General features: G+C 43.2%; 4 protein-coding genes across 5 annotated transcripts in view; 1 reads left to right on the top strand and 3 right to left on the bottom strand.

Moving 5' to 3' along the window:
- Positions 1-5,038, top strand: part of PPDPF (pancreatic progenitor cell differentiation and proliferation factor) — a 6,133-nt gene extending 1,095 nt beyond the window's left edge. Inside the window, exons 2-5 of the mRNA XM_075276961.1 lie at positions 2,259-2,349; positions 3,167-3,244; positions 3,595-3,691; positions 4,647-5,038. Of these exons, the coding sequence (XP_075133062.1) occupies positions 2,295-2,349; positions 3,167-3,244; positions 3,595-3,691; positions 4,647-4,752 (336 nt within the window). The 5' untranslated portion in view covers positions 2,259-2,294 and the 3' untranslated portion in view covers positions 4,753-5,038. The remainder of the gene's footprint in view (positions 1-2,258; positions 2,350-3,166; positions 3,245-3,594; positions 3,692-4,646) is intronic.
- A 30,694-nt stretch (positions 5,039-35,732) lies between these two features.
- PTK6 (protein tyrosine kinase 6) lies at positions 35,733-62,500 on the bottom strand. The gene is made up of 8 exons (XM_075278631.1): positions 62,218-62,500; positions 50,517-50,638; positions 45,194-45,357; positions 43,361-43,532; positions 41,857-42,015; positions 40,646-40,827; positions 39,326-39,479; positions 35,733-36,926 (listed from the first exon to the last, which is right to left on the bottom strand). The coding sequence occupies exons 1-8, from the start codon at positions 62,451-62,453 to the stop codon at positions 36,676-36,678; spliced, it is 1,440 nt and encodes a 479-aa protein (XP_075134732.1). The 5' UTR covers positions 62,454-62,500; the 3' UTR covers positions 35,733-36,675.
- Positions 62,501-74,370: 11,870 nt separating this feature from the next.
- SRMS (src-related kinase lacking C-terminal regulatory tyrosine and N-terminal myristylation sites) lies at positions 74,371-91,280 on the bottom strand. The gene is made up of 8 exons (XM_075276975.1): positions 90,750-91,280; positions 86,159-86,280; positions 82,501-82,667; positions 79,361-79,499; positions 79,117-79,275; positions 77,991-78,172; positions 76,755-76,911; positions 74,371-74,747 (listed from the first exon to the last, which is right to left on the bottom strand). The coding sequence occupies exons 1-8, from the start codon at positions 91,163-91,165 to the stop codon at positions 74,569-74,571; spliced, it is 1,521 nt and encodes a 506-aa protein (XP_075133076.1). The 5' UTR covers positions 91,166-91,280; the 3' UTR covers positions 74,371-74,568.
- An 8,868-nt stretch (positions 91,281-100,148) lies between these two features.
- LOC142208451 (peroxidasin homolog) lies at positions 100,149-141,249 on the bottom strand. Of its 2 annotated transcripts, XM_075276963.1 has the most exons (20): positions 141,064-141,249; positions 131,634-131,705; positions 131,484-131,555; positions 128,553-128,624; positions 128,325-128,396; positions 127,108-127,179; positions 126,851-127,020; positions 126,391-126,508; positions 125,851-126,020; positions 125,364-125,636; positions 124,896-125,012; positions 111,735-111,893; positions 111,548-111,650; positions 111,240-111,397; positions 107,798-109,301; positions 106,962-107,096; positions 104,105-104,313; positions 103,812-103,926; positions 103,494-103,575; positions 100,149-100,308 (listed from the first exon to the last, which is right to left on the bottom strand). In XM_075276963.1, exons 1-20 carry the CDS (start codon positions 141,222-141,224, stop codon positions 100,228-100,230), a joined length of 3,915 nt encoding a protein of 1,304 aa, XP_075133064.1. In that variant the 5' UTR covers positions 141,225-141,249; the 3' UTR covers positions 100,149-100,227. The 2 variants fall into 2 exon arrangements, with proteins under 2 accessions (XP_075133064.1, XP_075133065.1); XM_075276964.1 differs by lacking the exon at positions 131,484-131,555.
- Between the last annotated feature and the right edge of the window lie 2,930 nt (positions 141,250-144,179).

Below are 144,179 nucleotides of genomic sequence, written 5' to 3'. Positions count from 1 at the left end.
AAATCTTTGTTGCAGTGATGTAAAATGTATTCCTATAGCAGGGCTGAATGTTCCATTTCAATCTGGAACTTCTTTGTGCCCTGTAGTACAGATAAAACAGTAGGTGAATCTGCAGTCCTATGTAAAACAGTAGCTGGTGGCAGACTCTGCTCTACTACACCTGAAAATTCAGCTCTGCTGCATCAAGTGCCACACAGAGGTTCCTTGGACCCATCAGATAAAATCATTTTTGGGGCCCATCCACTAATATCCCATAGAAAGTCGACAATCGTAATCTTCACATTCAGGTGTCTATTGTTTGTGTTAGTCAGCCAGAAGATCATGTGGCTGTATCTTCCTTTATCATGTCATACAAGCTGTACAGGTAATGTCCAAGCCTGGCTCAGTATAGAAAGTTCTATGTAATCCCCTTATGTATATGATGAGTAGTAAGTGACCTGTTGTGTAACTTGACATTGGGTGACTGTGCATTGTGTGCAGGTATTAGTCAGCCAGGTGACCGCTCATCCTGGTGTCCGGGGGATTAATTATGGTGACCAAGCATAAGATTATTGCAGCCTTCTGAGCCACAAACCTATCAAGTATAAATTAAAGGGAACCTCCTATTTCTAATCTTGTTGTAGGCTGCATTTTCCCTTTAAGGCTAGGGGTTTGACTGCAGGAAAACATCAACAAATAAGACCATGTTGCCATAGAGCTGAAGACTAAGGGGGGTGGGGGGGGTTCTATTATTGCAGGACAAAGACTAGTTGTCAGCTGTGTATGTTAGGCATGCGGACATCATACAATCTCCATGCAGACAGTAAATGGTTAGATGGTTATCTTTAGCCCTGAGAAGCTGCAGGTGATCATATAGCGGTGATTCATGGATCCAAGTGATCTAGACCAGTGGATAACTTTGTAATCCTGTTTTTGTGAGGTCAGTAAAACCGATGTGTAACTAGACCAACTTGGACCTCAATCTGGTACTAAATGACATCACAGCACCATGATGTCATTGTGTATGTTCACTTGACTGACACTGTAGTATACATGTGGTCCTTATTGTGAAAATATTGTAACCAAGCTGTAATAAGCTTCCCATTGGGTACCTGACCGCACTTACTAATGCTAGGCTCATTCTAGCATTGCCTCTTGTCTGGTCTATTGGAGGACCAGAATAATGGGAGAGGCTGCCTGCTAGAATAGCAGTAACACACATCCCATAGACTCCCCCCACTGACTAGAACTGAGACCATCACTTAAACTATTTTATGGTGGAAAGTATAACATGCTTTGCAATGGACTCTGGAGCAGATGTGAACATGGCCGTATCACTGTCAGAAAAATGTGCACCTGGTGGCCCTTTCATGACTGAACCAAGTATAGGCATAATCTTCTGGGTACAATTTGACAGCCAGTTTTTACCTAATGATTTTAGTGGGTGGGAATAATCCAAAATATCTATGGCCACCTTCCTATATACTTTAACACTTTCACTACCAGACAAGTACAATGTCACACCCGTGATGGATCTAGAAGTCCTTGTGAATACCATATCCACAGCACACATACAGCTGTTGCACACAAGTATTCCTGCCATACCTGCAAAGATCTCTTGTTAGGTTCTGCCTTCCTTCACTGTCCTGTAGCAGTCTTTTATTCAAGCATATGCTATGTAATGAGGATACTGTAATCTCTGCAGCTACTTTGCCTTTCCCATCTGCATTACCTCAATTTTTGACTACTTTTACCTTTTTGGGCTACTTTAACCTACTGAGGCTTTTTTTGCAGCACACCAGTGTCGCTTGGCATTAAAGGGTTAACTAGTCTCCAATGTATGTGTTCTCAATAGGCACTGTTGTGCTGAAGGAACAAGAAGCCACTCTTACTTGCAGGAATATTGACAGACTTGCTAAGGCCTCATGACATAAAAATTGAAAAAATGGACATTAAAACGCTGACTTGTATTATGGCCCTCAGGTCATGAAAAGTTCCTAAAATGACTTTTTTTTTTTTTTTTTTTCCCCCACAATCCATTTGATACAAATGGACATGTACATAAGCATAATATAGCATAAACTTAGACAGGCAGTCTGAAAATATACCAGGTTTATCACAGTGGCTGATGCTGGAGAAGTCTGAATCTTTACAATCCCTCTCCCCATCACCACCCACCCCCAAAAATCGTTTAATGGCTGTAGGTGGCTTTTTGATAATTGTCTGTATAAATTGTGTACATATCCCTTAGCTAACTGTCTCTTCTCACTATCTTCCAGGGTTTACATCATCTTAAGTCAAGCAAGGTTTGAAACATGGCATCCATTCCATCAAGTGGTTCACTTGTCGCAACCCATGATTACTATCGCAGTAAGTATCTGTCTTATTTGGGGAAGGTAGACCCTATAACTGGTTGTACATATTGAATGCTTTTGCATCAGATGCACAGGAAAAGTTACCCCTTCTTAATACTCCAGTCACATTCAGAGATAGTAAAACAGCTTGCATCAATGTAATCGCCTACTTATATCATGGAATAGTGTAGATAAACCAATCTGTACTAGAACAATGGACGTAATTTTGAAAACTGCTTTAGATGTGATTGGAGTAAGATATTATATACTGTGACTGATTCCCAAACTTTCTGTTGCTGGGACCCACTTTTTATTATATATATATATATATATATATATATATATATATATATTCTTCTGTAATGTCTTTTTGCTTTTTACCACTGTACTGCCTCTTGTTCTACTGTCATTAGGAATGTGGGCATGCCACCTCAATGTATTTTATAGCTTCCTGTCACCCCATACAGTATATATGTTCTCCAATATAACAGGATAATACCTAGGCCACTTTATTAGAAGATGGCTGAATATTAATGTAAACAAGCAGCCAGACTGAGCAGGAGAATAGCTTAAGTGGCCAAGGAAACAATATCCTTAAGATATATTGCAAAGTTTCTTACATTCAAATGCACTACTCATTATGAAGCTATCTATAACTGGAGGTAACCTTTAAAGTGTATATCTCTTGGACTCCTTCGCTGATGCCGAGTCACTTATTAACTAGTGCTGTGTATTCTGTGAACAGGACCATATGTCACCTTCAGATATGCTCCATGTTTGTAGGTCTTTGGTAAATATTGTCGTGGTTGATTTGTTTTTCTTGTCTTTTGCAGGACGCCTGGGATCCACCTCTAGTAACAGCTCATGTGGGAGTGTGGACTACTCTGGAGAGGTCATTCCTCACCACCCAGGTATGTTACCTTGACCTGCTCCATTGCTTGCTGATTATCTCTGCACATGAGTAGAGGCAAGTCTGCTGAGTGCAGACTGGGATTTATGCATTAGAGGTTTTGTTTTTTTTTTTTTTTCCCTCCTCCCTGCAAGATCTGAACCTTCTTTGAAGGCTGCAAAAAAATTCTATATTCTGACTTGTTGCTATGTATATTTATCACTATGGGACAACTATTTGTCTTATGGGGGAATTCTTAAACTGTAATTTCTTTATAGATCATGTGTTGGGTCATCTGAGGGTCTTGCAGCAAAGTTCTATAAAGTCTTATCTTCATGGTAACCTTCTTAACAAGTACTTCTCTTCCCATAGGTCTTCCAAAGTCAGATCCTGGTCACTGGTGGGCCAGCTTCTTCTTTGGTAAACCATCCCATCCCATTATGACCACTGTTTCGGAATCCCCCGAGAAGTGAGTATCTTGGAATAACTGAAGTGACATGTAAACAGTTAGGTGTTGCATGATGGAGATTACAATACATCTTATTACTTTGGACTTCCTGCTTGACGAGATGTCACATGTTTGTTCACGTTTCCTGTGTTGACTCTTTACAAGATAATTATGTGACAGTGAGTTAATCTTGTATCTCTGTACATACGATTATAAGCAGGTTATGCCAAACAATAGCAGTCATTTATGAACTATCTAAGTGTATCAGCTATAAAACATCAGTATTTGTTAGCCATAACGTGTTAGGAAGGCAGTCTTATACAGATAATGGTCACAGCTGCTGGATCTTCTTAGTTTAGCCTTAGAACCTTAACTGGGGTTTCCCACTAATAACTCTTATCCCCTGTTCTGTGGTTAAGCACCTGATAACCTAGGGGTATGGACACTGGCATATACAGTGATCACAAGACTAGACGACCCAGTGTTCCCTGTGTGAATGGGACATTGACGGGCATGTAAATCCACCACTACATTCACTTCTAAAGGACTGAAAGATGGCAAACAGATCTCACAGTTCCATAGATGTGAAAGGAGCAGTGGCCACACATTCCCACTATCGCTCCATTCATACTTGGAATTTGGGGACTGCTATTCTTTTAGTCTCCAAAGGTCTCAGCAGCAAAACTGAGAAATCGGACACTTATCCTGTATCCTGTGGATAAAGATCAGTGTTAGATGGGGGAGGCTGCTAATAACCCAGTTGGGCTGCTGTGGTTTTGCTAGGTTCAGTTGGTCTATCTTACATTCACCCATCCAAACAAGGGGACAGATCAACAGTAACAGATGGGTGGCGGCCTGACTTGGCATCCTGACCAATCAGTTGCCAGTCTCTTTGAATAATCTTCAATCCTTATTCTTAACTTGCATAATCTTATTCTTGGCCTCTCTAACCCTCTCTTGTTCCTCCACGTTACAGCTCAGGAAGCTTCCGCATGACCAATGGCCTTTTCCCCTGCGGCCTGGCTCAGGAGCCGGTGAGGAAGAACAATGTCAGTGAATCCAAGACTGACTCCAGCACCTAAGCCTGATCCCTCCATGCATTCCCCTCCTCACCGGAAGACGCTGGGTGGCGGAGCCCAATCCCCACCCTCCCTCCCCTTTTCCCCCAGGCTGTCCTTTCCTTAGCTTTAGTCACCTGTCCCATTTTTGTCTTTAAAAAAAGTCAATTTTTTTTGTATAAAAAAAAGCTGTTTTTATTACATCTGTAACACTGAAACATTCTTAATTGTTCCCTGCCTTACCATTTTTAAACTTTTTTTTTTTTTTTTTGTACTTCTGTAATAAAGATGGACAGCCTCTTAAAAGTAAGCCTGGTCTACTCATTTATTCTAATACTAGAAAACAGTGATCTCAAACTATTGCAAAAATACAACTCCACAGTATGGCTTGACAGTCTGTTACAAATTAGAGCTCAGTGGCAAGCAGTATGATGGGTCTAAGGATGGTTCAATGCAGTCAAAATATTAGTTACATGGTCTATATTATAGCTTCAGCACACCCCTTTCCTTCAGACTGTCCAATCAATATCAAGACATCTACATGTTATGCACTTAGCAGCCCCTATAGGCTATCTTGAGATTTGTATTTGACCACCTGAATGGGTGGGTTGTCTGTGGGGAGAAAAAAAATGCAAGAGCAAAAAAAACTTGGGTATATTTAAATATCTTTATTCAATGTGGTCAATACCTAAGATTGTTACTAAAAGCACAAAGATCTTTTGTTGGTTTAATAATCAAAGTGTGTGTGTGTGAGGGGGATTGAGTGGTCAGTTAGATAAATTAACATCACAAATGGCTAATTAGAGATGGGTAAACTGATTCATTATGATCCTGTGTGGACTGAATTCCGAATGCAGACTTATCACAAACTAAAATGGCTGCTGTTACATGTATTGCACAAGAAAAATATAGGAGACTCATTTCTTGTGAGCCAGTGTCACATTCTACCAACCAACAGTCTCTTTCACAATAGACAGCAGGAGGTAGATACCTTACATGCCTTATTCAATAGATAAGGTGCTAAAATCAGTCACAAGGTATTTGTGATGCAAAAACTTACAAATTTGCAAACAATAGAACTAGATAAAGCTGCCCAAATTCAATTATCCCTAATTCAATTGTCTAGCTCTATTGCTTACAAGTTTCCAAGCAATAGAGCTATTTAAACTAGGAATAGTAGAAATCCCAGCAACTATACAGAAACTACAGCATATGCCATGGGATACTTTAATTGTATATCTTACAAGAAACTCTCTTGCTACGAAGGATGGAAAAGGAGGAACAGTTTTCACGTATTATTCAACTTCATCGTCTTGGGCTGATGGAAGAGGATGAGGATCTGGGTCAGGATCATTATGTTGAAGGAAATGGAACTCTCAGACTGGAAGAGGAGGAGGAAGACTCTTCTTTGGACATAGAAGAGGCCCTTGACATGTCACAGGTACAGTTAGTGGAGGCGGCTGACTTTTTTTTTTTTTTCAAGATGATGATGACGGCGGTAGGTCCATATCCACACTGACAAGCATGCAGCTATGTGCTCAACTGCTTACACAGTGACAAATGCATTATCAGCATTAAGCAGAGGAATAAGTATTAGATGACAGTGCTCTTATAACTCTCGCTGTGAAGCCAAAATTGGGGAATTCTTCCCTGCCTTCCAAAGGGAAGTAGATTGTAATATTATCAGGATAGGCTGTGTACTTGCCTATCTTACTGCAGTTCTCAAGGAGACCACTGCAAATGCCAGTCACACGTGTACCCAGGTGGCTTCTGCCCTCTCCAAATCCACCTCACTCATCCAGTGCTCCATCTTCTCTGTCAGTACCACAGCTCCAAGTGTCAGAAGTAAAAGCAGCAGCCATTAAAGTATCTAGAACATGATGAACCAGAAATGTTTCATCTCACAGCACCCACCTCAGCCATAAAAGACAACTGAAAACCACCAGCTGCACAAACAGGTACACTGATACCTAGAGTACACCGATATTCCAGCAGATAACTGTGACCAAATGCAGTTCTGGGCCACTAGGTTAAAGCAGTGGAAGGAGCTGGCCGGCCCAGTTGGCCATGAGAGTTTTATCTTGTCTGGCTTCAAGCATAATAGCAGAGAGAGTGTTAAATGTTGCTGGTGGTATTGTAATATCTACAAGGATGAAAATATCCACTTTCCTAGTGTGGAAAAATTACTCTTGTTAAAATAAATCGGATATGGATCTGAGAAGATTTTCCATGTTCCATTTACTGTACTGCTGTACTTGCCACCAGTCAGCCAGACATATTCTGCAACTTGGTCTAACATATCTTTCTGTGTCGTACTACCACTCATGTTGACACAGTAACCACCGCTGCCACCATTCAGCCATATATGTCCTTTGTCCTGGTCTATCATATCACTCCATGACATACTGCCAATTATGTTGCCACTAGAGATGAGCGAACACTATTTGGTCGAATAGATATTCGATCGAATATCAGGCCGTTCGAGGTATTCAATTCCAATCGAATACCACGAGGCAAACACACTAAAAATTCATATCCCCTCCCACCTTCCCTGGCGCTTTTTTTGCACCAATAGCTGCGCAGGGGAGGTGGGACAGGAACTACGAAAACGGAGGCATCGAAAAAAAATCGGAAAAGTAATTGGCTGCCGAAATCAGGTGACCTCCAATTTATACAAATGGTGAGTTTAACATTCGGTTAATTTGAGACTGTGAACTATGTGACTGTGAGACAGGGATAGATGTACAGGCAGGGTTAGCTAGGGATTACCTTTATTTAGGTGGGAATGTTACTTACCCAGATCTTTGGGGCTCTATCTGGTCGGGATCCCTGTCAGCTTGCAATATGCGCGAGCTGACTTTTTCCCATAGGAATACATTGACCAGCGTTGATTGGCCGAATGCCATACAGAGTACAGCATTCCGTCAATCAATGCTGGTTCTGCCAGAGGCTTGTCTGTGAGGAGGCGGAGTCTAAGATCGGACCAGAATGCAGACTGCTGTGGACCGATCTTAGACTCCGCCTTCTCCGGCAGAACCAGCGTTGGTTGGCTGAATGCTGTACTATGTCCTATGCCGAGATGTAGCAGTGCTGGCCGTGTGCTCAGCTTAGCTACTCCAGAGGTGCAGCCGAACTGAGCGCATGGCCAGCACTGCTACACCGGAGATGAAGCAGTGCTGGCCGTGTGCTCAGCTCGGCTACTCTGGAGATGCAGCCAAGCTGAGCGCACGGCCAGCACTGCTACAACGGAGAACCGCTGAACCCTGTTGCACACTGAACCCTGCTGCACACTCCGCTCTGCTGCATTAGAAATGCACTGAACCCTTCTGCACACTCAGCTTTGCTGCATCATAGAACCCCAGCAGGGTTCAGCGTACACTCAGCTCTGCTGCATCTCTGATGCAGCAGAGCTGAGTGTGCAGCAGGGTTCAGCGGTTCTCTGGTGTAGCAGTGCTGGCCGTGCACTCAGCTTGGCTGCATCTCCGGAGTAGCTGAGCTGAGCGCATGGCCAGCACTGCTACACCACATATCGCAAGCTGACAGGGATCCCAAAGTAATACAGTGACTTGGGCATGTTAGATGCCCCCAGACATGCTTCCCCTGCTGTCCCAGTTGCAATCCAGGGTGTTGGCATCATTTCCTGGGGTGTCATAGTGGACTTGGTGACTCTCCTGAGTTGAAGAGTGGGATCCCCTGAAACGAGCATTTTTTCCCCATACACCATAATGAGGTTCGATATTCGTTCAAATAGTTGAATATTGAGGGGCTATTCAAAACGAATATCAAATATTTTACTGTTCGCTCATCTCTAGTTGCCACGTTTGCCACCATTCAGCCAGAAATGTCCTACAGCCTGGTTCATCACATTCCACTATACCACAATGTTGGTGCCACAGTGTTGGCATAAAAAAACAAAACAAAACCATTTTGATTTTACATTTTCTCCCATCATGGGATCATTTTTGGTGGCTTTTTTTTTTTGCTCACATATGGTCATATGTAACTAGTTATCTGACATGGTATATAGTGCTTTAGCTTCCCATACAAGGTTCTGCAGAGGTTTATAGCTCTTGTTTAGAGTTAACACCCATCCTGGCTGCCAAGGCACTTGGCACTCAAATCCCAGACTTTGTCCTTTGTATGTGCCCAGAACAAAGCATGCCTGCCAAACCCCTAAGTACATAAAATGTATTTTAATCTCTATATGTGCATACACTGCTGTGTTAAAAAAATATTATATTACAGCTGAAGAATCTGGGTGAAAAAAAATAAAAATAAACCTATATAACTTTGGTTGTCACACAGCCTTTCTAGTGTCCTGAATGGAAAATTTGTATAACAGTACATAAGCAGGAACTGCATATCTTGGCAAAGTCATCCTCTTGGATTAAAATGTTACCATACCTCCCAACTTTCAAAGGACAGAAAGAGGGACAAGATATGCGTCACGGCAAATTTAGCTCCACCCACTTCTAGATTGACTCTGCCCATTCCCATCGATTTCTCTGTGTGCTCCCCACACAGTATACTTACCCTGCAGTCACCCTAATATTATATGCCCCCACAATATAATGTTCCCCTCACATTGACCCCACAGTTGCCCCAGTTTAATGCCCCTCACCAGCTGGCCCAGTTTAAACTGGAGGCAACTAGAGGGGTACATTAAAGGGGGGCAGCTGGAGAAAGACATTCAACTGTAGGGTTAGCTAGTGGGGGACATTAAACTGGGGGCATATGAAGGGGACATTTTGCCTACAGTTCATGGAGCGCGCAGTGGTAAGTCAGGAGCTGTCCACTCCTGCTTCACCACTGTATACAACTTATCTGTGTGCTCTCCGGACACAGAAGAGTTGAATCTGGGACATACCTCCCACCAACCGGGACTGTGGGACAAGACCCACAATCTGGGACTGTTCCCAGAATCTGAGACGGTTGGGAGGTATGATGTAACTCAGCAGTTTATTACTTAAATATGTAATAATCATGGAGCGGAACCTGAATAAAAATAAAATTCCATGTGCAATTATATAAAGTAGTTATACAGTCCTATGAAAAAGTTTGGGCACCCCTAATAATCTTAATCATTTTTAGTTCTAAATATTTTGGTATTTGCAACAGCCATTTCAGTTTGATATATCTAATAACTGATGGACACAGTAATATTTCAGGATTGAATTGAGGTTTATTGTACTAACAGAAAATGTGCAATATGCATTAAACCAAAATTTGACTGGTGCAAAAGTATGGGCACCTCAACAGAAAAGTGACATTAATATTTAGTAGATCCTCCTTTTGCAAAGATAACAGCCTCTAGTCACTTCCTGTAGCTTTTAATCAGTTCCTGGATCCTGGATAAAGGTATTTTGGACAAACAATTCAAGTTCAGTTAAGTTAGATGGTCGCCGAGCATGGACAGCCCGCTTCCAATCATCCCACAGATGTTCAATGATATTCAGGTCTGGGGACTGGGATGGCCATTCCAGAACATTGTACTTGTTCCTCTGCATGAATGCCTGAGGATTTGGAGCGGTGTTTTGGATCATTGTCTTGCTGAAATATCTATCCCCGGCGTAACTTCAACTTCGTCACTGATTCTTGAACATTATTCTCAAGAATCTGCTGATACTGAGTGGAATCCATGCGACCCTCAACTTTAACAAGATTCCCGGTGCCGGCATTGGCCACACAGCCCCAAAGCATGATGGAACCTCCACCAAATTTTACAGTGGGTAGCAAGTGTTTTTCTTGGAATGCTGTTTTTTTTTGGACGCCATGCATAACGCCTTTTTTTTATAACCAAACAACTCAATCTTTGTTTCCAAAATGAAGCTGGCTTGTCCAAATGTGCTTTTTCATACCTCAGGCAACTCTATTTGTGGCGTACGTGCAGAAACGGCTTCTTTCTCATCACTCTCCCATACAGCTTCTATTTGTGCAAAGTGTGCTGTATTGTTGACCGATGCACAGTGACACCATCTGCAGCAAGATGATGCTGCAGCTCTTTGGAGGTGGTCTTTGGATTGTCCTTGACTCTTCTCACCATTCTTCTTCTCTGCCTTTCTGATATTTTTCTTGGCCTGCCACTTCTGGGCTTAACAAGAACTGTCCCTGTGGTCTTCCATTTCCTTACTATGTTCCTCACAGTGGAAACTGACAGGTTAAATCTCTGAGACAACGTTTTGTATCCTTCCCCTGAACAACTATGTTGAACAATCTTTGTTTTCAGATCATTTGAGAGCGGACTGTCCATGTTCGGCGACCATCAAACTTAACTGAACTTGAATTGTTTTGTAGAAAGAAATGGTCCAAAATACCTTCATCCAGGATCCAGGAACTGATTAAAAGCTACAGGAAGCGACTAGAGGCTGTTATCTTTGCAAAAGGAGGATGAACTAAATATTAATGTCACTTTTCTGTTGAGGTGCCCATATTTTTGCACCGGTCAAATTTTGGTTTAATGCATATTGCGCATTTTCTGTTTGTACAATAAACCTCATTTCAATCCTGAAATATTACTGTGTCCATCAGTTATTAGATATATCAAACTGAAATGGCTGCTGCAAACACCAAAATATTTAGAACTAAAAATGATTAAGATTAATAGGGGTGCCCAAACTTTTTCATAGGACTGTACTTATTGTACTGTACAGCTAGTCAGTCAGATTTGATCATCACTCGAGGAAACTAGGTGACAATTTGTGGGAAGGTTATAAAAGATGCAATTTTGGTTGTTAACAGATTCCAGAGTAAAAAAACAGACCTAAAAAAACTGATGAATGAAATATGACATAAAAAAAAATTATAAGTGACAAGATAAAACCTAGTTGGGAGCTGTAATATTTCCCAAATTAGTTGTTCACAGCTTTCCCAATGTTCTAGGGGACAAATTCTATTTAAAGGGGTTTCCGGGCAAAAAAGTCATTTTTCAAAAAAGGTCTGTTAGGGAGCGTTCACACTTGCGCCTGCTGTCCGCCTGCTGTGATTCTGCCAAAATTGCCCCAATCTGTTTTTGTGCCATTTCAGCGGAATCACGGCAGGCACAAGTGTGAACACCCCCTTAGATTTCCTAATTGGTTAGTAAGTGCACCCAAATACTATTATTTGTATTTGGGTGCACTTACTAACCAATTTTGAGTGATTTTGAGTGATTTCAGGGTCTCTCTGGGAGCTCCTGGTATCTTTTACATTTGCTTACATGGGTATCTTACAGCAGCTAACCCACTTTGAGTATGCCACGTGTCCCCTGTCTAAGTCTACACGGAATGGAAATACTGTAGTTTATCCATGTGGATTTTTGCTCAGAAATTCTATGGATAATTTTTCAACGTTTAGAAATGAGGATCCTTGCCTAAAAATCCTCTGGTGCATTTCCCCTGATGTTTCCCTACAGGGCCAACGTTAGGAGAGGCAAACTGGGCGAAGGCCAAGGGCCCCGGTCTCCAAAAGGGCCCCAGGATCTGCAGCACCAAATCTGATGACCCAAATCGAGGGGAGCCTCACTTACAAGTGTATTGGCATGCTGTGCACCGATCCTGTGGACATCTATGCTAAAGTAGGGAGATGTAAAGTCCCTGCTCTGACATTTATGAGTGCATAGAAGTCGGGGTGCGATGATGTCACTACATTGCGCAGACCTGATCAATAGCAGGGAAAGACTTCAGCGCAGTGGCATAAATATCGGGGTAGCAGCGGTAGCCTCTGCTACAGGGCCCAGAACATTAGGGGGCCTGGCGAGCCCCTGACTTTTTTTTTTTATAGGTTGTAACCTGCTGGAGTAACCCCAGCAGGTAACAAGTCCTATTTACTTACCAATCCTTGCTCCTGCTTACAGCTGCCTGAGCTTCCCCTTCTGCGGAAACGAAGGGGGAGGATCGGTAAGTGAAGCTGTGGGCCCACGAACCCCAACAAACACTACTATCATTTTACTCTGAGGTCTTTTCAACCTAAAAAACACTGTTACTTACCTCTCCTGTGGTCCAGCAGTCTTCGGGCTTACTTGGTGACGTCCTATACATCACGTGAAATGGAAGACCATTTCAGGTGACTACTATCAAGAGAATGCCAAGACTGTGCAAAGCAGTAATCAAAACAAAAGGTGGCTACATTGAAGAACCTAGAATATAAGACAGATTTTCAGTTGTGTCACACTTTTTGTTAAGTATATAATTCCACATGTGTTAATTCATAGTTTTGATGCCTTCAGTGTGAAGTGTGAAATTTTCTTAGTCATGAAAATACAGAAAACTCTTTGAATGAGAAGGTGTGTCCAAACTTTTGGTCTGTAATATACTGTATATATATATATATATATATATATATATATATATATATATATATGTAAGTTCTATTATTCATAAATCTAGGGGAACTATGATTAATAAGGGGGCTATTTATAAGGGGGATCTATTATTAATAAAGATAGGGGAACCAATGTCCCCTCTTTTATGAATAATATTTCCTCCTTAGAAGTAGCCCTCCCCAGCCTTATTATTAATAGCTACTTCTATATATTGAGGAATTATTATTAATACGCCTAGGGGAACTATTATATTATATTACTAGCTGGTACCCGCGACTTCGTCTGCAGTGATTGTAGAAGTGGGTATATACAGGGGTGGGTAAGGTTTTCGTACTGTGTATAAGGGATGGGATATGAAATGTAACTTTGTATCTTGTTTTTGCTGTAATTCAGAGAATACGTGAGACTTTTGTGTTGAAGTTAATTTGTATTTGAGCTGCTATACGGTGTTGTGAGAAACTTTACATAGTGACTTTGGGACAGAGGTATTTGAAGTTAACCCTTTCCCGTCGATGGCATTTTTTGATTTTGGTTTTTCATTTTTGACTCCCCTCCTTCTAAACCCCATAACTTTTTTATTTCTCCGCTCCCAGAGTCATATGAGGTCTTAATTTTTCTTGGGACAAATTTTTCTTCATGATGCCGCCATTAATTATTCTATATAATGTACTGGGAAGCAGGTAAAAAAAATTCTGAATGGGGTGGATTTGACAAAAAAATGCATTTCTGCGACTTTCTTAGGGGCTTTGGTTTTACGGCGTTCACTGTGCAACCAAAATGACATGTCCCCTGTATTCTGTGTTTCGTTACGATTCCGGGGATACCAAATTTATATGGTTTTATTTACATTTTGACCCCTTAAAAAAATCCAAAACTGTGTTAAAACATTTTTTTTTTTTAAAAGTCGTCATATTCCAACAGCCGTAACTTTTTTATACGTCCGTGTACGGGGATGTATAGGGCGTCTTTTTTTGCGGGGTCGGGTGTACTTTTTAGTTCTACCATTTTCGGGAAATGTTATTGCTTTGATCACTTTTTATTCAAATTTTTATCAGAATCAAAAGAGTGAAAAAACGGCAGTTTGGCACTTTTGACCATTTTTCCCGCTACGGCGTTTACCGAACAGGAAAAATATTTGTATAGCTTTGTAGAGCGGGCGATTTCAGACGCGGGGATACCTAAAATGTATATGTTTCACAGTTTTTAACTACTTTTATATGTGTTCTAGGGAAAGGGAGGTGATTTGAATTTTTAATCCTTTTTATTTGTTTTTATATTTTTTTTAACTTTTTTTTAAACTTTTTTTTTGCATTTATTAGACTTCCTAGGGGTATTGACATGGGTGGGCGGTGTCGCGGATTGTCAGAGCGGTGGGGGTCGGCAAACATGGCTGCTCCGGAGCGTTAAAGAGAGCCTCCTGGAGTATCGTTAAGGGGAGGGGCAAAGTGGTAAAGTATATGTATATGTGATTGTGTGGGGTTAGGGGCGAGGCTGTAGAGGGCAATATGAATTTTGTGGCTTGCTATGGTCCAAAGTGTGTGAGATTGCAGAGATGGTGGTGTGAGTTTGGGTTTTGTGGGGGTCCTGGCACAAACGTATGTGCGCTGTTGTGACGAAAAGTAGCCTATTGCGCAATCAAGTGTAGTGACTATGTTTGTGGAAAATTTCAGCCAAATCGGTCGAGCGTGTTTTGTGTGATTGAGGAACAAACATCCAAACATCCAAACACACAAACCCACAAACATCCAAACTCACAAACTTTCACATTTATAATATTAATAGGATATTATATTATATTATATTATATACATATATGAGGGGGGGAATATATAAGTAGAAACTATTATAAGGGGAAACTATTACTGATAGGTGGGGAAGTATTATTTATAAGAAGGAACTATTATTAGTAAAGGGGATTGATTTATAAGGGGGCAGTATAATAACTCCTAAGGCAATACAAAGGTGCTCATTTATATTGTGTATGGGCAAAAAGGGGTTTGTTATCACTGGGAGCAGAAAAGGGTTTATCAAATCACTATTTTAAAGGAGTTTTCCAGCCACAAACTGATTTTTCATACTGATGACCTGTCCACAGGATATGTGATCTGTCGGGGTCCAACTGTTCAAGAAGCCTCTGGCTGCTGATAGCTGGTAGTGGACAGGATACAGCATTAATGCAATTCAAGTAATAGGAGTGGCACAGCAGCGCCATCCACTGTATAATGGTGGTTCTGAGTAATTGCAGCATTGCTCCTATTACTTGAATAGTAGTGGTGCGTTATCCTGTCCAATCAGCATCCAAAACACAGAAGCTTATCTGTATGGGGGTCAGGTGGGGTTCAGGTGTTGAATCCTGACAGATCACATACTGATATCTTGTCCTGTGGATATGTTATTGGTAAAAAAAAAAATTAATTTGGGGTCAGAGAAGCCATTTAATTAATCTGATGTTTGTTAAAATAGATGTCTGAGTAGTTCACAACTATTGTCTTTGTATCACTATGTAGTGCAGGTCTCAGCAGCCTTTTTATTCTGGGGAGCTGATTTGGGGGAGAAAAAAAATCAAAGATGAAGTACTTAGTGTGCCATGTAGTAACTGTAAGGGTGCATTCACACTGAGTAAACGCTAGCTTATTCTGAACGTAAAACACGTTCAGAATAAGCGGCGTCTAAAGCAGCTCCATTCATTTCTATGGGAGCGGGGATACGAGCGCTCCCCATAGAAATGAATGGGCTGCTTCTTTCACTCCGTGCAGTCCCATTGAAGTGAATGGGGAGTGCCGGCGTATACGGCAAGCTCTGCTCATGCCGGAGCGTACACGCCGGCACTCCCCATTCACTTCAATGGGACTGCACGGAGTGAAAGAAGCAGCCCATTCATTTCTATGGGGAGCGCTCGTATCCCCGCTCCCATAGAAATGAATGGAGCTGCTTTAGACGCCGCTTATTCTGAACGTTTTTTACGTTCAGAATAAGCTAGCGTTTACTCAGTGTGAATGCACCCTAAGAGTGTCAACTTCCTATATTTACAAAAAGAGTTGCCTTGAAAATCTGCCAGGGGGTCTCTCTGGTAGGGAGGATGATCCCATGTCTTCATGCAACATTATCTGTGTCATCAGGATGTTTTTGGTAAAAATTATTTGGTAGGAGTACCTCAACGAATATTTTTACAAGACTGCTCTAAGGGTATGTTCACACAGCGGAATTTGCATTTCGCGTGTGAACACTTTCACGTGGCATTCCTCTCTGAAGGAGGGGCCTAATCGGGAGGGAGCCTCACACCACAGATGCCGCGGCTGTCAGCTGCAAAATAGGACAGCTCCCTTCTTTTTTCCGCTACTAGCTATTGGAAAAAAGAAGCAAGTGGCTCCCATTGAAGTCAATGGGAGCCGTTTTTGTAGACGGATTTTGAGACGGATTCCACCTCAAAATCCACTCCAAAACACTAAGTGTGAACATAGTGGGGTCTATAATGGGGTCCATGTGTTTGCCACCAGATCTCCACAGAGATCATGCGGACAGAAAATTAGTCCACAATCTACTTTCCTGTCTGCATGATTAGTGCGGGCAGCACGCGGCAAGCACAGGGACCCCATCATAGTCTATGGGGTCCGTGTGCTTTTACTGGCACTGGCAACTTGCAGTTGCGTTCGGTATTCCGTTCGGGGGGTCCCCATGCGGACTCCCCGAACGAAATACCGAACGCAGATGTGAACAAAGGGTAAGTCTGAAAAGGTTGGGGAACACTGTCATACATGAAAGTCATGTGATGCAAACCATAACTGCAACAAGTTAGTCGATTGAACTTGTCATTGGCTTTTTTAGCCAAATGACCTGTGTTTGGGCTGAACATGGGGCTAAGAATAGTTTACAGAAAGCCTGCTTTGTGAGGGGCATAAGATGTCCATAATAGAGATGAGCGAACAGTGTTCTATCGAACACATGTTCGATCGGATATCAGGGTGTTCGCCATGTTCGAATCGAATCGAACACCACGTGGTAAAGTGCGCCAAAATTCGATTCCCCTCCCACCTTCCCTGGCGCCTTTTTTGCACCAATAACAGCGCAGGGGAGGTGGGACAGGAACTACGACACTGGGGGCATTGAAAAAAATTGGAAAAAGTCATTGGCTGCCGAAATCAGGTGACCTCCATTTTAGACGAATAGTGGATTTCAAATCCGGGTCATATGAGAATGTGAACTTTGTGACTATGAGACAGGGATAGCTGTACAGGCAGGGATAGCTAGGGATAACCTTTATTTAGGGGGGAATGTTATTAAAAATAACTAGAGATGAGCGAACAGTGTTCTATCGAACACATGTTCGATCGGATATCAGGGTGTTCGCCATGTTCGAATCGAATCGAACACCACGTGGTAAAGTGCGCCAAAATTCGATTCCCCTCCCACCTTCCCTGGCGCCTTTTTTGCACCAATAACAGCGCAGGGGAGGTGGGACAGGAACTACGACACTGGGGGCATTGAAAAAAATTGGAAAAAGTCATTGGCTGCCGAAATCAGGTGACCTCCATTTTAGACGAATAGTGGATTTCAAATCCGGGTCATATGAGAATGTGAACTTTGTGACTATGAGACAGGGATAGCTGTACAGGCAGGGATAGCTAGGGATAACCTTTATTTAGGGGGGAATGTTATTAAAAATAACTTTTTGGGGCTCTATCGGGTGTGTAATTGTGATTTTTGTGAGATAAACTTTTTCCCATAGGGATGCATTGGCCAGCGCTGATTGGCCGAATTCCGTACTCTGGCCAATCAGTGCTGGCCAATGCATTCTATTAGCTTGATGAAGCAGAGTGTGCACAAGGGTTCAAGCGCACCCTCGGCTCTGATGTAGCAGAGCCGAGGCTGCACAAGGGTTCAAGCGCACCCTCGGCTCTGATGTAGGAGAGCCGAGGGTGCACTTGAACCCTTGTGCACCCTCAGCTCTGCTACATCAGAGCCGAGGGTGCGCTTGAACCCTTGTGCACACTCTGCTTCATCAAGCTAATAGAATGCATTGGCCAGCGCTGATTGGCCAATGTATTCTATTAGCCTGATGAAGTAGAGCTGAATGTGTGTGCTAAGCACACACATTCAGCTCTACTTCATCGGGCTAATAGAATGCATTGGCCAGCGCTGATTGGCCAGAGTACGGAACTCGACCAATCAGCGCTGGCTCTGCTGGAGGAGGCGGAGTCTAAGATCGCTCCACACCAGTCTCCATTCAGGTCCGACCTTAGACTCCGCCTCCTCCGGCAGAGCCAGCGCTGATTGGCCGAAGGCTGGCCAATGCATTCCTATGCGAATGCAGAGACTTAGCAGTGCTGAGTCAGTTTTGCTCAACTACACATCTGATGCACACTCGGCACTGCTACATCAGATGTAGCAATCTGATGTAGCAGAGCCGAGGGTGCACTAGAACCCCTGTGCAAACTCAGTTCACGCTAATAGAATGCATTGGCCAGCGCTGATTGGCCAATGCATTCTATTAGCCCGATGAAGTAGAGCTGAATGTGTGTGCTAAGCACACACATTCAGCACTGCTTCATCAAGCCAATACAATGCATTAGCCAGTGCTGATTGGCCAGAGTACGGAATTCGGCCAATCAGCGCTGGCTCTGCTGGAGGAGGCGGAGTCTAAGGTCGCTCCACACCAGTCTCCATTCAGGTCCGACCTTAGACTCCGCCTCCTCCGGCAGAGCCAGCGCTGATTGGCCGAAGGCTGGCCAATGCATTCCTATGCGAATGCATACTTAGCAGTGCTGAGTCAGTTTTGCTCAACTACACATCTGATGCACACTCGGCACTGCTACATCAGATGTAGCAATCTGATGTAGCAGAGCCGAGGGTGCACTAGAACCCCTGTGCAAACTCAGTTCACGCTAATAGAATGCATTGGCCAGCGCTGATTGGCCAATGCATTCTATTAGCCCGATGAAGTAGAGCTGAATGTGTGTGCTTAGCACACACATTCAGCTCTACTTCATCAGGCTAATAGAATACATTGGCCAATCAGCGCTGGCCAATGCATTCTATTAGCTTGATGAAGCAGAGTGTGCACAAGGGTTCAAGCGCACCCTCGGCTCTGATGTAGCAGAGCTGAGGGTGCACAAGGGTTCAAGTGCACCCTCGGCTCTCCTACATCAGAGCCGAGGGTGCGCTTGAACCCTTGTGCACACTCTGCTTCATCAAGCTAATAGAATGCATTGGCCAGCACTGATTGGCCAGAGTACGGAATTCGGCCAATCAGCGCTGGCCAATGCATTCTATTAGCCCGATGAAGTAGAGCTGAATGTGTGTGCTAAGCACACACATTCAGCACTGCTTCATCACGCCAATACAATGCATTAGCCAGTGCTGATTGGCCAGAGTACGGAATTCGGCCAATCAGCGCTGGCTCTGCTGGAGGAGGCGGAGTCTAAGATCGCTCCACACCAGTCTCCATTCAGGTCCGACCTTAGACTCCGCCTCCTCCAGCAGAGCCAGCGCTGATTGGTCGAGTTCCGTACTCTGGCCAATCAGCGCTGGCCAATGCATTCTATTAGCCCGATGAAGTAGAGCTGAATGTGTGTGCTTAGCACACACATTCAGCTCTACTTCATCGGGCTAATAGAATGCATTGGCCAGCGCTGATTGGCCGAATTCCGTACTCTGGCCAATCAGCACTGGCTAATGCATTGTATTGGCTTGATGAAGCAGTGCTGAATGTGTGTGCTTAGCACACACATTCAGCTCTACTTCATCGGGCTAATAGAATGCATTGGCCAATCAGCGCTGGCCAATGCATTCTATTAGCGTGAACTGAGTTTGCACAGGGGTTCTAGTGCACCCTCGGCTCTGCTACATCAGATTGCTACATCTGATGTAGCAGTGCCGAGTGTGCATCAGATGTGTAGTTGAGCAAAACTGACTCAGCACTGCTAAGTCTGCATTCGCATAGGAATGCATTGGCCAGCCTTCGGCCAATCAGCGCTGGCTCTGCCGGAGGAGGCGGAGTCTAAGGTCGGACCTGAATGGAGACTGGTGTGGAGCGACCTTAGACTCCGCCTCCTCCAGCAGAGCCAGCGCTGATTGGCCGAATTCCGTACTCTGGCCAATCAGCACTGGCTAATGCATTGTATTGGCTTGATGAAGCAGTGCTGAATGTGTGTGCTTAGCACACACATTCAGCTCTACTTCATCGGGCTAATAGAATGCATTGGCCAGCGCTGATTGGCCGAATTCCGTACTCTGGCCAATCAGCACTGGCTAATGCATTGTATTGGCTTGATGAAGCAGTGCTGAATGTGTGTGCTTAGCACACACATTCAGCTCTACTTCATCGGGCTAATAGAATGCATTGGCCAATCAGCGCTGGCCAATGCATTCTATTAGCGTGAACTGAGTTTGCACAGGGGTTCTAGTGCACCCTCGGCTCTGCTACATCAGATTGCTACATCTGATGTAGCAGTGCCGAGTGTGCATCAGATGTGTAGTTGAGCAAAACTGACTCAGCACTGCTAAGTCTGCATTCGCATAGGAATGCATTGGCCAGCCTTCGGCCAATCAGCGCTGGCTCTGCCGGAGGAGGCGGAGTCTAAGGTCGGACCTGAATGGAGACTGGTGTGGAGCGACCTTAGACTCCGCCTCCTCCAGCAGAGCCAGCGCTGATTGGCCGAATTCCGTACTCTGGCCAATCAGCACTGGCTAATGCATTGTATTGGCTTGATGAAGCAGTGCTGAATGTGTGTGCTTAGCACACACATTCAGCTCTACTTCATCGGGCTAATAGAATGCATTGGCCAGCGCTGATTGGCCGAATTCCGTACTCTGGCCAATCAGCACTGGCTAATGCATTGTATTGGCTTGATGAAGCAGTGCTGAATGTGTGTGCTTAGCACACACATTCAGCTCTACTTCATCGGGCTAATAGAATGCATTGGCCAATCAGCGCTGGCCAATGCATTCTATTAGCGTGAACTGAGTTTGCACAGGGGTTCTAGTGCACCCTCGGCTCTGCTACATCAGATTGCTACATCTGATGTAGCAGTGCCGAGTGTGCATCAGATGTGTAGTTGAGCAAAACTGACTCAGCACTGCTAAGTCTGCATTCGCATAGGAATGCATTGGCCAGCCTTCGGCCAATCAGCGCTGGCTCTGCCGGAGGAGGCGGAGTCTAAGGTCGGACCTGAATGGAGACTGGTGTGGAGCTATCTTAGACTCCGCCTCCTCCAGCAGAGCCAGCGCTGATTGGTCGAGTTCCGTACTCTGGCCAATCAGCACTGGCCAATGCATTTCTATGGGGAAAAGTTAGCTTGCGAAAATCGCAAACTGACAGGGATTTCCATGAAATAAAGTGACTTTTATGCCCCCAGACATGCTTCCCCTGCTGTCCCAGTGTCATTCCAGGGTGTTGGTATCATTTCCTGGGGTGTCATAGTGGACTTGGTGACCCTCCAGACACGAATTTGGGTTTCCCCCTTAACGAGTTTATGTTCCCCATAGACTATAATGGGGTTCGAAACCCATTCGAACACTCGAACAGTGAGCGGCTGTTCGAATCGAATTTCGAACCTCGAACATTTTAGTGTTCGCTCATCTCTAAAAATAACTTTTTGGGGCTCTATCGGGTGTGTAATTGTGATTTTTGTGAGATAAACTTTTTCCCATAGGGATGCATTGGCCAGCGCTGATTGGCCGAATTCCGTACTCTGGCCAATCAGTGCTGGCCAATGCATTCTATTAGCTTGATGAAGCAGAGTGTGCACAAGGGTTCAAGCGCACCCTCGGCTCTGATGTAGCAGAGCCGAGGCTGCACAAGGGTTCAAGCGCACCCTCGGCTCTGATGTAGGAGAGCCGAGGGTGCACTTGAACCCTTGTGCACCCTCAGCTCTGCTACATCAGAGCCGAGGGTGCGCTTGAACCCTTGTGCACACTCTGCTTCATCAAGCTAATAGAATGCATTGGCCAGCGCTGATTGGCCAATGTATTCTATTAGCCTGATGAAGTAGAGCTGAATGTGTGTGCTAAGCACACACATTCAGCTCTACTTCATCGGGCTAATAGAATGCATTGGCCAGCGCTGATTGGCCAGAGTACGGAACTCGACCAATCAGCGCTGGCTCTGCTGGAGGAGGCGGAGTCTAAGATCGCTCCACACCAGTCTCCATTCAGGTCCGACCTTAGACTCCGCCTCCTCCGGCAGAGCCAGCGCTGATTGGCCGAAGGCTGGCCAATGCATTCCTATGCGAATGCAGAGACTTAGCAGTGCTGAGTCAGTTTTGCTCAACTACACATCTGATGCACACTCGGCACTGCTACATCAGATGTAGCAATCTGATGTAGCAGAGCCGAGGGTGCACTAGAACCCCTGTGCAAACTCAGTTCACGCTAATAGAATGCATTGGCCAGCGCTGATTGGCCAATGCATTCTATTAGCCCGATGAAGTAGAGCTGAATGTGTGTGCTAAGCACACACATTCAGCACTGCTTCATCAAGCCAATACAATGCATTAGCCAGTGCTGATTGGCCAGAGTACGGAATTCGGCCAATCAGCGCTGGCTCTGCTGGAGGAGGCGGAGTCTAAGGTCGCTCCACACCAGTCTCCATTCAGGTCCGACCTTAGACTCCGCCTCCTCCGGCAGAGCCAGCGCTGATTGGCCGAAGGCTGGCCAATGCATTCCTATGCGAATGCATACTTAGCAGTGCTGAGTCAGTTTTGCTCAACTACACATCTGATGCACACTCGGCACTGCTACATCAGATGTAGCAATCTGATGTAGCAGAGCCGAGGGTGCACTAGAACCCCTGTGCAAACTCAGTTCACGCTAATAGAATGCATTGGCCAGCGCTGATTGGCCAATGCATTCTATTAGCCCGATGAAGTAGAGCTGAATGTGTGTGCTTAGCACACACATTCAGCTCTACTTCATCAGGCTAATAGAATACATTGGCCAATCAGCGCTGGCCAATGCATTCTATTAGCTTGATGAAGCAGAGTGTGCACAAGGGTTCAAGCGCACCCTCGGCTCTGATGTAGCAGAGCTGAGGGTGCACAAGGGTTCAAGTGCACCCTCGGCTCTCCTACATCAGAGCCGAGGGTGCGCTTGAACCCTTGTGCACACTCTGCTTCATCAAGCTAATAGAATGCATTGGCCAGCACTGATTGGCCAGAGTACGGAATTCGGCCAATCAGCGCTGGCCAATGCATTCTATTAGCCCGATGAAGTAGAGCTGAATGTGTGTGCTAAGCACACACATTCAGCACTGCTTCATCACGCCAATACAATGCATTAGCCAGTGCTGATTGGCCAGAGTACGGAATTCGGCCAATCAGCGCTGGCTCTGCTGGAGGAGGCGGAGTCTAAGATCGCTCCACACCAGTCTCCATTCAGGTCCGACCTTAGACTCCGCCTCCTCCAGCAGAGCCAGCGCTGATTGGTCGAGTTCCGTACTCTGGCCAATCAGCGCTGGCCAATGCATTCTATTAGCCCGATGAAGTAGAGCTGAATGTGTGTGCTTAGCACACACATTCAGCTCTACTTCATCGGGCTAATAGAATGCATTGGCCAGCGCTGATTGGCCGAATTCCGTACTCTGGCCAATCAGCACTGGCTAATGCATTGTATTGGCTTGATGAAGCAGTGCTGAATGTGTGTGCTTAGCACACACATTCAGCTCTACTTCATCGGGCTAATAGAATGCATTGGCCAATCAGCGCTGGCCAATGCATTCTATTAGCGTGAACTGAGTTTGCACAGGGGTTCTAGTGCACCCTCGGCTCTGCTACATCAGATTGCTACATCTGATGTAGCAGTGCCGAGTGTGCATCAGATGTGTAGTTGAGCAAAACTGACTCAGCACTGCTAAGTCTGCATTCGCATAGGAATGCATTGGCCAGCCTTCGGCCAATCAGCGCTGGCTCTGCCGGAGGAGGCGGAGTCTAAGGTCGGACCTGAATGGAGACTGGTGTGGAGCGACCTTAGACTCCGCCTCCTCCAGCAGAGCCAGCGCTGATTGGCCGAATTCCGTACTCTGGCCAATCAGCACTGGCTAATGCATTGTATTGGCTTGATGAAGCAGTGCTGAATGTGTGTGCTTAGCACACACATTCAGCTCTACTTCATCGGGCTAATAGAATGCATTGGCCAATCAGCGCTGGCCAATGCATTCTATTAGCGTGAACTGAGTTTGCACAGGGGTTCTAGTGCACCCTCGGCTCTGCTACATCAGATTGCTACATCTGATGTAGCAGTGCCGAGTGTGCATCAGATGTGTAGTTGAGCAAAACTGACTCAGCACTGCTAAGTCTGCATTCGCATAGGAATGCATTGGCCAGCCTTCGGCCAATCAGCGCTGGCTCTGCCGGAGGAGGCGGAGTCTAAGGTCGGACCTGAATGGAGACTGGTGTGGAGCTATCTTAGACTCCGCCTCCTCCAGCAGAGCCAGCGCTGATTGGTCGAGTTCCGTACTCTGGCCAATCAGCACTGGCCAATGCATTTCTATGGGGAAAAGTTAGCTTGCGAAAATCGCAAACTGACAGGGATTTCCATGAAATAAAGTGACTTTTATGCCCCCAGACATGCTTCCCCTGCTGTCCCAGTGTCATTCCAGGGTGTTGGTATCATTTCCTGGGGTGTCATAGTGGACTTGGTGACCCTCCAGACACGAATTTGGGTTTCCCCCTTAACGAGTTTATGTTCCCCATAGACTATAATGGGGTTCGAAACCCATTCGAACACTCGAACAGTGAGCGGCTGTTCGAATCGAATTTCGAACCTCGAACATTTTAGTGTTCGCTCATCTCTAGTCCATAACACAGCCCAGTCTTTTTTATGGGAGAAATGCAAGCAAATCTTTCCAGCCTTGAAATTAATGAAGGCGAGCTTACCTGGTATATTATACTTTGCACAGGCAATTGCAGTCCTTTGACTAGGCTACTGTACAACTGGACATTGTGCCTCACATTCTCCCCCACCCCCAGTGCATCCTCCCCTCCAAATGTATTTACATGGTCGCTTAGCCAGAGATTGCCAACTGGAGCACAGCAAAGAGAGTCCTGTGCCAGTTAGATATGCCTTGGGTGCCAACTCTGGCACCAGTGTCAGTGGCTGCTGATCTCTGATGTAATGTAATGGAGGTAGTCACAGTGCGGAGGTGGTGTGCTACCTGGGCCTAGTATAGAGGTATTAGTGGTCTATATATGATGTGTTTTGTTTGGTAATTGTCTGTATAGTATAGCGATACACACATAGTATACTCACAACTATATATACGTTTACCTTTTTTTTTTTTTTTTTTTTTGTTCTCCTGATCTTTTGAGACTATATCAGTGCAGGTGGAAGTGCAGGACTGACTTCTGAAGTGACAGAATATGATGGTGTTGTTGGCAGTGGCGTAACAATTGTCTTGTGGGCCTGGGTGAAAACATTTGTCTGTGCCCCCCATACACTGATACGCACCTTGTCTCACCTTTCCGGCTGTCTGCAACATGTTTGGCCATCTTCTCAAGGTCGCGACGTGCACATGGCACAATGTCCACAGAATTTGTAGTTCACAAAATGGATAGTTTGTGTGAAAGCAGCCCTATTCATATTCCATTAGGCAGTACTGTTATGGGGTCATCAGTGACACAGATTTTGAGGTTTACTCCCAGTAGCGTAACTAGGAATGGCGGGGCACCAAGGCGAACATTTGACATGGGCTCTACAGAGTATAATGATCAGAGACCCAGGGGAGGATACAAACATAAAAAACACTGTTACTTACCTCTCCTGTGCTCCAGCGCACTCCCCGCTGATATCATCCTTCTTTAACTTCTTTGACTGCTGTCCAGAGTTTTCTAAGGGAAGACATAATCTCCCCCATCCTTGGGTTCTTTACTAGGATCAGTTCTCCTTGGCCCCAAAAGAAATATATTTGTGCTAGATAAGCGGCAGCCATCACACCTTTGTATTCAGATTCTAAAAGCCTGAGGAAGGGCTCTCGCAGCCTGAAACGTTGCTCTGGGTTCTCTGTTCTAATATCTACACCCTGTATATGATATATTGGTCTAACATGGAATAAAAAAAAAAAAACAACTAACAAGCAAGCTGAACTACTAGTGTGCTGTCCATCCGTTAAAACAAGCTTCCATTCCCCGCTGATTTTGGCCATCTTCAATGATGAACCAAATGTCACCTAACCCAGGCCAGCATCACAAAACATAATGACGCTGGCCTGGGCCACGTGATGTCTGTGATGTCATCAAACAGGCTTACCAGAGCCCAGGATAGGTAAGTAACAGTGTTTTTTTATGTTTCTCACCTCCCCTGGGCCTTCAATCATTACACTCTGGGGTCTGAAAAGACCCCCGAGTATAATGATAGCAGTATTAGTGGGGATCGTGGGCTCGTGGCCTCACTAACCGATCCCTCTCCTGCTCACAGCCGCTTTCACAGAAGGAGGAGTGCAGGCGTCCGTGAGCAGGAGAGGGATGGGTAATTAAATAGGGGCCTATTAAAAATAAAAAAAATACATCAGGGGCTCGCCAGGCCCCCTAATGTCCCGGGCCCTGTGGCAGTGACTACTGCTGCCACCCCGGTAGTTATACTCCTGTTTACTCCATTGTACACATTGTATCTTTGTGCTTTTAACTGTTTTTATTCCAATTACTTTTTGTTGCTGATGTGGCATATGTACCACAGTGCCTGTGTTTTGACATTAGGCTTGCGTTGTGTTGTGTGAATGGCAAAGTTAGTAGTCTTCAAATTGTGAAGCCTGCCAATCAGTTCCTTAAGTTTATGGTGACATTAGTTGTCACCTAGCTTTCCCATTGTCCTGAATAGCAAATTTGTTGCATAACAGAGGAGTAAGAAATTATCAATGCTTAATTTGTGATTGAGAAGTCTAGTCAAGATGAGTAGAATTTAGAAGTCCTTGACAAGCACTACAATAAATCGTGGAAACCTCAATGTCATCATGTCAATCTCCCTTGCCCGCAGATAAAATGAACTGACCTCTGTGGAACTGATCCTGCAGCTGCTGCTGTTCCCTGCAGATCACCTAGTCAGCTCTTCACTGCCAGCTATAACACGTTTGTCTCTATATATAACTGGTCCATGCGTTGTTCACGCAGCTTGCCATGCCGCGTCCAGTCAGTTATATAATCCAAGACTTTTCAACCTGCCAGCATTCTGGAGGTTGTAGTTTTGTAACAGCTGGAAGCCCACCGGTTTATATAAATGAGCTATTTGCAATAATAGGCACCTGGTGCTTACCGATATCACCTTTATGACTCATCTCTCACCTAAATTGGCTATGTCTTTATATGCTGGCCATGCGGTGGTAGTGGGCCCCACAAACAATTGCACAAAGAAACTGTACACAGTTGTTGTGTCTGTGGCAAGTTCAAGTAAAGCACATCAAAAATAGTCATGGGGAAAATTTATTAGGACAATCCATCTTTGTTGCCCATATTAGCAACCGATCGCAAAAGAGTTCATTTCATTTCATAGTTATGACTGATCTGGTATAATCACTGACTCATGGCTGCCATGTGAAAAACCACCATAACCTGTATTGGCCTTAGGAATAGACCACAAATAGGCAAGTGGAAAGCTGGGCAATTACTCAAGATACCCATTTCCCAACAAGCCCACAAGGAATGAAGTCCAAAAGAGCAACCTAATGGTGGAACAGGTAAATCTGTGCTAACCACCAAGGACCTTCCCTTTATCCCTCTTACACAGTTTTTGTCCTATTGTGGATACTTTTCCTCTATCCACAGGACAGGGGATAAATGTTCAATTGCTGGCGGCCCAATCACTGGGTCTCCTGATGATAAGATGAATGGCGTGCTAGTGCGCTTGCGTAAACAATGCTCTATTCACTTCTATGGAGCTGTAGGTACAGCTGTCTGACTTTTAGTCCCCTATCCTTATGATTACTGTGGGACCCGGCAAAGTGACCCCCAGCGATCAGACACATATCACTTGTCCTATGGATTGGGGCTAAGTGTCTATAACGGGACAACCCCTTTAAGGGGTTATGGATTAGGGCTAAGTGTCTATAACAGGACAACCCCTTTAAGGGGTTATAGTATGCAGGTGGGTAAAATATGGCAATGTCATGTAGGCACTATATGGCAGTATTATAAATCTTGTGCTGTCCATTTCCATGTAAAATTGGTTTGTATATCATTTTATACTACTGTTATGTCATAGTTTCTTCATGCTATTCTGCTCTATAGATCTTTTAGAAGTAGGGGTCTAGTTATTACTGCCACCCCTATACCTATATTACATTTTTGACACCCAAATTGTATTACAGGTATCGAAACTTTTAGTATCCTGAAAATATTTCCAGTAAGTCAGCTTTGTGCATGTTGCCGCTGGGAACAGTGGCGTAACTACCGCCGTAGCAGCAGAGGCAGCTGCCACAGGGCCCGGGACATTAGGGGCCCGGCGACAGCCGCTACCACTGCATTTTTTTTTAATAGGCCATTACCGGCTGGAGTTACTCCAGCCGGTAACGGGCCCTATATACTTACTGATCCTGGCAGGGGCCGGGATTGGTAAGTGACGGTGCGGGCCCCACAAGCACTATTATACTTGGGGGTCTTTTTGGACCCCCGAGTATAACGATCGGAGGTCGGGGAGAGGTAAGATAACATAAAAACTGTGTTACTTACCTCTCCAGGCTCTGGGCAGGCTTCGGCCTACTTGCGTGACGTCATATGACCCGCGACGCAGGGCCCCAGTCATATGACGTCCCGGAAGATGGCCGACAGCGACGGAGAATGGTAACAGTAGTTTGTTGTTTGTATCCCTCTGGGTCTCTGATTATTATACTCTGGGATCTGAAAAGACCCCAGAGTATAACAATTGTTCATGGGTGTCCACAATTGGACATAATACTGTGTACTGGGGCCAGTATGGGGACATAATACTGTGTATTGGGGCCAGTATGAGGACATAATACTGTGTACTGGGGCCAGTATGGGGACATAATACTGTGTACTGGGGCCGCTATGGGGACATAATACTGTGTGCAAGGGCCAATATAGGATATTATAGCGTGCGCAGAAATGCGCGCGGGGGGGGGGGGGGGCGACGTTAGGGGTCAGTTGGTCGAGGTCTTCAGCGTCAGTTGGGGGGACCCCATGTCAAAAGTTCACCACAGGGCCCCGCCATTCCTAGTTACGCCACTGGCTGGGATCATACTGTATCTGTTCTGTTTTGTATTTCATGGAAATGTTTGACAACACAATGTACTATTTCCTCCTAGTCCTCCATGTATGACAACACAATGTATTATTTCCTCCTAGTCCGCCATGTATGACAACACAATGTACTATTTCCTCCTAGTCCTCCATGTATGACAACACAATGTATTATTTCCTCCCAGTCCTCCATGTATGACAACACAATGTATTATTTCCTCCTAGTCCGCCATGTATGACAACACAATGTATTATTTCCTCCTAGTCCTCCATGTATGACAACACAATGTACTATTTCCTCCTAGTCCTCCATGTATGACAACACAATGTATTATTTCCTCCTAGTCCGCCATGTATGACAACACAATGTATTATTTCCTCCTAGTCCGCCATGTATGACAACACAATGTACTATTTCCTCCTAGTCCTCCATGTATGACAACACAATGTATTATTTCCTCCCAGTCCTGCTGGTTGTTAATAAGTGGCTAAACAGACAGGATAAACAATGGAGAGCACCGCTTGGTTAACAAGGCCCTGCATGCAGCCTCTCCCCAGCCGCCTCTCAATGGGTGAACTTTGTCCTAGTTCCTAGCTGAGTCCTCACATACAGGTTAGAACTGGGAGGTGCTGGGAAATTATGACAGGCAGGAGCGAGAGACATTTAGGGATGACAGTGGGTATCTGTGACGCACGACCCCATTAAAAGGACATTAGAAATAAGGGTTATGCATAGCCGCAGAGCCTGGGATACCAGCCAGAGAACTTTCCTATTTTAAACCTTTGGGATCTAATAGCAGGTTTCCATGCTGGGTTGTCCCTGTGCTTTTGCAGGGTTGTTTCTATATTAAAGCAAGCTCAACTATTTTGGTTTCTGAAAAATTTTACTGTCCTTTCCCCCATCTGGATCTTCCCCACCCTTCAAGCTTTCTGCCATTGGTGTAACTAGTAACAATGAGACCCCAAATAACCATGACCACGCTAAGCAGCAAGTTCAGAACATGTAAAAGAATGCAATTACTTTATATGAAGGGATAACGCACGTAGTGATGTCACAGTACAGGGATAATACAAACAGCGATGTCACAATACTGATGTCACAGTACAGGGATAATACAAACTGTGATGTCACTGTACAGGGATAATATACACAGTGATGTCACAGTACAGGGATAATACACACAGTGATGTCACAGTACAGGGATAATACACATAGAAAAGTCACAGTACAGGGATAATACACATAGAAAAGTCAAAGTACTAGTATAATGCATCTAGAGATGTCACAATAAAGGAATAATAAGGACAGCGATGTCTAGTAAACAGGGATTATGCACACAATGATGTCACAATACAAGAATAATACACATGGTGAAGTCAGAGTATCACTATAATGCAAATAAAGATGTCACAGTACAGAAAGTTTAAGTCACACATTGAAGTCACAGAACAAGGATAATGCACATAGTGAAGTCACAGTACTGTTACGCAGTAATATCACAGTACAAGGAAAATGTACATAGCGATATCACAATACAGGTATATTAAACATAGTGATGCCACAGTACAGAGATTATATACAGTGTAATGTATGTAAATTAAATTAATTATAATAATGTGACATACACTTATTATGATGTCACAGTAACAGCAGCACATTCAGTTTTCGAAACCCCATCCATCATCCATATTTGTCACCAGGGGTGAACCTACCATTTTTGCCGCCCGAGCCAGACAGAAAGCCGCCCCCCGACTGGCTTAGGTAAGCAAAAATGCCCCCCCCCCCCCTCCCAGGGCCCTGGCATAGGTCGCCTCATGGGAGGTGCGGTGCTGGTTGTCACTAACTGGACCCTAGAAAAGTGGAAAAGGGCGATTCTAGTTGTTGTGCCCCATAGCACCTGCTGTGTCCGCTACTCCCATACATTCTGCATTATGACAGATTAAACTATTTACCTTTTTCTACTGTGGGTTCTACCGAATTTCATCCTCTAGCTTTTCATCTACTCTTCTATACACTCTGCTCTGTCAGTCCAACCATCCGATGCTGAAATCCTTGTAAATACTGTACAAAATCTTAATAATTTCAATAGTTTTTTATAACCTCAATAGACATTGATACACATTAGTCACATTAGATACACCTGCCCAAGAATAACTTGCAGAACTTTCTACTGTGCGCTACTTCAAACACTCCTTCTCAGAGGCGTAGCTAGGGGTTCAGCTTGGGGGGGAAATATGTCCAAGTGGGCCCCCAACTGAGGTATGCCGACATTATCACTATATGCTGACCATATAATAGTAGATACTGGCTCTACATAGCGCTCTGCAGACCATTAAGGTGAATACAATGCAGGAAACATATAGTTACTTTTAGGAGACTTTATCTCTGATTGTAATTGTTCGCATTTCCCATCTCTACCATTTGGACCACCATGACCACTTCTTCCAGCTGTGATTTCTCTCTGTAAAGTTTACCAGAGAGTCCTCTTTGGCTCCTGACTTTGCCAGGCACCCAACCTACAATTTCCTCGCCTACACAAAGTCCCCACCTTGCTTCTACTCCCAATTCTAAAATATATAATATAAAAATCCCCAGTAAATGAGTAATACCCAGTGGGCCTCGCTAACTTAATAATGTTCATGCATGACCCTTTTAACTAATAGTGCCCCTCCATTGTTAATGTCCCTAAATGAATAATGCCCAAGTGCCAACTAAAGTTAACACTGCCAATTCATATATTACTATGTAATGATGCATGACTTTTCTCTCCGCATTTTTAAAGCAGAGTGCGGTAGAGTGGTAGTGTGTACCTAGCCTTACTGGTGGATACCCTGCACTGGTTATAGAGGATCTGTCACCTAGTACAAAATGTTAAATGCCATATATCATCTGACCAATTTGCTATTCTTCTTTTTGAAATCTGTCTACCTGTTGATAAGATGGTCCCCCCCACCCCGAAGATTATATGTAAACTAAGTATGACCCCAGAGTATAATAACTGTTCATGGGTGTCCACAGTGGGGCATAATAGTGTGTGCAGGGGCCACTATGGGTTATAATACTGTGTGTAGGAGCCACTATGGGGCATAATAGTGTGTACAGGGGCCACTAAGGGGAATAACAGAGAGCGCAGGAATGTGTGTGTGTGTGGGGGGGGGGGGTCGGTCAGGGTCTTCGGTGGGCATTGGTCAGGGGGAGCACATATCAAAAGTTCACCACGGGGGGCCCACCGTTCCTAGTTACGCCACTGGTGTGATGGTAACAGTAGTTTACTCCAGAAGAGGAGGAGTGCTAGAACTGGGGCAGGATGCAGGTTGGAGCACGACAGGAAGGGGTTACCTCCATGGATATGGGAGACCAGCTCCCTGTGTAAGTGGAGTGGGACATTTGTAAGGGGGCATTCACACGGAGTAACGCCGGGCGTGTATCACAGCCGTGGACGCCGGTGTTATGGCAGACTGCCAAACACTTCCCATTCACTTAAATGGGAGCACTCGTAAACGCCGCCGCACCGTTGCCTGTGGGGAGCATAGAATGACTGGGTTTTGCTTCCCAGAACTTCATGTTCTTTGACGTTGCTCTCTTGGGAGAAAAATTTTGTTGAGGTGAGTATGTTGATATATGGTTGCTCCTATCTGTGGACCATGTGACCATAGACAAGGAGTATACCTTTGAAAAGTGTACAGATAAGAAGCCTAAGCTTGTGAAAACATTTGGAAATTGAATCCAGGCTTTCGCAATCATGGCTTATCTGGTTTGCCAGCATTATCTCAAGGAGGGTCCAGAACTATTTGTGTACCTGGACACCATATACAGCTCTGATAAGCTTGGAGATGTTATGATGATGACTCTCTCAATCCATCCGTCGTGGGGCCTCAAAGGCCACAGGCATATGGATACACTTGATTTTATTGCAAAGGCCACAACAGCCCTTTAAGAGCGATGTCATGGGGGCTGATCATCAGTCCAGCACAATTGCTCCTAAATGTACAGGAACCTGCTAGCTATAATAATAATATAATATAATTGAGGGACGGGAGATTAGGTCAGAGATATATGGATGGGACAGTTTGTAGATGGCTTTGTATGTCAGCGTTAGTACTTTGAACTCTGTTAGCAGGGCAAGGAGTAGCCAGTGGAGGGATTGGCAGAGGGGAGCGACCGATGAAGAACGTGAGAAGAAATGTATTAAGAGAGCAGCAAAGTTTAAAGGGGCTCTATCACTAGGAAAAGTCATTTTTAACTAATCACATCTTTGCATGGCCTTTAGAAAGTCTATTCCACACTTACCTTTAGTATGTAGATTGCCTCAGTAGTTTCTGAATAAGTCCGTTTTTATTCATATGCTAATTAGACTGGTGCATGATACATTGTGCACTCCTCTCTTGTTTCCTATGGGAGACTGCTGCTGATGATGACTCAGCTTTCTGTTTGCCTCACACACATAGAAGATAATAGGAGAGAGGAGGCTGCTGGGAACTTCCTGTACTGGCTGGAGGCTCATTAGCATATGAATAAAAAACAGACTTATTCAGAAACCACTGAGGCAATTTACATACTAAAGGTAAGTGTGAAGTAGCATTTCTAAAGCCTATGCAAGCATGTGATTAGTTGAAAATGACTTTTCCCAGTGATAGAGCCCCTTTACGGTGGACTGGAAGGGGATGAGAGTATTTGCTGGGGGACTATGGAGAAGGATGTTATAGTAGTCTCAGTGGAAGATTATGAGGGCATGGACTAGCATCTTTGATGATATACAGAGGTGATTCCTCACCCTTGAAACTACAGAGAAAGCTTCAGGAAAACAATGAATTATTCAAGCTTTTTATGGAATTTGTTAAGTATATATATATAATAAGTATTTGATCCCTTGCTGATTTTGTGAGTTTGCCCACTGAAAAAAAAACATGAACAGTCTATAATTTTAAGGGTAGGTTAATTTTACCAGTGAGAGATAGAATATCAAAAATAAAATCCAGAAAATCACATTGTATACAGTTTATAAATGTATTTGCATTTTGCATTGAGAAATAAGTATTTGATCCCTCTGGTAAACAAGACTTAATACTTGGTGGCAAAGCTCTTGATGGCGCGCACAGCAGTCAGACGTTTTGCGCACATGTCAGGAGGAATTTTGGTCCACTCCTCTTTGCAGATCATCTCTAAATAATTAACCCTTAAGTACCATCATGGTGTCTATCATAATATGTGTATGATAGTGGTGTGTGATAGACACCATGTAAGAGTTAAGATTTTGAGGCTGTCACTTGGCAACTCGGACCTTCAGTTCCCTCCATATGGGATTAAGGGCTGGAGACTCCTTAATGTGCTTCTTTTTGAGGCACTCCTTTTTTTGCCTTGGGTGTATGTTTTGGGTCATTGTCCTGCTGGAAGACCCAGCCATGACCCATTTTTAATGTCCTGGCGGAGGGAAGGCGGTTGTTACTCAGGATTTTATGGTACATGAGTCCTTCCATTGTCCCACTGATGTGGTGAAGTAGTCGTGTGCCCTTAGCAGAGAAATGTCCCCAAAACATAATGTTTCTACCTCCATGCTTGGCAGTGGGGACGGTGTTCTTTGGGTCATAAGCAGCATTTCTCTTCCTCCAAACACGGCAAGGTGAGTTAATGCCAAAAAGCTCATTTTTTTTTCTCATCTGACCACAGTACTTTCTCCATGACACTCTCAGAATCATCCAGGTGTTCATTGGCAAACTTCAGACGGGCCTGCACATGGGCCTTCTTGAGCATTGCGGCATAATGTGTTACCAATGGTTTTCTTGGTGACTGTGGTCTCAGCTGCCTTGAGATCATTAGCAAGTTCTCCGTTATGTAGTTTTAGGCTGATCTCTCACCTTCCTTATGATCAAGGATACCCTTTGATGGCAAAGGGGCATGCATCAAAAATTAGTCACTTTTTTGTCAGAAAACTGATTTTAGTAAATTCCCCCTACTGTGTAAAAAAAATTGACATCTACACCTACAACTAAAGTGTAGCTACAGTATATTACTAAAACAAAACCATCTTAAATCCAATTGTTCCTGAACAAAAGAATTTTATTTACAAATGATAAATACATAAAACATTGTGTAACCACAGATTTAGCTATACAATGGCAAGACAAACAAATAAAGGTAACAGAATCACACAAGGTCATACCCAGTACTGGGCAATAGTAAATACATTTGAAAGGGAACAAGTTCTTTAGCACCTTGTATAGCTAGTAAAAATGAAAAATGGGGGCAGCACTCCAAAAATCTTTTTTTTTTCCCACCATTTTAGCTCAATAAGCTTTTATCAAGCATAGCTAATAGAGATGAGCGAATACTGTTCGGATCAGCCGATCCGAACAGCACGCTTGCATAGAAATGAATGGACGTAGCCGGCACGCGGGGGGTTAAGCGGCCGGCCGCCATCAAAGAGTAAGTACCAGGTGCATCCATTCATTTCTATGGAGCGTGCTGTTCGGATCGGCTGATCCGAACAGTACTCACTCATCTCTAATAGCTAATAATATATATGCATTAATACTGAAAGGGTTTCTGAACCAAAGGGCATATAAATAGGATACAGTGTCCACAGTGGAAATCTATATTGGGACAGGGCTGTTCTTACAAATTGGTGTGTCTAGTGCAAAGATTTCCCCCCCTTGCCACTTAGACATACTTTGCAGCCTTTAGAAGACAGAATGTGGGAGGAGTCTTGCGACATGTGCTGCATGTTACACAACCACCCGATCATGCCCCTTGACTCTACCCATTCCCACATAGTCACTTGGTGTACCCACACAATTATTATACCCTTATTTGTGTAGCATCGTGATGGTTCACCTAAGTGTTCCCCACACAGTAAAATGCCCCTTTAGTATCCCCCCACAGTTTTATTCCCCATTAGGGTCCACCACAATTATAATGCCCCATTAATGGCCCCCAAATAACACAATGCCCCCGTAGTGACCCCCACAATTATAATGCCAACTTAGTGACCCAGTACAATATGATGTCCTATTAATGCCTCCAACATTATAATGCCCTCTCAATGGTCCATACTAAGTATAATCATTCCTAAGTGGCTTGTACACATTATAATGCCCCAAGTGTGCCCAACATAGTATATTGCCCCTTAGTACCCCTGAGTATAATGCCTTCTCAGTGGCCACTACAAAGTATAGTAGTAAAGTGTCCCTAGTGGCCTCAACATAGTATAATGTCCCCTCAGATGAACAGGGTATAATAAAATTCAAAAAATTACTTGCTATACTGTTCCTTTAGCACATGAATACAGCAAAGAATACTAAGAAGGCCTATTAGACCTCAAGATCATGTCAATGTAGATGACCTTTCCTTTTTCAGTGTGCAATTTCTATTTTTGCAATTCAATGACCATTAATAATATAATAATTTATTGCACAATAGCTATACATTACAGTCTCTATACTACAGGCCTTATTCCTGCACCAGGCACACTAGGAAATTGGCTTCTTCAGCTTCTTCAACCATCCTTTTGGCTTAGAAGGAGGTTTGGTGGAATTTTCTGAGGGCTCATAGTTGATTAAATTGTCTATAGAATTTTTCAGGTCATTAAATGTTGGTCTCTTTTGTGGGTTTTCATGCCAACAAGCCAACATAACTTTATAGACTTTATCGGAGCAGTTATCTGGAGCTGACAGGCGGTGGCCTTGTTTGAGGTGTCGAAGCATATCTGAGTTTTCTACACCTTTAAATAAAATTACAAAGTGGTTAGTATTGCTACTATTACAGACCCAATTGATAGAAATATCTAAAGGTAGCTAGTTTATACCAACATGGTACGTATCACTATGTACCATACCAAATATGCCCATTCATATTTATCTACTAGAAGATGTGCATGTTATATCAGCATAGTCTATATCACTAGATAGAAAATAATCTAGAAATTATACTAAGGGGGATTTCACACTGCTGTTGTAAATGTCCGTTGCTGACTTCTATCATAGGATGACAGCAATGGATATTAAACTGTCGTAGAGAGTGGTCACAGACTGATTCTGTGTGTGTTTCCATGTAAACAACATGACAGACGCTAGCTTCCATCATGTCTGTTTATCTTTGTAAATAAAGTCCTGCATAGATAGATAGATAGATAGATAGATAGATAGATAGATAGATAGATAGGAAATAGATAGATAGATAGATAGATAGATAGATAGATAGATAGATAGATAGGAAACAGATAGAGAGAGAGAGAGATAGTGTGTGTAAACATAACACTAAATTTGGACAACACATCTCAGATGCCAGCTGCTTTGGCGGTAATACAAATACAAAAATGACAACATCAGTCTGTAAACAGCACCAAGACCAATATACATAGAGCTGACAATGCAGTACTGCTATTTGTTTTTTACACATATAAACTGACTACTGTTACTTACTATCTATACATAGAAATTTAAGTTCTTTGTATACAAGATTGATCAAGCTTGTAAAATCCCATCTGACACAGAAAGGTGGCTTCATTCAGATAAGACCCTACATTAAAACATTTTTTGTATTGATATATAAATATATACATAATTTACCAGCTCTGCATTCATAATGCTACACAGTGGATGCCCTGGTTATACAAGCATTGTCTATATCACTATATACTAGAATATATGTAACTTATATTAGATGTAGATATCATTTTATAACCGAGGATGCCAAGGTTATATCAATGTAATGTCCCGGTACTGCTAGTCCAATTCCCTCTAGTAGTCCGTGCAGACCGAGATGGTATGGACATTTGCATAAGGTAAAAAGATTCCTCCCCCGTCATCCCTTCTATATTTCGCCAGAGCCAGCACACATAGGGGTCTATATGCACCATCTTGTGGATGTTTTTGTGTACTACTCTGCCTATATTTACCATTGTAATGTAATTTGAGCTGGCACTGTAAAGAGAGTGTCCATTATAATTAGGTGACCTCCAGGACCACTCAAGGGAGCTTGGCTGGCCTGGAGGCGGAGCTGAGTGACCGCCCTCTCTAGGGAGGGGGTTGGGAACTTTTTTGGTCTTTTGTCTTTGGTGTGGAGCTGAACACATGGGAAGCTGTAAAAATGGCAGCTAAGTCTCCGGGAAATTGTAACAGAGACGTCTTTTCCTCTGTACCCAAGATTCTTCTCAGGGAATACTTTCTTCTGAATCTCCAAGCAGAGATGTCTTTTCCTCTGCCTCCAAGATGTTCCTCAGAGAGTGTTTTCCTCTGAAGCTCCACGTCTCTATGAGTAGGCTGTCCTGTTATCCATACATCTGGGAACTCCACACGTATCTCTCTATTCAAGTAAGTCTTTGGGACAAATCTATATTTAAGGAGCCCATAGCTAGTCCGACGGAAATTGAGGGTCCCCCGCCGTCGACAACTTGTATCTCCTCCTCTACATACGTGTACCCAGCTTTGTTGAGGTCTAACCCCCTGGATACAGGCCATACTTACAAGTATATACAAGTTTAACTTCCCAAGCTACTACGAGTTAACCAAGCCCAAGGTATTCTTGCTCAAAGCTCCATCACCTGATTAAGTGGACACTGTCTATAAAGATCGCTGTATTGTATGTGAAGAATCACTCCGTCATCTGTATATTTGTATCAACTCGTCCTGCTAGTAAAAAGAGCAACGATTACCCCCGAAGCCTGGTTGTCTGTTGTCATTTTCAGATATCAGAGTGGGGGCGGGTAGTCGGGGACATCAAAAAGGAAATTTTGTGCACTTTCGGGACCCAGGGACCCCCTGAAAGCTGGCCACATCGGATATATATTACCCGTGATACCAGCCCTGGCCCTCCTGAGTGTTGCATCAATATGATACATGATCTACCCCACTGTGCCAGTCGGTCACTGTTAGTTTTATATCTACCTGTATATTCTGTGTATTGTATGTAACCCCCAAATGTAAAGCACCATGGAACTAATGGTGCTATATGAATAAACAATAATGATAATAGTAATAATAAAAAATAATAATTGCTAAATACAATAAGATGTATAACTTGAACCATAAATATATAGGAGAAGCTGCCCAGGTTCTACCACCATATTAATATTACTGTTTATAAGAAGGTAAAGCATCAGAGACATAATACCAAAAATACCTGGGTAAGGGATCATCCCTCGGGACATTATCTCATATAATAAAACTCCGAAAGACCAAACATCTGACTTGAGAGTGTAGCGACCATAGGCCAATGCCTCCGGCGCTGTCCATTTATAAGGCACTGCCTTGGAGAAGGATACATAGATTTCATCCTGAGAAGAAAAACAGTTAAAGATATATTACTTTATAATGTAAGTGCAGAAAATGAAGCTGTAAATCCCCTGCTTCTTTTTGACAGCACGATAGTTAAACATTCGTGCTGCCTGCAGTGACCACTAGGCGAGCTCAATGCACATGGATTCATACTGTTAACACTGAAATCACTGGGCACTGTATAAATCTGTATGTAGTGAGCTCCCCCTAGTGTCTGCTGCTTGTATACTGTGGTGGAGAAAAACCCTTTCTTTAGTCGTCCTTGTGTGACCCCCTAAGGGCTAGTTCACACGGGGGCAGGTGGGGCGGATTTTGGCATCGGGAGTGACGTGGAGAACCACGTCACTCTCGGGTCAAAACCCGCCTGCCACGACCGTCGCAGTCACAGCTTCCCCCTCCGGAGTCGGCTCAAATGAATGGGCCGAAACCGGAGGTTGCTGCTGCCTGAAGAAAGGGCAGATCGCTTCTTTTTTCCACTATCGGCAACATGCCGATAATGGAAAAAAGAACGCTAGTGGTCTCCATAGACCACCATTGTATAGAGGCGGATTTTGAGGCAAAATCCGCTGTTAAAATCTGCCTCCTTGCCCCCGTGTGAACTAGCCCTAAGAGTTTTCTATGTCCTTTTCTAACATGATGCACAGTATTACTGAGTGGACACTCAGTGCTTTGCCTTTTGAGTACCTTGCCTTGAGAGCTTTGGAAGATGTTTGTTGTATTTTCTTTTCTGTGGTTGTGGGTGGAATAATGGTGGGATTTCTTTCCTTTAGTATAGGAGGCAGAATCATTCTGTATAGGCTGGTTTGCTTGGGACTGATCCCTTGTCAGGCTCAGTCCGGAGATATGCCCCAGTGTAGCTGTGGAGCATCTACCAGGTATATCCTGAATCATTCCTACATTTACCAGCAGGGCCTTTCTGACCACCATGGACTCCTCTCAACTGGAAGCAGCCTGGGGCAACTACCACCACCACATCCACAGGCCACCTCAACCTTGCCCTAACTTAGGAGATGGGCTGGAGAAGTCAGTTGTGTGTCCTTGTCCTACTACACACAACTACAGCTCTCATTCCCAATAACATTTGTGTACCAAAAAACAGCAATTTGGTGATGATCTATGGGTGGTGAAGGACTCTACATTCATTATACTGCTCAGTTTTTCTTACCTTAATAAACCTTGCCAAGCCAAAGTCTGCGATCTTGCAGATGTTGTTCTGTCCAATGAGGACATTTCTGGCAGCTAAGTCACGGTGGACACAGTTCTTTGATTCTAGGTAATGCATTCCATCCACTATCTGCCCGGCTATATCCAGGAGTCCATCCACACCCAGTTGCTCTCCCTCATCACCTGCGGAAAGTTCAAGATGATGGTAAGATGAAAACAGGATAGTCTTAAGATACTAAGATACTGAATTCCCCCTTATAGCGGCAAGATCATTTCATGCATCTTATCACTTTGGTTACAAGAGAGCTACAGTCTCTCGTTCAGAGCCACATAGTACAGCAGTAAAATTTGTCATATCCAGTCATTTGCTTTTTGTCAATTGGCCATCAGCTGCATACAGGTTTATCAAAATCTTCCCTGCTCTCACCTTGTGAGTATTCTAAACTATGTGCTATATGAATATGCAGTACTCCACAATTGAGGTATGAGGCATCCTAGGTCATGAGTCTTCCGGCAGGACAATGACCCCAAAAATACTTTAAAAAGCACCCAGAAATGGCTAGAAACAAAGTGCTGTAGAGTTCTGAAGTGGCTAGCAGAGATCTCAAAATTGCTGCTGGGAGAAGAGAAGACATCCTTCATCTGGAGCAGTTATCAAAAGAAGAGTGGTCCAAAGTTCCAGTTGAGAGGTGTAAGAAGCTTCTTGGTTGTAGGTAGTGATTGATTTCAGTTATTTTTTTCCAAAGAGTATGCAACCAAATATTAAGTTGAGCATGCAAGAAATTTTGCCCTGCCCATTTTTGATGTTTTGCATGAATTTATATAATTTTTTGGCTTTTTTCAGTTTTGTGTTTTTGTGTTGTTCCAATACATACAAAGGAAATAAACATGTATATGACAAAACGTGTAATCGCAATAATTTTCTGGGAGAAATATTTCATTTAATGTTCATACTGTACATTCAAGGAGACTGCAGTGTGATCTCCTCTATTGTAGCGGTGTTACAGGAGCTGGTTTATACCCAGCAGAAGCTACTGATAGCCATATGGGTCCCCTTGTGGACAGTGTTTGTAGGACACTCCCTCCAGTTCAAATTATACATAAAGGTCTGGTGCATGTGATTGTTACCCCTTTGAGAGAACAGAAAGGTTACTTTCACACCAGTGTATTCATGAATAACACACTCTACAATTTCACATTAGTTACACTTACTTCGCAGAAATTTAAGCAGGTCACCCTTGGACAGAAGCTCAGTGATTATATAAAAGGGATTTCCCACTGAAGATACAGCATACAGGGATACCAAGTTACGATGCCGAAGGGTCTTCAGAAATGATATCTCCCTCACAAAGCTTTCCTGAGTAGTTACATCTGAAGAGGGAAGAAGGAGAATGAAAAAAAAAATCACTTGCACTGTGTATAAAAAGCATAAGGTTCTGACAGTGATGAAGAGGGAACTGCAAGTGAGGGCTCAAATCCAAGTGTGTAGTATGGCAGAGGAGAGACATAATGTAGAATGACGCAGAGTGATGCAGTATACTGCAGCTTTATATGCACATCAGTATATCACACGGCCTCGCACGGGGGTTTGAACAGTTTGGGGTACAAAACAATCTCACAGACACAGTTCTTGAAGGAGGACAATTCCCTACCTCTTCCGTCTCCAAATATTTGCATCCTTCAGTCGGCACTGCTCCACTGATTCCAGCAAAGTTGGAACTTTTTTTAAAGCCTCTATTGTTGTTGAGGAATTGATGCTGCTAGTTTCAGCCTCCAATATGCTAATTAGGCTCTTTACAGTCAGGTGGGCAGTCCTAAACTGGAGCATATAGTGTGTCACCACCCACCTGACAATAGAAAGCCTAATTAACATATTGGGTGTTTAATGAAATCATTGCTCAGGAATGGCAGGGCCACCGGCACCAGAATCAGTGGAGCAGTGTCTATAGAAGGATAGGGTTTGGGGACACTCGTCCACATCAGGGAGAGTGTGTGCCTACATAGGCAGTACGGAGACTTACAAGTCATTCCTGCTCCGCTAGGGATTATGGGTAAAAAATATGCAAATCTATTCTCCTGGATGGAATTAGGAGAACAGAGTGCACTCTGTACACCACCCTATAGAGGGCAGCATCCTTCATATCATGAACGACTCAGTTATAAAGTCTTTTAATCATGATATGGATTTAATTGCCAAATCAGTATTTCTGTCCCAAAAGGAACAGATTCCTTTTGGGACAGAAATACTGATTTGGCAATTAAATCCATATCATGATTAAAAGACTTTATAACTGAGTCATTCATGATGTTAAGGATGCTGGCCTCTATAGGGTGGTGTACAGAGTGCACTCTGTTCTCCTAATTCCATCCAGGAGAATAGATTTGCATATTTTTACCTATAAAAGGATAGAAAGAGTTAGTGGAGGTAATGAAAGGTTCTCATTAACTGAGGCAGAAGCCACACATTGAAAAAAAAAGCTGCGTTTTTGTTGCAGAATTTGCAGCAGTTTTTTGAGCCAAAACCAGGAGTGATGGCTTTGACTCAAAAAAGCTCAGCAAAATCTGCAACAAAAAATGCAGCTTTCCCAAAATGTGTGGCCTCAGACTGAAACTGGAAGAATAGTTGTCCCATTACAGACAAGCTAGATTGCCACAAGATATGGGATAAGTGTCAGTATCTTCAGCACTCCCTTGTCACAATAGGATTCTCACTCACCCTGATTAATTGTCTTAATGGCCACTTTAATTTTAACTCTTGCAAGCCAGTACCCTTCATGGACTTGGGAAAAGTATCCTGATCCCAGCTTCTTTGTCAGTTGGAACTCCTCTTTAGGTCTCTCCCATTCATCAATTGGAAGCGGGCTCAGTTCAGTAGCTGTGGGCTCATCCTGCATAAAGGATGTAGAATAAAATTGGGATTTGTGGTTAACTAGTTCTAGTGTTATAATGCCATGCAATGCAGACATAGGAGGAATGTATAAAAACCAGCATTTACTTCACCAGTCCTAATTCATTCCCCCACTTGAGTGAGTTGTGCCTGAATTATTAAGAGGCTCCAAACTCTTAATAATTCTGGTGCATCTTGAAAAGTCCTGTAAAAATTGATATCTATACCCACCAGGGTATAGTTTATCTGGTGTCAGATATAGTAAATCTGTTGGGCGTATATCATGTACTAGTTACGTATGTATGCGTGTGAGCCTGTATTATATTCTAGATCTGCATTCCTGCTTTTGCAAGCTTCACATTTTGAGCATTTCCTGCTTGGTCAGGGTCTGCACATAGTCTGCTTTTGTGTTCTGGTAAACTTTGAGGGTAAGGGTCCATTCGCACGAAGTAAACGCGAGCTCATTTTGGTAAAATACACGTGTAAAGAATACACATGTAAAAATAAGACTCCCATTGACTTCAATTACATATTTTACACATGTAAAAAAACGCATCAAAAAACGTGTCAATTTTTCTGGCGTTTTTTTTTAAATTGAAGTCAATGGGAGTCTTATTTTTACACGTGTATACTTTACACATGTATTGTGCCAAAATAAGCACGTTTTTACTCCGTGTGAATGGACCTTAAGTTCACATGGAGTATTTTGAGGCCATATCTGCTTCAAAATCCTGACCAAAAAGACGGCTCCCATTGAAATCAATGGCAGCTGCTCAGGTCTTTTTTCCGGGAGCTGTTTCTTCCCTGAAGACATTCCCTCCTCCGGACTAGGTCCATTCATTGGGCCTAATCCGGAGCGGAGTGCGTGGCTGGATGCCAGGGAAGTGCACTGGATTTCAGTCGCGGCTACCCAGCTTTTGGTCCGGAACCTGAGGCGGCCTCCACTTCAGGTTCCGGGCCAAAATAACCCCGTCTGAACTTACCCTAAGAGATTATCCAACAACAAGCTTCCTGACTATTCCCAATTTTCATTTTCTGCAGCTGTGAACACTAAAGCTGGGATCAGAGGGGGATGTTTGGACCGTATTTTAAGGCGGAGGCGGCCTCAGAATCCGGTCCAAAAAAATGGCTAGCTGCGACTGGATGCCGGCGCTGGATTCCACCTCAAAATCCGGACCAAAAAACCCCTTGTGAACCCAGCTTAAAAATGGCTACAGAAACAAGTCTCATATGTTCAATCTTTGATGCCAAGAAAATCAAAGGTTTACTACACCAGCCTTGTCAACCAACAGCAACACAATATACCTAATACCTCAAGAATTATTCGTTGCCTACTTGCTTTTCAGCACCCTATTGTGATATTTATGGTCGCACACAGAATTTTATTTACAAAAACTGCCTATCCCCCGGGTCCCTGCGGCAGCATGCTGAAGCAGATCTGGGACTATTCAGCAGGCAGTCTCGAGTCGTAGATTCTGTGGCTGAATCAGCCACGGCATCCACACCAAGACTGAGCAGGACGCTTATATTTTCCATAGCCTGCTGCAAATCAGAATTCGTCTCAAAATCAACGGCTGATTCCACCGTGTGAATGGGCCCTTACAATGAGAGGTAGCAGATACTGACATTTAAAAACAACCATATTTTTCTTCTAGAATTCACCTTAACACAAGCCGATGTCAGCAGCAGGCCCTTTGCGATGGGCTTCATTTTGTAATAATCAATTAGTTTATACAAATCCGCAAAGAAGTTGGAGGAGTTCACATGATATTGTCCTTGCTCATCCTGAAGAATCTTGAAGTGTTTTACAGTGTTCTGAGAGCGGACTGCAATATAAAGTCACATTTGTTGCATAAGTATGTGTGCACACTTTAGTGAATTACTGTGTACATATGTTACATTACTTATCTTGTACAATCTGTATTACTGTATACTCCAGAGCTGCACATACTACGTGTATAACATTACTTATCTTGTACTCGCTCTCTATTCTACTGGTGGAGAGACGGTTCACATACATTTTATTACTAATTTCATACAGATCCTGAGTTACAACCTGTACTACCATATACTCCAGAGCTGCACTCATTATTCTGCTTGTCACAGGGGAAATTATCATGCATTGTATTCTAGAATTATGGTATCATAAATTAGCATAATAATGATTTGCAACTTTTTGAGCTTATTTCAGCAAAAAAAAAAAAATTGTGGCTCTGAATTTTTACATCACTAACAGCGATTCCCTTCCAGATAAAACTCACCCACTGTGTACACGCAGTACATTAACCCTTCGCACTTTGTGCCGTACTATCATTTTGTGCTAAACATATAGTAAACACTCAGTGCCATAATAATACAGCGCTGTAATGCTGCAGGCACAGGAGTTGTGTCTGTTGCAATAGGCTGAGGCCCCAAATTGCGGTAATGCAGCTTTTTTTTTGTTGCAGATTTTGTTGCGTTTTTTTTTTTGCCAAAACCAAGAATGGCTACAAAAAAAAATGGGGTATGTATAGGAAACTCTTATACCTATCCCTTTTGCTCAATCCACTCCTGTTTTTGGCTCAAAAAAATGCAGCAAAATCTGCAGCAAAAAAAAAAGCTGCGTTTCCACAACGTGGGACCTCAGCCTCACTCTCTATACTCGGCTGTATTACACAGCCATCGCCCAAAAGTGGAACAGGTAAAAAGTAAATAAAAAATAAAACACGTAATCAAAACTTTAAAAAAAAACAAACACTAAAAAACCCACATAATATAAACAAAAGAATGAATACACTAAGTATCTCTATGTGCGTATACGTCCCCACTATCCTAAAATAGCATTATTTAGACTGTATGGTGAATGATGTAAAAAAAATAAAACTACCACAATGCTCAAATTAACATGGTTTGTTTACCTCACAGCTCCCAAAAAACAGCAAAAAAAAAGTCATTCATACCAAAAATTAGTAGCAATAAAAACTTCAACTTTCAAATAAAGAGCCCTTACTTATCTCCAAAGATATCATAACATATCTTATGCCAAAAAAAACAGCCAAAATGTTTTTGGTGTCAGAATACGGTGACCCCATGAAAACAGTTTATTTTCAAAACCATATAAATATGGCATCACTATAATTGTAATGACCCACTGGAGAAAGAGATCATGCCAAAAATATGCCCACACATAGCTATCATACCTCACAACCGTCCCGATTTCCGCGGGACACTCACGCTTTCCTGCCCCTGTCCCGCCGTCCTGCACAGCTCCCTACATGTCCCACTATGTCCCTTTAATGATTTACTGATCAATCATTCCTCCGATCACTGTCTGCTCTTATAACAGATAAGAGGCTGCGGTGATCGGAGGAACGCTCGACTATGGCTCAAGGACCTTGTGTGACATCACACGGTCACGTGACTAGGTGGGCGTGTCAGTGTCCCATGCAGTGAAGAGAGCAAGAGATCCATGTAAGGTACTGAGAAGGGAGGGGGAAGGGGGATGTGAAATGCAGGATGGGGAGAGAGTGTGTGTGTGTCTGTCTGTTTGTGTTTGTCATTATACTGGGGACAGAGATGGAGGGGGGACATGAAACTGGGGGAGAAATGGAGGGGGGGTGATGAAATCGAGGGAAGAGATGGAGGAGGGGACATGAAATGGAGCGGATGAAGGGGAGCACTTAAACTGGGGGACATTAAACTGGGGACAACTGGAGGGGATTATTAAACTGCGGGAGTAGCTGGAGTGGGATCTGTCTGCCTCTAGTTGCCCCCAGTTTAATGTCCCCCTCCAGCTACCCCTACAGTTTAATGTCTGCTTCTAGTTGCCCCCCATTTAATGTCCCACTTCATTTGCCATTTATTTATTGCCCCCTCCAACTTCCCCCATTGCTAATGTCCCCCTCCAGCTGCTCCAGTTTCATGTTTAAACTGGGACACCAGGAGAGGGACTTAATACTGTTGGGCAGTTGGAGGGGAACATTACAATGTGGGGGCATATAATGTACAGGTGACTGTAGGAGGATTATACTGTGTCGGAGGACATGAAAAATGAATGAGAATGGATCAACATAAAAGCAGGCGGGGCTAAATTTGCCATTTTGTCCCTCTTTCTGTTGTTCAAAAGTTGGGAGTTATGTAGCAATGCCATCAGACAAATAAAAAAAAGTTATGAATGTTGGAACACAATGATAGAAAATATAATAGAATATAATAAAATTACAGAGCTTTTACGTGCAAACTACTCTGCTTCCTTAAAAGGGTTATCCAGCATAAACTAAAACTTTAACACTAAGCTAAACCTCCTTCCCACGCCTGACTTCTAACTTACTCTCTTTAAAAAATATGCATATTTACCCATGTGCCTGAGACAGTCACGTGACCACCCCAGGCACATTTTCTAAATTTCCTGGTGAAGTTCCATTTCGTAGTTTCCAGAAAAGGGTCACCAATACTCCTCTGAGCGAACTGCAATGTATCATGGTAGTTGTAAGGTAAGACAGCAGGAAGCTACCCATATAAACAAATGCTAGGGGATTTCAAGGGGGCGGTGGCTTTATTCGCCGTCGCTCTCTTTCAGACGCCGGAGGGTGGACATGACGTACACTGTGGGCGGTGCTTAGTACGTCGTCACATGATACGCAATCAGGCTCCCTATTGGCCCAGGTGGTATTTATTATGTGTATTTGTCTCCATCCACACCATCCCCCGGAAGAAGGTGCAAAACGCCGAAACGCGCGTCGGGGACGGGTGTCATCACTACATGGCTGGGGTTCTCCCTCTACTTACTCAATGGGTATGTCATGCTTTCCTGATATGTCTATATAGTTAAGAACTTCAATACTAGGCTCTCTGCTGTCTCTGTAAATACGTTTACATGTATTTCTCTGGCTCATTAGCTATAAGTTATTAGACCCTATACATTTTACTCTATACTATATGGGATATACTATGCCAATTATTTACTATTTGATATACTTGATATGCTAAAAATACATAGAGTGGTCTATCGTAGCCATTATACCTGTACATTTACTTCTATCAGGTTAACCCTTCTTAGCAGCATACAAGTTATCTTCTCTTATACTCTTTTTCTATGATGTCTAGGGCTTATTATACCGTAATATTGCTGCTATATGACGAGCTACTTATGAGGGTCAACTTTAAATGTAGAAATCCTGGATATCTATTACATATTGAACCCGTTTGGGAAACCCTGTTTACATATTTCATTTACCAACTTGTACTTATTCTGCCTGTAGTATCGTTACATCCGTCTGATGGTATTGTCCTTTTTATCACCTTTTAATTGTGTTATTTATCTACGTATTTAATAAATTTGGTATTTATGTATATATTTTGAGCATTGTTAATCCATTCTTTTGTGTATAGCAGAAAAAGGAGCCCATTGAAGTCAATGGGAGGCTTTTTTTCACTGCTGAAATTCCATACCAAATTCCTCACCATTTTCCTTTGCGTGAATGGATCCTTAAAGGGTTAATTATCGTGAACCTATATAGTCAAGAGCTGCATTCACTATTTTGCTCATGGAGTCACTGAATACATATATTTCATTATTTATCTTTTTATTTTTAATTGCATTATTTATCTTGTGTTGATCCTGAGTGAAAGTCTGTACTGTATTGTACTTCAGAGCTGTACTCACTATTCTGCTGGTAGAGTCAACAATGTACATACATTAATTAATTGTGTTGATGTTAAAGGGATTTTCTGGGCAAAAATGTTTTGTTTTTTTTTTAATATCTCTTAGTGCTTTTAATGCGTTAATAAATGCACCATAATATATCTTTAGTCATGTTTTGAGTGATTTCTGGCTGTCTCTGGGAGCTCCTGGTAGTTCCTGCATTTGTTTACTTGGTTCAGCTTCCTGCTATGTAGCTTTCACAGTAGCTCCTTCTCACCTCACTCCCCTCTACCTCACTCTCTCCCATACACCCTCTCTCTGTCTCCCTAGCTATCCTGTCCACTAATAGCCCTTCCCTACCTACTCAACCCCACCCCTGATCCCGTTATATTCTTACCTCTTTTCCTTCCAGGCTTCTTCTTGCAGGATGACCCCTCCTTCTGTGTGCACTCCTCTCCCAAAGCTGTTCTGTGTGATGATCTACCTTTACTGCACATGCGTGGGGGCTGCACTCCTCTTTTGGTGGATTATTGGCAGCAATGCACAGAGCAGCACTTGGAGAACCGGCATTCAGAAAAGAAAGAGGAGCCATCCCACAGGAAGAAGCCTGGGAGGTAAGCATAACGGAGGTGATTTGGCGGGGTTGGGGGGTAGTAGTGACAATCTGTTTCCTGAAAAGGAAATAAGAAATTGTCCCTGGGGATATCGGTAAATACGCATTTTTGATAAATTATGTTATTTAGAAAGTAGGGGGGGTGTTTAGATTAGTGTAGGGATTTATAGTTATCCTGGACAACCCCTTTAAGTTGCAGCCTATTTTATACCCCAGTTCTGTATTCACAGTTAGGCTAGTTGTCAAGCAATTAGATTGTCTTATTACAATCCCCTAACAGTTTATCTGAGCTCGATATATTACAGAAGAGGGTTTTTACTACATTAGAATATTACAGAGTGTTTGGTGTAAAGGTGACACTACTTTACAGAAAGTAAGTTACTAGTGCAAACACTGAACAAGCAGAAAATGCTAGAGGATTTCAGCTCTGAATCTTACAAAATTGTCAATGCAACTCTGGAGTACAATTGTAAGGTGTCAGGCACACGACCATATGTGAGCCTCTGGCCATGACTGAACAGCACGGGTGGTGCACGGATATCACGGGCCCTAGGTCAGGATCAGAACAAGGTTACTATGTAATGCATGCACACAATGACTTGACCAACAAATAGTAACTGAAGCTGAATAAAGGCTGTAACTTAGAACCAATAAGAAATGCAATGTATATTTGAGATCATTGTCATTTAAGATGCTAAGACGTGTGTAATGGAAGAAACCTTTGAAAACTCCAAGCAAGGTTTATTTACCTGATAGAGCATACTGGAAACCCTGCTTTTCACTAACACGAATTAGGAAGGATCCGGTTGTATTTCCTTCTTTTAACAGGAGATTTACAGCCTCTGTCCGTGACATGTCTCTAAAAAACCATCTGTAGGGACCAATAGTAGATTTAGAAGTTAAATCTGAAAGGAGGACCCTGCCCGTAGGCTTACAATCTATATGGACCATATATGCAATATATGATGATGCCACACTACAAAATATCCATAGTTTGTGAGAAAGCACCATCTAATGTATCACTATCAATGAATAACTGTCTCTATCATCTCCACTTTTAGACCAAAGTTATTGTTTGTGGAATGAAAAGTTCTAACATACTTTCTACATATCAATCCTTCATGGTTTTCTAGATCTCTGCTTGCTGTCATGTCTTTGGACATTCATGAGAAAAGGCAACACACTGGAGAAGACATTTAATACACATGGAAACGTAGGGATGTAAAAAAGAAAAAGGAGGAAAGGAAGACTGTCACAAGATGGGTGTTAAGATAAAAAAAACAAGGAAACGTCACCGAAGATCAGCAACAGATTAGACATTCTGCTCAGGGAATTCCAGGACACAGAAGTAACTTCAGCCAATATTAATAACAAAGTTCCTAGTACTTTCCCTGTAATTGACCTGTGGACCAAGATAACGTAGCAAAGTACAAATAAGTATGCTTAGTAAGTGCATAAATAAATCTAAGCCGAAAGGACATCTAGATAATTTTCCTCAAGATACAATGGTGAAAATGTAATATAAATTTTATTTTTTACACATCAGTGTAAATCTGTTGTCGATGTGCTACAATTCTTAAGCAGTGCTGGTCTCTCCATAACTGTGACTCATCTATCCATGTGCCACATTAACTATACACCAGGGCACTGACCCTAACTATACACTGGGGCACTGACCCTAACTATTCACTGGGGCACTGACCCTAACTATACACTGGGGCACTGACCCTAACTATACACTGGGGCACTGACCCTAACTATACACTGGGGCACTGACCCTAACTATACACTGGGGCACTGACCCTAACTATACACCGGGGCACTGACCCTAACTATACACCAGGGCACTGACCCTGACTATACACCAGGGTACTGACCCTCACTATACACCAGGGTACTGACCCTAACTATACACCGGGGCACTGACCCTAACTATACACCGGGGCACTGACCCTAACTATACACCGGGGCACTGACCCTAACTATACACCGGGGCACTGACCCTAACTATACACCGGGGCACTGACCCTAACTATACACCAGGGCACTGACCCTAACTATACACTGGGGCACTGACTCTAACTATTCACTGGGGCACTGACCCTAACTATACACTGGGGCACTGACCCTAACTATACACTGGGGCACTGACCCTAACTATACACTGGGGCACTGACCCTAACTATACACTGGGGCACTGACCCTAACTATACACTGGGGCACTGACCCTAACTATACACCAGGGCACTGACCCTGACTATACACCAGGGTACTGACCCTCACTATACACCAGGGTACTGACCCTAACTATACACCGGGGCACTGACCCTAACTATACACCGGGGCACTGACCCTAACTATACACCGGGGCACTGACCCTAACTATACACCGGGGCACTGACCCTAACTATACACTGGGGCACTGACCCTAACTATACACTGGGGCACTGACCCTAACTATACACTGGGGCACTGACCCTAACTATACACTGGGGCACTGACCCTAACTATACACTGGGGCACTGACCCTAACTATACACTGGGGCACTGACCCTAACTATACACCGGGGCACTGACCCTGACTATACACCAGGGTACTGACCCTCACTATACACCAGGGTACTGACCCTAACTATACACCGGGGCACTGACCCTAACTATACACCGGGGCACTGACCCTAACTATACACTGGGGCACTGACCCTAACTATACACCGGGGCACTGACCCTAACTATACACCAGGGCACTGACCTTAACTATACACCAGGGCACTGACCCTAACTATACACCAGGGTACTGGCCCTAACTATACACCAGGGTACTGACCCTATTCTACCAGCTGCTTTAGAAAGTGCTCTGCGCTGCGTAAAAAGGGGGAGAAGAACTTTAATACATCTCCTTTGAAATGGCTGTTAAATTTACCATTAAAAACAATTCTCAAAAAGACAATTTGTAAAAAAAAAAAAAAATTAAAAAAAAATCCAAATATTACAGTTCTGAGAATGCCAACCCTCTTTATTGTTAGTACAATTTATCACGGACAGCAGAACCTTCCAAGAGAGATGTAGCTCAGTGTACAGTAGTGTGTCTTAAGGAATTTTGCTACATTTCAGTATAGGTTACTTTCCAATGTCTCATTGACTCCCATGAAGCCATAGGCACTGGCTCTCTTTATGTGCTACACAGGACTCTGGAGCGATTGGGTGGGGGTTGGGTCATGTGGGTTCCCAAATCCCACACGTATAAGTTCTGAGTTCCAGAGGTACAGTATGGCTGTCATAGCAGGTGGTATATGGGTCAAATACATAATTTGGTACTGCACAAAAAAGGACCTATCCAACCAACTTCTACAGAAGTATCAAATGGATAAAAGGATCCACGCTTACCAACCGTAGTTCTTGTTGCATTCGTTTATTAAAGCCTCACACACAACGCGTTTTGAAACCAGAAGCTGGTTTCTTCTTCAGGTGTACAAAGGACAGTATTGCAATTCAATACATAATTTGGGAATTCTGAATTAATAGAGGGGAGTTTATCATTGTTATTTGTACCCTCTAATAGTAACTGGAGCAGAGAGGAGATACTAAATGCAATTCTTCAGGAGACCAAGTCTATCCATGCATTACATTGTGACATCATCTTGTTTCTAAGAGTATTTTTCCAACAAAAATCGATTGTGCAGTGTATTACATGTAGATATATTGTGAGGAATACTGTAAATATACAACCTGAAATCACATTTTTCCAGGGAACAGGGCCTCTTTTCTGGAAGATTACTTACTTATAATGTGCGCCATTTTATGATATACTGCAGTAAAATGATTAGCGCTCATTTAGTATCATTTAGTTTCTAAGGTATTTATTGAATGGCAAAAAAAAAACTGACTATGAAAGCAAATATAAAAAGTCATAAGATCAGTTCAAAAAGGCAGAGTAAAGTAAACACAATTCTAGGAAACAATTACAAAGTTATCATGCCTGTAGAATAAAAAAAAAGGGTAAAACGGTAAAAAACCAGTAACAAACATAAGGGGGAAGGAGGGGAGGTGCATAGAGCTATAGTACCTGGATCAGGGGGTAGGATAGGAGGGAGATCCTGCCTAGGAAAAGGGATCTGAACACAGCACTTGATCCTATTACCCAAAAATAGCTGAAGACAGTATGGCAGACCTATTAATCCAGGGCGTCCAAACTCTATCAAAGGGTGGGCAAGTGTCAGAGATGGTGGCATTAATCTATTCATGGAGCATTATAATATCAACTTGCTGAACATCATCATTCAGTAAGAGACATGACCGTTTCCAGCTAAGGGTGATATGGATATGTGCAGTTTAGGATGTACTGGAGTAATTTATATTGGTCATATTTGAGGTTAGCATTTTTAAGGCGTAGAAGAAAAATTGGGGAAGACAATAGGAATGACTGTCCAAAAAGTCATTGTGCCATCCTGTGAATAGCCACCTAAAAGTGGCAGGCTTGAGGATATGCCCACCAAATATGGAGAGGGGCGAGGTCATGGGATAGAAGCTTTGTAGTCTACGGAGGACTAAATAGGTCCTATGAAGGATTTTCAGAGAAGGCTCCATAAGGGTGAGGGTGGGGTCATACCTCCACCTGGTCTCCACTTTGCAGGTTTCCGTTTCCCGCCTGAGTAACTGGACAGGAGACGGAAAATGGCAGGCAGTTTTCAAACCCATTAGTTTGAATGGGTTTGCAAAGTGTCCGCCCATGAGCATTTTATGGTCTCTGTGGCATAACAGTTTTTTTTTAACCGGACACAAAGTCGGACATGCAGGACTTTGTGTCTGGTTAAAAAAAAAAAACAGTTTCACCGCAGAGAGCAGAAGATGCACACGGGCGCTTACTGGCGGACACTGAATGCCGGGTTTCTGTCTTCTGTCGGCAGAAGACGGAAACCCACGAAGTGGAGACTGGGCGCAGATGTGAACCCGCCTTGACCTGCCCACTGCTGATATGTCCAGTATCCCATATATAAAAGGTATAAAAGAGAGAGAGCCTCTATCTGCTGCAATATAGTCTCTCAAAGATGGTGAGGGAAATTTCTGGATTAAATGTAGTACGGTAACAGGGAATGAAAGACCTAGTTAGCAGGTCCTGTGGACTTTTCTCTCCACTTCTGCTAGGCGGAAAATCAGACCCCATTATAGTCTATGGCAGGGGTGGGCAATTAATTTTCCCATGGGGCCACATGAGAAATTGTAACAGTTCTAGAGGTCCATGCACGCTGTGGCAAATTTAGCTCCATCCACTTCTCCACTGACTTCGCCCATTCTCAATCATTTTTCCATGTGCCCCACAAAGTAAAATCCTCCTACAGTCACCCTAACATTATACACCCCCACATTATAACGTTTCCCTCCAAATGTGCCACAATATTAAGTCCCTCTCCTGGTGCCCCAGTATAAACTAGCAGAAACTAGAGGGGACATTATACTGGGGCAGCTGGAGGGTGACATTAAACTGGGGGCAACTAGAGGCAGACATGTACCCCTCCAGCTACCCCCCATGGTTTAATATCCTCCTCCAGCTGCCCCAGTTTAATGTCACCCTCCATCTGCCCCCTAGTTTAATGTCTCCCCTCCATGTGCATTAAGTTTAACTGCCCCCCTACATCTGCCCCTAGTTCCCCCCCTCTTACTCACACATGCTGTCTCTTCTCTCTTTATCATCCAGCAGCCCCCATTGCCGGCAGCTTGCATCATGCACACAGTTCCGTGTGGCTCCGCCCACTAACGAGTCATAACCTATCCTGGTGATAGGCTGTGATGACTTCATCACAGGTCCTTGAACAAACTTCCACTAGCTATGCGGGCTGGACAGAAGCAGTCAGAGGGCCGGATGTGGCCCACGGGTAGTACATTGCCCAGGTCTGGTCTATGGGGTCTGTAGGTAACTGCTTTTTAAGGTGTGAACCTAGAGTAAGGGACAAAAAATCTGATACTGATGTAACTGTTATATGTGAACATACACTTAGGGATAGAAGGATGTTCATCTTCAAGCCTAGTAACTACATGAATAAAAATTGTCTTCTTGAAACTACTTTAAATCTTTTATTATTATTATTATTATTATTTATTTATATAGCACCATTAATTCCATGGTGCCTTACATTTGGGGCATAATGAATGGCTTTACAACCTCTTGGGAATGTTTATGTGATGTTGTATAGGAGTCGGGGAATCAAATGCTAAGCCTGAACTTCAGTTAACTGGTGATGCCTTCAGAAAAGATTTGCATTTGTGAGCAGAATCTATCAGATCTAACACAAGTGTGCCTTGTTGGGCTTTCCCTGCAACCTTGTCATGAGTTGATTGTCTATGACGTGACTCAGAATTGACCACAAAAACAGGGCACAGCTTGTTACCAGGAGAGGGCAAAGTAATCACCAGTTCCATGGGCAGTAATGAGGCTTGTTTGTTGGAAGACTGCGTCTTTTGTCCTCAGTTGTTGGCACCACATCGCTTTACGTAAACAAGAATGTGCTGCCAAAAATTATTAGACTGTATGCACTTGAATAATTGTTTATGCATGTACGTTACCAATGATTGCTCCATGTAAATGATGCTAAATGTCCTTTTGCCTCATCTTCAAGGTGGTAAATTCCCCCAGGTCATGCTTAAAGGGAGTCTGTCATTGGTGTCAGAGGTTTTGAGATAAAGACCTTCCTGAATAGCCTTTAAAAAGGCTATTCTACTACTACTTTCTGTTTTTAGATTCTCCCCGCTGTTCCTTTGTAATCATGGTTAATAACTTTAAGTGAATGAGCCCACGGAGCACCCTGGGTGTTCCCCAGGGCCTCCGAGCACCCCATCCCCCCGTGTCATACCTTTCATTCCGGTCCCCTCCAATGCTTGTGCTCCTCCTGCCCTCCAAAACCACTGACACCAATGAGAGACTCCCTTTAAGGCGTCCATTAATTCCCAAATCAGGAAAAGAGGCTACTAATGCCAAGAGCTATTTCATTTTTAAACTTAGATATAAATCTATTTTCCTCTATCCTTGCCTCCCTTTTAAATGGCTTCCTACCATCCCTTATACAATCTGACCAGGTAAGGTTTATTCCATTTAGATAGGCTTCTGATAATGTTAGGAAACTCTGCAACATTGTTCAATGGGCCAACTGGGTATTGAGAAGATCTTCGATATTCTTTCCTAGACGTATCTTGTTCATATACTGAGGTTTATGGGCATAACCAGTCATTTCCAGACCGCTATATGCGCACTTTATTGTGACCCCATCGCATATTTGAAACTCCCCACAGATTAACCGATTCCTTTCAAAACTTGACGTGGTACCCACCAGGTCTTCCCCTTGTCTCCCGCTTTGTTTGCCCTTTCTATAGAGCCACTGGCCACTGCCATTCGCTTTCACCCTAATATTTAGATGGATCCCAATCGTCATACTCTTACCAACTTCCTCTGTGAATGGTGGGTTTCCACCAAAGAATATTTCATTAACACATATTACCCACCTCCCTTAGAGGGTTTGAGGACTAACCAGGTATCCCCCAACAGAGACCAAGCGCTAGTGTGAATCCATCCTTAGTCATTATAACTGATGCCAAAACTGATGTGAAAATGCATCAGTTGACATCAGACTTTTTTTTTTTTTTTACAAATTTTTACTCCAAAACCATAAGTTGTAATCAGTTTTCATCATCAGTTTTTACCATGATGGTCCATAAGGCATGATGGGCTGCTGAGGCCAATAGAGCAGGGGTACTCAACTACTTTTGGTAAAAGTCTGCTGACTTTGGGTCCACCATCAAGTAAAGGTCTGAGCTGAATATATCCAGTATTTACGTTTTTTTTTTTTTTTTGGGGGGGGGGGGGGTTGACAAAAAGACATGTCTGACTATAAGACGCACCCCAGGTTTAGACAAGAAAAATTAAGATTAGACCGGGGTCAACTAACGGGCACTATATTGTATGTGTGGGGCGACTAACGTGGAATTACAATATGCGGGTAGTGACTAACATGGCATTATACTGTGCAGGGTTAACCAACATTGCATTATACTGTGCAGGGTTGACTAACATGGCATTATACTGTGCAAGGACACTAATGTGGTATTACATTGTGTGGGTAACATGGCATTATACTGTACAGGGGCAACTAATGTGGCATTATACTGTGCAGGGGGAACTAATGTGGCATTACACTGTGTATGTGACTAACGTCATTATACTGTATGGGGGTAATTAACGTGGCATTATACTGTGCAGGGGCACTAACATGGCATTATACTTTGGGTGGGGGTATTAAGGAGCATTATACACAGTAAAATGGCCCATTAGTGTGCTTCCTCAGCAGGGCCGGCGTCAGCGCACGGCATAGTCGGGCAAGTGCCGGGGCCCACAGAGCCTCTGGGGGCCCCCCGGCACTTGCCTGTCAAGATTTCAGCTCATCGGCGTCCGTCCGCCGATGAGCTGGAATACATACGCGATTAAAGCAGGAGCTGTGAGTTCAGCTCCTACTTTAAAGCTCCGGCCCGGCTTGCGTGTGTAGACGCGATGACATCATCACGCATACACACGCAAGCCGGGCCGCAGCTAAGCAGGAGCTGAACTCACAGCTCCTGCATCGCGTATGTGACTGGAGAGAGGAGCGTCGGGGGATCGATGGAAGGTGAGTATAAGTGTTTGTTTTGTATTAAATATAAAGGTGGAACATAATGAAGGGGGCCCATGAAACTGGGGGGCAAATGAAGGGGAGGGGGGGAACGGCATGACACTGGAGAACATGAAGGTGGTGGGGAGAGAACGGCATGAAACTGGGGACAGAGATGGAGGGGGCCCAATGAAACTGGGGGGCAAATGAAGGGGAGGGGGAACAGCATGACACTGGGGCAGATGGGGGGGGTGGAACAGCATGACACTGGGGCAGATGGGGGGGTGGAACAGCATGACACTGGGGCAGATGGGGGGGTGGAACAGCATGACACTGGGGCAGATGGGGGGGTGGAACAGCATGACACTGGGGCAGATGGGGGGGTGGAACAGCATGACACTGGGGCAGAGACGGGGGACATGAAACTGTGGGCAGATGAAGAGGGAGAACGTGATGAAACTGGGGACAGAGATGGAGGGGGGACATGAAACTGGGGGCAAAGGAAGGGTGTATATGAAACTGGGGGAGAGATGGAGGGGGGGCATATAATTTACGGGTGACTGTAGGAGGATTGTACTGTGTGGGAGCACATGATAAATGAATGAGAATGGGTGGAATCAACAAAAGTGGGTGGAGCCAAATTTGCCGCATGACGTCACATGCTTCATCTGCGACGCACAGTGTCTCGACTCCCCCGCCTCCTTTACAAGGGGGCCCATTGAGGCTCTGTTGCCCAAGGGCCCATAAAAACCTGGAGCCGGCCCTGTTCCTCAGTATGCTACTTAGTATCCCCCCAAAAACAGTATTATTCCCCATTAGTGCCCCTCATACATAATTTACATTAACAGTGGCCAGGAGGAACATTCACCTCCCACCCAATGTCACCAAGTCCTCCTCCCTTACGACAGGAATGATTAACAATTTCTGCTGATGCTAGTGCAGGGGATCGGGGCTTAGAGAGGGCCAGGGAAGGTTTCTCCTGCCTGCTGTCATAATGAATGTGCCGGGAGGCAGGGTCCGAACAGCAAGAGGCCCTCTGCTCCGGTACAGTAGTGAAGCTGGTGATTGATGGCTTCACTATTGCACATAGACTGTGCAGAACGCCCATTGCTGCTGCATCCATCTTCAGACATCCAGCGTGCATCTGGCGCTGCAGAAATTTTAAGGGAGCTGCATGGAAGAGCATTGCAGGTATATGGCGCTGATGCCTCTTGTGCCAGAACCGATCCCATATAAAACTATTGGATCCATTCTGGCATTACTTTCTCTCTGGAGCGTGTGCACTACATCAGAGGGAAACTGATAGCTGCACCGTACATATGTGAACACACGCAAACACTTCCAATAAGTGGCAAGAGAAGCAAAAATTTCCCTTTTGCATCACAGAAAACTTATTTGCATATTCTTCCCCAAAGTTCATCCGATGACCATTTACCCATGTAAAATGTGGTCATTCTGTGCTTTGAGTAGACTAGTCTATCTTTGAATCCTCCACTCATTTCAGTTCAAAGTTCAGAAGATGACCTTTAACACAACCCAATCAAACCTTCAACGGTCAAGCTATTACATTTTCTTCAATGACCAAAATGAACATTCTGAGGTATATATGAAGGATGCCTCACCACAGGATGGAATATCTTCTTGTGTAATATTATACTATGTGGTCATCTTAGCAGGCATTTATGAGTACATATGTATGGTCAAAGCACACGCTTGTATGTAGCAGGACTAAATGGCATTTACAGTGTTGGCCAAAAGTATTGGCACCCCTGCAATTCTGTCAGATAATACTCGTGTTCTTCCAGAAAATGATTGCAAGCACAAACTCTTTGGTATTAATATCTTCATTTATTTTGCTTGCAATGAAAATACACAGAAGAGAATGAAAAAAAATCATTGATCATTCTACACAAAACTCCAAAAATGGGCCGGACAAAAGTATTGGCACCATCAGCCTAATACTTGGTAGCACAACCTTTAGACAAAATAACTGCGAACAACCGCTTCCGGTAACCATCAATGAGTTTCTTACAATGCTCTGCTGGAATTTTAGACCATTCTTCTTTGGCAAACTGCTCCAGGTCCCTGAGATTTGAAGGGTGCCTTCTCCAAACTGCCATTTTGAGATCTCTCCACAGGTGTTCTATGGGATTCAGGTCTGGACTCATTGCTGGCCACTTTAGAAGTCTCCAGTGCTTTCTCTCAAACCATTTTCTAGTGCTTTGTGAAGTGTGTTTTGGGTCATTGTCCTGCTGGAAGACCCATGACCTCTGAGGGAGACCCAGCTTTCTCACACTCAGCCCTACATTATGCTGCAAAATTTGTTGGTAGTCTTCAGACTTTATAATGCCATGCACACGGTCAAGCAGTCCAGTGCCAGAGGCAGCAAAGCAACCCCAAAACATCAGGGAACCTCTGCCATGTTTGACTGTAGGGACCGTGTTCTTTTCTTTGAAGGCCTCTTTTTTTTCCTGTAAACTCTATGTTGATGCCTTTTCCCAAAAAGCTCTACTTTTGTCTCATCTGACCAGAAAACATTCTTCCAAAACGTTTTTGGCTTTCTCAGGTAGGTTTTGGCAAACTCCAGCCTGGCTTTTTTATGTCTCTGGGTAAGAAGTGGGGTCATCCTGGGTATCCTACCATACAGTCCCTTTTCATTCAGACGCCGACGGATAGTACGGGTTGACACTGTTGTACCCTCGCACTGCAGGGCAGTTTGAACTTGTTTTGATGTTAGTCAAGGTTCTTTATCCACCATCCGCACAATCTTGCGTTGAAATCTCTCCTCAATTTTTCTTTTCCGTCCACATCTAGGGAGGTTAGCCACAGTGCCATGGGCTTTAAACTTCTTGATGACACTGCGCACGGGAACATTCAGGTCTTTGGAGATGGACTTGTAGCCTTGAGATTGCTCATGCTTCCTCACAATTTTGCTTCTCAAGTCCTCAGACAGTTCTTTGGTCTTCTTTCTTTTCTCCATGCTCAATGTGGTACACACAAGGACACAGGACAGAGGTTGAGTCAACTTTAATCCATTTCAACTGGCTGCAAGTGTGGTTTAGTTATTGCCACCACCTGTTAGGTGCTTCAGGTAAGTAACAGGTGCTGTTAATTACACAAATTAGAGAAGCCTCACATGATTTTTCAAACAGCGCCAATACTTTTGTCCACTCCCTTCTTATGTTTGCTGTGGAATTATATCCAATTTGGTTTTTTGGCAATTCTTTTTGTGGTTTTCCATTGAAGACAAATTAAATGAAGATAATAATACCAAAGAATTTGTGATTGCAATCATTTTCTGGAAGAAAATGAGTATTATCTGACAGAATTGCAGGGGTGCCAATACTTTTGGCCATCACTGTATATACCAGGGCTCCAACACATTCTACACTTGACAAGCACAGTTATACTAACTATGCTGCCTAAAATATGCGCTCAACATCTCGACAACGAAGAAAGAAATGTGCTACAAGTAAGCAGGTGTCTGAAGAAAGGTTTAGCTTTCATTGCTTCCACCAGGGTTGCTTGTAAGTCTCATTGAGAAAGAATTACACTATTATAACCTAATATGATAGAACTGATCATATATGACAAAACAGGATTGGAGTTTTCAATAATATACATTGAAGTACAGACAGTCCTAGTTTATGCAGAGATTTGTATGTATTGCCTCAAAATGATTAATCCTATGATATCACAGCAGAATTTAGGCTCTCCGCTTACCCTGGAGTATACTAGCACATTGTGCCAAATTAATTCCATGTATAATTTTTTCATTTAATTCATTAGTTTATATATTAAGTATTAGTTTACTTACGACTGTTCTTCCACCGTTCCTTCTTCTGCTACGTAGTTATAGGGAACAAATCCCTTCTCGCCAGTCTTGCTGCCATCTGCTCTCAGCCTTTCTACCAGCCACCAGTCCCCACTTCTGTCCAGAGCTATGAAGTGTTCCCCAGCTTTGAAACTTAACTCTTGAGGAGCCGTACCTATAAAGTCCCATTGACTTACACACCTATAAGGTGCCTGATTCATTTCTACATAGTCAACCATGGTGTATGGTAAACAAAAACTCACATATACTCTGCTTAAGTCAGTCTGAAAGAGAAGAGATACTTTCAATAGCCTGGAGTTTCCGGTCCAGGAATCATTACAAGATGGGTGTGGAAATAGAAGATTCTAAGAATAAGACAGAAGGTCAGGAGAAATATGTAAATGTCCCAGGTCACACTGTGCAGTAATTGCTGTGCCCTGGCATTAGAAAGATTAGTTTCCACTTCCTCATTGCTCTCACTATGAGCAATAATACACCTCGCTCACAACCCAAGGGTGGAGACTGCTGAAAGAAACTCACCTGTTTTATGAAGACACAGGGAAAGCACCATGAACCAGCATTTATGAAACCTTCACTTAAAATGCAGGGCATGGTAGATTTTAGCTGTAAATTTATTGTTCAGGACTAATAAAGGGATTGTACAGGATTACATAGGATTAAAAAGTTTATTTTCCTTGTTTGGTGTATATGCATAATGTGTATAGAGTGTAGTTTTCCCCTTAAAGAGAACCTGTCAGATCGATTTGGAACATTAAACCAACCACAGATCTTTATAGTCTGGGGAAAGGAAGGGAAGGGAGTTAGTGTCTCAAATCCACTTCATTTAAAGGGGCTCTATCATTGGAAAAAAGTCATTTTTAACTAATCACATCCTTGTATAGCCTTTAGAAAGGCTATTCGACACCTACCTTTTGTATATAAATTGCCTCAGTAGTTTTTGAATAAGTCCGTTTTTATTCATATGCTAATTAGTTTCTCAGTGCACCCCTGAAGTCTTCTGTGTATACAGCACAGACTGCTGCTGACTCCTCCCCGCTCTCGCACACAGCATGGAGAGGAGAGCTGGCTGACAACTTCCTGTGCACGCTGGAAACTAATTAGCATATGAATAAAAACGGACTTATTCAAACACTACTGAGGCAATTTACATACAAAAGATATGTGTGGAATAGCCTTTCTAAAAGCTATGTAAGTATCTGCTTATCTAAAAATGACTTTTGCCAATGATAGACCCCCTTTAAAAAAAAAAAAAATTAAAAAACCAAAACACTTTATACTTACCTGGAGTTGATTCCAATGACTCGTCAGACCCATCTCTAATGCTCCCAACGGCTGAGCATTTCTTCAGTGAAGCTGAGGACGTATACTCCGCTACATTGCTCACGATTTATTCCTCTGGCTTCAGTAAAAATGCTGGCACATGAAGTACAGCAGAAGGGTGATTGTAAAGCTTTTTTAATTTTATTGCAGGTCCGTATGTCTTTACAACAGGGTGATTTGCAACACCAAACCCCTGGTCCATTAGGAACTGTGAGGAATTTAGTGTCCCAAATCACCCTTTCAGAATCCCTTTAAATAGGCTGTACCACTTTGAGCCAGAAGTGCGACCCAAACATTAATTTCTGGAAAAGGGCAGCAGACTTATCTATTCCTTGGAGGAGTCAGGAAGTAGTGAGACTGTGTTAGAACCCTAACCTTCCTAGAGACCAACCAGCCAGCCCACAAGTAACAGAAAGGAGATAGAAAGTCAGCCCTGTTTGGGTCATGAAACCAAGACGTATCTGCTAGACTACAATCTTAGGATAAGTCTTATATGGGCCTCAGAAGGAACCAGAAGAGACCATTGTGGACTTTTGTGAGAGAGAAGAGTAAAAACAGCCTCAGCAAGGTAAGCACTGGCTGCAGATAGGTGTGCTAACTGGCAGCTCAGCACCAAACTCCCAGTGACAATGATAGAGGTATTGTGCCTCCAAAATTGGATGTTGTTATACTGTGTTCTACCCAAAGTAAAAGTTGGAAAGACGGTGCCTGGCTGTGTGCCAAGATGGCTGCTTATTTGTGCTTCCCAACCTTAACCAGCATACAGCTTCTCAGTTAAAATGGAAACCATGTTGGTACTAGTAGTGGCATCCTCGATGGAATCTGAACTGGAAATGGAGAAGTCTTGAGGTGTCCCTCTTTCTCAGCGAGGCAATGACCCTCCCAGGTTTGGATCCCTATCTCACATTCAAGTGACCTGGAATACTGTGGGCTCCATTCCACATTGCAACTAGCCCATAAATAGCTCAAACAAACTGACCTAAAATTGTATATTTTTTTTGCTGGTTGAGCTTACAATGTACTTCGGGACAATTTATTTTACTGCCATCTCTGTTTTCAGTGTTATATGGCATGATGTTTCTTTGTTTATTTTGTTACCTCAAGTAAAAGTTATCATCTACACTGTTCCTGCATATCAGGTCTTACTAGTCTTACTAGTGCATGATCATCATGAGCACTTCAACTCCCATCAGACACAGGATGTGTCTTGTGGGAAACACCTTCTGAAACCAAGATGGAGGTTAACAGAGGATGGGAGTAGTAGCTGTTAGGCCAAGCATACTCAACCAAGCCCCCAGCTCCGTCCCTGGGCCAGACATCACTGAGAGGAGTCCTGCAGCACTACCTGAATGGTGGTGGTAATAATTTCCCACAGAGCGCTTCCAGTTGGAGAGGGGACCTCTCCTCTCTGAGCCAGTGTGATAGTGTTTAGCAGGGCCCTGATGTTACAGAAGGCATGACTCAGGAAGCCAGTAGTGTACTTGAACAGGGTGATAGCTTTATTCAGTAACTGTAACTGGTACAAACAGCAGCTTCCCAAATGGAGGTAGTAGTATTACAATGTCAAATCCCCTAGTCTTGGTTATAGGAGGTCACTCAGGGATGTTACAGGCTCTATGGAAAACTTCAACTCCTTCTCTCATGCTACTCCCTTATAAGGATGCTGGGGATAGTAGTGATACAGGGAGTCCTGACAGTGATCTGGCTACCTTCTGGTTAGGCCCAAATGACTAAGGCTCAATGGACACCCTGGAGACCTAGGTCTCTTACAACCCCGCCCAGTAGCCTGTGATTGGCCAGGACTGTACTAAGCTAAAGGTTTGAACAAATAGGGGAAATAACAATGGAAAGCTGCAAACAGTGACATAAAACAGAGAACATAGAGGACGGGACATGCCAACACAACCCAGAGGTACAAAAGACAAACACTTAAAGCGCTAGCACTCTGGTATGCTGCACACCACCAATAGGTAATTTGCAGGATCCATCGGGACTGCACTAGCCCAGGAGGTGAGCTTCAGGAATTCATGAAGTTCCTAGCCACTTTGACAATTTCAAGTACTTCTACTTGATACAGGAATTAATTGTGGTTGCCATTGGAGATTGGGAGGAATTTTGTTTTCCTAATAGAGATGAGCAAAGCAATTCATAGTGAAAGGGATTCAACTCAAGATTTTTTTTTTTTTTTTAATCTTCACTGACACAGATCTAATTTCCTAGTAGTCATATGGCATTACAACACTGTTGGCATAATAACAATAAAATAGAACAAACAACCCCACTGTTGTTTCTTAAAATACCATTTTCTGAAACATATAAACCGTAGCTCCCATCCATCCCCGATCTAGCAATGATATCAATGATGTCTTCTGGAACCACAAAGAACACATTAGCCACTGGGTAATGCTTCTGTAGTTCGACTGGCAGGTTGTTGAAGTTCATGATGCGTACTGGCACCTCCCCACCAGTGATCTTGGTGAGACAACAGGCGACTAACAGCATGGGATAGGCCTCTTGAGGTATAAGTTCCACCAGAGCCAGATAGTTCTGTCTTTCTACACCCACATGGGCACGACACCACACTACAGTCTCTGTTCCAGGTTGGAGAATCACTGACCTACTGTCTGGCTCAGGGCCCGGCAAACTTCTTCACTGATACTGGCAAATTTTTGTTGAATAGCCAGGAGACGAATAGTTTTCTGGATCACCCTCGTTTTGGTAGATGAGGCAGCAGGTAGTGACTTCTGCAGGGTCTCTAGCATTTCTCCATAGCAGCTCTTCAGGATGTTTATACCCAACACCACGGGAGGAACTTCCTCATTACAGATGTCAGTGACCAGGACACCTTGGCTGTACAGCTTGACTCATCCAACCTGTACATCAGGGCTCCAGTACCCTGTGATAAGTACTGACAGTCAATTGCTGGCAAGCACCATAGGTGGAGCCTCACGGGGATGCACCAGCCGGTTGTCTCCCCAAAATTCAGTGAAAGTGGCTCTCTGGATGGTGGTAACTTGAGAACCAGTGTCCATCAGGGCAGTCAGTGGCACCCCTTCAATGTGGATAGTGAGTTAAGGAGGGGGGCCCACATAAGGTGAAGTCTTTGTCTTGGATGGACCTATTGTTCTTCCTCCCCGGCGGTTGTCCTTGGCATCATGGGAAGCCATTTTGACTGCCAGCATTGAGGCTCAGTATGTCCATATTTATGGCAGTATCTGCAAATGGGTCTCTTAGATGAAGAGAATGGTAGTTTTCTTCGAGCAGTCCCCAAGGGAGGCTCTGAGGGAGACTTAGCAGGAGAGGGTGGTGCGCTCTTGGGTTGAGGACTGGCCTGCAGGTGTTTCATCTTCTTGGTCAGGACATCCACGCTCCTGACCAGCAGGGTCCCCTGTTCTCTCAGATCTGCCACATCAGTTGGACCTGGTGTAGCTATGGCCTGTGATGCTGACAAGTATATGTGGCAGCCCTTGGAAGAGTAAGGCTTCAGAGTGAGAGTTGCTGTGTTCTGACTGGACATACTGGCACGTCCTGTCAGAACAAGGCAACCACTTTCCGGATGTGTATAGTCTATGGGCGGTCCGGAAGTGGTTAATGAACATGTGACCGGAAATGCATCGTGGCGATGCTGCAGGTAGACCGACACAGTGAATGTAAATGTAATTGTGAATGTAACAGTAAGGGCCCGTTCTCACGAAGTAATGCGGCGCTCAATCTGACACGTAAGAGTCAGCGCTTCAAAACAGAATTCCATTAACTTCAATGGGTGCTGTCTTACGCGCGCTACACATTGAAATCAACGGGAGACTTTTTAACCCATTGATTTCAATGTGTGGTGCGTGTAAGCACCCATTGAAGTCAATGGGATTCTGTTTTGGAGCGCTCACTCTGACACGTGTTTAAGTGTCAGATTGAGTGCCGCGTTACTTCGTGAGAACGGGCCCTAATTCTTGTGGGGGCATCAAGTCCGTTGTGTACACAATGTCTGCGCCAACCCACGAAGAGCTCGTGAACTGCATCCAGGCTGCGTTCATTGCAGTGAGGGCCATGCTAGGAGTCTGTGAATGGGTGCGCTAATCCATCTCCCGATGTTGCACTGAGGCAGGCGGCCAGCACTTCGAGCAATTCTTGTAAATAAGTAACAGTGATTAAACTGATTTCCCATTAAAGCGCTTTCTCTTCTTCATTTATCCTTTCACATGGCACAGCGAGGGATAGGAAACCAACATCTCAGTCTACCTGCAGCGCCACAACGGTGCATATCCGGTCACATCTTCATTAATAAAATTCATAATTCATATTCCAATTAAAGTCCACCTCTTCATTTTGAGTACTTACTTTCTGGACACCCTGTATAATGTAGTTTCCCTGGAATCATACAGAAACATAGAATACAGGTGACTTGTCATGCTGGCTGCACAGTGAATGCCGTAGAAATAAATCCCGTAAAAAAAGTCGAACAAATGCACTTTTTCTCCAATATCGCCAAATTCTGAATTTTTTTACAGCTTCCCAATACATTGTACAGAATAATAAATGGCACCATTATGAAGAACAATTTGTCCCACAAACAATAAGCCTTCGTATGGTTCTGTGATCAGAAAAAAAAAAAGTTATGGGGCTTGGAAGGTGGGGAGCTAAAAACTAAAATTGAAAATTGTCACCAGTGGGAAGGGGTTAATGGTTTAACTATGTTCCCAGCTGTCTTCATATACTGATCACTGATACTTAGTGATCTAGATCTAAGTGTTATGGAGTGAACATGGAGTTCTTCACACAAGATTCCCTGACATATGGCCAGATGCAGAAGAAGTGTTTTGGCGCTTGGGTGCATAACACTCAGTATGAGCAGGTCTGGGTTTATGATGACAAGGAACTGATTATTCCAGTCCTCTGTTACAGTACAGGATGATGCCGTCAGTATGACAGTGTGATCCTGCTGATGTGTGTGTAGTGCCATCAAACCTAAATGTAAATGAACAGACTGCAAGGAAATGATCGGTTTTGTATTCTGTTAATAAGGAGTTAAAACCAATATATAAACTGTACAATAGTTCATCAGTGGGCATATAGTTTACCAATTTATTACTGGTTACAGTACCTCCAGAGGGAGCTGCCACAGGGCTGGGACATTAGGGGCCCGGTGACAGCCGCTACCGCTGCTATCATTATACTCTGGGGTCTTTTCGGACCCCCAAGTATAATGATTGGTGGCCTGGGAGAGGTAAGAAACATAAAAAATAGAGATGAGCGAGTAGGTGTTCGATCGAATACTACGGTATTCAAAATACTCGTACTCGATGGAACACTACTAGCTGTTCGAAGTTTAAGGTTTGATGCAGAACCAGCGTTGATTGGCAGAATGCTATACATTCTGCCAATCAATGCTGGTTCTTCTCTTACCTTTCCGAAGTCTTCTCCGTGCAGTGTCCCCGCGTCTTCTTCCTGTTGGAATTCACTCTGCCTAGGCATCTGGCCTAGGCAGAGCCGACTGCGCATGCACGGGCATGCCCTCGCATGCGCATTCGGCTCTGCTCAGGCGTCGGGCCGGGCAGAGCTGACCGCGCATGCGCAGTTGGCTCTGCCTAGGACCCGATGCCTAGGCAGAGTGAATTCCAGCCGGAAGACACTGCGGGGGCGCTGCGCCGGGAGAAGACTTCAAGGGGAATCCAGCCCGACTGTCACTCGTGGACTTGGTAAGTATAATTGTAACGAATTTTGCCTACCCCTGAAACGAGCATTTCCCCCCATAGACTATAATGGGGTTCAAAATCCGTTTGAACAGCCGAACAGTGTGCGGCTGTTCGAATCGGATTTCGAACCTCGGACATTTTAGTGTTCGCTCATTTCTAATAAAAAACTCTGTTACTTACCTCTCCACGATCCATGCAGACTTTGGCTTAGTCGTCTGACGCCTCATGACTCCGGCCTGTGTCCCGGGTCATGTGACGTCTGATGTAATTGAAGATGGGCTACTTCGGAGGCCGACAGCGTAGGAGACGGGAGATAGGTGAGTAACAGAGTGTTTTTTATGTTTTTTTCCCCCTGGGTCTCCGATTATTATACTCTGGGGTCTGAAAAGACCCCAGAATATAATAATTGTTTATGGGTGTCCACAGTGAGACATAATACTGTGTGCAGGGGCCACTATAGGGGAATAATACTGTGTGCAGGGGCCACTATTGGGGATAATACTGTGTGCAGGGGCCACTATGGGGGAATAATACTGTGTGCAGGGGCCACTATGGGACATAATACTGTGTGCTGGGGCCACTATGGGACATAACACTGTGTGGAGGGGCCACTATGGGGGATAATACTGTATGCAGGGGCCACTAAGGGACATAATACTGTGTGCAGGGGCCACTATGGGGGATAATAGAGCGTGCAGGAATGCGTAGGAGGGGGTCGGTCGAGGTCGTTGGTGTCGGTCAGGGGGGACCATGTCAAAAGTTTGCCACGGGGCCCCGCCAATCCTAGTTACGCCACTGAGTACCTGTATGCACCATGTTTGGTTAAATCCGAGTTAGTCAGCTCACCTGGATGGCAAATGTTTTTCCTTACTGGTACAAGAAGATGTGAGATGGCTGCAACTCACTTTAACAATAGAGAATTTTCCTGCTCACTGTGTCAGGTCTGATTAAAATTTTGCATTTTTATTGGAGACAACGGAAATGTAATACCTTCTCCATAGAACTCTGTTTTCATCTTTTATTGTAAACAATCTTAGTCATAGCATGTTACTCTATAGACCGTCCATAAATCAACATAGTGAATGTACAAAAGAATAATTAACATATAAAAAATATACATACAGCATATAAAAGTCCAAAAAATAAATGTAGCTATATCTATGATTTAGTCCAGTGGTATGCCTAGTATTTACAATGCAGACTACCTCTATGCTCAGTAATCATTTTCTATGGTTTCCTCAACAATTTTGTAACCTGGCCAGCACAAATATTCAAGAAAATCCATGACTGAGCAAACCAGCCAGACAAATGCCATCAAAATGGAATATTGAATCTTGTCATAGACATACCAGATCAATGTTGTTCACTGATAAAAAAAAATAAATAAATAAATCCATTGCTGTCTGTTGTTTTACATCAGACACAACAGTGTAGCATACTATGCTTTTGTTGGTGATTAAAAAAAAAAAAAAAACTGCAACGGATCCAGTTTTTTAAACTGAACCCTATGCAAGTGGATGCTCTTAGGTTGGCACCTATTTGCAGCTGATCCATTAAATGGACACACTAAGATAAGATAAGATAAGATAAGATAATCCTTTAATAGTCCCACAGTGGGGAAATTTCAGCATGTTACAGCAGCATAGTAATACAGAAGCGAATGCAAAAAACATTTGGGGAGATTTACTAAATAAATTACAATCTTCTTTGATCTGTTAACACTAGGTTTACACTACGGAGACTTGAATGACGGAGAGTTTGGCTGCTAAAAAAACGGTTACTTACGGACACCCGCGGACCCCATAGACTATAGACTTTTCTCTCTACTGATTTTTTTCTCTCTACTTTTCTCTCTACAGAATCTGCAGACTCTCCAACACAGACGTGAACCTAGCCTTACTGATTTCCATTGATGGCTGCCATCCTAAATGTATTACCCTGCCCTCTGGTGCCATGGAGGGAGAAAGGTGAAGAAGATTTATGAAAAGCAGGCTTTCATTTTCAGAAAGGAGAAAATGAACCATTTCATGTAAAAAAATAGAAGTTAGTCAGCAGGATATAGCCAAGGAGGAATTACACGGGGGAGGCTAAAAACAAAAAGGGAAGGATTATTATGGGGGGGGGGCACAACAAGAAATGGGAGTAAGGGGGAGCTTGTGTGCACGGACATGTTGTAAACAAATGATAATGACAGAATGTAAAATGCTGCTAAAATGTTCAGATGAGGTGCGGCTCATGGTGGTGAGGACGTTTTGAATAGGGACCATTGGACACTTAGAAAACCCCGGGACAGGTCCAGGCTGTCTGGTTTGCAATGTTTAAAGTGTAGGTCTGTCTTAAGTGTGTCTTTGTACTGGAAAAAATTAGAATGGGGAATTCCTCCTCTTACATTTGTAGGACTACTCGTACTTATTTACTTAAAAAAATACTCCAATACACTGCATGCTATATGTATGCAGGGTCTAAGGGACAGGGTATGGCACACTCAAGAGAATCCCTGTGTTTTGCCTCAATCCCTTAGAACCTCCACTAGACATAACACAGTATATCAATTTCCTGTAAGAGTATATTGATGCAAAAGAATACAAATGATTAACTTTTCATTGAAATATTGCTGAAAGTATTATCGTATAATTGAGGTGATTGATGAACATTGTGAAAAGAGAATCCTAACCTGCTTCATTTCATGCATTACTTTATTACATACTCACTGGTAGTCGCTGCAAATTCCTTTATATTTTAGTGTTTTTTCACTATTAAGTGGAAATTCAGCATACTCTTCACTGATCACCTACACAAAGCCACATTAAAGCTTTTCTAAGAATTTCCACCAGTATAATGTCCACATAATAGTCCTTACACAATGGTGTCATCGTGCTGAATAAATGGAATGTCAGCTGTTCAGGTCAGTTATGAATATTCCTCTACCTGCTGACTTTTCCATTTGTTGTCCATATTGGGCAGTATTATAATAATTATATTCTTGTACATAGGAATATGTATTCTAATAGCTATATTTTTATATAGAGGAAAGATTATTATACAAGATATATATTCGTATACATTGATGGCAGTGTTATACTAGTTTAGTACATTCTTGGACATAGGAACAGTAGTTATATTTCTGTAGTAGTTAAACTCTTGCACATACACTGTCTACCAATAAGTATTTGGACCCCTGAGGTAGAATAGAAAAACAATTTTTAGTCATATTCAATAGTTGGTAGAACCCAGAAAATGTTCTTCCTTATGGATGGTATCAGTGGCGTAACTACCGGGGTAGCAGAGGTAGCGGCTGCCACAGGGCCCAGGACATTAGGGGCCCGGCAACAGCCGCTACCACTGCGTTTTTTTTTTTTCTTAATAGGCCGTTACCATCCTATAATGATCGGAGGCCCGGGAAAGGTAAGGGAACATAAAAAACACTGTTGCTTACCTCTCCGTTCTACATACAGGCATCAGGCCTAGTTGTGACGTCCCTGACGTCACTTGACTGGGACCTGCGTCCCGGGTCATGTGACGTCCGTACGTCATTAAGGATGGCCAACACCACCGAGGACTGCAGTGGAGCCGGGGATAGGTAAGTGATAGTGTTTTTTATGTTTGTATCCCCCCCCCCCCAGTCTCCGATTATTATACTCTGGGTTCTGCAGGGGCCACAATGGGGCATAATAGTATGTGCAGGAGCCACTATGCGGCATAATACTGTGTACTGGGGCCACTATGGGGCATAATACTGTGTGCAGGGGCCACTATGGGGCATAATACTGTGTGCAGGGGCCAAATAAAACGCGCAGGATTGCGGTGGGGGATCGGTCGGTCGAGGTCTTCGGTGTCGGTCAGGAAGGGGGGGGGGCCATGTCAAAAATTCGCTACAGGGCCCCGCCATTCCTAGCTATGTCACTGGATGATATTGATCGACATAATACTCCCGGATGCTTGTTGAAATTCCTGGTGTATGTGAGCCATTGGTTGGGTGCGATTTCTCTGGCCAGCACTCATCGGCCTCTATCTCCCAGTTTTGGGGGGTCTGCCGTCTCAGGGCACATTCCGACAATCACTGTTCACCTTCCACTTCATAATCACATAGACATGTGACTAATGCCAATGCACTAATGTCAATGTTGTTTCCTATTTAACGGCGGAAGGTGTGACGTACATCATGACCGCAGGTATCTTCATTTGAATGGGTGTCCAAATACTTATTGGTAGACAGTTTAGCAGTATTATAGTGGTTGTACTGTATTTGTACATGGGGCAGCATTATAGAAGCTTCATTCTTGTACACAGCAGACTACATTATTGTGTTTCCCTTCTTCTACATAGAGGCAGTGTTAGATTCCTTATTGTATACTGCACTTACAGTTGACAACATTTTGAAAGTTCACCAAAAGTATATTTCTGGGTAAGAAGAACAATAATAAGGCTGGAATAATATCTGGGATATGTATCAGAAGTATTTAGAGTGCTTATAACATAGAACAACTTTACTGCCTTGTTTCTTTCTACTTTTTCTGTTTCCAGAGACTGTTGAGTGCAGGGAAAACACAACCACTTTTTGCACTATTTTTTGCCATCACATTGTAAGAATTTGGTGACCATATAGGGTGTGCTTTGTACGCTAGTTGGATTTGTTTAGTTATGTTATAAGCATGCCATTAGGTAATGTTTAGCTTTATGTCCTCTGCCAATTTTGTATTACGGTTTCTTTTAGATAATGTATATTTGTGTTTATTTTCAGGGCTGCGTAAGAAGGGGCTAAGCTAAAGGGGTTTACCTTTTCTTTTTTATACAACAAACTAGCAAATTTCTCAGATACATCAAATATGGTTAGAAACTCTTAAAATCCATATGGTCAAAGTACAGTTTGTGCCGCCAACTTGAGTTTTGTCTTGAAATAGCTTTTTCCAAGGAAAACTTGCATCTTATCAACCGCAGTGGGATTGAAAATTCCTCACACCATAGGCTTAAGCAAACAATTGGAGGACCCATTAAAGATGAAAGTGCCATCATGGTGTCCTATACCTTCAGGACTGTATATAATTTTACAGAAGTCTCCTGCCAATTTCTTCTTGAACCATTCACCTGTGGTAGGTTATAGTCACATCCGTTGCCGTTGCCTATAACGCCCCACATGATCATCTTACACATTAATGGAAGGATGTTTCCTCTAATGCATGTCACAACGCAGGTGAAGCTACTGTTACCGGTAGACCCGTCATTATTGACCTACAGCAGGCATAAAACCAGTGTCCCATCCTCCATAGTTCTTTACTAACATTGTCTTTCTTTAGGTTTCCTCCAGGTCATGGGTTGTTCTCCTTCAGACCGACCTCTGAATGATGGTTAATTTTTCCACCAGCTCCTGGAAACTTGGCCGATCCTGTGGTTTATCCATCCAGCAGAGCAGCATGAGGTTGTACATCTCCATAGGGCAAATTTGAGGCTGTGGCAGCCTGTAGCCTTGGGAGACTTTTGTGACTACTTCCCGGTTGTTCCATCCTTTAAGAAATTAAATGTACAGTTCAGAAAAGAAAGCGACCATTATGTTTTTATTATTATTATTATTATTATTATTATAATTATAACCACATTAAGAAAAGGTATAGATATAGCAGAGCTCAATGTGTTATTTACTTGGCTTAGCTGAGTCATGATGTCTGCCGCTGTTTATTCAATGTATACTATAGGGTCAGACATGTAACAAAATACAGAAGACACTGCCAATTCAACAAACTTTGTATAAATGAATAATAAAGGCGATTCTAAGAAACTTCGTAATATATCTTAGCAGAGAGAAATGCCTCATTCTGCTCTTATCAGACTGTTTCCCTTCTCCCCTCCTCTGCTAAAATGATTTGTACTGTGAAAATCACTTCTCTATCCATCTCAAGATGGAAGGCAGGTCAAATGACTCATCTCTATAGAAGTCTATGGAAAGGGGAAGACTGAGCAGGAAATGCAGGAAGTAAGTGAAGATAAAACGTTTCTGTTCAGCATCTATCACATCCAATGCACATTATTCATGTCAGTAGACCTCAGCAGTGGCGTAAGTACCGCTGCAGCAGCCATAGTGGTTGCCACAGGGCCTGTAACCTTATGGGGTCCAGTGGGCCCTTGCTGCTTTTTTTTTTTTTTTTTGATCGGCCGTTACCTGGAGTAATTCCAGCAAGTAACGGGCCCTACTTACTTACCGATCCCTGTTCCTGTCCCACTTTCCCTTCTGCCCTCTAGGGAGCCCTGTGCATCCCATATCACATTGCTAGGGCCCCCTGGAGGAAAAAAGGGAAAGTGGAAGCTGGCGTGAGCAGGAGCGGGGATCGGTAAATAAGACCGCAGGCTCACGGGAAGAGTATTTGTTGGGCAAACCCCAACAAATGTTGCTGGTATTATACTCTGGGGGTCTCTTTACACCCCACATTTTAATGATCAGAGACCCAGGGTAGGTGATCGAACATAAAAACCAGTGTTACTCACCTTTCCTATGATCCGGCGTGACTCTCCTCTGTCTTTGGACCTCTGTAGTGACGTCACAGATGTCATGTGATCAGGCTGGTATTGTGATGTCTGTGACGTCATTGAAGAGGGCTGAAAACAACAGGGAGTCTTGCTAAAGCGCAGGAAAGGTAAGTACCACTTCTTTTCATGTTTGTCATGTCCCCTAGGCTTCTGATCATTATACTCTGAGGTTAGTGATAACCCCTTAAGGACAAAGCCTAAAACCACTTTAACCCCTTAAGGACCAAGCCAATTTTCAATTTTGAATTTCTGTTTTTTTCTTCCTTATATTCTAATAGCTATAATTTTTTTTATGTTTTCAGTTCACAGAGTCACATGATGGTTTATTGTTTGTGGGAGTTTTGTACTTTGTAATGGCACCATTCAATATCTGTCATATTTCTGTGATTCCGAAGGCCAAAGGGTGTCCACTCTCTACTAGATGGGTATCTCTAATGAAGTGACCATTCATTGTATGTTTGGTGCTCTGTTAAAGGACTGTAAACCGATTTGAACAACTTCTTGTGAGTCAAAAGCCCCTTCCCAAACTGATCAATCCCCCTTTCTTTGTCACTGTGATCAGCTGAAAACACTAAAGGAGATCCACAAGCAAGTCCTTATTAACTATTGTGATCAGTGGAACCAATAAGCAGTAAGGGTCCCTTCACACGGCATAAACGCTCATCTCATTCCGAGCCGTACACGCGAGCGCTTCTAAACACGTCCCATTCATTTCAATGGGAGCGCTCGTAAAGCCGGCTTTACGCGCGCTCCCATTGAAGTGAATGGGAAGTGTTCAGAAGCGCTCGCTTGTATGGCTCGGAATGAGCCGAGCGCTTATGCCGTGTGAAGGGGCCCTAATGCAAGTTCCTTCCATTTCTGAGAATAGTGGTTGTCTTTACATTGCATATTTAGATCTCCTGATAGTAGAATAGATAAAAACGTACCCCAGAATAAGGATGTATAAAAAAACCCAAGCCCTGATACATTAGCATCACCTCTGCCTCTTACCTTTATAGGGTATATCTCCAAGTGTGTACACTTCATATAGCATAATCCCAAATGACCACACATCTGATTTGGTAGAATATTTGCCGTACAATAAAGCTTCTGGTGCTGTCCACTTTATTGGGATAGTCCGGTTGTTTTCTGGAGAGTAATAATCATCCTAGAATAATGACAGACAAATCTCTATTAAAGAGGTGGCAGATTTGTTACAGTATACAATTACTTACTAGCTGCCCTGTTGTAGCATGTAGTGGTAGGTATGAGAGTATTGGTTTGGATTTTCCACTTTGTTTAGTCTACATACTAGATACACGTCTACACAATAAAGGTTTGTTCAAGATTTTTGTTTTCTTTAACTGAACCTGAAATTACTACTTTATAACCCTCTTATTTTTTTGTCATGTCTCCAGAGTTCCAGAGTTCCTCTGGTGGAAGGGATGAATGGTGTCCATGTAAGGGTGCATTCACACTACGGATACGCTGACTGATTTTCTCTACGAGCGCTCCCATTGAAGTGAATGGGAAGCACTTGCGTGTACGGCTCGGAATGAGCCAAGTGTTTAAGCCGTGAGAAGGGGCCCATACACAAGCCGTACACGCAAGCACTTCCCATTCACTTCAATGGGAGCACTCGTAGAGAAAAAAGCAGCCCATTCATTTCAATGGGGGCGCTGGTATGCCGGCTCCCATTGAAATGAATGGGATCTGCTTTATACGCACTGATTCTGAACGTGTTTTAACGTTCAGAATCAGTCAGCGTATCCGTAGTGTGAATGCACCCTAAGGGCTCATTAATCCAGGGGATAGACTGAGTCCTTTTGTCAATGATCTGAATTTTATCATCAGCAAGAATTCCCAAATTTTTCACATTCATTCTTAAAGAGACCCTTTAGGATCAAGACAAGTGGAATTTACATTGGAGAAACAAAAAGACAAACAAACTGCAGACCAGGATGAATTTATACAGGCACTCAATAAAGGTTCAGCTGGATACCCCCATGGAAAAACACTTCTCTGGGCCAGACCACAGCTTGTTGGACTTAAGAGTCCTGAACCTAAACAGTCTCCTCAAGAATGACAGAGAGAATAATGCGAGAAATTAAGTGGATGATAAAATCAAGATAATTGACAAAAGGACTCAATCTAGCACCTGAATTTATGAGCCCTTATCTCACTGACATATCATCTCATGAACGAATTGCCATTGTAATAATAATAAAGGCTGAGAATATGGATAACCTTAAGAAGTCGAGCCAATCCAAAATCAGCAATCTTGCAGAAAAGGTTTTCTCCAACTAGAACGTTTCGTGTGGCCAGATCCCTGTGGACAACGTGTTTCTTTTCCAGATACTCCATACCATCTGCCACCTGACAAATTATGTGAACAAAGTCGGCATTTTTAAGACGGCTGCCTTCAGTACCTGCAGAGACATGAACTTGTGTCACCTTTATCATATTCACATCATAAAATCTACAGTGTCCTCAGTCACCCTCTTATGTCAAGGTCTAAAAAATTCTGTTCAGACGTTTTGTAGTTCTATCTGCTTCTAAGATAACTGGGTGACAACTAATGTGCCCACTATCACAATTAGATCTGTTTCTTTCCCTAAGCACCACATTCTGAGGACAAAATGTATATTAGAAAGTGGTAGACCTTCAGTATTCTATTTTTTCTATTAGTCCTTATGTAAAAAACATATGATGTTACTAGCACCTGAAAATCCAAATACTCTGTATATGAATATCTAAAACTGGAATTAGGGAGTGATTCAGGGTTTAGGGCCAATTAAAGTGGTAATGAAAAATTCAGACATATTGTTAGCGTCTATTTAGTAATTGCAGCACATTATAAGAAGGCAGACCTGTCAACATCATCTTGCTGAACCTTTCTACTCCAAGATCAAGGGATAATTACACTCCTTATGGAGTGTGCATCTTCACAGGCATATGGAGACTTACAAGCCTTTTTCGCTCCAAAGGGGGATTATGGGAAAAATATGCAAATCTGTTTTCCAAGATGTAAATAAGAAAACAGTGTCTCTGCTTGCTGCCCTCTAGGGGCAGCCCCCTTAAACATCATGCCCGACTTTTTCAACAAGCCTTAATGCTATGATGCGAGGTTTAGGCATAGAGAACTCAACCCAGCAGCGCACCAGGACAGGTTGTGTATTCTGTCCCCATTTTAGCCTCTGGGCAGTGTTTTGTTGTACAATTGTACAATGTGATGGGCTGATAAGTCTGTGGAGAACCTACAGAGTGGCTCCAGTGGGTTTTAATATCACTTTCAGCCCTTGGGAAGAGATTAAACGGTAGAAAAGCTAATGTAGTTTGCTGGTTATACCGATCCTTAAATGTCTTGTCTTACTTTTCAAGTACTCATTTAGGTTTCCTTTGACCATAAGCTCAGTGACAATGTATACTGGGTCTCCAATTGAGCACACAGCCAGCAACTGGATGAGGTTTCGGTGACATAGATGCTTCAGAGCATTTATCTCCTTCTCCAAGTCACTTCTGTTGAGGTCATCTGTAAGGGAACCAACATAGTGTAAGATGGACAATTCCTACACTTCCCCTAATTGATAAATATCTGTATTTTTGTGAGCACTTACCTTGCTTGAAGGTTTTTATAGCAACTTTTACTGTGCCATTCCATAAGCCCTCATAAACTTCTCCAAAAAATCCTTGTCCTAACCTTCTTTCCAATGTGAATTCTGAACGTGACCGCTCCCAGGTGTCAGTGAGGTCAATCTAGAGGAAAAGCACATATTGATGGAGTCAATGGGAAAGTGCTAAATGTGGCAACACACCAATCATATATTCATGCCTAGACCATCACCTCCTTTATAGTAACTGTGTTACCATGATATATCTGGTACCAGTCTACAAACACTCTAGGAGCAGGTTCCAACTAACCCACCGGAGCGTCAGAGAATTGTTTGGTAGGTTCAGTCTCTGACATGATAATGTGGAAACCAAATACAGGGCTAATGGAGACTTTTTCATAAATAACTAAAATGAGCTAAACTGAAATGAATTTCAGTTCATATTCACTAGCACAGAGTCACTAATACTAGGTCAATGATCTGCCTTCAGATATCAGTAGTAAGACCACCTAACCTCAAAATAACCACGACAGCGGTTATCAAAGTAGGTCAATAACCTATTATCAATGAATGAGAGTAACGTCAATTTGATCAATTTTTCTGAAACAAATTCAATAAGTACCTAATTTTTGAGAAAAGAAGAATTGATTTCTTTTTCTGTAAACCATTTGTTGACTCTTAACACCATGACCTCATATGACCTAGCTTAACATATTCACCATCATGTGCAGCCCTATTCTAAGGTGGGTCACTAGACATTTATCAGGGTGTAGTTATTAATTAATTACTTTACAGCCTTGTTATGTAGGCCTTCTTCCAGCAGGTGGGGCTAAAGACACACGTTTCTTTTTTTTGTAAAAAAAGAGAACATTTTCATACCTTTTACAAGCGGAGCACAGCACGGTCCGCTCCATAAGAAAAGAAGTTACATAGTTACATAGTAGATGAGGTTGGATAAAGACATCAGTCCATCAAGTCCAACCTATAACCCTACAATCCCTACAGATTACAGTCATTATAACTATGTAACTTAATATGTTCTCTGGGTGGTACTGTGCTCTATGATAGAAAGCAATTGTCCTCTGTAGCAGGTAGATAAAGTGACAAAGATACTATTGCGTGCAAGTTTTGATAAACTTGCAGGAATTGCCATATTTGTTTAAGGCGTATTTATGAATCAGGGAAATAATACAATACAGAACAATACAATAACATAACTGCAGTAATACAGTTCTTTTGACATGCCCCCACGTACACCGACGCCGAAGACCTCGACCGACCCCTCCTACACATTCCTGCGCACTCTATTTTGCCCCATAGTGGCCCCTCCACACAGTATTATCCCCCATAGTGGCCCCTGCACACAGTATTGTACCCCATAGTGGCCCCTGCACACAGTATTATCCCCCATAGCGGCCCCTCCACACAGTATTATCCCCCATAGTGGCCCCTGCACACAGTATTATCCCCCATAGTGGCCCCTGCACACAGTATTATCCCCCATAGTGGCCCCTGCACACAGTATTATGCCCCACTGTGGACACCCATAAACAATTATTATACTCTGGGGTCTTTTCAGACTCCAGAGTATAATAATTGGAGACCCAGGGGGAGAAAAACATAAAAAAACCTCTGTCACTCACCTATCTCCCGGCTCCTACACTGTCGGCCTCCGCTGTAGTCCATCTTCAATGACGTCAGACGTCACATGACCCGGGACGCAGGCCGGGGTCATGAGACATCAGACGACTAGACCTGAAGCCTTCCCGGATCGTGGAGAGGTAAGTAATAGTGTTTTTTATGTTTCTTACCTCTCCCGGGCCTCTGATCATTATACTCGGGGGTCTTTTCAGATATAATGATAGTGTTTGTTGGGCCCGCGGTGTCACTTACCGATCCCGGCCCTGCCAGGATTGGTAAGTAAATAGGGCCTGTTACTGGATGGAGAAACTCCAGCCAGTGAGGGCCTATTAAGAAAAAAGAAAAAATCGCAGCGGTAGCGGCTCTCGCCATGCCCCTAATGTCCTGGGCCCTGTGGCAGCTGCCTCTGCTGCTACTGTGGTAGTTACACCACTGAATATAACTACTATAAGGGTATGTTCACACAGAGTTTTTGCAGGTGGATTTCGAAGCGGAATTCGCCTGCAAAAACATCTCCCATTCATTTCAATGGGAGTCCTTCGCTTTTTTTCCCGCTAGCTGAAAGAAATTGCTAATGGGAAAAAAAAGAAGCGACATGCCCTATCTTAAGCTGCGCCATCTGCAGCTCCAGACACCCTCCTGCTTAGGCCCATTCATTCAGGCCTAATCAAGAAAAGGTTTCCGCTGTGTGAACATACCCAAATACTTCTCCCTAGGTAACGTTATATAACTACTATAATACTGTTCTCTATGTAAAATCATATAACCGCTATAATACTGTTCCCCGTGTACTTCTATAATACTGCCTTCTACATACAAGAACATAACATCTATAATAAAGCTTCCTATGTAAAATAATTAAAATACTAATTTCTATGTGCAAGAATATACCGTAACTACTGTAGTACTGATTTCAATATACAAGAATATAACTACTGTAATACTGCTACCTATGTACATGTATATTAAGATAATACTGCTAATACTCATAATATTGCTCTCTGTGTAAAATTATATAACTGCTATAATACTGTTCCCCATGTACAAGAATATAACTACTGTAATACTGCTCCTTATGTACAAGAATATTACCATAATACTGCTCCCTATGTAAAATTACTAAACTTCTAGTAAAGTACTATATTAAACTACTATAATAGAGATTATTATTTATAGGACACACTCTTCAATTTAATGCAAGTTGCTACCAATATATCTAAAATACTACTGCTTAATACTGATTTCTATGTACTGTACAATATGACTGCTGTGATATGGCCCTCTGAACACGTAGCTGTATTGTCATACCTTGCTGGACCTTTCTTAGCATATTATTAGACTGTTCATGCGTAAAATATGACTTGTTACCCGCCTTAGATAAACACATCATAGGTGATTATATACGACACGCCTCATTCCAATAATATACCTTTCTGGTCAGTATGTTATAGCTATAATACATTTCAGTCTCTTTTTTCTGTGTATAGTGTATATATCAGTGTTACCTCTAACACACATGGCTGTAGCAGAGGACTTTTCAGAAGTTTCCAGTTTGTTTTATGGAAGACAACAAGTTCCTGGATGGTGGCGAAACTCCTTCCATTTTGAAAGTAAAATTCTCCCTTAGAGTTCATGTTAATACGGAAATGAGTGACCTTATTCTCATTGCGAACTGAGGACAAATAAGAAAAGTGTCAAAAGGCTGCGGCTAAGAACCGATCTATCAATGACCTACAATAACTACAAAATTTCCCACTCATATTTGTGTACATATCGTTATTTTATGCATTGATATATTACATACCGTATTTTTCGGACTATAAGACGCACTAAGGTTTTAGAGGAGGAAAATAGGGAAAAAAAAATTTTAAGGAAAAAAAATTGGTGAAATATTTAATAACCTAATAATATAATATTTCACCAATGTAAATAGAACCGGGGGCTTTCGGACACAGGGATACCAAATGTGTATGTGTTTCACAGTAATGTTTTTGTTTTATATGTATTGTAGGGCTATGGGGGTGATTTGAACATATCTATCTAATCTATCCTATCTATCTAATCTATCCTATCTATCTATCTATCTATCTATCTATCTATCTATCTATCTATCTGTCTGTCTGTCTGTCTGTCTGTCTGTCTGTCTGTCTGTCTGTCTATCTGTCTATCTATCTATTCTATCTAATCTCATCCATGGATGGAAAGAGACACCCTGCAGTGAAGCTATGCAAGAAGAGAAAAAGGGGCGGGCCAGACGGGTGAAGGAGGTGTGGTTTTCTAAGCAAACTTGAAAACACACCTCTTTCACCTGTCTGGCTCGTCCCTCCTTCACTGCCTCTCAGATGTCGCTTCTGCAATGAAGCCACACAGGCAGGGAAGTAGGGGCGGGCCAGACAGGTGAAGGAGGCGTGGTTTTCTCGGCAAGCTTGAAACCATGCTTCCTTCACCTGTCTGGCCCGCCCCTACTTCCCTGCCTCTCAGATCTCGCTCCTGCAAACACGCGACACAGACAGGGAAGGAGGGGCAGAGCAGGCAGGCACCGTGCTGCTCTTCTTTTCATTCGCACAGACGGGACACAGACGCTGCGCACGCTGCATTCGGACTATAAGACGCACACACATTTTCCTCCCATATTGGGAGGAAAAAAAGTGCGTCTTATAGTCCGAAAAATACGGTATATGAAAACATGCAAATAAATATTTCCATATTCCACCCCAGTTCCAATTCTTCTGATAATCAGGAAAAGAAAGTATAAAAGTTAGTTCTTTGAATGAATCGGCCATATGACTTGATATTTGCTCCTCGAGAAATATTTAGGGCCCATTCACACGGAGTAAACGCGGCGCGCAATGCGCCGCGTTTACGGGACTTTTGCGCCGCGATTTTGACGGTGCATTGCGTGCCGCGTTTACTCCGTGTGAATGGGCCCTTACATACATTGCATAACCTTCTCATTTTCCAATATCCCCATGAAGAGACAATATCAAAAGGCCAATACTTAGTTGTGGAAATTCTCACATGGATTTCTGAGTGAGGCCGAGTTCAGACAGGGATTTTTGGGCCGGATTTTGATGTGGAATGCAGAAAATGGCAGATACCACAGAGCAGTAGAACAAAGGCGCCCCAAACGTTCTTCACCAGAGCCCAGTGGAATTCTGGTGAGATTTAGGGTGCCTTCACACGATGTAAGGTGAAGCGTGATCTGGCACGTATACGGCGTGTGAGAGTTTGCGCGCCGTAAAATCTCCCATTGATTTCAATGGGAGTTAGGATCGTATAGGCCGCATTATTTTGCGGCCGCAAAATAACGCGGCGTATACGATCCTAACTTCAATTGACATCAATGGGAGCTTTTACGGCGCACAAACTCTCACACACCGTATACGTGCCAGATCACGCTTCACGTTACATCGTGTGAAGGCACCCTTTAAACTGAATTTGGACTCAGGTAATCGTCCTAGTAGCTAAGTGCAAGAAACAGATGCTCTACAATCACAATGCTACTCACTAAGCAGATCAAAACAGCAGATTGGAATCAGGAGTAAATGTATTCGGGCTGGGGTTAATCCAAGAGGTCAAACGCCAAAATCAGAAGACAAGAGCATATCGGCAAACAAACCAAGATCAGTATAACAACAACAAACTAACACGGGACAATAAAAACAGACCTTAAATATCACACCTCAAGTGCTGGTAGGTTCAGCATGGCAGAGCTCTGACAGCTACAGAAAACTTCATGTGACATGGTAACTTTCAAGAGGACCTTCCACCACCTCCACCAATTCAAGTTCTTACATCAGTAGGCTCAACCCTACTAACTCTAGCTCTGTTTGAATTTTTTCTCTTGCCTCCAATTTTACCAAGCATCAAGCGCAGTTAGTTTTGGTGCCTGATGTGGTATTTAAGCTCTGTATTGTCAGAAGGGCAGTGTCAGGTATAGGCAGAGCTCCAAACAGAGGAATCCAGTCTCAGAGCTCAAAATCCCCCCCCCACCCACACCTGCTCAGGTAGCATATCGGGCACCAAAACTGACAGCGTTGATTTTTTTGGGAATGGTAAGGGCTAGACAAAAAAATCCCACTGTGTCATTTCTGTAAGTAAAATCTTTTCTTAAGAATTTTCTTTGGGCAAGAGTTTAATTTTTTCCATTAAATACAAACTGCCATTCTGGTGTAGCTTCCTGTTCTTTTATCCTACAACTACCATGATGCATTGCTCTTTACTCAGATCCCCTTCTCACTCCCATTTCCCAGATCCCACTTCCCAGATCCCATTTCCCTAGCTTCCCACTACTAGCTCTTCCTAATTAACTAACTCAGCCCACCCCATCATACTTACCTGTATTCCTATCCTGGAGATCACTTTCTTTCATGCCTTCTGCCAGTGCCTGGACAATAGAGCTGGCGTAGGAGGCTGGCTTCTTCTTCTCTTCACGTCTGCAGGCACCTGCCTAATAGAGCAAGTAGGAGGCCGGCAGACATCAAGGGTGAGGAGGAGCCCCTGAAGGAAGTGATGTTTTGTGCCCAAAAGATACGAATAGGAAGACAGGTAAATATGATGGGGTGGGGGTGGTGGTATTGGTGATGTTCCATTTCTGGAAAATGTAAAGTCATCAGAAAATGTGCCTGGGGTGGTCACATGACTGCCCCAGTGATCTGGGTAAGGGCCCCTTCACACGGCGTAAGGGCTCGGCTCATTCCGAGCCATACACGCGAGCACTTCTAAACACTTCCCATTCACTTCAATGGGAGCGCTCGTAAAGCCGGCTTTACGAGCGCTCCCATTGAAGTGAATGGGAAGTGTTTACAAGCGCTCGCGTGTATGGCTCGGAATGAGCTGAGCGCTTACGTCGTGTGAAGGGGCCCTAAATATACATTTTTGATACAGTAAGTATGTTAGAAGTTACGTGGGGGAAGGGTGTTTTGCTTAGTATAGCAAGATCATTTTATCCTGGACAACCCCTTTAAGTACTCTAGTGTTCTGTCCATGTGGGAGCTCACTACATCATAATTCACTAAGATATAGTCAGTTCACTTCATATACCTAAGTTTAGTCTAGGAAGTAGAGCCCCCCATGGTCCATTTTTCCCAGTTTCAACTGAACTGTGTGAATCCACTTTTACTGTGTGATGTCCACTCATACATTTATTAATCATACATTTACCTGATAATGAAAAGAGTCCAGGATTGGTATCACTGGGGCGGACCAGGTAGGAGCCATGGGCATTAGGTGGGGACATCAGCAATCTTTCTGCTTCTAGTCGATTGGAAACTTCTACATACCATCTGTGGGAAAAGAGAAGTTGACATAGAATAGGGAGTAGGAAATTAATTTTGCATATTGTCTTTGATTTACAACATGTACAACAAATTAAAGGGAGGTTGCCAGTTCTGGGATTTATCTGCTACTACTGGGTTGTAGTATGCAGCTGGAAAGGTTACACTGCAATATCTATACACAGAGAGAAATACTGTAGAAGATCAGACATTTATCATTTCATGAGTTGCAGATAGACTAAGGACGGAGGAATAACAGCTTTTTAGAACACAGTGTGTGACCTATTCCATAAAATATAATAAGTGTTAGAACAGGTGCAGCTAGTGGCGGTGTTGGGTTATATTACCTTGTACTGCAATGATTCAGTAAGTGTTATCTTCAATAGTTTATAATAAATAGGAACAAATCACAGAAAAGATTGACTATATTACTTATTAGAGTGCATTGTTTGATAATCTGATTAAAGGGTGGAATCTATTATTATTAGAGTTTGCATAATACAATACAATTGTAACCCCTGCTAGGGGTAAAGTAACAGCAATAGACAACACTGTATGTGCACCCTGGATTACCCATCCCAGACCCACCTGCTTCTCTGTGCCCCTGCCACCTAGGGGAGGAGCTGCAGAGGATTGGGGGAGAAGGGGATTGTGGGTCAAGGGAAAACAGGAAAGGGATGAGGGGACCGCATGGTTGGGAGAGGAGAGAGTCCAGCACCTGCAGACACAGGGTAGAGCACTAAGGACAGTCCTGCCAGCACAGCAGCTAAGATCAGCAGAGGAGGTCACCCTGCAGCTAGACAGCTCTACAACTTGGCTCTGGAAAGACCCCCTTGTCTCATCACACAGGCGGACCCTGCCCCACTCCACCAGGACTTGATTGCTGCAGAGCCAAGCAGAATTCTGGAAGTGGATGCACCTATGTGTCTGGGAGTTGTGAGTAGCCACTGCTGAACTGTGTTATAGACTTGTTGTGGGAACTATTTATGAGGACAGTAATCCTAAGTGCACCAACGGCGCCAACGCCCGCGGCAACAGGGCCCCAACTGATGGACTGAGTTATTTATGTTGCTGCAGCTTTATTAGGGGAGATTTGGTACATGCAGCTAGCTATGTGGAGTGTGTGCCAACGTATCTATGTGAGAGAATTATGTACTATGTGTGGGTCACTGTACATTAACCCTGTGTTCCCCAGAGTTTAGAGTATTAGGGGATCCATTTATACTATTATATCTGCCAGGCCTGGCATGCATTTATAGCTCATGGTTACAAAGGAGCAACTGCTGGATTGTTTATGTGTTATGTTATATGCAATCTTACCTTTCTACTTTTGCAATTTGCTCTCCTGAGCACATTCCTATTTAATTCTATCCCAATAAATATTCCCCAGTTGTTTTACCCCTACTTCTGTGAGTGTGTACTGAGCTTAGGCAGGGGTTTCCCGAGTCAACCCCTGGCAGAAGAGGACAACCCTCCTGCCTTCCTACAGAGCTCCGAGAAAGATTCGGGTGGAGGCACTGCGCCATAGCGAATTTAAAGATACACACACCCTTCCTATAGAGTGAGGTCTGAAGGGGTGTTACACAATGATTTATAATTTTCCAATATACTGTACTTTCTGTATCAGTTCCTCACAGTTTTCTAGATTTCTGCTTGCTGTCATTTCCTCTGGTTACCTCTAGTGGATGAAATTCTGATCATGGTCATGCACACCTCCGAGCCGTCCCAGATTCAGTAGGACAGTCCTGGATTCCCGGTCGTGTCCCGCTGTCCAGTTTGGTGGGAGGTATGTTCCAGTATCAACTCATCTGGAGGATGCAGATGAGCTAAATACAATGATGAAGCAGACAGCTCCTGCTTCACCACTCTGCGTGAAGCTCATCCATGTGTGTTCCGGCCCCAGGAGCTGTAGGCATGATGTGATGATATCACTCACAATGCGTCTGCAGCTCCCTGAACACTCCGGGAGAACAAAATACTGCAGAGCAGCAGGGGAGTGAGGAGAAGTGAGTATCAGTGTTATTATATTTCAAACTAGTGGCAGATGAAGGGGGGACATTAAACTGTTGGCAGATGGAGGGGGACATTAAACTGGGGACAGTTGAAGTAGGACATTAAACTGGGGATATTAAACTAAGGGAGATGAAGAAGAACATTGTACTGGGTGGGGCAGATGGAAGGTGACATTAAACTAGTGGCAGATGAAGGGAGGACATTAAACTGTTGGCAGATGGAGGGGGGCATTAAACTGGGGGCATATTGAGAGGCATATTAAACTGGGGGAAGATGGAGGGGGATATGTCAGCCTCTAGTTGCCCCCAGTTTAATATCACCCTCCAGCTACCCCCACGGTTTAATGTCTCCGTCTTGCAGCCTCTGGTTTATTGTCCTCCTTCAGCTGACCTCATTTAATTTCCCCTCTAGTTAACCCAAGTTTAAACTGGGGCACCAGGAGAAGGACTTCATACTGTGGGGCAATTGGAGGGAAACTTTATAATGTGGGGCATATAATGTTAGGGTTATGAGCATTATACTGTGTGGGGGCACAAAGAAAAATGGTTGAGAATGGGTGGAGTCGACATAGAATTGGCTGGAGCTAAATTTGCCACATCGTATATGGCGCGCCGCACATTCTGTCCCTCTTTTTATCCTTTGAATGTTGGGAGGTATGGTCATGTGATGTACACACAGTTCATTATAGTCACAGCTCAGTAATAAGATATCTGCCTGGTAACAAGCTGTGCACCTGTGTCCTCATCACATGACCATGGACTGTAGATTTATCACATGACTATGGTAAGAATTACGTCCACTAGAAATAACAGAATGAATTACAAAGCAGAGATCTAAAAAAACGTGAGGAATTGATACAGAAAGTATATTGGAAAATTATATATCATTTTATTATGCAAAGAATAACATTTGCCTCTCAATATTGGTCTGAAAGTGGCCAACCCCTTTAAACTGAAGTTAGGATTTCAAAACCTCCTCTGTTCCAGTATACACATGCCAAATTTCCTTGTGTGGATCTTTATATGCACGATCAAACTCATCTGCATCACTGCTCAATTCTTAACTATCCCAGTGAAAACGAGCAAATAGTAGACATCGCAGAGAATATGTGAAAGCACAGATTTTCAAGCATCTATTGCCAATCTGTGACATTTGGATGGGACATGAAAGCTAGACTGATAACAAAGTGACACTTTTCATTCATCTAAATGGCGATCGGGTGCGTTCTTTTGCACTCCGTGCCCTTCCTTCACTGTCCGCTTGTAAAGATGTCCGACTTTTCAAGCGGACAGAAAAACCCGACATGTAGGTTTTTTCTGTCCGCTTGAAAAGTCAGACATCTTTACGAGCGGACAGTAAAGGACAGGCACGGAGTGCAAAAGAACGCACCCGATCGCCATTTAAATGAATGAAAAGTGTCACGGACACAGCTAGTGTCCGCTCCTAATGTCCATGCGAGAGTTTGAGCGGACACTACCTGTCAGACACTGACGGTAGTGTGAACGCCCCCTTAGATACCAGAAATGCTCATAGTGACGAGAAGGCCTTAAAAGTAGGAGCCAAATGTCCTTATTACTATTATCATTATTATTATTATTAGTGTTCTGACTCTGGCTGATCCATAAATAAACGTTGTTAGGGTCCTCAGCCTTCTCAACCATTATTATTATTATTATTAATTATTATTAATTATTATTATTATTATCCTAGTAGTATTATTGCCATTATGATTATTTGCAGTATTTCCAGTCTTACTTTTATTATCATTATCTTTACTATTGGCATTACTACTATCAGGAGAAATACTACCATTATTACATTTAGAATTATTAATTCAGTTATTTTTAGAGCATGTAGAAATCACATTATATATAGTATCATTATATAAATCTCATGGTGATGAATATGATTCTAATAATAATGATAATCACAGTAAAATAAACCTTCCCTAAGCACCTTATGAAGGAAAGAAATGTCTTGTGATGATCATTGTTTAAGGTTATATTCACAATGGAAATCCCTATGACACTCGTGCTGATTATTATGAAGATTTCACCATTTGTAATGACTGGTTGTGATTTCCATAGAAAAATTCACAGTGCCTGCTATAAACACTATTCAATTATTTTGCACATTAGTTTGCTGCGGATTTTCCGTGCGTAATTCTGCCATTATTTCTCCATACTCTTGTCTATTCCCACATGCAGCTAAATCCCTAAGGCAAAAGGCGATAAAATATTAGCTCTTACAAACAGACAAAACAAAGAAGAAGAGGTACAATTGTCTCCCATATGGTGGAGAAGTCTAAACTGAGCCTCATCTTACTTGCCAATTTTTTCTCTGTGTCAATAACTGTAATATTAATAAACCTTAATGATCCAGATGACCAGGGCTCCAGACACGAGACTGCTATAGTTGGCTGCTGGTAAAACATGTCTATCTAGAAAGCTCATGTGGCTACTTACGGCTCATTGCTCAGGCAGGGATTGCTATCAAAGACGTAGTTGTTAGGTTGAACAGCAAAGTCGATCGTTCCGTTATTGGTGTTGGTGTTTTGGAGAGGACTAGGTGTGAAATGTAGAGAGGATGTATAATTTGCTGGTACCAATCCCATCTCCATGGATCCTGTTAGTTTCTTGGCCAAGATGTAATCCCCCTCATCCTTGATCAAGCAGAGTTCCTCTCCGGCTTGTACACTCAGTTCTTGCTGGTCTCTGGCCTCAAAGTCATACAGCACAGTGACAATATCCACACTTGGCATCAAGCTGGGCCTGGCACTTGCTATGGTGGGTACAGATTCCCTCACCATCTCTGAAGGAGGCCAGATTTTGTCCCATAGACACACCATAAATTGCATATAGTTCCTAAAAAACTTCTCCATGCTCGGGTCCGATATACGCCAGTGTACGGGGTGTCACACTCCTGCCAGCATGCTAGGTCTCCGCTGACTCCTGAACTGTGCAGTTATTTTTTATCTGCTTCACTTCCTGATCACCTGCACCTTATAAGCAAAAGTAAAACTCCCGTCTTCAACCAGGAAGGTCATGGTTAAGGAATGTGAACCAACCAGTATTTCTGCAAAAAAAAAAAAAAGGCTAGTGTCACGGCGGAGAAAGTGTCGTAGTAAAAATATAACAGTTTATCATCTTAGGGTGAATTCACACTGAGTAAACGCTAGCTTATTCTGAACGTAAAACACGTTCAGAATAAGCGGCGTCTAAAGCAGCTCCATTCATTTCTATGGGAGCGGGGATACGAGCGCTCCCCATAGAAATGAATGGGCTGCTTCTTTCACTCCGTGCAGTCCCATTGAAGTGAATGGGGAGTGCCGGCGTGTACGCTCCGGCATGAGCAGAGCTTGCCGTATACGCCGGCACTCCCCATTCACTTCAATGGGACTGCACGGAGTGAAAGAAGCAGCCCATTCATTTCTATGGGGAGCGCTCATATCCCCGCTCCCATAGAAATGAATGGAGCTGCTTTAGACGCCGCTTATTCTGAACGTGTTTTACGTTCAGAATAAGCTAGCGTTTACTCAGTGTGAATGCACCCTTAGGCTTTATTTACACAGTGCAGATTTTACGAGCGCTCCCATTGAAGTGAATGGGAAGTGTTTAGAAGCGCTTGTGTGTACGGCTCGGAATGAGTCGAGCTCTTACGCCATGTGAAGGGGCCAAGTATTTTATATCAGTATTTGTAAGACAAAACCAGAAATGGATCCTAAAATGGGAAATACATTGGAAAAGTTTACACCACTTATTAACTCACACCACAAATACTGAGCCAAATGACTAAGCAAATCTGCAATTTGTTCTTGCTTCAATAAATTGCAGCACATGCCATTTTTACTATTGTTTTGATTCAATGGTATGCTTCTAACTTTTGCAAAAACCTGGCAGGCTTTAAAGGGAGGAATTAGGCTTCGCCTAAATATTTACTACAGTTTATGCCAGATTTGCTTTTTACGACTCCCGTATAGGGAAAAAAAAACCCAGAACCAACTTTATTAGGAGACATTTGTATTTGGCACATTAAATTAAGAAATAAAGAAAGAAATAGAAAGTGTTAAATTCCCCCTATCATTTAATAAGTTGCACCAAATGACAAGCTTCACTCTTCTACATCAGTAACTATTCTGCACTAGCATTTGCCTGAGAGTTCGTCCGCGTGTTCTTGTTTGCGACAACCTGCATATACGGATGCAATTGCTGCTGCCGATATTTGGCCAGCGCCCGTGTCAAGGCTCTGGTACATCTCTATATAGGCTCAGTATATGCAGGTGTGCCCCGGCCCCCTTCAGACCCCCTTCCACGCAGCCTTCCCAACTCTGATCCTGCGGTGCACCCTTCCCATGTGCCCCGGTCCCCCTCCTCAATCTCCCCCTCCCACGTGTTCCCCACTGCCACGTGCCCCTGGGCCCCCCCCCCCAAGGCTGCATGTCCGCGACTCTCCGGAGCTTCCCACCATTTTTGTCCTGCGTGCAGACTCTCCATAGTGCTGCCCACACAATGCCGCGAACCTATCAGACAACGGCTCAAGGGCTTGGGATGACGTTATCTTGGGTCCTTGAGATTTCGTTGTTAGCGGTCATGAGGTCCGGGCATTTACCAGCATAAAACATAGCCTACGTTTTATTCCAGGTTTGAATCTATGTATGTGCCAAATGTCAGCAAAATCCGTGCAGCTGTTTTTGCGTGATTGAGGAACAAACATACAAACTTTCCCATTTACAATATTAGTAGGATTCATAGATCTGGTTTAAGGGAAGAACATTGTCTTGAACATTGCTGAGCATGTAAATATATAGCAGAGAAGAAATGCACTTTTTATTCTCATTACCATGGGACACATAATAAAAACTTGCGCTTGGAATTCAACTATTTATGTCACTGTGTATTCAGATTTCTTTTTATGGCAGCAAGTTATAGCCCTGGCCTCAGTCACTCAGACTCCATAGAAATGCAAAGATTCTGCTCACCTCTGCTATCTGCCTCAATGGTCAAGTAGGGTTGAGAAATTCGCCTGAGCAATTCAGAGTGGTGAATAGTGGGTGATAAGTCAATGAAATCTGCGTGAAATACATATTCTTTCTCACTATGCCATATGTATCTATAGCGGGCAGTGTTACTACATTCTTCTACATAGGGAGTAGTATTATAGGAGACTGTATTATAGTAGGTGTATATACAGGGTGGGCTGCAAGTATGGATACACCCAGATAAAATGGAAGTGGTTGCTGATATCACCTTACCGTTTGTGATAAATTAGTACATGTGTGTGGGGAAATATTTAAGGCCGGGTGATGCCCATCGCGGCCATCTGCAAAGCCGCCATTTTGGATTCAACTTTATTTTTTCAATGGGAAGGGGATCATGTGACACATCAAACATATGGAGAATTGCACAAGAAAATCAATTCATTACCGAGTTACTTTGTGCTGAACAACGTATGTAATCCTCTGAAGTGTGATAGTGTGTCCTGAGCTGTGTATCTAATCCCCTCATGTGTGGTGTGTGCTGAGCTGTGTATGTAATCCTCTGATGTGTGATACTGTGTGCTGAGCTGTGTATCTAATCCCCTGATGTGTGATACTGTGTACTGAGCTGTGTATCTAATCTTCTGATGTGTGTATCTCAGTTTGGCTATCAGACAGACATATGGACAGACAGAAGCCCACATAGATAGATAGATAGATAGATAGATAGATAGATAGATAGATAGATAGACAATCCGATCTGCCAGCGATTTGAATGGAAAAAAAAAATGTCCTTTTATTGGAAAAAGCAGTACACTACGTATAGGTCCTCAGCAGAACCTTTCTCAAGTGCAGTGAGAAAGGTTCCTGTGAGGACCGATACGTGGTGTACTGCTTTTTCCAATAAAAGGACATTTTTCCATCCATATAAGTTGCTGGCAGACAGGATTGTTTTTTGTATTGCAAACCCTTTTACCTTTTATCTTTAAAATATATATATTGCTCCAAAAACTAAAAGAATACTTAAACAACACAACTCTAAGTCAATGACACTTCTGTGAAGTCAACTTCAGTTATGAAGCAACACTGATTGTTGTGCAGTTGGAACAGACAACAGGTAGAAATGATAGGCAATAAGCAAGACCATCCCTAAAAAGGAGTAGTTCTGCAGGTGGTGACCACAGACCATTTCTCTGTTTTCATCCTTTTTGGCTGTTGTGTTGGTCTCTTTTGTATTTTGTCATTGCTCTCATAGAGGTAGCAATGACAAAAGGTAGGGTCTACAACCCATAGAAGTTTCTCAGGTAGTGCAATTCATCCAGGGTGGCACATCAATGCGATCTGTGGCAAGAAGACTAGCTGTGTCTGTCAGCACAGTGTCCAGAGCATGGAGCAGATATCAGGAGACAGGCCAGTACACCAAGAGAGGAGAGAACAGTAGGAAGGCAACAATCCAGCAGCAGGACCACTACCTCCTTTGTGCAAGAAGGAACAGGAGGAGCAGTGCCAAGGCCCTGCAAAATGATCTCCATCAGGCAACTAACATTCATGTGTCTGCTCAATCTGTCAGAAAAAATCTCCATGAGGGTGGTACAAGGGCTCAACATCAACAAACGGGCCCAACGTCCAAACATCGTTCAGATTTGACACTGGTGCCCTGTGCTATTCATGGATGAGAGAAGGCTCATAATGAGCACGTGACAGAGTCTGGAGACACCGTAGAATATGTTCTGCTGCCTACAACATCCTTCAGCATGACCATGTTCGACAGTGGGTCAATAATGGGTGGGGAGGCATTTCTTTGGAGAGCCACACAGTCCTCCATGTGCTAGTCAGTGGTACATTGACTACCATTAGGTACACGTATGAGTTCCTCAGACCCCTTGTGAGACCATATGCTGGTGCACTGGGCCTTCTGATGCAGGACAATGCTAGGCCTCATGTGGCTGTAGTGTGTCAGCAGTTCCTCCATGATGAAGGCATTGATGCTGTGGACTGGCCTGCCCACTACCCATTCCTGAATCCAATAGAGCACATCTGGGACATCATGTCTTGTTCCATCCACCACATTACACCACAGACTGTTCAGAAGTTGACTGACGCTTTAATCCAGGTTTGGGAGGAGATCCCTCAGGAGACCATCCAATGCTTCATCAGAAGTATGCCCAAGCGTTGTAGGGAGGTCATCCAAGCACATGGAGGCCACACACACTACTGAGCCTCAATACCTATTTTGAAGCATTTCCACTGAAGTTGGATCTGCCTGAAATTTGATTTTCCACTTTGATTTTGAGTATCATTCCAAATCCAGACATCCATGGGATATTAATTTAGATCTACATTGATCACTTTTATGTTTTATTGTTCTCAATACATTACAATGCAATGAATAAAGATCTGTAACTGTAAGATTTTATTCATTGATATCTAGGATGTGGTATTTTAGTGTATTTTTACTGCTTTCAGTTAAGAAGTTAATGAACACAGAAACACGCAGAAATCACAGTTTTATTGCCTTCTATAGCACCTCCGTAGGAAATATACATTTTTATACAATTGGATCCAATATGATGAGTATTGTTACATTATAATATCAAGGAATATCTAAATTACACAAAAAGCTTTTTCAAAATAAAAACATATCTACTTGATTTCTGAAGGTTGAATGTATGGTTGTCTATAGCCATGTGCCCCTTTTATTATTATTGCAATGGGTTGCTCCATTTCCAGTGGTAGAAGGTCTTGACTTCATTTTAAGGTCCCCAGGCTGTATTCACCAGGTGACTGCCGCACACAAAAACAGTCCGCAAGAATCAACTCTTCACAAAGAGTGCGTCACAGCAGTCATATGCCGCTTGTGAAGAGGTCACCGCTGAGGCCTGTGATTGGCTACAGAAGTCACCCAGCACAAATGGGATGTCACTGGGGACCTGTATACCGAAGAACAGAGCTGTTGCCGCTGCAAATGGAGGCCCGGGAAAAGTGAGTAAACTTTATGTCTATGTTTATAGCACCTATTACATGGCAACCCTATTAAATAATTAAAAAAGGGAACAATCCTTAAAGCTTTTTTTTATCAGCACAAAACAGAAATTTACCAAATTATATTACCAGGATTCTGGTTTAATTTACACAAAAAAAACCCATTGTACACGCTGTACACCACACTAAGATTTAGACACTATTTTCACCTTGTCCATACAGGGTAAAAGAGGTTGTCCAGGAATTTCAGAAACCTCAGAAGTGGCCGTGGAAGGTTAAACATGAAAAAATAAATCTTACTCACGTGTTCCCACCACTGGAAGTCCTGCACCGCACATGACTGCTGAGGCACTCACAGGTCCTTTCCTGTAGTCGCTATTTATTAGCCTTGGCAGTCACGCGCGGTGCAGGACTTCCAGCGGCGGCAGACACCGATATGTCGGGGACAGGTGAGTATGACTTATGACTTTTTTTTTTTTTTATGCTTCTCCTTCCACAGACACTTCCGGGATTTCTGAAATTCCTGGACAATCCTTTTAAGATGTACTAATGTAAGTCAAAATAAATGCATTTTGTGCCAAGTCTTAGACAAGATTAGTAAAAGTGCTCCAACGTGTAGTAAATGTGTTGGTAAGGAGTTTGCAGTCTCATTTACAGAACATACAACTTCTTGACCACTTGTGTCTATGTAGCTGTCTGTCTCCCAAACATATGGTTAAAGGGGATTATTCTAGAATAATGAGGACTTCAATTTATGACTTCACATTTAGATGAGTAGGGATATGACTCTCCACATCCTTGCTAGTTAGATTTCTTAAGAAGCGTCTCTTATTTATTAGATGACCCTGTACTTTTCATAGTATCTGAATTCGGTTTTGTTGGTCAGTGCATTTATGTTCAATCCAAGGGAACAGAACTCATCTGGAATATAATGTACTGCCGCTGCAAAAAGTACAGGGTTGTGCTGGTATAAAGAGACCTTTCATAAATAGTTTTTTATGGCCTAGGAGTCCTAAAACACCTCTAGGTTTAGGCCCCATGTTGTGGAGAAGCAGCATTATTTGCTTCAGATTTTGCTCTGTTTTTTTTTTGAGCCAAAGTTAGAAATGGCTTGAAAAGGAATAAAAAACAAAGGAAATACTTAGACGTTTCCCTTCTGTTAAACCCACTCCTGACTGTAGCTCAAAAAAGTGCAGCCAACTCTGCAATAAAAACACTGCATTTGGGGCAACACAGTGGCTCAATGGTTAGCACTGCAGCCTTGCAGCACTGGAGTCCTGGGTTCGAATTCCTCCAGGAACAACATCTGCAAGGAGTTTGTATGTTCTCCCTGTGTTTGCGTGGATTTCCTCCCATTCTACAAAGACATAATGATAGGAAGAAAAAAAAATTTACATTGTGATCCCTATATGGGACTCTCAATCTACAAAAAAAATAAATAAAAAAAAAAATACTACATTTGCGCAATGTGGTGCCTTATGTTGAGGCCACACAATGCAGAAAAGCTGTGTGTTTTTTGCTTTGGATTTTGCAGCATTTTTTTTGAGCCAAAGCCAGGGGTGGATTTAGCAGAGGGAAGAAACACAAGAGCCTCCTTTAGGCCGGGTTCACACGGAATTTTTTTTGGGTCAGATTTTGACACGGAATGCGCGTCAGAATCTGGCTCAAAAAACTGCCTCCCATTGAAATCAATGGGAGCCAATCATTTCCTTTTTCTTGCGATTGGTTTGTTCCCACTCACAGAAAAAAGAAGCGACCTGCCCTTTCTTCAGGCGGATTCTGTGGCTGATTCAGCCATAGATGTCCGCCTCGTGACACCTCCCTCCCGACTAGGCCCATTCATTTGGGCCTAATCCAGAGCAGAATGCCGCGACTGGATGCCAATGCAGTGCACCGGCATACAGTCACGGCTAGCCATTTTTTGGACCGGAATCTGAGGCAGCCTCCGCGTCAAATACCAGTCCAAAAAACTCATGTGTGAACTTATCCTTATAGTTTAGCTTGAAAAACAGCAGCAAAATCTGCAACAAAAACCATAGCCTTCCTGCAACATTTGGACTCAGCTTTACTCTACCTGAACATGACGGATTCCAAGAAGGGACCAATTTCAATATGGAATGAACACCGATGACACTCGTATAACATCTGAGTGTCTTCTGTCCCCCACTGTCTCCATTCCAATACCACAGAGCAGGATATGACCTTCTCTATAATCATTGGAACAGTAAGGAACATTTGATCCCCCAATGGAGGCGCCTCAGCCTCCACACTCGGTCGTGTGCATGAAGCCTTGAGGATAAAAAAAAACCAAAAAAAACACACCATACTTACTACCTTAAGTGTATACAGTTACTGCTGAGTCTTGAAATTACAAGTGGTTCTAGACTGTGCATTCAATCTTTAAACAGCTAGACAAACAAATGTTTTCTTCTGGATATCTAGCCAAATAAATTCCGGTGGTCATTAGCACCATCTTGTAGTTATCCTATATTTTTTCAGTTTAATGTTACAGTTCTCCATCATTCTGTAGAGTGCTTATAGCTAGAGATACATACATTCAATCGAATATCAGGCCATTCGAGGTATTCAATTACATTCAAATACCACGAGGCAAAGACAGTAAAAATTCGTATCCCCTCCCACCTTCCCTGGCGCATTTTTTGCACCAATAACTGTGCAGTGGAGGTGGGACAGAAACTACGACAACGGAGGCATCGAAAAAAAATCGGAAAAAGGAATTGGCGGCCGAAATCAGGTGACCTCCAATTTAGACGAATGGTGAGTTTAACATTCGATTAATTTGAGAATGTGAACTATGTGACTGTGAGACAGCTCTTTGGGGCTCTATCTGTCGGGATCCCTGTCAGCTTGCGATATGCGCGAGCTGACTTTTTCCCATAGGAATGCATTGACCAGCGTTGATTGGCCAGTGTACAGCATTCGGTCAATCAACGCTGGTTCTGCCGGAGGAGGCGGAGTCTAAGATCTGTCCACAGCAGTATCCACTGTGGTCCGATCTCAGATGTAGCAGTGCTGACACAGCACTGCTACACGGAGAAGCGGCAGAGCTCAGCACACACAGAGATGCAGCAGAGCTGAGTGTGCAGCATGGTTCAAAGCACACTCAGCACTGCTACATCAGATGCAGTTGAGCTGAGTGTGCAGCATGGTTCAGCGCATACTCAACACTACTACATCAGATGCAGCTGAGCTGAGTGTGCAGCTGCATCTGATGTAGCAGTACTGAGTGTGCGCTGAACCACGCTGCACACAACTCACTGCTACATCAGATGCAGCTGAGCTGAGTGTGCAGCTGAACCCTGCTGCACACTCAGCTCTGCTGCATCGGCCAGCACTGCTACATCGGGACGTGCGCTCAGCTCGCCTGCTCCGGAGATGCAGCCGAGCAGAGCGCACGCCCAGCACTGCTACATCGGAGATGAAGCAGAGCTGGCCATTCGCTGAGCTCGGGTATAGCATTCGGCCAATCAACGCTGGTTCTGCCGGTGGAGGCGGAGTCTAAGAGCAGTCCACAGCAGTCTCCATTCTGGTCCGATCTTAGACTCCGCCTCCTCACAGACTAGCCTCCGGCAGAACCAGCGTTGATTGGCCGAATGCCATACTCTGTATGGCATTCAGCCAATCAATGCTGGTCAATGCATTCCTATGGGAAAAAGTCAGCTCGCGCATATCGCAAGCTGACAGGGATCCCGACATAATACAGTGACTTGAGCTTGTTAGAGGCCCCCAGACATGCTTCCCCTGCTGTCCCAGTTGCATTCCAGGGCGTTGGCATAATTTCCTGAGGTGTCATAGTGGACTTGGTGACTCTCCTGAGTCGAATGGTGGGATCCCCTGAAACGAAGCATTTTTCCCCATAGACTATAATGGGGTTCGATATTCGTTCGTGTAGTCAAATATTGAGCGGCTATTCGAAATGAATATTTTACTGTTCGCTCCTCTCTACTTATAGCTATAGTGTAACATCACAGCTTAGGTGGTTGCTCCCGCTGTCTGTCCATCAAAATCTTTTGAAGGTGCCTCATCTGTGCTTCAAGCTCCTGCACCTGAAACAGAAAATACAAAGTGAAGTTCCCATCGGATAGACCTCACCCCCAACTGATTATTTCAGGCAATAGTACAGGATGGGCAACAGTATGACTGTAGAGGGAGCTGTGGTTTACCCCCACTACCCCCAAGGACACTTTTCTCTTTTTGATTTTTACTCCCCACTTTCAAAAACCAACTTTTTTTTACTTTTCCATTCAAAGCCATATGAGAGCTTGTTGAAAGAGAGCTTGTTGTTTAATAATGACGCAACGTAATATTCTGGGAGATGGAATTAAAAAAAAAAAATGAGATGAAATTACGCCATTTTCTTACAAGTTTTATTTTTACATCATTCCGCTGCATTAAAATTGACATTAGCTTTATTCTGCGGTTTGGTACAATCATGGTGGTATTAAATTTACAGAGTTACCAGTTTACATACTTTTTTTGTCATGTTTGTGGGGAAGGTAGCTCGGTCACAGTAGCGGTGAGGACCCTACCAGTCAGAGACTGGGATACAAAAATGTTGCAAACAGATTTATTTTAAAAAAATAGCAAAATAAATAAATCTTCATGTCAGGCACAAGGAGTAAAATAAAATACAGCCTTAACTTCAGGCAAAAACCGTGTGAAACAGAATCCTGCACGTCTGAGCACTAACTAACCATTAAATACTAACTGTACATGGCGCTTACTATCAGCCACACAAATCAACCAAAAAGAGCACAATACCATCTAAGCAGACTCACAGTGTCAGGATAGACCTAGGCACTTTCTCTCGCTCCCAGGATCTGCCCTGAAGTGCAAGCTCTGCAGCCTTTTATGGCCCAGGAAGGAGTCTAGGATCAACACCTGAGCTGAAGCTTACTCCAGACCTGCCCTGGACCACACATATGTCAGAAATCTGGGGGACTACAGCACTTTGCCTGTCACCTTCTCACATATTTTAATATTTTTATACAAATTCTAAATTTTGAAGAATAATAAAATTTGAAGGCTCCAGGCTGCCATGGTAGCAGAATACCTCCCGCGATTAACCCACAAAGTAAATTCTAATGATTAGAGTGCTATGATTAAAATAGCAGAGATTCTGTGGTTATGATACCTGCTCAGATCCTGCTTGCATGCCTCCCAACTTTCAAAGGACAGAAAGAAGGACGGTATGTACGGTGCAATAAACATAGCTCCACCCCCTTCTTCTTTGATGCAGCCCTTTCTCATTCATTTGTCCATGTGCCCCCACACAGTATAATGTTCCTACACAAAAAATAAATGCAACAGCCCAAATCCGTAGTAAAAAGGTAACAAAAGGTTAAGTACAAATCCACTCACTTGATCCCGTTGCTGGTATAACGTAGGTTAATGGATGCAATGCGATCGGTGCTCGGAGATCTCTCCCGGCAGAGACAGGAACAAATGAATGAAAAGTAGCAAGGTCCAGCACGAACGATCAGCCATCCATGTATCATAAAACGTAGCTTTTATTTTACATATAAAAAAAACTTCTGTGCAGACGGGAGGGGCTTTGTTTTTACTTGTGTTTCTTTTATTGTTTAAAAGACTGCAGTTTACCATGCATCCATATGCCATGAGTAAGGGGGCAACCCCGAAACATGTAGGCTGCACATGAAGTTTTTTTATATGTAAGATAAAAGCTACGTTTTATGATACATGGATGGCTGATCGTTCGTGCTGGACCTTGCTACTTTTCATTCATAATGTTCATACAGTCACCCTAAAATTATATGCCCCCATATTATAATGTTCCCCTCCAATTGCCCCACAGAGGGAAACGAGAGGGAAAGCTTAAACTAGGGTATCTGGAGGGGGACATTAAACTGTGGGGGCAGCTGGAGGGGGACATCAAACTGTGGGGGTAGCTGGAGGGGGACATTAAACCATGGGCAGCTGAAGGGGGAAATTAAACTGTGGGGGCTGCTGGAGGGGGACATTAAACCATGAGGCAGCTGGAGAGGTACATTAAACCATGGGGGTAGCTGGAGGGGTCATTAAACCGTGGGGGTAGCTATAGCAGGATATTAAACCATGGAGACAGTTGGAGGAGGACATTAAACTGTGGGGGTATCTGGGGGGTGACATTGAACTGGAGGTAACTAAAGGCGGACATATCTCCCTCTAGCTATTCCCATGGTCTAATGTCCTCCTCCAGTTGCCGCCAGTTTAATGTCCCCTTCACACGGTTTAATGTCCCCTTCCAGCTTGCCCCCAGTTTAATGTCCTGTCCAGCGATCCCCCTCATTGTTTAATGTTCACCTCGGTTTAACATAATAAAACACTGATACTCACTTCTCCTCGCTACCCTGCTTTTCTGTGAGGTCTGTTCTCTCGGACTGTTCAGGGAGCTACAGGTGCGATGTGAGTGATGTCATCACATTGCGCCTGCAGCTCCCAGGACTGGAGTACTCAAGGATGTGCTTCACACATATTGGTGAAGTAGGAGCTGTCTGCGGTTGGGTCTTGCTTCAACACTGTATTTAACTCATCTGCGTCCAGAGAGGATGCAGATGAGTTGATACCGGGATGTACCTGCCGCTGACCAGGACAGTGGGACAGGACCCAGAATCCAGGACTGTCCCCACTGAATCCGGGACGGTTGGGAGATATGTGATTGTGTGCCATATTTAAATGCCTGACATCCACCGTACTAGTACGGCACGTCACAAAGAGATTAAGATTCTTGGCTTTAGAACAAGACCAAGATGGCTTTTCTAGCTGCAGCATATAAACAGAGCTATAGCAAGCTACAAGTAAAAGCCACATATACTTGTTTTGATTAATAGGAAGAGCAGAAAGGGAGCAAAGAGAAGAGGAGAATCTCAGTATGACATAAAATGGTAGCTATGACTATTGCAGCTCAGTTTTTTTTAACCTTCTTCCTGCCACAGCCAGTTTAAACTTAGTGACAGGGTTCCATTTTTCCAAATTTCTAAAGGAAGTGATCTTATTTTAACACTGGTTGGAGAATGTTGATCACTTGGAGTCACTTAAAAACTAAGAGAAAGTGAACGTGACCATTATGAAAGGCATTTGATTTAAGGAAGCACTTAAGAGGTTCAGCAAGAAACTGTGCACTGTGGCCCTTTAACTTAGTTTACCATGTGAGGTATAAGCTATTATTCCATTTTATTGGCTATTTTCAAGTTTACACCAAATATCTATGTTATGAGTTCCAAAGAGTCACCTTGTCCTGTAATGTGGAGATTGCACTCTCCAGTCTGGGCACATGATCTTCTGCAGAATAGTCATCTGTATAATCCCGGACTCTGTAATGAAGGCAGAAAATAGAATTCACATTATGATAAAATTCTCTTCTGATATCATTAGGTTCCTACCTTCACAACTCCTTCATAAGATACACCACAGGCTCGACTAAACCAAGAACTTCTGGATATTGTACTTTTAATTATACAGAATAAAGGTACCAGAGGCATTGTAGGAGCACTCTTTCCTAGGCCCCTGCAAGGTCTTTACAGAACCTTGATAGTGAACCATAACTCACCCAGAGTCCTCTGCACTAAATCGGTCAGGAATGTCTTTGGAGTAACTGAACTGCTGGTCCCTTCGGCTCCGAAATTGTAGAGAAAGAGCATCAAATTGAACATTGTTCCCACATCCTGAGTCCACAAACAAACAAAAAGGAGAGGCCATAAATAAAGTATCATGATAATCTGTTATGTTATACATTCATTGCATCTTTATTGCTACATGTAATATGCCCTGTACCTAGTATCTGAGCATCAGCAGCTATGTGACAATTGTGAGCCATGAAAATATCATCCACAACCTGCTTACCATCACAGCACTCCTTCCAGAAACTTAAATCTACTGCTGGGATATCCTTACATTTCTGCATGCCATGGGGGAAGGAAGCTACAAGAAAGACATCTTTCTGCACATGCTGAATGTTGTCCCCATTGTCACAGAGGATCCGAGCCAGTGAAGTCTGCTTAATCTGGGAAAGTTGAGCTGGAGTGAAGACACCCGGGTTACTATACCAAAATCTGCAGGAACACATTGAAAAGTTAAAATCCAAACATGCGGGTATCATATAAAGGATTTATAGCTCAGAAGTGTTAACACCGTAATGTGGTATTCTTGCTCATTGGAAGCAGCACAATAAAAGCTACATGTGTGTATATAGGGGCAGTATAACTTGTGTATATGCTTGTACATAGAGAGTGGCAGTGGCGGATCCAGGCTTTGCGGGGCCCTGGGCAATTGACTTTGGCAGGGCCCTACTTACTGGGGGGGGGGGGGGGTAAAAATAAAACTCTAAAACAGAATATGTTCAATTTACTGAATGACTGAATGTGCACGGGGGGGCGGGCATTCAGGCTCCGATGTAATCTTCAGCCACGCCTACTCTTCCAGCGATGTCCTCGGGTCCCGTCTAACTAGCTAACTGACATTGATAAAAAATGGTGCGGGTGCATGCGCAGTAGCATGCTGCTTCTACTGCTACTGCGCATGCACCCACACCATTTTTTATCAGTTAGATGGGACCCGAGGACATCGTTGGAAGAGGAGGTGTGGCTGAAGATGACATCAGACCCTGAATGCCCGCCCACCGTGCACGATGGGTAAGTTGAACATATTCTGTTTTAGGGTTTTATTTTAAAACAGGGGGGGTGGTAGTTTAATATAACTTTGAAAAGGCTATTCAGGCATCGGTAAAGTAAAGTAAAAATATGTGGGGCTCTATCATTATGATTTTGCTGATAGATCCCCTATAAGGGCCTCGTGCTTCTAACTGACCGACCCAACCTGCGTTTTGTTTGGTCCGGGCCGCACCGCGGGGCCCTGGGCGGTTGCCCGGCTTGCCCAGCCCTGGATCCGCCCCTGGAGAGTGGTAGTACAGTGGTGAGATTCCAAAATATATAGAAAACATTACTTTAGTAGTTATTTCATTGCACATAGGGAGCAGAATTAAAGTTATTTACATAGAGAGCAAAGTTAGTATATTCTAGTCAGGAACAGTATTACAATAGTAATATTTACAGTGGGCAAACCTCTGAAGATTCCCTTCAGGTTTTTGGTGGTTCAGTCCAAAGATATGTTTTGTGTCAAATAAGTTTGGTACAAACGCGAGCTTGAAACATAGTGTATGACACTGTCGGCGCTCCTAGGACACTATATAGCAATTTCTAATTCTCAAAGGCAAACTTGGCCAAAGTTATGTCAAAGAGAAAGTGACGTGTGTCTATGGGAAACCAGATGGTAAGCAATGGATATAAACTCTGTCAACACTAAGGAGAATTATATTGTGAACGGGGGCACTAAAGAGTATTATATGGTGTGCACTAAGGAGCAGTGATGTAACTAAAGTCTTGTAGGCCCCAGTGCACTTGCTTGCAGGACTTTTCTCTCCTCATTTTTTAAGTGGATTTGGGGATGGAAATCCCGAACATAGATCAGGTGCAGGTGTGAATCTAGCCTTACCCTGTTCCCTCAGTACTTCATGCAGACTCTGGCTGTAGTGATGTTTGCAGCTCAGTGCTAATTAACACCTTCCCGCAGCAGACATCAGCCTGAATTGTGGATCATGAAGAGAACTGTCCAGCTCCACCTCCATCTTCTTCAGGAACAGGTCTTCTTCGCGTCTTCTTCCAGGGGTTGGCTTCAAACTTCTAGGCCTCGGGCAAAGCTGACTGCGCATGCCCGCCGGCCACAAGAAAATGGCCGCTTGCACAGTATTGTAAGCGGCCATTTTCTTGACGCGAAGAAGACCTGTTCCTGAAGAAGATGGAGGTGTAGCTGGAGAGTTCTCTGGCAGCAGTAGGGACGCCCCCAGTGCTGTTTGAGTGCTGGGGACCGCCCCCAGTGCTGCAAGAAAACTCATTTGCATACCAATGAAAACCGGATTATATACCAAATGTTGGCACGGGGAAGACATCTAAAGGTAGAAGATGAATAGGAAAACAAAAAATGGAAGTCGGCACTCCAATTAATATCCAAAAATTAAAATATACTTTTAATGTCCATGATTAAAATGAATTGACAAAAACAGAAGACCAGTGCAAAAACTTGAAAAATACGAAAACAACACAGCATGATGAAAAAATAGACGTGCTCAAAGCATAGATGAACCAGCGTTAGTAGCCTACGCGTTTCAGGGCTTTAGCCCCTTACTCATGGCAGAAGATGAATAGCCTTTCTTAAGGCTATTCTGATATGTTAGGGACAAAAAAATTACTTAATTATAGGATCCCTTTTAGAACAAACTTTGGAATATTCAGATCAAATCCTGCTCCTTTACGAATATGTTTGTTCATCTCCTATAAGGAGAAGTATTATGGTAGCCACAATATATTCTTGTACATAGGGGGCGGTATCATAGTAGTTATATTCTCGCAGATAAGGGCACTATTATAGAAGTTTTATTCTTGTTCATATATGGCAGGACTATAGGAGTTATATTTTTGTATATGATATGTCTTATTATGGAAGTTGTATTCTTTTACATAGAAAGCAGTATTATGGTAGTCATAGTCTTGCACATAGGAGGCAGTTTTTAATCCTAGTGCCATAGAAGGTACTAATATTTTAGCTATATTGCTAACAACTTGTACTAAATTGAAAAAAGGAAGAACATTCTTGATGTCACAGAAGTGGTTTTCATGTCATCACTGAGAGATAACATCATATCTACCTGTCTCCATCTCTGAGTCTTTTAAACTGAGTCACTAGAAGACACATTAATGTAGGTCCAAGCCGACTTCCTGGCACCAAGTCCTCCACAATCAAGGCTGGGAAAAGGTCCACATTTTTTGGTGTCCCATATAAGCTAAAATGTTATTATAAAGACATATAAAAGATCATATACATTGCAAAACATAATATTTCATAATCACATCTATACCACTAGGCATGTGAAAGTGAATATACTGTGTAGTAAAGTATCCAAAACCACAGTTTTGGTTAAACTCAACTCTTAAAATGAATGGCATTTCTTTTTCCTTTTAAAATGATAGGTCATGAATATTAGACTGTGGGGGTCTATCGCTCAGTCCTCCCACCAACAAGCTGCTTGAAGGGAACAGGGCACACTTGAATGGGACAAAATGGCAATAGCAAAGTTGCTTTAAAAATACATGGACCTTTGTAAAGAACAAAGAGGACCCAGCTCTGACACAAGCATCATACACCCTTCAAATTGGTGGTGGTGGTGGGGCCAAGAGTCAGACCCTTACACACCTCCTATTGACATCTTAATTGTGTAGGCCATTAAATTTTAAAAACCTGGATAATCCCTTTAAGGACTATACAAACTTCTGTTTTTTAACTTTTCTGAACCACAATGTACATGGTGATTGATACTACCTAGGAACTGTATATCCGCAATGTCTTCAAAATTATGGGATGTAGAAGTAAGCTGTCACACTTGCGTCAAATATGTCATGGGCATGGTACTGATGTATAACCATGTATAAGAATGACTTCTACAAAGTGTTTATTTACAGTGTGTTTAAAAAAAAATGTTCTCACCTACGAAGCTTCTCCCTTATATCTTCATTCTTAATCTCTTCTTTAAAGTCCTCAAAGTCTTGGGCTGATATGAAATTGCAGAAAACTCTGTAGTCATTGTAAGAAGGAATACCATGGTCTCGGCCACGCTGGATATTAATTGCAGCAAGATCCAAGGATACAGCATGTACAGCAGAGAACAGTTTCTCTGTGAGTTCCAAGTTCAGCAGTTCTGTAGGTACCCTCATCTTTCCAGGAACCCCAAAAAGACCCCTAAGCACTGGATCAATTCCCCCCTCCTTGATCAACCTGAAGGGACTAAAGAAAGCTTTGTGCAATGGGAGATGACCTTGCTCAATGGGTTGAAAGCTTTCATTTAGTCGATAAATAATAGGGTTAATCAATGTATGTCCAAAGCGGAAGGCAGCAGTGGCAAAGGAATTAAAGATCCCACTATTGACACTGGGATTATAGCCTTTATATTCCCCCAACAAGCCCAGACCAGTTTTTCCAAAGATTTTAGGTAGCCAATGTTCATAGGTGATGTGCTGCATTTCAGCACCAACTAATTTTCGGGCTTCATGGTAGATCTTATCCCCATTCCAGTGAGGGTTGAGTTTCAGCAGATGTTCTGCAATGCGATTATGTTCCCGAAACCAGAGGGTGTGCATGGAAGTGAGGCCAAGCTGTTCATTAGCTCGATGGTCTCCTGCAAGGAAGCATGGAACAGAACTTTCTCTTTCATCCCTCATGCACTCTGTTGGAGGTCCATTAGCAAAAGGCATCAAGTGTTTTCCTAAAGTAGGCACCACTTGGCCAACTTTCAGCAAACCTTTCTGGTTACCAAGATCTCTCAGCTCATTGGATTCCTGCTCTGTACTTCCATAAACATTGGAGGCATCCAAGTATGAGGTCAGCATATTAACCTGCTCTCGATAATAAGCAGAATCCATAAGAAGGGAGGTAATTCCACTCCCACAAACTGCACTGGATCGAGCAAAGAACATACATCTTCCACTGCCCCCACGTGGATCATTCTCAGGTATATTAATAGAAAGACAAGGAGGATCATTGGTACAAACTTGGCTACAAGGTGCAGAATCTGAAAACCTGGACATACTGAGGGCTGGGATGGTCTGATCCAGATCATGGTCCAAGAATTGTCCCCATTGCATGAGCATGTGTGTGTACTGAGCATCTGGAGTAATTGTCTCTGATCCAATCAAGGTTGTGGATACCAGACGAGGTAGAGGTAAAGGCAAGACTCCAGACTCTTCCGAGACCCCAAGTCCACGTGGAAGATTAAATCCATTCTGGTATGCGGGTTTAAGAAGGCGCTGGAAAGCAGTGAAGGATGCCCCCCAAGTTGGATGTTGTAGGTTGTTACAGGTGCCGTCATGCATTCGATAATGTTGGTGAAAACACATATCAGAGCAGTTAGGTGCACGTCTGTGAGCAGAACAGCCGGACACATTGGCGATCATGCTAATATATTGAGAGGAGACTAGTTCACTGTAGTGGTAGCCTGCAGAATAAATTCACATAGAAATCAGCCTACAACTTCTGATACTTTGTATCATCAACCACATTCAGCTCCAACAAACCATGTGCAGACTGTGACATAAGGAGGAACAGGTGTGGACTGACCTTTAATCTATATACTACCCTAGAGTCTTTATTGCAGTATCAGGATTATTCTCATACAAGGAATATACTCTAAATTCTCTGCTCCTTAGTTACAGTCTTAAATAACATTGTGGCTACCTGTAACCAGGGTTGTGGAGTTGGAAACGAGGAATAGAAATCAGGGTTTTTAGAAGATAGGGCCAGTTTCTGACTCCAAAATATAATGATCTTAAATTATAGCATTATTGATGTATAATTAATTAGATACATGATTACATATTTACTTTTACATGAAGTTCATCACTTGCTTCTTCGTGAATTAGAAGATCTTTACTATGTCTGTCTGAGCATGGCAGCCAGCCATTTATGAAGTCAGAGCAGGAATAGGAATCTGACTATGGGAAAATGGAGGAGTAGGTACTTTGGTCTAACCACCGCTTGGGGAATCTCCTTATATACATTATACAGTATTACGTAAAGTGGCAACTCAAGGTAGCTATTAGAGATGAGCGAACGGCGTTCGATCGAATTGATATTCGATTGAATATCAGGCCGAGGTGTTTGATTCTAATCGAACACCAGGTGGCAAACTCACTAAAAATTTGATTCCCCTCTCACAGCTCTGCTTCATCGCCCACTTAATACTGCACACTCAGAGCTGGACTGCTAAAATTGGCCAGCTCTGCACTACTCCCAACCATCCCTCCATGTACTCCTCCTGTCATACACATCTCGTATGTAGCAAAGCTCAGCACACACTCAGCTCTACTACATCTCTACAACAAAGTGTATAGATGTAGCAGAGCTGAGTGTGTGCTGAGTTCTGTTACACCAGAGATGTGTGTGACCGGAGGAGCAGCTGGAGGGATGGTTGGGTGTAGTGCAGAGCTCTTTCGTCTCCAGTGTCCGCAGTAGCTGGGCTAACCGCACGGTCTCTGCTATATCTCGCTATAGAAATGCATTGACCAGTGTTGATTGGCCACTGTACGGGCATTCGGCCAATCAACGCTGGTCAGTGCATTCCTATGGGAAAAAGTTAGCTCCGGCATATCGCAAGCTGACAGGGATAATAAAGGTACTTGATGCCCCCAGACATGCTTCCCCTGCTGTCCCAGTTGCTTTCCAGGGTGTTGGCATCATTTCCTGGGGTGTCTTAGTGGACTTGGTGACTCTCCTGAGTCGAATGGTGGGATCCCCTGTAGCGAAGCATTTTCTCCCATAGACTATAATGGGGTTAGATATTCGTTCGAATAGTCAAATATTGAGATGCTATTCGTAACGAATATCGAATCTCAAACATTTTACTGTTCGCTCATCTCTAGTAGCTATATTTTATCAATTAAGGTCATATGAAAGAAAGCACAGGATTTGAGGTCCAGTATCAGTAAAATGGAGTTATGAATTCTGTTAGGATATATGGTGTAGTTATTGGGACCACAAAAAAACCTGTCTTTAAACGTCTTAAAAATATATATATGTAACATAATAAAGTGTGCAACATAATAATCATGTAACTGCCATGTCATGTAACTGGATTACGTTTACTGTAGGGTGTGGTAATTTAACCCTTTAACATTTATAGTAGGAAAGTTTAAAAAAGAAAAAAAAAACTAGCGAGTAAAGCAAAACATCTCATCTTATATACTATAAATTCAACAGCACTCAGAAAAGAACAATTTTTTTACAAGAGCTGGTCAAAGTATAAAAAAATACCACTGGATATTAATTTTCTATGACTCTTGCTAATGATTTGCATTTTATGACCAAGAATCAAGATTATCGACATTTATTTAATAAATTATTTACTGAGCTAAAACTATATACAGTCACTATTTACTTGTAGTGTTGAGATCTTCAGGAAGTCCTTGATGCACATGTTCCTCTATGAGTTGCAAAGTCATCTCTAGGATTTCTGCTGCCTTTACTGTTTCGATAACTTGAGGATCCCTAGGATAACGGGCAAGGGCCATGAGATCGCTGGGTGACTTGGGGAGCCTGTGTAGAGAAAATATAGCAAAAACTTGGTATGAAGCCTATGAGAGAGAGGACAGGCAGTCGACCCATATTATATGCTTTGGAAGTGAATCCCAAAAGGAAAAGATGTACTCTCATATGCATTAATTCTTCACCCAGCAACTCTCCTACCAGCTGAATAGATGTGTGTGGGTGGAGCTGAAGCTGGTGTTGACACTATGTATAGCCTCTTGTAAGGACATCTCCACATAGGCATCCCCAATGTGCACCATGTCTGACGGAAACAGATTTCACCATTGTATGAAAAGTATTTTTGAAGAGACAAAAGGAACACACTTTGGGTGCTGGACAATCTTACCTTGAGGTTGTACGTAGAGCTGTACCGACACTGAACTCACCCCCATCGAACTTGTAGCATGACACTCATACTGGCCCCCATCACTCTCGCTTACCCTCAGGATCTGGAGGGTCCCAGATTCCTGAATTATGTGCCTTCCATCATTTGGCAGCTCATCTCCTGATGAGAAATTAGCAGAATGTCAAACAATAGCGCATTTCTAAATTGTAAATCATTCTGAATGGAAGGTTACCAAGATGCATAAGGGACCATGTCCTTCACAATGTAATGAGTAGAAACTTTTTTTTTTCCAAAACACAAAAACAGCAAAACATATCTAAGGAAGAGCAGAGGCAGAGACACAGTAAACACAACATCTCTAAATTAGAGATGAGCGAACACTAAAATGTTCGAGGTTTGAAATCCGATTCGAACAGCCACTCACTGTTCGAGTGTTCGAACGGGTTTCGAACCCCATTATAGCCTATGGGGAACATATACTCGTTAAGGGGGAAACCCAAATCCGTCTCAGGAGGGTCACCAAGTCCACTATGATACCACAGGAAATGATGCCAGCACCTCTGGAATGACACTGGGACAGCAGGGGAAGCATGTCTGGGGGCATCTAACACACCAAAGACCCTCTATTACCCCAACATCACAGCCTAACAACTACACACTTTCCACATTCAAAAAAACCTCTATCAAAGTGGGAAAATACCTGGAAACCTTCTTTACCCCCCCAAATGGATGGACACAAACCCCAATTTAAGCTCAACAAACAGTAACAACCACCCCTTTAAATCACGTTCCCCATGACAACCACAAATGGAATAGGCAATGGGAATTCCAAAAGCCCTCACCCTTAACTGTCATTTTGAGTGTGTGTGTGTGTGTGTGTGTGTGTGATGTGGTAAGACCTTCCAAAATTCACTTTTCTAGCCCTTAACATGAGCCCTTCCAAACAAAGTTACAGGACCTTAAGCTGAGCTACCAGCAGAGATTGAGGCCCTTGGCATGAGTAGAGCCTTGCACCAGCAGTGTTTTTGGCCCTTAGGGTGAGTTGAGCCTTGTACCAGCGTGTGTCCCTTAACATCAGGCGGGCCCTAAGTTCTGCGCTTTGCACAAAAGTTCCACATTAACTAGGCTGAATGGTACAAACCTTAGTAGGCCCGAGAACCAGGAACAGGTCTTGCAATGGCTGTCGGATAACGCTTAAAGCACATTATCTACCAGCCAGTCAGCCTCTACCTCCTCTCCTCCTCTTACCCAACAGTCTTGTCCTCCTTCCACCCAAAATTCCCAATCTTCCCAGAACAATAACCCCAATTGTTCCTGCTCCCCAGAGCTGTTCTCCCTTCCTTTGACTGTACCGCAACCTGCCCCTCCATTTCGCGATTCCACGGACCTAACAGACGAGTATCTGTGTCCAGATGCTCAAACACTAGAGTCTCAAGGGGCCACACGCTGGCTCATTGGTTAGCACTGCAGCCTTGCAGCGCTGGAGTCCTGGTGTTCAAATCCCGCCAAGGGCATAAAACCATCTGCAAGGAGTTTGTATGTTCTCCCCGTGTTTGCATGGATTTCCATCCCATATTCCAAAAAAGACATAATGATAGGGAAAAATGTACATTGTGAGCTCTATGTGGGGCTCACAATCTACATATAAAAAAACCCAAAAAACACTAGAGTCTCCTCCATCTCCGGTCGATTTGGTGGCGGATGACCAGCAACCCACCCTCATCGACGACGATGAAACTCAGTTGCTGTCAGGGCAGCCAGTTGACATGCGCATTGTGCAGGAGGAGGAGGTGAGACAGGAGTTGGAAGAGGAGGTGGTGGACGATGAGGACACTGACCCCACCTGGACAAGGCGGATGTCAAGCGGGGAAAGTAGTGTGGATGTTGAGGCAGGTGCAGCACCAAAAAGGGTAGCTAGAGGCAGAGGTCAGCAGCTTAGGCGAAGCCAGGCCACACCCGGAATCTCCCAAGATGTTCCAGTTTGTACCCAGCCCCGAAAAACTCCCGCCTCGAGGGCACGTTTCTCGAAGGTGTGGAGTTTTTTCAAGGAATGCGCCGAGGACAGATATAGTGTTGTCTGCACAATTTGCCTCTCGAAATCGAGTAGGGGCTCTGAGAAGAGCAACCTGTCCACCACTTCAATGCACCGTCATTTGGAATCCAAGCACTGGAATCAGTGGCAGGCAGCAACGGCAGGACAAACGTCGCCCGCTGTTCATGCCACTGCCTCTGCTCACAGTGCTGGTGATGCACCCCAGAGGACGAGCCAGGACATCACTTCATCTGCCTCCGCCACTTTGTTGACTTCTCCCTCATCCTCCCCTGTTCCTGTCTTATCTCCTTCTCCTGCACCATCAAAGGCACCATCAGGCGCTTCTTTACAACAACCCACCATCTCTCAGACATTGGAGCGCCGGCAGAAATACACCGCTAACCACCCACCCGCGCAAGCCTTGAACGCCAACATCGCTAAACTGCTGGCCCAGGAGATGTTGGCGTTCCGGCTTGTTGAAACTCCCGCCTTCTCTGACCTGATGGCAACTGTGGCACCTCGCTATGCTGTCACAACTTCTCCCGGTGTGGTGTCCCCGCCTTGCACCAGCACGTGTCACTCAACATCAGGTGGGCCCTTAGTTCCGCGCTTTGCTGCAAGGTCCACTTGACCACCGACACTTGGACAAGCGCCTGTGGTCAGGGATGCTGCTTATCTTTAAGGACAGGCAGGGTGAATGTGGTGGAGTCTGGTCCCGGGGTGCAAACTGAGGTACCCTATCTCCTCTCCCAGGCCAAAATTCATGGCAGGAGTAGACTGAAACCCTACGACGCTGCAACCTCCACCCCAGCTACTAGCGGCAAACGCTAAAACACTGGCGTGGAGACATCAGCTGGCCGTGCTGAAGCTCATCAGCTTGGGGGACAGACAGCACAGTGCCTCCGAGGTCAGGGATGCCATCCTGGCTGAGATGGCATTTTTTTCCCCTGCTACACCTGGGGCCTGGCATATTTGCGCTTACCTCCACCCCAGCTACTAGCGGCAAAAGCTAAAACACTGCCGTGGGGTGACGTCAGCAGGCCGTGCTGAAGCTCATCAGCTTGGGGGACGGACAGCACACTGCCTCCGAGGTCAGGGATGTCATCCTGGCTGAGATGGCAATGTTTTTTTCCCTGCTACACCTGGGGCCTGGCATTTTTGCGCCTGTGATAATGGCTGGAACCTGGTAGCGGCTCTGGAGCTTGCCAACCTCCAACACGTTCCATGTTTGGCCCACGTCTAACTTAGTGGTGCAACGTTTTTTGAAAGCATTCCCAAATGTACCGAAGCTCCTGGTGAAAATGCAGCGCTTGTGTGCCCACTTTTGCAAGTGTACAGGAGCCGCTGCTAACCTCAAAACACTCCAGCAAGGCCTACATCTGCCTGATGTCCACACACGCTGAAACGCTACATACCATATCTTGACCAGAGTGTGTGAGCTGCACAGACCTTTGATGGAGTTCCATCTACAAAACCCAAGGGTTCCTCAAAGTCAGCTCCCAAAGTTTCTGCACCATGAGTTTCCAGGGGTGGCAGAGTTATGGCTAGAGGCAGAGGCATGGATAGGGATGATGTCTAGGGGCAAAAGCAGTGTGGATGTGGAGGCAAGCTAAGCAGAAAAAACTGGGGGTACAAGCAGAGGCATGGACTGGGGTGATATCTAGGGGCAAAAGCAGTGTGGATGTGGAGGCAAGCTAAGCAGCAAAAACTGGGGGTACAAGCTGAGGCATGGATTGGGGTGATGTCTAGGGGCAAAAGCAGTGTGGATGTGGAGGCAAGCTAAGCAGGGAAAAAGGTGGCTAGAGGCAAAGGGATGTCCAGAGGCAGAAGACAGCTGCATGACAGAAGCTAGACCTGAGCCAGCAAGGCCCAAGATGCCCTCTTTTCTAGCTTCCTTAGAAAAATTCCCCCATCGAGGCCACGTTCCTCGCTGGGGGAGATAATTTCTAAATGTATAGGTCGAGGACAAATGGAGTGTGGTTTACACACTTTGCAATGCGACTCCCTATCTCCCAGGCCTTTCATTCCAAGCTAAAGTACAGCGCAACCCACCCACATGCCCAAGGCTTTAACGGCCTCATCTCAAAAATTCTGGCCCAGGAGATGTTGGGGTCCCGGCTTGTGGACACTCTGCCCTTTTTGGGCCTGCTGGCTACTGCGCCACCTCACTGTGCCGTCCACACCAGCACTTTTCCCCAAACATGAGGCGGTCCCTAAGTTCAGCGCTTTGCCCAAAAGTTCCACGTGACCAGCTACGAATGGACAAGTGCATGCGGACAGGGATGCTACCTTTCAATCTTGGCACAGTGGTTGAATGTACTTGAGGCATGAACCGGGTCGCAAAATGTGGTGGACTGACTTGTCTCCCCACACAACATTCCTGGGAGGAGGGCTGAAACACCACCCTCCTCCTCCGCCGTTAAGTGGACCCCAGCTACGAGCTGGAAACGCTGCAACACTGGTGTGGGGAGACGTCAGCACGCCATGTGAAGCTCATCAGCTTGGGGGACAGACAGCACACTGCCTACAAAGTGAGTCATGCCATCCTCAATGACACGGCAATGTGGTTTTGGCCACTGCACCTGGGCCCAGGCATGTTGTCATGTGTGATAATGGCCGTAACCTGGGATTGGCTCTGTAGCTTGGCAGCCCGCAACATGTTCCATGCCTGGGCCACGTTTTTAACTCATTGCTGCTAATCTTTTTAAAAAAGTACCCCAATGTTCCAGAGCTACTGGTGAAAGTGCGGCGCTTGTGCGGATAGTTTTGAAATTCTATAGTTGCCGCCGCTAGCCTCTATGCACTCCTACAACGCCGGTATCTGCCCGAACAACGGCTGTTGTGCAACGTCTCCACACTGCTGGAACTAAACATATCATCTCTTGAGCAGAGTGTGTGAGCAGCACAGACCTTTGATGGAGTTCCAACTGCAAAACCCTAGGATTCGTCAAAGTCAGCTCCCTCAGTTGCTCAACCATGAGTGGCCATGGTTGGCAGACTTATGTGAAATCCTATCCCATCCATTGCACTGGACACGAAACATTAGCATGCGCTCATCACAACTCCGGATATGGCAGCTGCGTTCAGCAGGGTGCAGGGTACAACACAGACCAAGCCCGAGCACCAGGAACAGGTGTTAGAAATACTGCAGCATCCACCATTTCCTTCCAATTTTGTGGTTGTGGACCTGCCACTGACGTTTCTGGACCTCAGTGAAGATGATGAGACACAGTTGCCATCAGGGAAAGCTGTGGTCATGTGCGGTTTGAAGTAAGGGGACAGTGCGCAATTGGAAGAGGAGTTGGTGGATGACGAGGCCACCAACCCCACATGGACAGGGGTGATGTTTAGGGGCTAAAACAGTGTAGATGTGTAGGGTGCATGCAACCCCAATATAGTCTTTGAATTCCCAGTCAGAAAATGGCACTATATACCAGTAGCAACAATTGTGGGTGTATATAGCCCCAATTCTATTGCTAGGGGACTTGCTGGGTATTTCTGGGGTGAAGGTGGGGGGCACACCGTTGGAACGTGGATCGGGGGTATATATAGGGTATACGGGAATACACTGTCAGTGTATTCCATTCAGGATCCTGGGAAAGCTGGGTTGCGGTGATTGAGCCCGTCAGTGCCACGTTACACTGACAAGCTTCTCCCTGGAATTTAGCTCTTACAAGAGCTGTTGGTTGTCTTCTCCTTCCTATCCTAGCCTGTCCCTGCCTACCCAGAATCTAAGCCCTAGCTAACTGGACGGAAACTTCCGTCCCCGGTGAATTTCAAGCTCAGAATGACGCAAACCTGGGCGGCGCTGTTCTTTTAAATCAGAGGTCACATGTTTTCGGCAGCCAATGGGTTTTTCCTACTTTTTTCAACGTCACCGGTGTCGTAGTTCCTGTCCCACCTACCCTGCGCTGTTATTGGAGCAAAAAAGGCGCCAGGGAAGGTGGGAGGGGAATCAAGTAATGGCGCACTTTACCACACGGTGTTCGATTCGAACATGGCGAACAGCGTGATATCCGATCGAACATGTGTTCGATAGAACACTGTTCGCTCATGTCTACTCTAGATATGTTAGATCAAGAAAAGAATTGGAAGCAAATATGTTGGTGTAAGGACAACATAGAGAGCAGCATCATTCCACAGGCAATTGGAAAAGATGTAATTCTTGGAGAAGAGGTGGACTATGAACCTTATGCCAAAAACAAGTACCAAAAATAAAAATAAAACTTCACCTTTATTTTTTTGCAGATAAAAAACAACAAAAAAGGTAAAAACACATCTCCGGCAAACCAGGCAATGGAAACGCCAGATTTTTACTGGGTGTGCACTAGCCTTTGTGCCACATCCCCTCGGAGGGTAGGAAAAGTATGGGCGAGTAAATGTAGTTTAAATTCACCTATTCAGCCCTTTTACTAAGAAATACTACCTCCCTACAATATACAAAGTATGTCCGGAGTATATTGGAACTGAATTCAAAATAGTTCAACCTCCAAAACCCAATATTATAGTGCAAATAGTGGGAGTATCCACTTCCTCCCTGAGGATACTGGCCTAACGCCACACCAACAGGAAGGGATAGCGGAAAAACTACACCACTGGGTATGGAGGATTCAGTCCATAGCTCCCAGACATACATATAACTACTGCAACTTTACCCTACGCGTTTCGTCTCATGCGAGACTCCTCAGGGGTATATAGTATGTCAATTTGTTGCAAACAAGTGGCATAAGCCACACAATAGTGCAAGTGTCTGGCGGTACGATGCACTGACCGCCGGCAGGACCGCTCCACAGACCGCTCCAATTGCAACAAATTGACATACTATATACCCCTGAGGAGTCTCGCATGAGACGAAACGCGTAGGGTAAAGTTGCAGTAGTTATATGTATGTCTGGGAGCTATGGACTGAATCCTCCATACCCAGTGGTGTAGTTTTTCCGCTATCCCTTCCTGTTGGTGTGGCGTTAGGCCAGTATCCTCAGGGAGGAAGTGGATACTCCCACTATTTGCACTATAATATTGGGTTTTGGAGGTTGAACTATTTTGAATTCAGTTCCAATATACTCCGGACATACTTTGTATATTGTAGGGAGGTAGTATTTCTTAGTAAAAGGGCTGAATAGGTGAATTTAAACTACATTTACTCGCCCATACTTTTCCTACCCTCCGAGGGGATGTGGCACAAAGGCTAGTGCACACCCAGTAAAAATCTGGCGTTTCCATTGCCTGGTTTGCCGGAGATGTGTTTTTACCTTTTTTGTTGTTTTTTATCTGCAAAAAAATAAAGGTGAAGTTTTATTTTTATTTTTGGTACTTGTTTTTGGGATCACTCTCCCTTCAGTGAATTTTGTATAAAGAAAAGTACTAGACATTGAGAAGTCAGTGAATTTATGAACCTTATGCAGTTAGGCAGAGATTGTACAGCACCAGATTCAGTTAATCCAAGCACTCCTTTAGGACACTATTTATTGGTAGCAAGGACGCATTATGTGTGAAATCTTACAATGTATATATTTATATATAACTAGCTGGTACCCGCGACTTCGTCTGCAGTGACTGTAGAAATTGGTATAAACAGGTGTGGGTAAGGTTTTCGTACTGTGTATAAGGGATGGGATATGAAATGTAACTTTGTATCTTGTTTTTGCTGTAATTCAGAGAATACGTGAGACTTTTGTGTTGAAGTTAATTTGTATTTGAGCTGCTATACGGTGTTGTGAGAAACTTTACATAGTGACTTTGGGACAGAGGTATTTGAAGTTAACCCTTTCCCGTCGATGGCATTTTTTGATTTTGGTTTTTCATTTTTGACTCCCTTCCTTCTAAACCCCATAACTTTTTTATTTCTCCGCTCCCAGAGTCATATGAGGTCTTAATTTTTCTTGGGACAAATTTTTCTTCATGATGCCGCCATTAATTATTCTATATAATGTACTGGGAAGCAGGTAAAAAAAATTCTGAATGGGGTGGATTTGACAAAAAAATGCATTTCTGCGACTTTCTTAGGGGCTTTGGTTTTACGGCGTTCACTGTGCAACCAAAATGACATGTCCCCTGTATTCTGTGTTTCGTTACGATTCCGGGGATACCAAATTTATATGGTTTTATTTACATTTTGACCCCTTAAAAAAATCCAAAACTGTGTTAAAACATTTTTTTTTGAAAAGTCGTCATATTCCAACAGCCGTAACTTTTTTATACGTCCGTGTACGGGGATGTATAGGGCGTCTTTTTTTGCGGGGTCGGGTGTACTTTTTAGTTCTACCATTTTCGGGAAATGTTATTGCTTTGATCACTTTTTATTCAAATTTTTATCAGAATCAAAAGAGTGAAAAAACGGCAGTTTGGCACTTTTGACCATTTTTCCCGCTACGGCGTTTACCGAACAGGAAAAATATTTGTATAGCTTTGTAGAGCGGGCGATTTCGGATGCGGGGATACCTAACATGTATATGTTTCACAGTTTTTAACTACTTTTATATGTGTTCTAGGGAAAGGGAGGTGATTTGAATTTTTAATCCTTTTTATTTGTTTTTATATTTTTTTTACTTTTTTTTAAACTTTTTTTTTGCATTTATTAGACTTCCTAGGGGTATTGACATGGGTGGGCGGTGTCGCGGATTGTCAGAGCGGTGGGGGTCGGCAAACATGGCTGCTCCGGAGCGTTAAAGAGAGCCTCCTGGAGTATCGTTAAGGGGAGGGGCAAAGTAGTAAAGTATATGTATATGTGATTGTGTGGGGTTAGGGGCTAGGCTGCAGAGGGCAATATGAATTTTGTGGCTTGCTATGGTCCAAAGTGTGTGAGATTGCAGAGATGGTGGTGTGAGTTTGGGTTTTGTGGGGGTCCTGGCACAAACGTATGTGCGCTGTTGTGACGAAAAGTAGCCTATTGCGCAATCAAGTGTAGTGAATATGTTTGTGGAAAATTTCAGCCAAATCGGTCGAGCGTGTTTTGCGTGATTGAGGAACAAACATCCAAACACACAAACCCACAAACATCCAAACTCACAAACTTTCACATTTATAATATTAATAGGATTCTAACTGATATGATATATAATGTATGCAAACAATGATAACTATTATATTTAGTCACAGTAAATTCTGTTTTGCTATACATATTTATTTCCTTTGTGTGTATTGGAACAACACAAAAAAAAAAAAAACAGAAAAAGGCAAAAATTATATAATTTCACACAAAACTCCAAAAATTGGCTGGACAAAATTACTGGCACCCTCAGCTTAGTATTTGGTTAGACTCCCTTTGGAAAAAATAACTGAAATCAATTGCATCTTAAACCAACAACAAGCTTCTTACACCCCTCAACTGGAAACATGGATCCCTTTTCTTTTTGCAAACAGCTCCTGGTCTGGTATTTGAAGGGTTCCTTCTACCAACAGCAATTTTAAGATATCTCCACTGCTGTCCAATGGGTTATAGATATGAACTCATTGTAGTCACTTCAGAATTCTCCAGTGCTTTGTTTCCATTTCTGCATGCTCTTTAAAGTTGTTTGGGGTCTTTATCCTGCTGGAAGACCTATGAACTAGGACAAAAAAACCAACTTTCTGACCCTGGGCCCTACATTGAGACCCAAAATCCATTGGGGGATCTTCACATTTCATGATGTCTTGAACACAGTCAAGGCATCCAGTACCAGAGGCAGCAAAACAACCCCAAAACATCTATGAATCATCACCATCTTGATCTCATCTGTCCACAAGACATTTTGGATTGCTCATGTACATTTTGGAAAACTGTACTGTACATTTTGGCAAACTGCTTTTTTATGTCTCTGTGTCAGCAGTGGGGTCCTCCTGGGTCTCCTGCCATAACATTTCATTTCATTCAAATGTCGATGGACAATTCGTGCTGACACTGATGTACCCTGAGCCTGTAGGACGGCTTGAATTTCTTTGGCACTTGATTGGAGCTGCTTATCCACCATTGGGACTATCCTGTGTTGCAAGCTTTCATCAATTTTTCTTTTCTGTCCACGTCCAAGGAGATTAGCTATAGTGCCATAGGTTGTAATCTTCTGGATTATGTTCAGCACCGTGTACCAACATCAATATCTCCATTTCATAATTTTGGCTCTCAAGCCTTTAGACAGTTCTCTTCTCCTCTTTCTGTGCTCCATGCTTAATGTGGCACAAACACACAACACAAAGATTCAGTCAACGTCTTGGATATTTATCTTGTTTCAGGTGTGATTTTTGTATTGCCCACATTTTCTTCCAGCACATTTTTGGATTAGTCTGAAATTATGTCCAATTTGCCTTTTTTTATGTCTGTTTTTTTGTTTTGTTCTAGTACACACAAAGGAATTAAACAAGTGCATAACAAAATATGTATAATTACAATCATTTTCTAGGAGAAATACTTTATTTTCTGAAAAGCACCTACGGCTATGACTGTGAATACTATACAGTATACAGTCGTCTTTTACCCAGAGGCCTTATATTTTGCAACAACTAGTGAGATCACTTTTTATTATATACCTTGGGAGTTTACATAATGTATGTGTGATTTATGAAGCTTTTTTAAAAAAAATATGTTAACAATTTTTCAATGAAAACACATAGGAGAAGATCGATTAAGACATTTGGAGAATGTGCTAACGGTAATTTATGACTGTGCACACTGGGACACATTTGTCAATACTTTTGAACTGTGAGCTGTCTAAAATGATGAATCCTGTTCGTAGTTGTAGACATATTTCATTTGTCGTATGGATCTTCATAAATCTGTCTCACTTTCAGATATGTCAAAATTCGGACTCAGTTTTGCATGCACCACAAACCTGTCTCCATTGCCCATGGGACAAAATACTGTCTACAGTTGAATCTGCAACTAAAGGCTCATTCACATCTGCGCCCGGCACTCCGTTATGCAGGTTTCCGTTTCCTGCAGAAAACAGAGCAGGAGATGGAAACCTGCAGGAGTCTCTCTCACCCATTCATTTGAATGGGTGAGAGAGATGTCTGGCCGTGAGAGCATAAAACGCTCACCGCCACGAAACCGTGTTTTTTAATCCGGACACAGAGTCGGACATGCAGTACTCTGTGTCCGGATTTAAAAAAACGGTTTCGCGGCGGAGAGCATAAAACGCTCACCGCCGCTCACGTCCGGACCCGGTCTGTGCTTTCCGTCTTCTTGCATGCAGAAGACAGAAAGCACAGAACGAAGTGCTGAACACAGGTGTGAACCTAGCGTAAGTTTACACCATTTTAAACTTGGTCTACTTTGCACAAGAAAATCTGTGCCATATTTGTTTTTTTCTGTCTCATAAATGTGTTGTAAAGTTACAGTTTTAAACCAAGCCCATTCCGATGCACATTTTCAAAAAGTGACAAGCCAGTGTTTTTTTCTGTTCTTTTTGGAACACACTGTTCACAAATATCTTTACCTTCATCATCCTTAGGTTATTCCTTCTACCTTCACCTATATGGACCACAGGGACATATCTAATAATAAGAGCTATAGGTCCTTGCTTCATTTGGACTTTTATATCTTAAGGTGTATGATTTGTGCACCTTTCTTATTGGGTACCTTTCACCTGGCCAGTTAACCCTTGAGGTATTCCCTTTATCTATTTTTGTTTATAGGGACCTGATTTGTTCAGTACAAGGACAGTCTTTTCTCATCATTCTATTAAACTCTATGACAGGCAATAATGGGACATATTATACATTATAATATATGAACGGCACTATTGGAGCATTACACTGTGTGGTGAGCACTAAGGGCCATTATACTATGTGGGGGGCACAAATGGGGTATTATTGCCCCCCATACACAGTATAATTCTCCCCTGCCCCCACTCAGAACTGACAGTTCACCAACCTGTTACATCACGATCAGAACAGAAGGGATTGACAATCCCTGCTGCCACTGTTCTAATGTATTGGGTTAAGGTTACAGTGGCCGGGAGATTAATGTTTTCCCTGGCCGCTATCGTTATTAAGGACTGGGAGGCAGTGGCAGAGATGGACGTCTGGACTGTGGTCCCCCAGCTGCAGTATGGAGAATGCAGCTTCCGCTCTCCTGCCCTGCAATGATCTGACGGATGAGTGTGTGGCAAGGAGGGAGAGAGCTGTACAGATGCCAAGCTCTCTTTGTAATCGGGAAATGGCTTCATTAGAGCTTCTGCTGATGATTATAATATGAAAAATACAGTAAGTGCATCTTCTGGAAGTTCATGCACGTAGTCTGATATCTACACCAGCTAGTGGCCGGGGTAGATTTCAGTCATCATTTCTGCCACAACACTTATCAGAGAATGGAGTAAAAACACCAGTTGCAACAACGTTTGTCACATAAGGCTTAGCAGCCCAGATATGATTTCTGGCTGGGTTTATGACCAGTATCCGTCCATACAAAGTTCCTGCATTCACGATCATATCCAGTGGCAACCTAGCAAGGCAAAAAGACTATTTCCACTGAAATGGTTAGAGAAAATCTTTAAAAATCTGAACCATTAGATTGTCTACAGATTTACAGTAAAGATGGTTATGTTCATTGGAAAACCCCTTTCTGTTCACTTTTAGTGCAGTCTTTTGAGGATACAGTGTCATGTGCTTTATACCCTGCTGAGGGCTGGCAGGCAAAGTCCAAGCAGAGATCATGAGACAGGCCCGGTGCCAGATCAGCCGTGTTCTACTGTAATTAGTGGAATTCCAAAGGATGGGTTTACTAAAGGGATATTGTGGTTTCAGCAAAAGTAATTCTTTGCACAATGAAAAGTTAACACAATTTAGTTGTCAATACTACTTAGTTTTCAATATCACTGCTTGCTGACATGATCAGGGCTGTGTCTTGTAGAGTCATGCACTTATATCCACACCAAATGACCAGGGAAGACTTTTATTCACTCACATTAAGCAATAAAGATTTCTACCATCCCCTTCCTGATCTCTGCTGTATTAGTACACTGGATGTCGGGACTTCAAACATGTTGCCCACTGAGCAGAGTCCAAGGCATTAGTTCCAGGCACCAGCATCACATGGGTGGATTTTTGATATATCAGAGGTGAGCAATATATCAAAGAGTAGCTTCTCTTTTTTTATATTGATATACTTTTTATTGAAGTTTTACAGCTAAGATAGGAAAGTACGGGGGCATTACCATGTTTAGTCCAGGTTATGACTGTAGCTGCTTGTCCACTTGCAAAACATGGAAAATGGACATCTTGACCCTCGGTCACAGTCTGGTCATTGGGAACCACAGCAAACTTCTGCACTTCTAGAAAGAGGGAATAGTCCAGTTAGTAATTGTAAAAAAAAAGCAAGTTATGTTAAACTGCACCTGACTAAACTTTACAATTTATGGCAGAGGCAACAAGTAATTGTGAGAAGCCAAAGTAAGACTGCGTGCCCGCTAACCCTTCCTCCACACCAACCTCTGTCACTAAGATCCCTCCCTTTTTTTCAACAGCAGTAAAGCAGCTATCACTAAGGAAAATACAGTGCATGTGTTCAGCAACCTTTATGGAAACCTTCTTAATCTGAAAATAGTGCCCAAAGTGAATGATCCCTTTAATAATATGAAGACATGAGCTTAGAAATACAAACAGAACCTTGGGCATATTTTTACCTTGTACAATAATAGAAGCAGATGCTTGTATGGAGCCTTCACTATTGCTGGCGTGGCACAAATAAAGCCCTTGTTCAGAGAAGGTGACATTTTGGATGTAGAGGCCCCCAGAGGTGGTGATGGTAAAGTGATCATTAGTGGAGACAGGATCTCCTGTGTCTGAAGTCCAAGTAATGTGTGGCTTCGGATCTCCAGAGACGCCACACTCAAGTGTTACGCTGCTGCCTACTAGGACCTCTGTGTTCTGGGGCTGAATTATAAAAAACGGCTTTGCTGTAAGAAAGACAAAATATTGAAAATATACATGCTTTAAAGAACATTTCTTTTTCTGAAAAAGTTGTGTGACAATGGATATGGATGGCAAAACTACCTATATCATTGGAATTTAGGAAAGTGACTATTCCTATTAGTTGTCAACCAGATTTTCCAGAAATAGATATTGATATTGCACTAATGATTCTCCTAGTCTTCAGTATATGTCACTTACATTGGCTGCCGGCGTAACGTAGAATGGCCTCCTGTGTTCGGACCTCCCCAGCTATGTTTTTGGCCGTACATTGGTAAATGCCTTTATCAGATTCCTGTGTATTCTGTATCATCAGGGTCCCATCGTGTAAGAGATTCAGCCTCCCGTCATAGCTTGTATCAATCTCATTGCTACAAAGAAATCAAAGATATACAGTTCACGATACCCAATTCATAACAATATAACCATACACTACTCAAACGGTACAGTTTCCTCAAAGTACCATGTAATGTACAAAAGCTGCTATGAAATACAATAATAAACTTATGCAAGTGAAGCAACAATACCACAAGCCTCAGTGATATGTACCCAAGTATCACAAGCAGTACTATCCAAATAATACCACCACTACCTAAACAACCATATGATACAAAACATACACATCTCTTTATCAAGTACAATCCAAATACCACCATACAGTGAATTAATACAGTGCCTGAAAGATACAACCACACTCTGGGAAAATACTATTCTCTGTGTATGGTCACAGGATGGACTCACTTGTTATGTAGCCAAACAATATCAGGTTTGGGGTTTCCTTCTGCCCGACAGATGAAATAAACAGTGTTTCCAAGAGTGACATCCACATCTTTTGGTTCTGATATAATACGAGGCATCTCTGAAAATAAAGTTGTCCTAAACAACATGAGTGTAACCTAAGCACATCAAGTAACAGGCTGTCTAGAAGATAAGAAAAGCATCACTAGCAGCCATTACAGTGTCCACATGGGATAATCACCCAGCTCTCTACAAACCCTGAAAGGTAAACAAGAATACTTAGAATATTTAGTGTAAATCAGTTTCCTTGCTTCCTCTTAGCACTATTATCTTTTCTAGTACCATTCTAGCTATACATCAGCTTTTATTTCACTTCTGGCATTGCATTTACAATCAAGGAAGTGCTGAATAGTGACTAAGAGGAGATAAATAATAGAATTCATGAGAAAATGTGATGGCTAACCACAGTTGAATTGGTCCACAGACAGTGAGCTCACTGATGTACCACGCAGGTGGACAGGGTGTTCGCATGTTGCCGCTGTGTGCGTGCTGCTCCTCCCGGTAAATGTATGGAGAAGATCCACCAGCCACATAAGTTCACAGTCACAGGACAAAGGATTGGAGTCCAGGCGTCTATTCACACAAGAAGTCAAGCGCTAATGAGTTTTTCATCACATTAATAAGCAATTATCATTCAACAGTATAGAATGGAACACTTACAACCGAGCCAGAGACGGAAGCTTAGAGAATGCTCCTGGCTGAATCTTGGTGATCCGGTTATTGTGCAAAAATCTGGAAGCAGTAAAACATTAAAGTAGTTTACTGACTACTGACTTTACTAAGTTTGCCAGATCAACACCTTCTCTTCAAAATCCTTAATTTGTATCCTTCAATTTGGCAATCTTTAGATCATATTCACATGTCTTCAAAATGTGAAAATCATGGATTGAATGTGTTCTCATTTATTTTAATGGGCACATGTGGGGTCTGAAAAGACCCCAGAGTATAAATGTACATGGGTGTCCACAATGGGGCATAATACTGTGTGCAGGGGCCACTTCAGGGCATATAATACTGTGTGCAGGGGCCACTATGGAGCATAATGTATGCCAATATTGGGCATAATAGAGTGTGCAAGAATGTGCGTATCCATGGGGGGCGGGGTTTTAGGGTGGTTGAACCGTTTTTCCAAAGTTCCCCTCAAAAAAAATTCCAACTTAAGCACTGGGACCATGGAAAGGTCCTGTCCAGAACATGTCCTCCTCTATTCATACCAAAGATCCACTGTTACACTGTGACAGTGTAATGTTACATAGTGGCCTGACAAATTATAATGTCTACTAGCCATCCTCCACGCAATATAATGTTCCATAGTGGCTCTCACACAGTATTATGTCCCATAGCGGTCCTCCACAGAGAATACTGCCCTATAGTGCCCCCTGCACATAGTATAATGCTCTATAGTGGCTCCTCCATTCAGTATGTCCTCCATACTGGCCTCTATACAGTATAATGTCCCATAGTAGCCATTCCACACAATATCTCCCATACACACTAGTGATGACCGAACTGACTCATTATGAGCCAGGCTTTTGATACATTTTTGTTTTCGGTTTTGTTTTTTTTTCTTGTTTTGAACATTTAAATATAAAAACTTATTGAAAATAAAACAACATATTTGAGGATTTGAAACAAATCAGAGCATTGTATAACTTTTCATTATACCGAGAAATCTTTAAAAGATACCAGTGTCTGATAACTGGGAGCAATAGATTGCATTCATTAAACATATAAAACATAGGCTGTGCCCTATTGTTATCATCACACACAAAAGGCCATGTCAATGAGGACCGAGAACTGATAACTAGATAAAAACCCTCTTCATTCGTGGTAGCAGGTGATCTCCTCCTGAGATGTTCAGTAATGATGTGACTTACAGCCGCTCCAGTTTAGGTAGATCTCCAAAAGTTTCAGCTTCAAGTGTTTCCAAATTATTGAAGTGAAGATATCTGGTGCAAGAAAATAGACATAGAAAGTGGTAGAGTAATGTATAATATACATTTGGAACAGAGGAGATTCCACAGTTAGTCTGGATTAGTTACTGTTCCATTATTCCCATGAGGGGCCTTTAAAGCAACAGAAATGATTTGTATAGGTAAACTTACAGCTGCTCCAGTGATGGAAGGCCATGGAAAGCATTCTTCTGTACACTGCGGATGTCATTCTTATGGAGATAACTACAACAAAAGAACAAGAGCAGCACATATTGCTGAGACCAGTGCTACCAGGGAACGCAATGTGCGTCAGAGATCAGCACAGTTAGCATATGCTAGAGAAACCACTGCATTCAATGAGCAGTATTAAAGGGATCTTATCATTAAAACACAATTTTTTTCTGGTTGACACGTAGGAATAGCCTCAAGAAAGGCTATTCTTCTCCTACCTTTCATTGTCTTCTCTTCGCCGCCGTTCCGTAAAAATCCCGGTTTTCGACGGTATGCAAATGAGTTCTCTTGCAGCACTGGGGGCGGGCCCTAGCGCTCAAACAGCACTGAGGGCATCCCCAATACTGTGAGAGAATTTCCAGTGTCGCCTCCATCTTCTTCAGCAACGTCCTCTTCACGCATCTTCTTCCGGTGTAGGCAATCAAACTGGTAGGCCTCGGGCAGAGCCAACTGCCACAAGAAAATGGCCGCTTACTTACTGTGTAAGTGCCCATTTTTCTTGTGGCCGCGGGCATGTGCAATTGGCTCTGCCTGAGGCCTACAAGTTTGACTGCCTGCACTGGAAGAAGACGCGTGAAGAGGACGTTCCTGAAGAAGATGGAGGCGGCGCTAGAGTTCTCTCGTAGCAGTGGGGACGCCCCCAGTGTGGTTTGAGCGCTAGGGCCCGTCCCTAATGCTGTGAGATAACTCATTTGCATACCGACGAAAACCGTGATTACTTTGGAACGGCGGCGCGGAGAAGACATCTAAAGGTAGGTGATGAATAGCCTTTCTTAAAGGCTATTCCTACGTGTGAACCAGAAAAAATTGTGTTTTAATTATAGGATTCCTTTAAGGATATAGACAGTCCAGTCATATAATATAGAGACCAGTGCCAGCAGGGAATAGGATACTGTATATGTCAGAAAAAAAGAATGTCTGCAATAGTGAATAGACTATATGATAGAGGCCAGTGCAGTCATTGAATTGGATATATGATAGAGTTCAGTGTAGTAAGAGAATAGTATACAGTCCTATGAAAAAGTTTGGGCACCCCTATTAATCTTAATCATTTTTAGTTATAAATATTTTTGTGTTTGCAACAGCCATTTCAGTTTGCTATATCTAATAACTGATGGACACAGTAATATTTCAGGATTGGAATGAGGTTTATTGTACTAACAGAAAATGTGCAATATGCATTAAACCAAAATTTGACCGGTGCAAAAATATGGGCACCTCAACAGAAAAGTGACATTAATATTTAGTAGATCTTTTGCCTCTAGTCGCCTCCTGTAGATTTTAATCAGTTCCTGGATCCTGGATGAAGGTATTTTGGACCATTCCTCTTTACAAAACAATTCAAGTTCAGTTAAGGTTGATGGTCGCCGAGCATGGACAGCCCGCTTCAAATCATCCCACAGATGTTCAATGATATTCAGGTCTGGGGACTGGGATGGCCATTCTAGAACATTGTAATTGTTCCTCTGCATGAATGCCTGAGGATTTGGAGCGGTGTTTTGGATCATTGTCTTGCTGAAATATCCATCCCCGGCGTAACTTCAACTTCGTCACTGATTCTTGAACATTATTCTCAAGAATCTGCTGATACTGAGTGGAATCCATGCGACCCTCAACTTCAACAAGATTCCTGGTGCCGGCATTGGCCACACAGCCCCAAAGCATGATGAAACCTCCACCAAATTTTACAGTGGGTAGCAAGTGTTTTTCTTGGAATGCTGTTTTTTTTTGGACGCCATGCATAATGCCTTTTTGTATGACCAAACAACTCAATCTTTGTTTCATCAGTCCACAGGACCTTCTTCCAAAATGAAGCTGGCTTGTCCAAATGTGCTTTTGCATACCTCAGGCGACTCTGTTTGTGGTGTGCTTGCAGAAACGGCTTCCTTCTCATCACTCTACCATACAGCGTCTCCTTGTGCAAAGTGCGCTGTATTGTTGACCGATGCACAGTGACACCATCTGCAGCAAGATGATGCTGCAGCTCTTTGGAGGTGGTCTGTGGATTGCCCTTGACTGTTCTCACCATTCTTCTTCTCTGCTTTTCTGATATTTTTCTTGGCCTGACACTTCTGGGCTTAACAAGAACTGTCCCTGTGGTCTTCCATTTCCTTACTATGTTCCTCACAGTGGAAACTGACAGATTAAATCTCTGAGATAACTTTTTGTATCCTTCCCCTGAACAACTATGTTGAACGATCTTTGTTTTCAGATCATTTGAGAGCGGGCTGTCCATGCTCGGCGACTATCAAACTTAACTGAACTTGAATTGTTTTGTAAAGAGGAATGGTCCAAAATACCTTCATCCAGGATCTGATTAAAAGCTACAGGAAGCGACTAGAGGCTGTTATCTTTGCAAAAGGAGGATCTACTAAATATTAATGTCACTTTTCTGTTGAGGTGCCCATACTTTTGCACCGGTCAAATTTTGGTTTAATGCATATTGCACATTTTTTGTTAGTACAATAAACCTAATTTCAATCCTGAAATATTACTGTCTCCATCAGTTATTAGATATAGCAAACTGAAATGGCTGCTGCAAACACAAAAATATTTAGAACTAAAAATGATTAAGATTAATAGGGGTGCCCAAACTTTTTCATTGGACTGTATATGATAGTGGTCAGTGCAGTAAGAAAATAGTATATATAATAGTGGTCAGTGCAGTCATTGAATGGGATATATGAGAGAGACCAAATCAGTTAGAAAGCAACATATATGACAGGCTTATGCAGTCAAGGAGAAGCATAAATGATGGATGCTAGTGCAGTCAGTTAATAGTATATATAATAGAGAGAAGAGCTGTCAGAGAGCCGTATATACAATAAAGGCCAGTGTAGTCAAAGAATATATGGTATAGATAGCACTTACAGAAATTTAAGAACTTCTAAACCGTCAAATGATCTCTGTGAAATCCACTTGATTTGATTGTTGTTTAGTAATCTACAAAGACATAGGGTCAGTTCATACAATGTTCACCATGTGTCTAATCTCCTTTCAGCTATATAAGAAGAGTCTTACAAGGTATGTAGGTTTGTCATGTTCCAGAAAGCGGCAGAATGTATCTCTCGAATACGATTGAAGCGCAGATCACTGTAGAGACAAAAAGCATAACGTGTGAAATTTTATATGGTTTCTTCTCTAACCACTTTCTGAGCTGCTGACAGATGTGCCCATAATAACTTTGCATTGTGGAAAGGTATTCCTTTATATATCAGTATGTATCACTATGAGCAGTGTCTGGTGTGCACATTACACTAGCAGATACAAAATCCTGCAACCTATGACCAAATATGAAGCCCGATAAATTTTACAGTTCAGCTTTGAGAATTAGTGGCGAAGAAAAAAACAATGCCAGGTGAATTTTGAATGCTGCACTGGAAGTGAATAGAGTAGAAGTTATAATGTAAATCATCTCAAGCTAGGTTAAGAACTACTTTGCCTTGGATGTACAATCTGCCCCATAAAATCCCATCAATAAAGAACATCTAGACACTATGGCATGGCACACCAGCATTTAAGCAAGGTTTCTGCAGGATCTATCCAATCCTACTAATTCAGTTATTCCTGGAACTTGGCTGAGAGAAATTATTGATCATCAAGGGGCACCTCATTGTGTACAGATATGTCCATGAACACCATGACATCACTTCATAACAAAGCGTGAATATATATGAACAAATATATATACTATAGCTGTCAATATATCCAATCAATCCTGAAGTGGACCACTCTTTAGATCACATTTCTACCACAAGAGAGATCAGAGGCCGTTACCAAAGCCAACCTGTAGTGATGAAAGTAGGTGGAGGGTGAAGACTAGGTAGCTGTCCTACAGATCTGCTCCACCTTCTCCGCCCATGAAGTGCCAATGGTCCTGGTGGAATGGGCCCTAAGATTCCCTGTTCACCGCCAAAGAACTATAAGCTAAAGTAATTGCCAGTTTCATTCATCTAATCAGGGTACTTTTTGATTCCACTAAACCCAATCTCACACCCAGACAGTGGAAATCTAGTTCCCTAGGATTCTTAGAACTGGAACAGAAGGATGGTAGAACAATTTCCTTGGTGGGGTGAAATTGGAAGCAACCTTAGGAACAAAAGCAGGGTCAGGCCTGAGCATAACCCTATCATCTAGCACTACCATAAAGGAAGGGTTGGCAGACAGAGCTTGGAGATGGGTTCAAAGGGGGCCTAGTCACCACATTGAGTACTAAGTTTAATTTCCAAAAAGGAACCTTAGACAAAAGGTCTGCCTTTAAAAGAGGCTCTGCCAAACTATTTAACCTATGGATCTTCTGTCAGATTGACCTGAAAAAGGGCACCCAAAGCTGAGACCTGCAACATAAGTGTGCTAGTGGATAGCCCCTTTTCCAGGCCATTCTGGAGAAAATCCAGGATATGTGGGATCAGAATTCCCTGTAGTTTATTTAGGGGGCTACCTAAGAACTACAGGAACTTGAACAAGGTAACCAGCTTCCTACTCTTTAAGAGGATGTTACTAACTGTCATGGAAAACCCATAGACATTAATAATTCCCTCTCAAATTCCATGCCATCAAGTGGAGACGGATGAAGTTTGGGTACTGAATATGATCCTGCCTTACAAGAGTTGGAATCTTTGGGAGGTTCCAAGAGTCTGTCTCAGACAGGATCCTTAGTAAAGAGAACCAGGCCCTCCTTGGCCAGAAGGGGGCGATCAGGATGACTATCGCTCCCTCCTGTATAATTTTTCTGATAATTTCTGTGATCAGAAAAAAATGGAGGGAAGATATAGGCCAAACCAAACTCCCACGTTTGAGATAGTGGGTTATTTTTTGGGATCCAGGGAAAAAAACTGAGGGACCTCCTGTTGTCTCTACCTGTGTTTGCTCCCTTTTAATAAGATTCCCACCAAAATTCAATTTCTGGGTCCTGTCCTATCCACTGGAAGGCATACCCTAGACTTCCATAGCACTCCCAGTGGACGCCATGCACGTCCTATCCTCGGCTCCCCGACAAGAGCACTTTAGCACCTTCTCCTGCTAATGCACGGAACTCCGGCAGCATGGCAAGGAGGAATTAGAACATCATAGAAAACCCTCTGACTCCGAGGGACTCTCCACGGTTTCAGCCCTATCATCTATGCCCGCCAGTGAGGAAAAGAAGAGGACCACGATATGGGATGGAAAGAGGTTCTGTCCCATCCCTGGCAGTGGACAGCTCCCTCCTGCAGCCTTTGAGAAAAATGGGTGTCTAGGAGTGGACCCCAACCAGGGACATTCCATGTCTCTGCTCCGTTGTGATAAGTATCCAGCAGGAGCCTGACAGCACCCAGGTAGGTTGGTCTCCCTCCAGGGAAAGGAAACTACTAATGGGAGAAAGGCACCACCTATATTTGGTAGGTTTCCTGTCTCTGGGGGGCAAATCCGCTCTCTGGCACTGTCGTGGAAGAGGGGAAAAAGATGTAGCTTGTCATATTATGATACGTGCTTATACACTGAACTGTACAGTCTGATCTTAACTGCACTGCGATCTGCATAAGTCATAAGAAACTGTTTTATCTTACTACTTGTCACGTCTATGGAAGTCAACTAACAAAGCAGGATGTGTCCAATTCCATAAGCGAGATCCTTCAAGCTTCCAGGAAACAAAGAATCCTAAGTATTCTGTTTTTCTCCTGTTATTTTTAAGACTTTTTACTTCTCAAATAAGTTGTTACTCTTCTTTTCTTTTTATATATAACACCGATCCCTTTGGGTATTAAATTGTTAAATTTAAGGTTACTTTTCATTCCTTTACGAACCCATTACCTTTTTGAAGCATGTTTGCGTGCGACCGTTGGACAGACGCGTATATATGTGAGAGAGGTTTCCACTGAGCCCAAAGTCAGTGGTGGCAGCAGCATGTACAGTGTTGGCTAAAAGTATTGGCACCCCTGCAATTCTGTCAGATAATACTCAGTTTCTTCCAGAAAATGATTGCAAGCACAAACTCTTTGGTATTAATATCTTCATTTATTTTGCTTGCAATGAAAAAACACAAAAGAGAATGAAAAAAAAAAGTCAAATCATTGATCATTTTACTCAAAACTCCAAAAATGGGCCGGACAAAAGTATTGGCACCCTCAGCCTAATACTTGGTAGCACAACCTTTAGACAAAATAACTGCGAACAACCGCTTCCGGTAACCATCAATGAGTTTCTTACAATGCTCTGCTGGAATTTTAGACCATTCTTCTTTGGCAAACTGCTCCAGGTCCCTGAGATGTGAAGGGGGCCTTCTACAAACTGCCATTTTGAGATCTCTCCACAGGTGTTCTATGGGATTCAGGTCTGGACTCATTACTGGCCACTTTAGAAGTCTCCAGTGCTTTCTCTCAAACCATTTTCTAGTGCTTTTTGAAGTGTGTTTTGGGTCATTGTCCTGCTGGAAGACCCATGACCTCTGAGGGAGACCCAGCTTTCTCACACTCAGCCCTACATTATGCTGCAAAATTTGTTGGTAGTCTTCAGACTTCATAATGCCATGCACACGGTCAAGCAGTCCAGTACCAGAGGCAGCAAAGCAACCCCAAAACATCAGGGAACCTCCGCCATGTTTGACTGTAGGGACCGTGTTCTTTTCTTTGAAGGCCTCTTTTTTTTCCCTGTAAACTCTATGTTGATGCCTTTTCCCAAAAAGCTCTACTTTTGTCTCATCTGACCAGAGAACATTCTTCCAAAATGTTTTTGGCTTTCACAGGTAAGTTTTGTCAAACTCCAGCCTGGCTTTTTTATGTCTCTGGGTAAGAAGTGGGGTCTTCCTGGGTATCCTACCATACAGTCCCTTTTCATTCAGACGCCGACGGATAGTACGGGTTGACACTGTTGTACTCTCGAACTGCAGGGCAGCTTGAACTTGTTTGGATGTTAGTCAAGGTTCTTTATCCACCATCCGCACAATCTTGCATTGAAATCTCTCGTCAATTTTTCTTTTCCGTCCACATCTAGGGAGGTTAGCCACAGTGCCATGGGCTTTAAACTTCTTGATGACACTGCGCACGGTAGACACAGGAACATTCAGGTCTTAGGAGATGGACTTGTAGCCTTGAGATTGCTCATGCTTCCTCACAATTTTGCTTCTCAAGTCCTCAGACAGTTCTTTGGTCATCTTTCTTTTCTCCATGCTCAATGTGGTACACACAAGGACACAGGACAGAGGTTGAGTCAACTTTAATCCATTTCAACTGGCTGCAAGTGTGATTTAGTTATTGCCTCCACCTGTTAGGTGCCTCAGGTAAGTACCAGGTGCTGTTAATTACACACAGAGAAGCATCACATGATTTTTCAAACAGTGACAATACTTTTGTCCACCCCCTTTTTTATGTTTGGTGTTGAATTATATCCAATTTGGCTTTTTGACAATTTTTTTGTGGTTTTCCATTGAAGACAAATTAAATGAAGATAATAATACCAAATAATTTGTGATTGCAATCATTTTCTGGAAGAAAATGAGTATTATCTGACAGAATTGCCGGGGTGCCAATACTTTTGGCCAACACTGTATTTGGGGGTGCATTGACTGTTTGTGGTGTGATTTATGCTCAGTTTGTAGTGAAGGATGAGTGTAAGATTGAGTGAGTTGACCCTTGACGGCCACACTCACATCATGTGCTAGGATGGCCTGTACATCACACAGGCCAATATTGAGGACAAATCTTTTTGTTTGTACAATTTTCCAATATACTTTTTGGTCTGTTATGGTTTTCTAGATCTCTACTTGCTGTTATTCATTCTGCTTACTTCTAGTGGATAAAAATCAGCCCATTGTTATGTGATAAACACACAGGTGCACAGCTAATTACCAGATAGATGTCTAATTACTGTGCTGTGACTGTAACGAGCTGTGCATCTGTGTGTCCATCACATAATCAAGGACTTTATATCACATGACAATGAACTGATTTTTATCCACTGGAATTGTTATGGTTTTGATGCAAAGCCTCACAAAAGCAATAGTAGGAGTTTGGCTGATAACTGCGAGCAGTAGAGACAGCTATTTAAAACTAGCACAGTTCTGTAAGCCAAGACAGGAACCAAAACAAAACCCACTATAATTTACACAGTGGAGTACAGATAGGAGAAAAGTTGTACAGGCACAGGTCAGAATCAGGAGAAGACATCAGAGACCAAATCAGGAGGCAAACGCAAAATCTAGAAACAGGCCAAAGGTCAAAAATCCAAATGGGCACGTCACAAGCAGAAGGCGTAGACAAAAGAGAATACGAAAACAAGCTAAGGGGTTAGCTAATAGTCACAAAAGAAAACATAGCCAAACCAGGAGTAGTACAAAAATTAGTCGGTAACCTGAGTCAAGAAGGAGGGGTCTTATATAGGTATCATCAACCACTAATTGGTCAAGCCGGGGAAACCCTGAGCTACAGAAGTTTCTCCAAGTTGACATGGCAACCTTAAATCCTTAACGACCACGGACGGAATAGTATGTCCTGGCCACCTGGCCTTAACGCAAATAGATCTACTATTAAGTCACTGGCCAGCCACCCACTCACTATCTGAGCAGACGGCATCAAGAGCGGATGTTAGGTGTAACTGAAATTGACCCCTGGTCGGAACTCTACTCTGATCAAGGGTTTTAATCCCATAGATGCCACAGTCAAAAAGAAATGGGGTGTGTGTGTGTGTGTGTGCTGTTATGCAAGAAGCCTCCATATCCAGTTGATCTTGCTGCCAAATGGAATACATAATTGGTATCTGCTCATCTGTAACAATCTGTACAATAAAACTGAAACATTATTTAACCTGTACAGTGAACGTTGTGGAAAAAATAAATTGAAAAGAAATTATTTTTTTTTGGTCCCTCAAAAAATAAGCTCTCAACCCACTCTGTCAACCAAAAAATAAAAATGTTACACTTCTCAGAAGATGGTAATGCAAAAGATGGTGATGTGTAAATGAAAAATTTGGGGTTAAATTGAAGGTTGATTGCAAAAAAAGTAATTTTTCATTTTCACGTCCCAATGTTAAGAAACAGTTATAGGGTCAAAATGCTCACTATACCCCTTGATATGTTTTGTGAAGGGTGAAGTTTTCAAAACGGGGTTACTTTTGGAGGGTTTCCATTGTATTAGTACTCTAGGGGCTTTGCAAATGAGACATGGCACTTAAAAACGATGCCAGCAAAATTTGCATTTCAAACACCCTGTGTTGCTCCTTCCCTTCCGTTCGCTGCCATGTGCCCAAAAATCAATTTACACGCACGTGTGGGGGATTTCTGTGCTCTGGAGAAATTGCATAACAAACTGTAAGATACATATTCACCTTTAACCCTTTGTGAATGCGTTATTTTTAGGGCTAAATTAATGTGTTAAGAAAAAAAAAAAAAAAGAAATGTCTAAATTTGGGGCCACACGGTGGCTCAGTGGTTAGCACTGCAGCCTTGCGCTAGAGTCCTGGTGTTCAAATCCCGCCAAGGGCAAAAAAAAAAAAACATCTGCAAGGAGTTTGTATGTTCTCCCCGTGTTTGCATGGAGTTCCATCCCATATTCCAAAAAAAAGACATACTGATAGGGAAAAATGTACATTGTAAGCTCTATGTGGGGCTCACAATCTACATAAAAAAACGTAATGTCTAAATTTCACCTCAACATTGTTTTAATTACATTAAATGCTTATCAAATTTCCCAGATGCGGTTTTGAATTATTTGAGGGGTGCCGTTTTGAAAATGCGGTGATTTATGGTGATTTCTAAAACACAGGCCTTTATAATTTCAGGAACTGTAGGAACTGAAGTGGTTTCTAAAAAAAAAATTAGTTTGGGAAATTTTCTTGTAAAAATCAGCAAAATCGCTGTTACACTTGTGAGCCTTCTAACATCCAAAATAAACTAAAGAACAATTAAAATATGATGCCAATATAAAGTAGAGATATAGTAGATAATATTTATTCATGTATTTCGGTGGTATGACTACCTGTCTGAAAAGCAGAGCATTTCACATTTTGAAAATTTTTTCCCCCAAAATTTCCTATATATTTTTTTAAATCAATACACAAATACTGATCAGTGTTTACCAATAAGTAGACGTACAATGTGTCATGAAGAACATTCTCAAAATCACTTGTATAAGTTAAAGTTATTGCCATATAAATTGACACAAGCAAGTTTTGAAAAATGAGGCCTGGTCCATAAGAAACTTTTAGGTTGTGTTCTTAAGGGGTCAAAAGTGTAGCAGCAGAACTGACAGGAAGTAAGCAGAATGAATGACAGCAAGTAAAGGTCTAGAAAACCGTGAGGCATTGATACAGAGATTATATCGGAAAACTTGAGAACTTTTTTCGTCATACAAACAAAAACATTTTTCTCTCAATATCTGTCTGAAACTGGACAGCCACTTTAAAGATGATTTTACATGTCCTCAGGCACATGCAGTGTTATATACCTCTAGAAAGCTGACAGCGCACTGTTGGCTTTCTTGTTATGTGCCCCTGGGCTGAAGATATCAGTGTCGCTATAACGTCACTTATCTCTGCCCACTGTCAGAAGTAAAAAATATGCAAATCTATTCTCCAGGATGTAATTAGGAGAACAGTGCACTCTATACGCCACCCTATAGAGGCCAGCATCCTTAACAACATGCATGACTCAGTTATAAAGTCTATTTAATCATGATGTGGATTTAATTGTCAAATTAGTATTTCTGTTCCAAAAGGAACAGATTCCCAGCTATGGACAGCGCCGTTTCGGCCTATTGGGCCTCCTCAGCATAGCGCAGGGATACTGATTTGGCAGAGTGAGAGACTATAGAACAGGGTCAGGGGACAATCGTACACATCAGGGAGAGTGTTTGCCTACATAGGCAGTACGGAGACTTACAAGTCATTCCTGCTCTGCTAGGGATTCTGGGTAAAAAATATGCAAATCTATTCTCCAGGATGTAATTGGGAGAACAGTGCACTCTGCATTCTTGACAGTCTAGTTGAGCTGTGAGGAATGCCTCCCCATCCCGAGGGTACTCGTCCATAGCCCTGTACTGTCAAGGTGGCGTTCCTCACATCCCAGCTAGACTGTCAGGAATGCTCTTCTAACAGTGGGCAGAGATTGGTAATGACACTGAATTCGGTATATAAAACCAATTGTGCCTGAGGATATGAAAGGCCCGCTTTAACTTACGATTAATGACGAACAGTTAGACAAGAGCTATATCAGTCACATGGCAAGCTCACAGTGGTTGTTACAACAGGATAATTCATATCAGACATTATGGATGGGTAAACTCCTTGGGCCCCTCTTACCTCTACTATCTGGAGCAGCCCACACTGTTGAGGACCCAGCATGGCTAGATGTTAAACATTCAGACATTCATTAGAATTTCCTCTGCAAGGAAACGTGTGGTATAGCAGTTTCAATTCTGCCGCAGGGGCTTTTCCAAATATTAAGACATCTGCTGAAATGGCATGCTGGATCTTTTAGTGCCACAACATTCATGAGCCCCTGTTTTACAGCAATTATTGCACAGCTAGTTACACATGACACTGCCAGAGAACATATGCAAATCACATTGGCTTCCTCTCAACAATAATTTCAAGTGACGTTAAGCACATTTCCAGCCATCTTACATCATGCATTCTTTTACATACTTGGCCTCGGGACACAAAACAAACAAATCCAATCTCAGTGGATGTCTGTATGAAATCAGGATCACTAGGCAGAGAGGACAACCTATGGGAATTGAGGGGCCATAGCATATGTTTCTATATATAAAAACTAGAGTCTGGATGTAGGCCCCAGAAACTACCAGAGTGGAATAGGAAAACAGGACAATGTGAATTGATGTGAGAAAACAACTTTTCAAACTATCTGCTACCTGCCCTAGTACTACAATGTCAACCTCCATGCATAGGTTCATGTTAGAGCTTGGTTTCTATTCTTTCGGGTCCATATAGGGATTTGAAGCATAGAAACACTGTCCGCCTAAAAAAAGTTACCCGTGGAAACCCATGGACTCCATACACTGCTTGCAGGATTCTTCTGTCCGCTGATTTAAGTGGAATCCTGGGTGTAATTCATGCTCATAATTTATGGCAAATAAACTGCTGTGCCATATTTATCACGCATTGTAGACATTTTTACAACTTGTATGAGAAGTGGGCATGGGTCATGAAAAGAGGCAGGATTGGAGGATTTAAGGTGTGATAATGTGCACCCCAAAATGCTCTAGAATTACTAAGCCAACTAATGTCTCACAATACTCCAGATTTCTCAAATAGCAATAGACACTTTGATAAATCTGGTGCAGTTTAGGACGGTCTAGTTCAGGTTTTCACGGTCAAAAACTTAGACACTATTAATAAATCTTTCCCAGTGATCTTTGGATGTGAAACAGCTATCGCAGACAAAGATTAAATTCTATAAGATTAGACAGAACACATTCTCTTTAGATGCACACACATATCATGAATAGCATTGATGACTCACAGTACAGTGGTCTGCACAGGGACATCTGGGATAGAATCCAGCATCAAATGCATGCACCTGATAGTAGTCCGAAAGCACAAGCAGCGACTGGGGCACGCTGCCACCTGTTGGTGTGGTAAAAGCAAGAGAAGGAGTCCATATAATCCCCACTGCATGTTCATTACTGTGTTGTTACAATGTCTGATCAGTAAGGATACTGAGGCTTCTAAAACCCCTGTAGGAGGGAGCAGAGAACATGTGTTTCTTGTTAATATCACTCACACCCCTTGCCCAAAACACATGTTCCCTCCTTCTGTGTTCTATGAAGCTCTTCATATTCCAGTTTGCCCTTGGAGCGATGACAAGTCATTTATGAAGACTGTCAAGCAGACCTCCTGGATAAACCACGTTTGTTATAGGGTTTTCTGCTGCCATCTGCTGGGCACTCTTCCCACTTACGGGGCCTGCTTGTTTAACCGAGTGGGGAGTAGTGGCAGCAGGTGATATAGAAGTCCATGATAATACATCTGCACACTTCAATACAAATACCAAACTGTTAATGGATTTTCTTTCTGTCTCTTCAATCTTTCCAATCTCACAGAGATTTCTTCCGGAGGCTGAAACGGTGATTCTGACCATTCTGGACAGTAATATGAATTATTGAAGCTCCTTTAAACGAATCTTCTAAAAATCAGCATCTCTGCTAATCTCGAATCCAAAAAGTGCTTAGGGCAAATTTCAGAAGCAATTGGTTTGCTACCAGAGCACACACACACAGTGCAGGAGCGGTCTATTTCACAAAAGTCTATTGAAAACAAGCAGCTACAAGTGCATCTAAATAACTTAGAATATCATCATAAAGTTATCTTTTTTTTAGTAATTCAGATGAAAAAGTGAAACCCATATATTACATTGAGCCATTACAAACAGAGTGAACTTTTCCAAGTGTTTCTTTCTGTTACTGTTGATGATGCCAAGGAAAACCCAAAAGTCATTACCTCAGAAAATTAGAACAATTAACGCAAAAAAGATGCAAAGGCTTCCTAAGTAGAGATGAGCAAACATTGTTTTTCAAAATTCCCAGTACATCATATGGAATATTAAATGCTACCCTTATAATGTATATTGCGAAAATTAAGCACTCACCTGGCTCTGTGAACTTAACATAAAGTTATTCCTTATGAAAGGTGGGGAGTCAAAACCATTTAGAAGTTGGCATCACCCCCCCAGAGGAGTCCAAGATCGGTCCCCAGCAATCTCCATTGTGGTCCGATCTCAGGTGTAGCAGAGCTGTGTTCTCAACTGTGCTACACCTGAGATGTAGCAGAGCTGTGCGCTCAACTCTGCTACACCTGAAATGTAGCAGAGCTGTGCGCTCAACTCTGCTACTCCTGAGATCAGCCCACAATGGAGACTGCTGTAGACCGATCTTAGACTCCGCCTCCTCACAGACGATCCTCCAGCAGAACCAACATCGATTGGCCGAATGCTGTACATTCGACCAATCAACGCTGGTCACTGAATTCCTATGAGAAAAAGTCAGCTCCCGCATAACGCAAGCTGCCAGGGATCCCGACTAGCATATAATGGGCTGCCACGAGATGTGCTTGCAGGTGAAGTTTGAAAGTGATCAGACCTTGCCAGCTCGAGCTAAATGCGAGAGTAAGTTCAATGCAAACACATTGTGACAGCGCACCATATGCTAGTCGGGATTTCTGGCAGCTTGCGTTATGCGGGAGCTGACTTTTTCCCATAGGAATGCATTGACCGTACTCTTACATGTATCTCGGGCTGGCAAGTTCGCAGCACTTGGAAGTCAAGGTATATAGAGCCCCAGTGGCGTAACTAGGAATGGCGGGGCCCCGTGGTGAACTTTTGACATGGGCTCCCCCCCCCCCCCTCCCCTGCATTCATGCACGCTGTCCCTTAGTGGCCCCTGCACACAGTATTGTGTCCCTTAGTGGCCCCTGCACTCAGTATTATCCCCCATAGTGGCCCCTGCACACTATATTGTACCCCATAGTGGCCCCTGCACACTGTATTGTACCCCATAGTGGCCCCTGCACACTGTATTGTACCCCATAGTGGCCCCTGCACACTGTATTATGTCCCACTGTGGACACCCATAAACAATTATTATACTCTGGGGTCTTTTCAGACCCCAGAGTAAAATAATCAAACATAAAAAACTACTGTAATTTACCTGTCCCCCAGCTCCTCCGCTGCCGTCTTTGTTCAATGACGTCGGACATCACATGACCCGGGACGCAGGCTGATGCCGCAACACAGAGCTCGAAGACTGGAGTGGGCCCGCGACCATCGTTATTGGACCAAGAAACAATGGTGGCATATGACATGGTCTGATGAATCACGGTTACAGTTGTACAGAGCCAATGGGCATGAGAGAGTGTGGCGTATTCCCCATAAAGCCACAGATCCTGCATGCCAACAGGGACGTATCCAGGCCAGCAGTGACTCAGTCATGGTCTGGGCCGTGTTCACACGGTCGCAATTAGTTCCCATTGTCCAGGTGCAGGGATCAATGAGCGATGCTTGATACGTGCAACTTAAGGCAGACCATCTTTCCGGTGTTGGCGTTCCCTGATGGGGATGCTATGTACCAACAGGACAATGCAACATGTTATCGCTCGTTGGTGGCACGGGACTGGCTTAATGAACACATCAGTGACCTCACAACCTTCAATTGGCCTGCCCGCTCACCTGACCTCAACCCCATAGAGCATTTATGGGTTATTGTGGATACCAGAGTTAGCTCCATGGACCCAGCGCCAAGTACACAGGACCAATTGTGGGCTGCAGTGCAGAATGTGTGGATCAATATCGCTCAAGAACCCTTCAACACCTCGTGGAGTCCATGCCTCATAATCTTGCTGCAGTTATCAGGGCTCGCGGAGGGGCGACCCGCTATTAACGGCACATCCAGGACCTTCCCATGACGTTTGGTCACTGAGCGGCCTTGAGGAACTTATCAAGGGGTATTATCATTTTGAGACCAAAAATGTATTTCAGTGTTCTGCAATAGTGTAATGGTGTCCAAAAACCAAACCATCTAAATGTGTGCTCCAAAAACCAAAATAGCACTCCTTCCCTTCTGTGCCCATGCAGCAGTTTATATC

Source organism: Leptodactylus fuscus, chromosome 6, assembly GCF_031893055.1.
Source record: "Leptodactylus fuscus isolate aLepFus1 chromosome 6, aLepFus1.hap2, whole genome shotgun sequence".
NCBI classification, from domain to species: domain Eukaryota; kingdom Metazoa; phylum Chordata; class Amphibia; order Anura; family Leptodactylidae; genus Leptodactylus; species Leptodactylus fuscus.
Note: the sequence above shows the minus strand (reverse complement) of the source record. Positions and strands in the feature narration are given on the sequence as shown.

What these genes read in the sequence shown, in the direction of transcription:
- SRMS (XM_075276975.1), bottom strand. Translation starts at nt 91,165, where the DNA reads ATGGAGAAGTTTTTTAGGAACTATATGCAATTTATGGTGTGTCTATGG. An exon ending in CCCTGCCTGAGCAATGAGCC is followed by an intron (nt 86,281 to 90,749) that starts GTAAGTAGCCAC and finishes CTTTTCCCACAG; the next exon opens with ATGGTATGTAGAAGTTTCCA. An exon ending in CCTAAATGAGTACTTGAAAA is followed by an intron (nt 78,173 to 79,116) that starts GTAAGACAAGAC and finishes ATGTCTCTGCAG; the next exon opens with GTACTGAAGGCAGCCGTCTT.
- PTK6 (XM_075278631.1), bottom strand. Translation starts at nt 62,453, where the DNA reads ATGGTTGACTATGTAGAAATGAATCAGGCACCTTATAGGTGTGTAAGT. An exon ending in CCTGCTTAAATTTCTGCGAA is followed by an intron (nt 40,828 to 41,856) that starts GTAAGTGTAACT and finishes AACTTTCCGCAG; the next exon opens with GTGATGAGGGAGAGCAACTG. An exon ending in GCTTGGCAAGGTTTATTAAG is followed by an intron (nt 39,480 to 40,645) that starts GTAAGAAAAACT and finishes TTTTCTTCTCAG; the next exon opens with GATGAAATCTATGTATCCTT.
- LOC142208451 (XM_075276963.1), bottom strand. Translation starts at nt 141,224, where the DNA reads ATGAACATGCAGTGGGGATTATATGGACTCCTTCTCTTGCTTTTACCA. An exon ending in CACACACATCTATTCAGCTG is followed by an intron (nt 111,398 to 111,547) that starts GTAGGAGAGTTG and finishes TTCTCTACACAG; the next exon opens with GCTCCCCAAGTCACCCAGCG. An exon ending in TCTCCACATTACAGGACAAG is followed by an intron (nt 100,309 to 103,493) that starts GTGACTCTTTGG and finishes TTTCTGTTTCAG; the next exon opens with GTGCAGGAGCTTGAAGCACA.